The 144,179-nt window shown below is 45.7% G+C and overlaps 5 protein-coding genes, 2 long non-coding RNA genes and 2 pseudogenes across 10 annotated transcripts; 2 read left to right on the top strand and 7 right to left on the bottom strand.

The window, feature by feature from the left end:
- Positions 1 to 29,400: 29,400 nt before the first annotated feature.
- Positions 29,401 to 30,841, bottom strand: LOC141042092 (disease resistance protein Pik-2-like). The gene is made up of 2 exons (XM_073509623.1): positions 30,078 to 30,841; positions 29,401 to 29,554 (listed from the first exon to the last, which is right to left on the bottom strand). Exons 1-2 carry the CDS (start codon positions 30,635 to 30,637, stop codon positions 29,401 to 29,403), a joined length of 714 nt encoding a protein of 237 aa, XP_073365724.1. The 5' UTR covers positions 30,638 to 30,841.
- Positions 30,842 to 38,838: 7,997 nt separating this feature from the next.
- LOC141020636 (uncharacterized) lies at positions 38,839 to 40,335 on the bottom strand. The gene is made up of 3 exons (XR_012203325.1): positions 40,207 to 40,335; positions 39,062 to 39,105; positions 38,839 to 38,974 (listed from the first exon to the last, which is right to left on the bottom strand). It is a non-coding gene; the product is annotated as an uncharacterized lncRNA (long non-coding RNA).
- A 259-nt stretch (positions 40,336 to 40,594) lies between these two features.
- On the bottom strand, positions 40,595 to 46,011 carry LOC109765097 (putative disease resistance RPP13-like protein 1; annotated as a pseudogene).
- Positions 46,012 to 50,388: 4,377 nt separating this feature from the next.
- LOC109765096 (disease resistance protein RGA2-like) lies at positions 50,389 to 58,007 on the bottom strand (annotated as a pseudogene).
- An 11,013-nt stretch (positions 58,008 to 69,020) lies between these two features.
- LOC120973738 (uncharacterized) lies at positions 69,021 to 76,566 on the top strand. Of its 2 annotated transcripts, none has more exons than XR_012203327.1 (3): positions 69,021 to 69,777; positions 69,901 to 70,153; positions 76,052 to 76,566. It is a non-coding gene; the product is annotated as an uncharacterized lncRNA (long non-coding RNA). The 2 variants fall into 2 exon arrangements; XR_005769101.3 differs by having other exon boundaries at positions 69,640 to 69,777; positions 69,901 to 69,987; positions 76,238 to 76,362.
- A 2,436-nt stretch (positions 76,567 to 79,002) lies between these two features.
- Positions 79,003 to 84,646, bottom strand: LOC109786152 (uncharacterized). The gene is made up of 20 exons (XM_020344736.4): positions 84,438 to 84,646; positions 83,768 to 83,868; positions 83,510 to 83,682; positions 83,106 to 83,303; positions 82,830 to 83,000; positions 82,077 to 82,163; positions 81,876 to 81,971; positions 81,665 to 81,742; positions 81,474 to 81,578; positions 81,265 to 81,348; positions 81,127 to 81,186; positions 80,961 to 81,029; positions 80,746 to 80,889; positions 80,566 to 80,657; positions 80,372 to 80,489; positions 80,172 to 80,260; positions 80,005 to 80,089; positions 79,811 to 79,902; positions 79,351 to 79,700; positions 79,003 to 79,254 (listed from the first exon to the last, which is right to left on the bottom strand). The coding sequence occupies exons 2-20, from the start codon at positions 83,847 to 83,849 to the stop codon at positions 79,226 to 79,228; spliced, it is 2,202 nt and encodes a 733-aa protein (XP_020200325.1). The 5' UTR covers positions 83,850 to 83,868; positions 84,438 to 84,646; the 3' UTR covers positions 79,003 to 79,225.
- A 5,058-nt stretch (positions 84,647 to 89,704) lies between these two features.
- LOC109786150 (protein NOI4-like) lies at positions 89,705 to 90,439 on the top strand. Its single transcript, XM_020344735.4, has 3 exons — positions 89,705 to 89,850; positions 89,946 to 90,197; positions 90,284 to 90,439. Exons 1-3 carry the CDS (start codon positions 89,827 to 89,829, stop codon positions 90,320 to 90,322), a joined length of 315 nt encoding a protein of 104 aa, XP_020200324.1. The 5' UTR covers positions 89,705 to 89,826; the 3' UTR covers positions 90,323 to 90,439.
- Positions 90,440 to 90,730: 291 nt separating this feature from the next.
- Positions 90,731 to 100,558, bottom strand: LOC109786149 (uncharacterized). Of its 3 annotated transcripts, none has more exons than XR_012203326.1 (20): positions 100,178 to 100,553; positions 99,048 to 99,203; positions 98,860 to 98,963; positions 98,305 to 98,391; positions 98,145 to 98,220; positions 97,966 to 98,040; positions 97,789 to 97,842; positions 97,284 to 97,343; positions 97,002 to 97,118; positions 96,203 to 96,297; positions 95,871 to 96,073; positions 94,957 to 95,054; positions 94,672 to 94,775; positions 94,439 to 94,604; positions 94,218 to 94,340; positions 93,916 to 93,998; positions 92,908 to 93,193; positions 92,482 to 92,731; positions 92,107 to 92,177; positions 90,731 to 91,922 (listed from the first exon to the last, which is right to left on the bottom strand). XR_012203326.1 is itself a non-coding variant. In XM_020344734.4 (20 exons), exons 2-20 carry the CDS (start codon positions 99,084 to 99,086, stop codon positions 91,301 to 91,303), a joined length of 2,349 nt encoding a protein of 782 aa, XP_020200323.1. In that variant the 5' UTR covers positions 99,087 to 99,203; positions 100,178 to 100,558; the 3' UTR covers positions 90,731 to 91,300. The 3 variants fall into 3 exon arrangements, 2 of the variants coding, with proteins under 2 accessions (XP_020200323.1, XP_073365125.1); XM_020344734.4 differs by having other exon boundaries at positions 92,482 to 92,511; positions 93,052 to 93,193; positions 100,178 to 100,558; XM_073509024.1 differs by lacking the exon at positions 100,178 to 100,553 and adding an exon at positions 99,620 to 99,785 and having other exon boundaries at positions 92,482 to 92,511; positions 93,052 to 93,193.
- A 26,795-nt stretch (positions 100,559 to 127,353) lies between these two features.
- Positions 127,354 to 130,621, bottom strand: LOC109769152 (uncharacterized). Its single transcript, XM_020327902.4, has 6 exons — positions 130,315 to 130,621; positions 129,328 to 129,487; positions 128,590 to 129,249; positions 128,067 to 128,511; positions 127,846 to 127,927; positions 127,354 to 127,725 (listed from the first exon to the last, which is right to left on the bottom strand). Exons 1-6 carry the CDS (start codon positions 130,342 to 130,344, stop codon positions 127,513 to 127,515), a joined length of 1,590 nt encoding a protein of 529 aa, XP_020183491.1. The 5' UTR covers positions 130,345 to 130,621; the 3' UTR covers positions 127,354 to 127,512.
- Between the last annotated feature and the right edge of the window lie 13,558 nt (positions 130,622 to 144,179).

Raw genomic sequence — 144,179 nt, 5'->3', positions numbered from 1 at the left:
AGCAAGTAGGCAGATGTATTCCATGTAAAAGATTGTAGTCTATGTAAAAGCTGGAAATGACACTTTCTTTCTATACAATGTAGTGTTCGTTGCCCAGACATGATGGAAGAGATCACACAGAGAAATACTATTCACTCATGTCTACGGTTCTAGTATTTTGAAACAGGGTGGTCCACCCTAAAAGAATATTGACAACAAATTATAAAAAACAGAGTTGGTGTTGATGGTGTGCCTGCCATCCTGCAATATAGGCTGTCCGATTTATATCTGACGGATAGGAAGGAAACTATGGCAATTTTGCAAAAAGGTACCCACGCCCCTCTCCACATTTGCAAATAAGGCCTTCCCTCGTTCATCCTTTTATCTCACAAGATAAACTACTCATAGAAATGCATCTTGATGTTCCGTGGAACGCATGGGCATCTTGCTAGTTGACAACAAATATGACAAGGCAAGCATAGATGTAGTGAATCAATCATTTACTTGTGAGCTTACTACGACAAGTATGCAGAATTGTAACTGCAGTAAGAGACCGTCCAAAATCTGAATCAAGAAGTTTTTTTAGCACTTATTGTTTGCACTCTCTCTCTCTCTCTCTCTGTGTGTGTGTGTGTGTGTGTCTCGATTGACCTCGCTCTTTCTCGAACACAAACAATATATCTCCATGTCGAGCCCAATTCGACATATTCATATTGTATACTCTCTCACTCACATTGTCTATCTAGGTCACTCTCTCCAACCCGTCTCACTCTTTCGATCGCACGACGACCCACACTCGCTCAATCTCTCTCCCTTTATGTATGTAATCGATTGACCTTGCTTCCTCCCACGCACAAAATATATCTACATGTCTGTGACTGGATCATCTCTCAAGCTCTATCTTACAGCCCTCACTCTTCCCAAAAGCTCAATCGGACAATATCTCTCCAGAGCATATATATCTTTTCAATGAATGTCGGACCACACTCACTTTGTCTCTCGATTGACCTCGCTTTCTCACGCCGTATCTTCCACACATTGAAGCTACCTCTCCATCCCTCGCAAAGCCGGAGCTATTTACATTGCGAGGGGGACTCCAACCTTGGATTAATTTGTGTAGGCATTTATTCCGGTGGGTTTAGATTATACTTTCGTAGCATTCGGCCCACAACTACTCCAAACACCGTTGCAACCCCCGCACCTCCCCCAATTGATTTCCCTCTGGCTCAGTCATCGCTCTCTCGCACTTCCTTTCTCGCCTTCAACGTCGCACCATGGTATTATTGCAAAAAACTCTGTTGTTCTCTTTAATTATTACAAATAAGCTACAAAAATACACACCGATAGTCCACCTAGAATGGAACAAATTTCGACCCACAAATTAAAGTGCTACAAACTACACATCGAGGGGCCCACCTGTCATGAAACAAATTTGGACCCATATAAAAATTAAAAAATAAAGGACGAGGATCGAACATGCGACCAGGGCCTCCAAGCCGCGGTGGAGACATTCATGTGCACGGGCACCAGCACCGGCGCGCACGTCAGTGCACGCGCAGGCGCATGCGCTGGCAGGTGCACGGGCACCGGCATGGGCATGCGCATCAATGCACGTGCAGGCGCATGCGCTGCCAGGTGCACGGGCGTGTGAAAGTCGGTGGGGACCTCGTGGAACCCCGTGGCATCAAGCTCGGCGACAATGTGCGGCTCCCAGCCCATCAATGCCACGGGGATGGGCGCTGGCGCAGTCCGGGTGATGAGAGCCGCAACGGGAGCGGGGACAGGCGCGGCGTCTTCCCGCAAGGCCAGTTCAAGTTCGTCCCAAAGCGCCTTATGTTCTTGAGACTCCGGCTAGGTGTCTTCCTCGGGAAACTGGAAGACTAAGGGCAGACCATCGTGATGCGGCATGGCGTATGGTTAGGTCAGGCTGGTTGGAGGTAGACGACTGGAGAATCGGAGGGGAAGAGAGAAGATTGTAGCGATACCGGGTAGTGCGGGGTTGATTTTAAACTGCGGCGCCGGCGACATTAAAAGTGGGAGCAGTTGGGACGAAGGTGGGCGGCGGAGCCTGGTCAAAGGGCTCGCCTCCCGGTGAGCCTGCATAGCGGTCTGCTCGCACGCCTCCCTGTCAGCCGGCGCAGCGGACTGCTCGCACGCCTCCCGTCGACTCACACGCTTGCTCGGACGGCACCTGCCGATGAGAAGTGGGACTCGTGGCGGCACGTAAACGCCCACGGTTTCAATAGTGAAAGCGTCCGCCTTAACGTGACAGGTCTTTGTTCCAAAATACCTTGGCTCTTCATTTGTGCAACTTCTCATAAGCAGCTTGTCTCTGTTGGGAAACGTAGTAATTTCAAAAAAATTCTTACGCACATGCAAGATCATGGTGATGCATAGCAACGAGAGGGGAGAGTGTTGTCTACGTACCCTCGTAGACCGTAAGCGGAAGCGTTATGACAACGCGGTTGATGTAGTCGTACGTCTTCACAATCGACCGATCCTAGCACCGAAGGTACGACACCTCCGCGATCTGCACACGTTCGGCTTGGTGACGTCCCACGAACTCACGATCCAGTAGAGTGTCGAGGGAGAGCTTCGTCAGCACGATGGCGTGATGACAGTGATGATGAAGCTACCGGCGCAGGGCTTCGCCGAAGCACTACGACGATATGACTGAGGTGGATTATGGTGGAGGGGGCACCGCACACAGCTAAGAGATCAATGATCAACTTATGTGTCTATGGGGTGCCCCCTCCCCCGTATATAAAGGAGTGGAGGAGGGGAGTCCTACTCCCACCGGGAGTAGGATCCCCCCCTTCCCTAGTTGGATTAGGAGAGAAGGAAGGAGGAGGAAGGAGGAAGGAAAGGTGGGCCGGCCCCCTCCCAATTCGGATTGGGCTTGGGGGGGGCGCCCCCTCCTTTGCTCCCTTCTCCTCCCTCCCACTATGGCCCAATAAGGCCCATACACCTCCCGGCGGTTCCGGTAACCTCCCGGTGCTCCGGTATATACCCGATCTCACCCGGAACCATTCCGATGTCCAAATATAGTCGTCCAATATATTGATCTTTATGTCTCAACCATTTCGAGACTCCTCGTCATGTCTGTGATCATTTCTGGGACTCCGAACTACCTTTGGTACATCAAAACACATAAACTCATAATACTAATCATCACCGAACGTTAAGCGTGTGGACCCTGCGGGTTCGAGAACTATCTAGACATGACCGAGACTCATCTCCGGTCAATAACCAATAGTGGAACCTGGATGCTCATATTGGTTCCTACATATTCTACGAAGATCTTTATCGGTCAAACCGCATAATAACATACGTTGTTCCCTTTGTCATTGGTATGTTACTTGCCCGAGATTCGATTGTCGGTATCTTAATACCTAGTTCAATCTCGTTACCGGCAAGTCTTTTTACTCGTTCCGTAATGCATCATCCAGCAACTAACTCATTAGTTACATTGCTTGCAAGGCTTATAGTGATGTGCATTACCGAGAGCAGAGATACCTCTCCCACAATCGGAGTGACAAATCCTAATCTTGATCTATGCAACCTCAACAAGTATCATCGGAGACACCTGTAGAGCACCTTTATAATCACCCAGTTATGTTGTGACGTTTGGTAGCACACAAAGTGTTCCTCCGGTATTCGGGAGTTGCATAATCTCATAGTCATAGGAACATGTATAAGTCATGAAGAAAGCAATAGCAATATACCGAACGATCAAGTGCTAAGCTAACGGAATGGGTCAAGTCAATCACATCATTCTCTAATGATGTGATCCTGTTAATCAAATGACAACGCATGTCTATGGCTAGGAAACATAACCATCTTTGATTCAACGAGCTAGTCAACTAGAGGCATACTAGTGACACTTTGTTTGTCTATGTATTCACACATGTACTAAGTTCCCAGTTAATACAATTCTAGCATGAATAATAAACATTTATCATGATATAAGGAAATATAAATAACAACTTTATTATTGCCTCTAGGGCATATTTCCTTCAGTCTCAAATTGAAGAAGAAAATTACGTAGGAATATTTGTGCCATATCACGTGACCATGCTCAGTTTCATGAATTTTTGGTCACTTTTGGATTTTCTGAAATTTAAAATCCAGGATTCGAAACAATATCATAAGCTGCATCATGCAATAAATTTTCGAGCGATACATCTTTCCTGTTGTATTTCTTAAGAAATGATTTGGTCAAACATTTTGCCTAGTTAGACTTCAGACAAGTTATATATGCAGAGTAAAAGGATAATCCCTCCATACCAGTGCATTGCCTGGTATATTAACTCAAGTTTTTTAGGGGTATATATTAACTCAAGTACTAGTAGGCACGAACAAACGGGCTCAATTCTGTGCTCATCCTAGCGTAGTAGTAGTACTAGGCAATGCAGTTGACGGGTGACCTTGGTAGCGGCGACCGAGGGAATTGAACTGTGCTCGGCACGGTAGGTAACGTTGTCTAGTTACTAAAGCATCCCTCCATTGTTCATCGGTAGTCGGTATGGGCCGGGGACATGAGGGGAATTTCCTAGAGCTGGAATTCTGGCCGCCAGATATTTCGACTCGAAACGCGGAGGCTCGACTGGTTTGGGTTGGCTAATGTGTGTACCACGCACGCCACCAGAAGGACACGAGCCCATTTTTTTTTAGGATCGACATGAGCCAAGGTCTGGCTGGTACGCTGTTGGGCCCTACCATTCGAGAATACGAAAGGATCTCTCAAAAAAGAATATGAAAGGATCCCTAAAAAAAGAATACGAAAGGAATCTTTTAAATTGCCGAATGAATCTATGTGTATTACAATGCCCATATTTTCCTTTCAAATAGTAATCTCAACGTGGTAATTGATTTATGACGAGTTCTTGAATTAGAGTGAGTTTGTGATATAGTGATCTCAACGTGGATTTCACATTTCATGGTATCCCTAGTAAGTTTTTCATTGCAAATTCAAATTTAAAAGATGAACGGTATGGTGGTGAGAAAACTTTGTATATATCAAGCATACGACCACACACACACACACACGAACACAACAGCAATCCAATAAGTACAATGCATCTATTTTTCCAAACCATGCATGTATGACACAAATTCAAAAATACTCCTTTTGTTCCTAAATATTAGTCTTTTAGAGATTTCAACAAGTGACTACGTACGGAGCAAAATGAGTGAATCTACACTCTAAAATATGTCTATATACATCCGTATGTGGCAGTCCATTTGAAATCTCTAAAAAGACTAATATTTAGGAACGAAGGGAGTAAAATGAAAGACATGCATGGTCCTCAATTCAATATTTAAAATGAACAGGAAACTGAAACATGAATATTAAGTCTAGTACTACAGTACATGCAAATGTTGTGTTTCGGCGGAGCTATGTAGATTGTCGAGGGTTAACCCCTCGACCCTACATAAAATTGTGAAGCTATGTTTAGGATTGTTTAGATTATATTTGTCCCCACCCTCCCAAACACCGATTGGTCTTGCACCCCCCCCCCCCCCTCCCCGGGAGAATATCATGTGCCCCCACACCTTAGATGCTATATGCTGATACGAGTTGCTTGGAGCTTGTTGATCTGAGATATAGCAGCTCACATGATGTCTTAATATTTTTACAGGAAACCTTAATGAGTTTGAGAATTGCACACAATTTGTACAAAAACTACTCAGATGCCCTTGGATCCCATATCCAACGACCTCGAAGCTCGTATCACCGTTGCATCTAAGATGAAAGAGAACATCATATTCTCCTGTATGTAAGAATATCATGTGCTACCACACCTTAGATGCTTTGGTGATACAAGCTCTTCGGAGCCGTTGGATTTGTGACCCAACAACTCCTCGGTGGTTCGAATGTTTTTTGCAGAAAAGCCCCCAAAGAGTTCGGCCACTCCTTACAAGCACAAAGACTACTCAGATGCCATTGGATCTCAGATCAAACGACCTCGAAGCTCGTATCACCGTACCATCCAAGCTGCGAGAGCACCTGATGTTTTCTCGCACGCGAGAATACGAGGTGCTCCCGCACCATAGATTCTGACGGCTCACAGTAGGAGGTTTGAATGTTTTTGCAATATACGCCTGAGAGAGTTTGGGAATTGCGCAGAAAGTACAAGTACTATGCATGTGGCATCTGATCACGGATCATACGACCTAGATGCTCGTATCACCGTAGCGGCTAATTAAGCTATGGGGGGCGCCTAATATGAGCAACGGGGAGCCGTTGGATCCAAGATGCAGCGGCAAACACGAGGCATGAATGTTTTATTTGCAAAAAAACCTTGGAGAGTCTGGAAATTGCGCATAATTACAAAGACTACTCCCAATCCATTGGATCTCAATTCCAACGATCTAAAAACTCGTATCACCATATCATCTAAGCTGCGGCGTGGATGTGATATTCTATGCCGCTGTCATTTTTGTTCGTAAACTTGCAAAATACGTGTAACTCGTGCCGTTACTTGTCTAACCGCGCAAAGTGTTTGTTCAAAAAACCATCTTAAACTGAAATATCGGAACAACACACGGGGGTCCCACTGGTCATTAATCAAATTTGGACCTAAAACTAACAAATCTGAAAGACGAGATTCGAACTGGCAACCTGGACTACAAAGCGTAAGTCGATAGACTGAAACAACAACGGTTGTTGGCTTTGTTCCATAACTTGATTTTATACAGTATTACGTTGAGTAGAGTAGAGGGAGTGCCTCGTCAACACGTGCATGACCGTTGACTCACTTACTGGTGGGTCCCAGGTCTGCGATCTCTCTCTCCTCTCCATCGTCTAACCTTTAGACGCACGGGCACACACGAAGAGTGGCGCTAGCTTGCCGTGGTGTTATTATAACTAAAAAAAGCTTGGAAAATAGAAGAATCGCCTAGAACAAGAGACGTTGTGGCTGGTCGAGACGGAGCTAACCACACCTATCCTCCGTGCCACGTTAGCATGATGAAGCTGTGTGGCTAGTGGGGTGTTTTTGACCGACTGTCTGGGTCCTGAGGTCGAACCATAGGTACTACTACGTCTGATACAGTATATTTTTACACGCACATTTTTCCTCCGTGCCGAGACGTGACACACCCTACCGCGCGGTATCGGGGTCCTCCCGGCTGGTGCACGCATATTTCTTCAATGCCGAGACGTGGGACGCCCTACCGCGCGTTTTCTGGGTCATCCTCGGTCGTAGCGCCGAAGCAAGTAAATGAGTCGTCAAATCACGAAAGACCGCCTTTCCCGCCGAGTACATCAGTGAAGCACAGTGGCTAGCTAGTTGGGCTAGTGCGACCGATTAGCTAGGCCGCCGCCACATTTGTTTTTTCACCATTTTTTATCTCCTTGTTGGCAGGTAAATTTAAATATACACCACGGCGTTGCTCTAGTCTTTGTGTGCGGCAGGCGCGGCAGGATTTTTTATTTTTTGATTGACAGGAGCGGGTGTGCAGGATTTTTAATTTTTTGATTGACGGGAGCAGGCGTGGCAGTAATTAGTCACGACAACTCCGCCTGTAAAACCCACTGCTCCTTGATGTGAGAAGTCGTCCACTGGTGTTTTCCCATGGTGAAAACCTAAAGATTTCCCGCTCCTCGGCTGGCTCCCTCTGCCTTCCCATAGATTGCATTGCCATTCAGCCGTTTCGCCCCCTTTGCTTCCTCTCCCCCTTGCTTCTACCTGGTGCCATGGCAGCGCAGCAGATCACAGAGTCTGAGGTGAGGCGCCGGACATAGGAGCTCCAGGCCAAGGATGCGGAGCTCAGGGCCAAGGACGTGGAGCTCCGTGAGCTCAAGGAGGAGAGGAGTGCCATGCTCCTCCGTTATGTGCGGGAGTTCATGGAGCTTCAAAAGCGGCCGGCGTCCACCACAAAGATGCTCGAGGCGTCGGCGGCGTTGCTGCAGAAAGCGAGAGATACGATAGGCCGTCAGGGGAGGCGGCTGGAGCGCGAGCGGGCCGATCATGACGAGGTCCAGGATCGCCTCAGCTACTTGGTGGACCAAGTTTCCACACACGTGTTGTGGCTGCGCGATGCCTACCATCGTGCCAGCGCGACCATGCCGGTCGTCGAGCTAAACCCGTTCGACCACCCCGTCGGCTTCAACGAGTTGCGGCTTCCTGACCTGGTCTCCTTCTTCACCTATATCTCCGAGGAGCTGAGCCGTCTCCGTGCGATGGTAGGGGCGGTGCTGGACAAGGAGGGTTTGCGGGCTGCCGTCGCCGTTGCCGGGCGAATCCTCTCAGGGCTCCGTCACCGGAATCCATTCGTGCCATTGGACGCTGTCTTTGACGAGCTGGCTCCCGTCGACCGGGAGCGGGCTCTGCGGGCCGTTGCACCCTGCATCACCAATGCCGTGCACCTCGAGAAGCAGAGGGACTTTGGTGGTGTTTAGGTCTCCTCTGCATGGGCATGTCCATGTCTCGGCGCAACATGACAGTTGGATCAAACTCAGACGGTGCAGATCAGTCACTGTAGCACAAAGCGTGTGGGTGTGTTTGGTTGCATTCTCATCTCAATATAGTTGTTCCCTCTTCGTGTATTTGTGTTAACCTACTATTGTGAACTCATGCACCCTTCATGCACTCTGCCAAACACCCAAAAGTGGGTCGAGAAGGGAACTTTTGCTCCCACCCGTGCACCCTTCATACACCCTGCCTAACACTGAGTCGTGCTTCATATAGTTCATGTTTCATGGAGTACTGTAGCACCATACTCTCCGTGCGCTGTAGACCTCATTCTGTTAACATTGATCTCACCGTTCATTCTCGGCCGGACAGTCGAAAAAGCGGTACTATGTTACATTACTATTCATATAGTTGACATGCGCACAACATCATTTGTTATCGTCATATCTTACTACACTATCAACAAGATTATGTAGTACTGACGTATGAACCACTGCACATGCCTAGTAGTAGGAGCACTGTGTATGTTCAAGTGGCTACCATGTTTCGTACTCCTCCGTCATAAGAGTAGAAACGCTTGTTGTAATCATTTTTTTTCTTCAGAAAAAACAGTGGACTCGCTCTACCGTGCGGATCCTCCTCGACGGTCGTTGGGAACCTTGCTACTCACTTTCGCCGACGTGTGGGACAGCCAGCATGGGGGTCCACCAGCCATGCACTAAATTACTCTGTAGTAGCCCAACTACACGGTAGACTACCCCGATCGAAGCGCCGCAGTAATGCCCAATGAGCCGTCAAATCACAAAAACCCCTCCTTTCCAGCAGTAAGTTGGACGGACGAAGCAACCATCATTTCACTCTTCTCTCTCAGCTTCCTCTCTACCCAACCCTCGCTTCTCCCTCATCTTGTTCCTCATTTCATCAAGAAAACCCCGAACTGCTTCTATCATTGTTCTTCTCTCCCAAGGAAGGAAAGGTGAGCGCATCAATGGTGTTGATTAAGGCCAAGGCCCGGTCTTGCAACCCCGAGACTGATCCTATAACTCCCTCACTCTCTTCTTCTTCTTTTGGGTTTGTGATTATGGTTTCTTTTCTTTTATTTCGATTTGACAGTTTCTTGATGGACGCTGGAGCACCGGCCGAAGTGATGTCTATGGCTCTGGCCAAAACCGTCGAGGCTCATGGTACGAAGAAGCGCAAGCACCCCGTCGAGACTACCGCAGACAAGCTCAAAGCCATCGCCCTGTCCAAGTCCCCCCTCTCCGGGATCCCTCATTAAGCAAGTCCAGGTAATATCTCTTCTTGACGATCTTTTTCTCGATCTTGATCATGTTTCTTCATCTAACACGCAGTACTAGTACTAGTAGTACAACTTTCTGGGTGATCTTGCATGTGATTTTTGTGTGCCAAATGATGGTTCTAAATTCCTCTTTTGACCAAAACATGCGAGAGGTTGACACTGATTTCTTATAGATTACTTTCAACTACTTTATGAACATCAATGCTACCTTTGAAGAGGGTATATTTGCATTAGTAACTTGTGTTATGGATATTGCAAGTAATCCCTCTGCTCTCATGCCTTTGAAGACATGTTCTAGTGCCATTTCTTTTAGGCGATTCTCCCAGAATCGCCCCCTCCCCAGCTTCTCCCAGAATCGTCACTTCATAAAAAAATTACAATCCTAGCTAATTAGACCTTAACTAGATAGGATTGTAAAAATATATATAGTGGCGATTCTGGGAGAACCTTGGGAGGGGGCGATTCTCGGAGAATCGCCCAAAAGAACTGGCCTGTAGTGTCTTTATTCACTCATTTCTGTGCATATATGTAGTCATATATGGAGTAAAATATCAAATATCATCTTATATTTCTGAACGGAGGTAGTAATAAAATATTTGGTTTCTGTTTGAATTAGAACCAGGTCCGCGGTGGAGATGAAGTTCTCAAAGTCATGTCGTGTGAACTGGAAGACCTGAGGATGAGTTCTATTGCTAAACTATCCAGCTGTTGTGTCCTTGTCGCCACGTGTCCTGAACTAGTGTTTTCCTGTAGCATTGTTGTCAGGCGTTTTCTCGAGGCTGTACTTGACCACAACAATTTCATGGTTGTGCCTTCGATTACGAAGTGTGTGGTTCTTGTAAAGCTTCCCGACAAATCTGATGCGGCATGTCTTCATCGTCATGTTTATGAGTGGAAAGACCACTCTGTTAGGTTCTCCAAGGATGAGGAGATGGTGATGGTGCCGGTAGACATCTCTCATGAAGTCCATGGCCTAGTCAGTTATGCGGGGTTCATCCCGTAGGTCGGTGGCAAGAAAAAGTCTGCAGAGTTTAATTAGTGCAACTTTGCTTGTCTGTAGTAAGTACTATTGTTCAGTACTTGATTTGTGTTTGTGAACCCTGTATTATTTAGTACTGCCGCTTTTGGTGTGTGGTGAGTCCTGAGAACAATCTATGTTAATGTTTGTCCACTCAATTTAGTCTGTATATTTTGAAGTATCCAGATCATCTTTTTTGTGAGGACGGTTTATCAATTATGGTTACACTCCAATATCTGTATGCATTGTAGGGTTTATCACACCCACCAGGATTTCCAGTCCCGTGGATGTTCGGTCCATATGATTTGTCACGACCTTTGGACTGTCCTGCTTGTGGAAGTAGGCGGGGGCCCTGCATGTCATGCGTAGTAGGACGACCAATCTTCTGTTTAGTACTTCAACATAGTGATTTCCTAGTAAGGATTCACTTGTGTCACATCAAGTAAATATTATTGATTTACTGTCTAAATCTTATTGATTTAATGTCATGTTTTCTTTCCTTTGCCGCAATTTTACGATGCAGGTTTTGCCATGTGACATTCATCACAGAATAAACTGTTTGGTTTGCTCTACAATGGATCTTTTTGCAGGTTTCACTTCTTATGTCATGTCAGTAACGAAGGCACTGTCCATCACTTATATTACTGGAAAAATTTGGATCAGTCTGTTGTCTGAGTACAAGCTGAATCCCTATGATTTACAGTTTAGTTTAACAAACACGCCACAATTAGTCCTTCTCGCATTTAAAAGAAATGAAGAAAAAGATTGGATCACAGTCACGGAGCCTAGTCAAGTTAGAAAGCTGATCATAGCAGACCAGACACGATCGCCGCTGTCTCGCACATCGGTACCACCTTCAGCAACGGATCGAGCACCGGCAGTTGCTCTTGCACTGACAGCGGCAGCAGCTCAGTCTGATCCAGCTAAGGATTGGGCACCGACCGCGTCAGCGGATTAGGCTGATCTACCGGAGGATCGGGCATCGACACCGGCACCTGCTCCGACACCGGCACCAGCTCTACAAGGAGCACCATCTCCGGCAGCAGCAGCGGCACTACCAGTCGCACCGGCACGTGCACCAGCAACGGCTTTGTCACCTGCACCAACACTTGCACTTGTATCTGCTCCGGCCCGTGCAGTGGCAACGGAACCAACAGTTGCACCGGCAACAGACTGGGCTGTAGTTCGCACTTCATATACCAAAGTCCTTACATAAACCGACATGTCCACCTTCTTGGTAAGCATTGGCCGCCCAAGTGCTTCATTCTTTTTTCTTTCCATGTTGTTTCACATTATTCACTGTGTTGATCTAACTGTTTGTGTATGTCTTCTTGTTTGCAAACAGAGAAATCCTAGAGCAACAAGGGAGTTGTTCAACAATCCGGGCGACCGTGGCCAAGTTTCTCTTACCATGCGCAGCCTTGGTGTGAATGAACCTGCTCAATATACCGTAAGTACAAAGGATGGTCGCATGATGATTGATGCTAAAGGATGGTCAAGGTTCAAATCTAAATCATATCTTGCGGTAGGGGATGATGTCAAAATCGAACTTTCTCGGCAAGGAGAGCTGGTCCAAATCAACTTTGAAATTCTTCAGTAGCAGCACGCAACTGCTGAACTGATCTATCCTCTGAGAGATTTTGATGTAATACTCTAGCATGGTGAAACAAGTGTCCTATGTGTATAAGTAGTACGACAGTATCGTTGATAGAATTGCAACTCTCATTGCTGGTTAGGAACTGTCGTTTGGTTTCATTCCAACAGCTGTCGTGCTTTATTCAATTTTGTGTATTCACCTTGCGACAGCATCTAAAACCAGCGCCGTACCGACCGCTTGCAATATGAAAAGCGCTAAGGTAGAACACATGGGCCCCCAAACATGCAGGCCCACCGGCCTGTGGCCCAAAGTCCAGAACCGTGAGCCTGTCTGAGTATTTCTCAGCTGAACCCCCATAATACCCGTGCGTTGCACGTAACATCAAGATGCATTTGCATGAGTATTTTATCTTGTGAGAGAAAAGGATGAACGAGGGAAGGCCTTATTTGCAAATGTGGAGAGGTGGCACCTTTTTGCAAAATTGCCATAGTTTCCTTCCTATCCGTCAGATATAGATTGAACGGCCTACATTGCAGGATGACAGGCACACCATCATCACCAACTCGTCTATACCATGTTAAAAAAACTCTGTTTTCTATATATATTCCCCTTGATTTTTCTTATGTATAAAGTTGTGATATAGAAGATCTTTATATTTCTTTACAGAGGGAATATCTCTCTGTCAAAAATATATTTATGTGTAATAACTAGTTACTCCTGTCTTTCTACTTCCTTTCACTGATATGTGGGGCATCCGACAACGGGGTCCACGTGCCATATGCACCAAATTAGAGTGCACAACTGCACGGTAGACACACCCCGGTCGTAGCGCCGCATTAATGCCCAATGAGCCGTCAAATCACAAAAAAACCCACCTTTCCAGCTTTAGCAGTAAGCTGGACGGACGAAGCGGCAATATTTCACTGGGCCTGAATCCCCTTCTCCCTCGTCTGCTTGTTTAGAGAAAACCCCCGCTTGGCGATTGCATAGGGTTTTCTCATGGAGAACCTGGTACGAATTCTTCAACCATCCCCGATAAATCCAAGTCCCTTGGTCGCGGGTACTCCTAGGATGGCAGCCGCCGCCGTTGATGCATTTTTCTTCCTACTGAATCTAGTGTGTTTCATTTGCAGTGCCCAAAGTGCGAGGACCCTACAGGTTTCTGCGCCCTCGGCGAGACGCCACACTTGTTCCTTCTCATCCTAACACAGGATTTTAAAACACGCATAGTATGTTCCTAGAATCCTCTTTTCTATCCGGGAGGGTGGGGGTTTTTGAACATGTTGTCGACTAATTTGGAAATTTGGATTGCTATATTTGGATAAAAGGTACTAGTACCATGGTCAACACTAACGTGAAGGAGGAAATTATTTCTAGATTTGGATATAGGGAATACATTGTTTTCTCATATTATTTTTCCTGCAGTGCATTCCTTGCTCTGTCATAACACATGTACTCAAGATGATCGTCCTTGCCATAACTGAATACACCACTTTAATGGTAACAGTGAAGACAAGCCATGGATATAAGTTTCGAGTTGGGTTCATGAACCAAGAAGATCGCTGCTTTTTTTATGGCCGAACTTGGATAAACTTTCTCAAGTGTTACGGACTGAAAGTTGGCGCACGAATGTTGATGGAAATAGCAGAACCTGGTCTCATCTTCACTGCGCTATTCCACCCCGACGTCGTTCCAATTGTTCATCCATGTTAGTTTTGTATCTGGTTCTTGCTTCTTGCCTCGATTACTTCTTAATCCACCTATTCTGTCTAACTAATCACAATTTAACTTTAGAAGTAGCAACAAATCTCTCACGAAGATGCTACTTCTAACTAATATTTTCTTATAATTGGTGGCACGTGTAGGTTTTTTCAGAGTTAAGCAGGCTACTCGTTTGTTATTCTATAAGAACTCGGCTGTTACTCATGGCATTGAACTTGACTTGGACGACATCCACAAGTTCCTACACTTTATTGATCGTCTTGAGGTCCTTGTGGGGCGTTTCAATGGTGGAAGGCCACGTGGGATATGTGTGCCACTGCTGCACTCGTTGAACGGGTCCAACTGTGTTGGGAAACTTATGGTACGAGTTGTTTTCTGTTATATATGTTGTTCATAAACTCTTTCTTACGCACAGTTTTACAGCTCTGATCTTCTTGAAACATGAACTGCCCAGTTCTATTGTTCCTATACAGATGCCTGACCATGGTCGGGTCAGACTTGCGCTTGGTCACAACATGATGTTTATGTCGACCTACTCCGTTCCCCTTGGAGGTGAAAAGATACTTATTCATGGGTGGTCTCAAATAATGAAGGCATGTCCATCTTGGAGAATAGGACAGAAGATTATGTTCCTGCTTTTCCATGGCTCTAAAGAGAATATCCTATTTATTGACCACATTGCGAGATGAAGCCGCTTTCAGAAGGTTGTGGATGCGCGGGGTGGCGCCTGGGCCTTGTCCTGGGGCTTGGCGGCCTCACCCTTTGGTTAACTGTAGGCAAAGTAGCACTGTTCGAGGTGTGCTTTGTACAGTTGAACCTGTATACTCATACTGCTTTCAGCTATGGTTGTTAAGTGCCCCTGCTGGTTTCAGTTAAGGTTGTTAAGTACTCCTACTGCTTTTACAGTCTGTCGTGTTTCTTCAGTCCTGTCTTCCTCCAGCCGCCAAAACCAAACCATCGCCGGCGGGGCCGCCTGCTTCCGCCTCCCACGGCTGGCTGCGCCTCAGCGCACGCATCGCCGCCGCACCGTCTCCTAAATCGTTAACGCCGACCTCCGAGGCCTCGTTGTCGTCCTCCGCGCGCTTTGCTGCGCTCGCCGCGGCGCCGCCCTCTCACGTTGTCAACATGGTCAACAAACAACAGGAATCGGCGGAGGACTGTACCTGGAGAGGATGACAGTAGGGGCGCACCATGTCCATGGCCGTACGCAAGGAGGTTCCTCATTTTTTGTTTTATATATATATACTCCATTGTCAGCGTATGGAAAAAGAAAATGCTTCCTGCTAGTGGTTTCCTGACATTGGGACCCACAACATTGTCAGCGTATATAGTCAATCGACAAGAGAACAGCACAAGATCGGCTGACACCTGGGACGTAGCTGCTCGAGCAGTATTTTTTTATTGTTGAGGCGGAGCAGGGTTTCAACTGGGTTGTGGCCCGTCTAGCCCAGGCTTATATTTTATGTTCACCACATGACCAGCCCAGCTATTTTCTTTTGTGAAAATGAGCCCAGTTTATTTTTCTGAAAAATACCCAATCCAGGCCTACTTATTTTTCTACACCCTGATGGGCTGCAACTCTTTCAAGACGCCTGCAAATCTTGAAAGTAATATGAAATGGGCTGTAAATATAAAAACAAATGACAAATTGGCAATTACTTTATAATTTTTGGATTTTTTCACATTTTCAGATTCCAATTTCACTGGGCTTTAACCTAATTTAAATATATCTTCAAAGTACTTTAAATCTAGCTCGACATTTCGGTATTAAAAATAGTTTGGAACCAATAGAAATATGCGAAATTTCGTTTAAATTTTTAACCCTGGCCCTGGCCAACAAAAAAACGGACTGCAATAAATTGCATAAGAAGTTGCAATGAGCTATATATAAATTATTAAATAAATAGGGAATGGTCTGACTTGTGGGCCTATTAAGTTGACGCGTATGCAAGATTTTTTTAATTATTATATACGACAACAAACGATTCTAGCGGACGTAACCGTTGGATGCCAATCCAACGGCCGTCGTGTTTCTTCAATCTCTGATCTTCTTGCTCCAGCCGCCAAATCCAGCACCGGCGGGACCGCCTGCTCCCGCCTCCCGTGGCCGGTTGTGCTGCCGCGCAGGCCTCACCGCCCCTACTACTCCCATTGTTGGCCAGGCCATCCCTCTACTCACCCACATCCCTCCACTGTTGTGGCTTCGCCGCCTCCGGGTCATTACCTTCCTGGGTCTCGCCGTCGTCCATCGCGCTAGTGTTCTCGGCACGGCGTGGTCAACGTTGTCAACAAATGACAACATCGGAAGAGGGACATACGTGGAGAAGCTGACAGTTGGGACCCACATGGTCCATGGCCGCACGCAAGCAAGTACCTCCTTATTACGCCAAAAAGAATGAATACTCCCGCTGACAGCTCGGACCCACCAGCTATATCTTCGCACGCAAGGAAGTGCCTCCTTATGACGCATAAAAAAATGAATACTCCCCCTGCTAGCTGGGACCCACCATAGTGGGAGGCTGACTTGTGGGCCTACTAAGTTGACGCGGATGGAGGGCTCTGTCAACTTAGTCAACAAACGATTCTATCACCAGTGACTGTTGGATTGTTAACATCCAACGGTCGTCCTGCTTCTTCAACCTCTGATTTTCTTGCTCCAGCCGTCCAAACCACCGCGTGCTCTTGCCTCCCGTGGTCGGTTGTGCCACCGCGGAGGCCTCACCGCCCCTACTACTCCCACCGCTGGCCAGGCCCTGTGGCAACGGAAGCCTCACACGGCAGTCGAACCAGTGAACCCTCGTACTCCTCTCCGCGTGGGCATCCACTGTCGCGTCTTCCCCGGCTCCGCGTCGTTCCCTTCCTAGGCCTCGCCGTCGTCCACCGCCTTGGTGCTCTCGGTGCGGCGTGGTCAATGTGGTCAACGAACGACTTCCATCGGAAGAGTACTGTACGTTGAGAGGCTGACAGCTGGGTCCACGGCCACAGCAAGGAAGTGCCTCCTTATTACGCGGAAAATAATGATTCCTCCACCTGACAGCAGGGACCCACCGGACGTGCCACTGTATTTCATGAAAAAAACGTTTCCCCCTGACTGCTGTGACCCACCAGCTACATCTTCGCACGCAAGGAAGTGCGTCCATATTACGGGCAAAAAAATTGATCCTCCTCCTGACTGTTGGGATCTACATCTTCGCACGCAAAGAAGTGCCTGACAGTCGGGACCCACCCGGTCGAAGCGTACGTAGTGTTGTCATTCTAGTCGCGAACGTGTACGTACATACTGGTCGATCGGTCTGTCTACAGGCTGCAGCGATGAACCGTGGCCGTGTAAGGAAGGGCACGTGTGGTAGTAGAGGCGTGCACGTGTGGTAGTAGAGGCACGCACGTAGCATGTACACGTACGTACAGAAGCCAGGGTGCAAGAAAGTAAATACGTTCACGTACGTACATACGGGCGGGGTCTCGAACGCCTACTCGCGCATACGTATGGCCAGGGCTCATGTACATGGCTGTGGCTAGGTCAGAACAGAGAAACGGCGTCGTCGTCGTGTTCATGGGGAGGCAACGGAATGCGTCGTGTTCCTCGCGAGGCAACGGAACGCGTGCTGTTCATCGGGAGCCAACCGGCTTGGACGGAACAGCCGATGGAAACGAGGCCTGGCGTACCGCAGAACGGAGGAACGGCCTTGTGTTCGACCGGCCAAGGTGGAAATGGGATCCTGTTCATCGGGAGGGGTCTGGCATACCGCAAAACGAAGGAAACGAACCTCCTACGGTCGAAACGGGGTCCTGTTGATTGGGAGGGGTGTGGCATACCGCAAAACGGAGGAAACGGACTTGTGTTGGAGCGCTACGGTCGAAACGCGGGTCTTGTTCATCGGGAGGGGTGTGGCGTACCGCAAAACGGGACTCCATGGGATACTGTTCATCTCCACCGTCGACTGCCTCCACGGGCTACTATTCATCCACCGTCGACTGCCTCCACGGGCTCCTGTTCATCCACCGTCGACCTCCTCCAGCCTCCACCTGCGACTGTTCATCCACAGGCTCCTGTTCATCCAGCCTCCACCGCGCGCTCCTCCATCGGCTACTATTCAACCAGCCCTCTCCGTGGGGTCCTGTTTAACCACCCCTCCACGGGCTACTGTTCATCCAGCCCTCCACCAGCTACTATTCAACCAGCCCTCCATCGGCTACTGTTAACCAGCCCTCCACGGGGTCCTGTTCATCCAGCCCTCCACGGGGTCCTGTTCATCCACCGGCTCGATCGATCGGGGTACGGTTCATCCAGCCGCAACAGCCTCTACTACCACAGGTTCCTGTTCATCCAACCCCCACCGGGAACTATTCATTCAAACCCCCCAACAACACTCACTGTTCATCAAGGGAAGGATGTAGCAGTCTTCGATCGGCTTCAGTTAGCAGCAGTAGCAAAGGAATCACTCGGGTTCAGTTAACAGCAAGGGATCGATCGATCGCTCGGGTTCAGTTAGAGCGCAACGCCTCGCACACACGCGCGTACGTACGAGAGAAACGCGCATCGCTCGGCCCCCGACCACCCACCGTAACCGGGAACTCCCCCGATATTTTCCTCGCCCTCGCTTCTACCACGGTTTTCTCCGTCATGGACGGCCCAAATAATGTCATGCAGCTGCGTCTCCGGCCCGCCCAGGACGAAAAGCCCATTTTTTGTCATGATTTTTTGTCATAGAAGTAGGAGCCCACCACATCTATGATGATACCGGGTTTTGTCACAATTATCGTCATAGAAGTGTCATAAGCATGACAGAAAAAAAATCGGCCCAAAATGTCACAGATGTGCCTTTTTTTGTAGTGCTGCTTGTTATTTTCGAAGAAATGCTCTCTTGCTTCACTTAGATTTATTTGAGAGTTAGTAAATTTTGAAGAAATTCTCTCTTGCTTCACTTAAATTATTTTGAGAGAAAAGAAAATTTTCTATGCTCATGATCTTCACTTATATTTGTTTGAGCTTATGAAAAGCAACACATGAAAATTAGTCCCAAAGTGATAGATATCCAAGAAGGATAAAGTAAGAAAATGTCATGAAGATCATTGGACAAAATAAACTTGATTCTTAGTAATAGTTTTGAGATATGATGATGTGATATGTGAGTTATGTTGATGAGTAATTATGCTCTAGTAAGAATATTGGTGTTAAGGTTTGTGATTCCCTATGCATGCACGAAAGTCAATAATCATGCAATGAAAATTATATCCTACTTGTGGTGCATTATTCGGTGTTACTTATGCCTAATGCTTGCTTCACGAAATTATTCGTTTCTTGGTCGGTCGCTTCTCAATCTTTTTGCTAGCCTTCATTTTGCACTAAGTATGACCTCTACTTGTGCACCCAAAATCCTTTAAACCAGTTTTGCCACATGAGTCCACTATACCTACCTATATGCAGTATTATTTTGCCATTCTAAGCAAATTTGCATGTGCCATCTCTAATTTTCAAAAAAAACTTCTCTTTTGTGTGTTTGTTTCGCTCGCGGAACGGTAACGGGTGGCTAATATTTTCCATGCTGGATGTGTTATTCTCACGATGAGTGTTTATTCACTTGTCATTGCACGAAAGTAAGGCAAAGGTTTTAGCGATTCCTAGTCCCGAAATGCAAAAAAATGAATTTACTTTATGTTTTCAAATAATAAATTCATTGGAAAGTGTTGGTATGGAGGGCAACCGTGGATACGGCTAGCCATGAAAAGTGAAAGAATGGTGGAAAAAGGAATAAACTTTATTTTCTGTTTGGGAACCGCCTATGGCATATCTAGCATGGAAAGTGTTCGTAGCCCTACGTCGTTTTTGTTGGTGGCCTCCCAAAATGTTTTTATCTCTAATTTTTCGCTTTGAGCTTTGGCACCTCTACAAATCCCTACTTCCCTCTGCGAAGGGCCTTTCTTTTACTTTATGCAATTTTTATTTTTGAATTTGAGTCTCCATCTTCTCTTATAAAAGCACCAACTAAGAGGCAATATGATCATACTCAAGTATTGGGTGTAGCTAATATTCGAGTGTGTTTCATGAATGGATCAATGTTTGAGCATGATGGGCTAGGGATAACTTATTTTAACGTTGATATTTTGAAAGACATGGTTGCTTGTTGATATGTTTGAGTATCTAAATTATTATGTCAAAACTAGACTATTGCTTTGAATCACATAAAAAGTCCAAATGTCCATGCTATAAACAAAAGAATATAATATGACTTGATGAACAGCACTCCACATCAAAAATTCTGTTTTTATCACTTACCTACTCGAGGACGAGCAGGAGTTAAGCTTGGGGATGCTGATACGTCTCCAACGTATCTATAATTTTTTATTGCTCCATGCTGTTTTATTATCAATCTTGGATGTTTTATAATCATTTCATAGTCATTTTATATCATTTTTGGTACTAACCTATTGACATAGTGCCCAGTGCCAGTTGTTTTCTGCATGTTTTTTACATCGTACAGACACAACTTGGTGAAGAGTACAATGAGGCACTTGGCAGTGATGTTCTCATTGGGTGAGTCAAAGAGAGACATCCGTGGAGTCATCGCAATGGCAACGGAGGCCATGGCAACTGACTCACCATCTTCATCATTGTCATCATCCTCATTGTACTCTTCTTGTACCACCAATGCCTTGGGAGGAGTCTTCTTGGTGAAGTTGCTCTTGTTGGGGAACGACTTGGCCTTGTCCTTTCGGATGAGCTTGCCACCATTGTCTTCCCTCTTCTCGTAAGGGCACTCCGCAACAAAGTGGCTCACATTGCCACAATTGAAGCAAGTCCTCACTCGTTGCTTGCCCTTTGCGCCACTTGAATTGTTCTTGTTGAAGTTTGGCCTTGAGTTCTTCTTGCTCCAAAATTGCCTTGAAGCAAGAGCCATGTGTTCATGATAGGCATACTTCGTATCTTTGAGGTTGCTCTCCTCTTCTTCCTCTTCATCCTCTTCCTCCATACTCACCTTGGCCTATAGCGCAAGGTTGGGCTTCTTTACTCTTTGAGAGTGAAGAACTGCATTGTCGGCGGTCTTGTCCAAGATGCTCATAGCAACGAACTCATCCAACACTTCACTTGAGGACAAGGTGTGGAAGTCCGGCCTTTGACGAATGACGGAGGACATGGCTTTGTGGTAGGGCACCATTGCCTTGAGGAATTTGTGCTTGATCCAATTGTCATCTGTGTCCTTACTTCCATGATCTCGGAGAGAGACCGCGAGTTTGGTTACTCTCCGATAAAGCTCACGAGGTTCTTCATCTTCTTTCATTGCAAACTCATCGGCTTCATCTTGCACCACTTCATAGTTGGAGCGTTGAATGCTTGCGCTTCCCCGATAGAGGGAAATCACTTGTTGCCAAGCATCTTTGGCAATGGTGTAGGGCCGGAGATGAGTAAGATCTTCGAGTGGGATTGCTTCTTGGATGATGAAGAGAGCATTCTCATTGAATTAATGGTCCACGACTTCTCTAGGAGTGAAGTTGCTTTGGTCATGCGGATAGAAACCTTCTTCAATGATTCTCCAAAGGTTAGTGTTCACATGATTTAAATGACGCTTAAAACGATAGACCCAAGAATCAAATTCTACATTCTTCTCAATCTTAGGGGCCGGGCCGGCATGATTCAAATGAGTGGAAGGAAGCGGTCCACCATAGACAAGTGGAGGTTCCACATGGGCAAAGATGCCGGTGCCATTTTTACCACTAGAAGAAGGAGCTTTCTCGCTAGTAGCTTCCCCCTTGTCGGAGGTAGCATCCGTCACCTTGTTAGCGGGATCACCCACTTTCAACGGTGCGGTGGAAAGTTTAAGCCCTTCTAAGAATTTATTAAACATGCTTTCGACCTCGATCGTCATGGAGGTTTTCAATGTGTCCAACGCCACATTGAATTCCTCATGAGAGACCGCAGTTCCCCCATCTCCCGTAGACGAGACCGGATTCACACCGGAGTGCTCCTCCACACCGTCTACAACGTCAACCATACTCTTCAGATGGTAAAGTCCTTAATAAAGAGACGAGGCTCTGATACCAATTGAAAGGATCGATATAGTTGACTAGAGGGGGGGTGAATAGGCAACTAATAATTTTTATCTTTTCTTTACCAATTTAAACTTTGCATCAAAGTAGGTTGTCTAGATATGCAACTAGGTGAGCAACCTATATGATGCAACAACAATAAGCATACATGCAAGGAAGAGATAAAGCACAAATAAGCTTGCACAAGTAAAGGCACGAGATAACCAAGAGTGGAGCCGGTGAAGACGAGGATGTGTTACCGAAGTTCCTTCCCTTTGAGAGGAAGTACGTCTCTGTTGGAGCGGTGTGGAGGCACAATGCTCCCCAAGAAGCCACTAGGGCCACCGTATTCTCCTCACTCCCTCACACAATGTGAGATGTCGTTAATCCACTATTGGTGCCCTTGGAGGCGGCGACCGAACCTTTACAAACAAGGTTGGGGCAATCTCCACAACTTAATTGGAGGCTTCCAACGATACCACGAAGCTTCACCACAATGGACTATGGCTCCGCGGTGACCTCAACCGTCTAGGGTGCTCAAACACCCAAGAGTAACAAGATCCACAAGGGATTAGTGAGGGGATTCAAATTTCTCTTGGTGGAAGTGTAGATCGGGGCCTTCTCAACCAATCACTAGAGAATCAACAAGTTTGGTTGGCTAGGGAAGGAGATCGGCCGAAAATGGAGCTTGGAGCAACAATGGAGCTTAGAGGTGAAAGAGGTGGTGAACTAGAAGAGGAAGACACCCCTTATATAGTGGAAGAACAAATCCAACCGTTATCCACCAACTCAGCCTGCGCAGCGCGGTACTACCGCACCTGAGGCGCGGTACTACCGCAGGGGCACGCGGTACTACCACACCTGAGGCGCGTTACTACCGCAGGGGCACGCGGTACTACCGCAGAGCCCCGCGGTACTTCCGCCCACGCAGCAGAGACCAGAACAGCCACACATGCACTAAGGCAGAGGGCGGTAGTACTGCTGGCGCGGTACTACCGCTCCCCCTTGCGGTACTACCGCAAGGCAAGGGCTGTCCAGGGATGGGAAGGCACGGATATAAAAAATTACATTCGTGGCTACTTCCGCAGAGTTGGAGTCGATGCAAAAACCCGACGCGGTAGTACCGTAAGCCAGCCTCGGTACTACCGCGCGAGGCGCGGATGTAAAAAATTACATCCGCCCCTTACTGCGGCGTACTTTCAGAACTAAGCAGGGACCACGGTACTACCGCTTACTGGAAGCGGTACTACCGGTCCTTGCAGTACTACCGCACCAGCGGGCGGTACTACCGCAAGGTCCTGCGGTACTACCGCTCTAACGAGCAGTACTACTGCACCCCCTAGTTCGGCAAACAAGCGCAATATTTGCATTGACAAGGAAAACATAGGATGCTCCAAAGGCTAGAGGAAAGGAGGTGCAAAGGAAGATGTGTACGTGATGAATCCACCCAACCTTTCCAACGCGGACCCCCTCTTAATAGTACGGCTTCCCTACGACTCAATACCACTGAAAAGAACCGAAGAGAAACGCCGTCTTCTATAGCCTTCGAGGGGAACCCAATCATCTTGTGCCTAGTCAATATATCTGAAATATTCGATGCACATGATTAGTCCGCAAAAGTATTGTCATCAATCACCAAAACCAACTAAGGGATAAAAATGCCCTTACACTTCCCAAACCATAATTCATACGGTGTCGTCTCAACGGATTTCGACGGAGCCCTATTTAAAGTGAATGCGGCAGTCTCTAAAGCATATCCCCAAAATGATAGCGGTAGGTCGGTAAGGGACATCATAGATCGCACCATGTCCAACAGAGTGCGATTACGATGTTCGGACACACCATTACGCTGAGGTGTTCTAGGCGGCGTGAGTTGTAAAACAATTCCACATTTCCTTAAGTGCGTGCAAAATTCATGACTCAAATATTCTCCCCCATGATCTGATCGTAAGAACTTTATTTTCCTGTCATGTTGATTCTCAACCTCACTCTGAAATTCCTTGAACTTTTTCAAAGGTCTCAGACTTGTGTTTCATTAAGTAGACATACCCATACCTACTTAAGTCATCAGTGAGGGTGAGAACATAACGATAACCACCGCGAGCCTCAACGCTCATTGGACCGCACACAACAGTATGTATGATTTTCAATAAGTTGGTTGCTCGCTCCATTGTTCCGGAGAACGGAGTCTTGGTCATTTTGCCCATGAGGCATGGTTCGCACGTGTCAAATGATTCATAATCAAGAGACTCCAAAAGTCCATCTGCATGGAGTTTCTTCATGCGTTTGACACCAATGTGACCAAGGCGGCAGTGCCACAAGTATGTGGGACTATCATTATCAACCTTACATCTTTTGGCATTCACACTATGAATATGTGTAACATCACGTTCGAGATTCAATAAGAATAAACCATTGACCAGCGGGGCATGACCATAAAACATATCTCTCATATAAATAGAACAACCATTATTCTCAGATTTAAATGAGTAGCCATCTCGCATTAAACGAGATCCAGATACAATGTTCATGCTCAAAGCTGGCACTAAATAACAATTATTGAGGTTTAAAACTAATCCCGTAGGTAAATGTAGAGGTAGCATGCCGACGGCGATCACATCGACCTTGGAACCATTCCCGACGCGCATCGTCACCTCGTCCTTCGCCAGTCTCCGCTTATTCCGCAGCTCCTGTTTTGAGTTACAAATATGAGCAACCGCACCGGTATCAAATACCCAGGAGCTACTACGAGCGCTGGTAAGGTACACATCAATAACATGTATATCACATATACCTTTGGTATTGCCGGCCTTCTTATCCGCTAAGTACTTGGGGCAGTTCCGCTTCCAGTGACCGTTTCCCTTGCAATAAAAGCACTCAGTCTCAGGCTTGGGTCCATGCTTTGACTTCTTCCCGGCAACTGGCTTACCGGGCGCGGCAACCCCCTTGCCGTCCTTCTTGAAGTTCTTCTTACCCTTGCCTTTCTTGAAACTAGTGGTTTTATTGACCATCAACACTTGATGTTCCTTTTTGATCTCCACCTCCGCTGATTTCAGCATTGAATATACCTCAGGAATGGTCTTTCCCATCCCCTGCATATTGAAGTTCATCACAAAGCTCTTGTAGCTAGGTGGGAGCGACTGAAGGATTCTGTCAACGACCGCGTCATCCGGGAGATTAACTCCCAGCTGAGATAAGCGATTGTGTAACCCAGACATTTTGAGTATGTGCTCGCTGACAGAACTATTCTCCTCCATCTTACAACTGTAGAACTTGTCGGAGACTTCATATCTCTCGACCCGGGCATAAGCTTGGAAAACCATTTTCAGCTCTTGGAACATCGCATATGCTCCGTGCTGCTCAAAACGCTTTTGGAGCCCCTGTTCTAAGCTGTAAAGCATGCCGCACTGAACCAGGGAGTAATCATCACTACGCGACTGCCAGGCGTTCATAACGTCTTGAGTTGCTGGGAAAACAGGTGCATCACCTAGCGGTGCTTCAAGGACATATGCTTTCTTGGCAGCTATGAGGATAATCCTCAGGTTACAGACCCAGTCCGTGTAGTTGCTACCATCGTCTTTCAGCTTGGTTTTCTCTAGGAACGCGTTGAAGTTGAGGGCAACATTAGCATGGGCCATTTGATCTACAAGACATATTGCAAAGTTTTAGACTATGTTCATGATAATTAAGTTCATCTAATGAAATTATTTAATGAACTCCCACTCAGATAGACATCCCTCTAGTCATCTAAGTGATACATGATCCGAGTCAACTAGGCCGTGTCCGATCATCGCGTGAGACGGACTAGTCATCATCGGTGAACATCTTCATGTTGATCGTATCTTCTATACGACTCATGTTCGACCTTTCGGTCTTCCGTGTTCTGAGGCCATGTCTGTACATGCTAGGCTCGTCAAGTCAACCTAAGTGTATTGCGTGTGTAAATCTGGCTTACACCCGTTGTATGCGAACGTTAGAACCTATCACACCCGATCATCACATGGTGCTTCGGAACAACAGACCTTAGCAACGGTGCACAGTTAGGGGGAACACAATTCTTGATATTTTAACGAGGGATCATCTTATTTATGCTACCATCGTTCTAAGCAAATAAGATGTAAAAACATGATAAACATCACATGCAATCAAATAGTGACATGATATAGCCAATATCATTTTGCTCCTTTTGATCTCCATCTTCGGGGCGCCATGATCATCATCATCACCGGCATGACACCATGATCTCCATCATCGTGTCTTCATGAAGTTGTCTCGCCAATCATTACTTCTACTACTATGGCTAACGGTTAGCAATAAAGTAAAGTAATTACATGGCGTTTTTAGTGACACGCAGGTCACACAATAAATTAAGACAACTCCTATGGCTCCTGCCGGTTGTCATACTCATCGACATGCAAGTCGTGATTCCTATTACAAGAACATGATCAATCTCATACATCACATATATCATTCATCACATCCTTTTGGCCATATCACATCACACGGCATATGCTGCAAAAACAAGTTAGACGTCCTCTAATTGTTGTTGCAAATTTTTTACGTGGCTGCTATAGGTTTCTTAGCAAGAACGTTTCTTACCTACGCCAAAACCACAACGTGATATGCCAATTTCTATTTACCCTTCATAAGGACCCTTTTCATCGAATCCGATCCAACTAAAGTGGGAGAGACGGACACCCGCTAGCCACCTTATGCAACTAGTGCATGTCAGTCGGTGGAACCTGTCTCACGTAAGCATACGTGTAAGGTCGGTCCGGGCCGCTTCATCCCATGATGCCGCCGAATCAAGATAAGACTAGTAACGGCAAGTAAATTGACAAAATCGACGCCCACAACAACTTGTGTTCTACTCGTGCATAGAAACTACGCATAGACCTAGCTCTGATACCACTGTTGGGGATCGTTGCAGAAATTAAATTTTTCTACGCATCACCAGGATCAATCTATGGAGTTTCCTAGCAACGAGAGGGGAGTGCATCTTCATACCTTTGAAGATCGCGACACGGAAGCGTTACAAGAACGCGGATGAGGGAGTCGTACTCGTAGCGATTCAGATCGCGGTTGATTCCGATCTAAGCGTCGAACAACGGCGCCTCCGCGTTCAACACACGTGCAGCCCGATGACGTCTCCCACGCCTTGATCCAGCAAGGAGAGAGGGAGAGGTTGGGGAAGACTCCGTCCAGCAGCAGCACGATGGCGTGGTGGTGTTGGAGCAGCATGGTACTCCGGCAGGGCTTCGCCAAGCTTCGCGGGAGGAGGAGGTGTTGGGGAGGGGAGGGCTGCGCCTTGGATGTGGTGTGGCTGCCCTCCCACCCCCCCCCCCTCTATTTATAGGGGCAAGGGAGAGGGGGGCCGGCCCCCTCCAGATGGATCTAGAGGGGGGCGGCGGCCAAGGGGGGAGGCTTGCCCCCCAAGCCAAGGGGGGGCGCCCCCTTTAGGGTTTCCCCCAAACCCTAGGCGCATGGGCCCTAGGGGGGTTTGGCGCCCAGCCCACCTAGGGGCTGGTTCCCCTCTATATTCAGCCCATAGGGCCTTCCGGGGCAGGTGGACCCTCCCGGTGGACCCCCGGAACCCTTTCGGTGATCCCAGTACAATACCGATAGACCCCCGAACACTTCCGGCGACCGAATAAGGACTTCCCATATATAAATCTTCGTCTCCGGACCATTCTGGAACTCCTCGTGACGTCCGGGATCTCATCCGGGACTCCGAACAACATTCGGTAACCACGCACAAACTTTCCCTATAACCCTAGCGTCATCGAACCTTAAGTGTGTAGACCCTACGGGTTCGGGAGTCATGCAGACATGACCGAGACATCTCTCCGGCCAATAACCAACAGCGGGATCTGGATACCCATGTTGGCTCCCACATGTTCCACGATGATCTCATCGGATGAACCACGATGTCGAGGATTCAATCAATCCCGTATACAATTCCCTTTGTCAATCGGTACGTTACTTGCCCAAGATTCGATCGTCGGTATACCGATACCTTGTTCAATCTCGTTACGGAAAGTCTCTTTACTCGTTCCGTAACACATCATCCCGTGACCAACCCCTTAGTCACATTGAGCTCATTACGATGATGTCTTACCAAGTGGGTCCAGAGATACCTCTCCGTCATACGGAGTGACAAATCCCAGTCTCGATCCGTGCCAACCCAACAGATACTTTCGGGGATACCCGTAGTGTACCTTTATAGCCACCCAGTTATGTTGTGACGTTTGGCACACACAAAGCATTCCTACGGTATCCGGGAGTTGCACAATCTCATGGTCTAAGGAAATGATACTTGACATTAGAAAAGCTTTAGCAGACGAACTGTACGATCTTGTGCTATGCTTAGGATTGGGTCTTGTCCATCACATCATTCTCCTAATGATGTAATCCCGTTATCAATGACATCCAATGTCCATGGTCAGGAAACTGTAACCATCTATTGATCAACGAGCTAGTCAACTAGAGGCTCTATAGGGACATGTTGTGGTCTATGTATTCACACATGTATTACGATTTCCGGATAACACAATTATAGCATGAACAATAGACAATTATCATGAACAAGGAAATATAATAATAACCATTTTATTATTGCCTCTAGGGCATATTTCCAACAGTGGGTTCGATCTTACGGTGCTTGATCCCAGTGATAGAAAGGGAACCGACACGTATGTATCGTTCCTACTAAGGATAAAAAGACGAGATCTAATATCTGCCGCAACAGATAAATGGATCTTGTCTACATCATGTCATCGTTCTTATTGCATTACTCCGTTTTTCCATGAACTTAATACACTAGATGCATACTGGATAGCGGTCATGTGTGGAGTAATAGTAGTAGATGCAGGCAGGAGTCGGTCTACTAATCTTGGACGTCATGCCTATGTAATGATCATTGCCTGGATATCGTCATGATTATTTGAAGTTCTATCAATTGCCCAACAGTAATTTGTTTACCCGCCGTTTGCTATTTTTCTCGAGAGAAGTCACTAGTGAAACCTACGGCTCCCGGGTCTTCTTTCTCATATATTTGCCTTGCGATCTACTTTTTCTTTGCGTTTTTATTCAGATCTATTAAACCAAAAATATAAAAATACCTTGCTGCTCTTTATTTTATTTGCGATCTATTATTTCAATCTATTACAATTTTCTCCCGTCAACGTGCCTTTCTGGCGCCGTTACCCGAAAGGGATTGACAACCCCTTTAACACGTCGGGTTGCGAGTGGTTGTTATTTGTGTGCAGGGGCTGTTTACATTTTGTTGCTTGGTTCTCCTACTGGTTCGATACCTTGGTTTCATCACTGAGGGAAATACCTACCGTTGTGGTGCTACATCATCCTCTCCTCTTGGGGGAAATACCGACGTAGTCCTAGCAAACATCATCATAGCACAACTATTCTGAATCAAAGCAAGTTTGATTTCACTCCATGATTGTAGATTCCATATGTCATCAATAACAATAAGGTACCTATACATGCATTGTAATAAGTTAAGAACCATATTAGTAAATACATACAACCTAGTTAAGTGAAATATATCAATAAAAGTTAGGACTTCTCAAATATTTACATCAATAATTAACAGCAAGGTGCAGACATAATTCAGTTCATAGAGAGAAATGACAAGGATAAAATAAAAGTAAATGGAAGAAGACACCAAAAATAAGTTTCAAATTGAACTAAAGAATGCAATTATTTCTATATATTTCTTAAAATGTGTTATTTATCATCTTGTCTAGTACATTGCAAGCATGCACTGAACAATCACAATGAATTAAAGTACATAAAAGCTATATGTGAGAAAGCAAGGTGTGATTAGTACCTTTTTGTTTTGAAGGAACATTCTAAGTTCATCGATAAATTCTGTTCCATCTTGTAATGCTTGGTTCATGTAGGCATAGTTTTTGCTTATCAAGCTGATGTAGCATCTTTTTGAATATCATTATCATATCAGGATTTCAAGACACGGAAACAAAGGTTGTACAATCAAACCGTGGCTTGAGGTTGTCGTATACATCTTTAGCCAGAGTTGTCTTACCCAAGCCTCCAAATCCAGCAATAGAGACTATCTCCATTTGATCGTTGGCATCAGTCAACCTCTTGATTAACTCGTCCCTTGGCTCATTCATGCCAACAAGATCAGATACCTTGTTGTATAGAGCCAGTAGACTAGGATCGAGAGTTGTTGTTGTTGCAATAGCTACATTAGCACATACAACATGATCGACCTTGTACCTGTTATGTTGTTTGGCGACATAATTGACTTGGTTCTTGATGTCCTTTATCGTGTTGGCAATCTGATGACAAGCCTTCCACTTGGTGAACAAACCGAACATATTATCGCCAAGCCATTTGAGCTTGTTGGAGTTGGATACGGGATCAGAGCTCTCATCATTGACACGCACCAGGAACATGTCGACGATGTATTCCATCTTGTACGACAACTCCCTGACCTTCCCTGCCCAAATTTTGATGCCCTCCTCAAGCTCGTCTCGTGGCACCTCCACCACATTCTGAAGGGTAGCATGCATGATCTTCATCTCTTTCTCCATAGACTTGACTTATTCCTTGACACTCTTTTGTAGCTTGTACTCATTGAGGAGCTCGCCAAGCTTGGGGAGAAGGGAACCGATGGCCTCTGTTACAAGATCCATGAGTCTCTCTCTTGGTTGACAGGTATGAACTGGTTGTTGTGTGGCAGCTGCAGCATACAAGGTTGCCTTTTAGGGAGTCCAACCACACATTTTCTATAAATTACATACCCAAATGATAAGTGCCACACGTGTGGCATGAAGGACTCCAGCCCTGACGTTTTTAACAACTAAAGTTGTCATCCGAAAAGAAAAAACAAACCAATTTTTTAAAAACTTGCCATTCGAAAAGAAAGTTGCCATGTTTGACAACTAAAGTTATCATGCTCGCTTCACTAAACTTGCCATCAAAAACGTTCGGAGTTGCCATGTATTCATGCCACGCGTGTGGCACTTATCAGGGTCCATTAGATATATACTATGTAGCTAGTTGGAAGCACACATTCAACAAGCGGTGCGACATATAGTATGAAGTGCGCAAAAAGGTAATGATCAGTTTATCCTGACCAACTGCCTTCCACAAAGAGGCAATTCTCTTCCATATTCTAGATTTGAGTTCAATTTAGCCCACAAATAGCTCCAGTTTTATATTTTGGGTTTTGTTTTTATCTAGAACTCTGTAAACTGTATAAACCATGGATACATTAATTGAATCCAGACCATGTTTTAGGTCCAGCAGTCCAAGCGCTGGCCCATTTAAATCTCATCATGAGCACCCCTTGTTATGATTAACTAGAAGATACCCCGCGCGTTGCTGCGGAACATTGTAGCATGCATTGTATTATGATTAAATATGAAGATAAATGGTTTTGTAAGTAAAGCAACATGAAATTGTAGCCATGTAAGAATGGTATAAAGAAAGAAAACTGGAATTTGTGAACATCAGTGTGCAACATTCTGTCATGGACCCAGGACACAGATGACACTCGTACATAGCCAGTAGACATTGGTAATTGAATTCAAAATAAGGGATATTACACATACATATACATAGGCTATACCAAAATAAAAGTCACTGTGCCGCTTTGTCCATCCTTGTTAGATGTCATGATGGCGAGGAAGCTAAAGCTCTGGTGTGCCTAGAGGGAACTCGCCTCAGTGCAGGTCATGTGGTTTGCCCATAACCATTGAAAATGATTGCAGCTTGGTTATTTCTGTTCCAAAGAACAGAGGGCAGGACATGTCAACGATTGGTGCTATTTATTTCAGATCTGGCATTTTCGATCTGCAAATGTTTTCAGACCAGAAACTTTGTAGTCCATTAGATCGTGTCTTATGTTTGTGGGGCTGGTACTGCAGTTGTGTGGAGATCCTAGGAAGCCAAGTAGCCAACGTGTTACAGGCAGCCCCATCCATAAGTCCAGAGTTTTAGCAAGAGCAGCGTAGCAGGAATCCATGGAGCAAAAGCGGCCCAGAGACACCAAAAAGGCTACCAGTGTTCCAGTCTGGTCTGTTCTGTTGACAAAGTTGCTGCTCAGCACGCTCCAAAAACCAAAAAATAGCTCAGAGAGTTAGAGAGGGAGTTGTAATCACATCTCTAAACGTAAAGAAGAACAGAGAATACGTGTGTACGCCTAAACGTAAAGAAGAACAGAGAATACGTGTGTACGCCTAAACGTGCAATGTATCACATCCTTGGAATTCAGAAGGTTCAGGAGGGAACATTGGCAGTGCTCTGCAAGGAGTAGGACAGATCAGACGGAGCAGAAAACTCAGGGTCGACGAAGATGGAGCGCCCCGGCGGTGCCTTGGTCCAGTCGCCGAGCAGGCCGTGGCTATAGCCGTCGCCGAGCCGCTTGATGCACAAGATGTCCTCGGCGCTAAGGCGCGCCCATAGCGGCACGCCAGCGTGGACGAGGTTGAGAGAACGACCTCGGTGGCCACCACCCGCGGCTGCTACGTCGGGCCATATTGCGTTCGTGCCGACACATAGGGTTTGCGCCCAGGTCATATAGGAAATAGATCCTGAACGGCACAAGAGGTTCGGGGTGGAGAATATCCGGATCAGAGCCACAGCGCCGCTCGCCATCGCCGCCGGTTCTACCCCGGCCATTGGCCGCAAACCCTAAAGGACTCTTGGTTCTGCTGCATACGTCGCCGCGTGGGGTTTGTGTTGTTTCAGGAGAGATATAGATGGGGAAGACGGGGCGGCCGGCTTGATTCGATCGCACGAAGACGTTTCGATTGCAGGGCGGTTCGCTTCCGCTTCCGCGGGCCTTTCGCTTCCGCTACCGTCGTTTGAAACAGGAGGGGCGTGGAGCGGTTGCTCAAAAAAAAGGAGGGGCGTGTAGCGCGCGGGGTCAGACTCTTAGCTGCTGATCTGAGCGGTCTGTAGTCAATCAAACGGCTGAAAATGTTATGATGACGTGGACGCACGAGAACGCAGGAAAATCAGCTAGTGGGAGGCTTCTATTTAGATATAGTAAATTATACACCGTCCTTTAGATAAATATATTTAAGGTTCAATGTATTTAGCGAGACGGCCATCATCATACTCGCCAGAGGTAGTGTTGGCCAATGTAGTTAATTACGCATACTTGCTGGACGCGGCTTAGTGGGTGTATTTAGACGTCATCATATATACATCTTTGCCACTATTTAGTAAAGGTCGGCGTGCGATTTGGAACCAATTGCAGCATAATTTAATGGTGCGTCACCTTACCTCTTTGAGACTTCGAGATATGATCAGTCTAAAACCACAAACTAGATCCATCTGTAGTGCCAACTTGGTGTGCTCAAGTTGATCCAAGCATATATTTATTCATGTTACAATGACGTTTTTCTTCTCTGTCCTAGCTCAATGCACTCACTAACTTCCAAGTTGATTGGTTGAAGGGCTAGCCCGTTCCTTTATATATTAGCCACGCTTTGGCGTGTAAGGTTAGCTAGCTAGTTGCTGATGTCGTCACGCTGAATTATATGTTGCAACTTGTGAAAACATAATGCACTAAACCAGCAGGTGAAATGGCAACGGCTACTTATAAAATATGTACACCATGACAGAGGCATCTACATGATTATATGTGCAGCTCGCCACCAAAACTAACCATATACGTTTTTACATCACACTGGTATTATGCACTTATACTACGGAGAGCATAACTAGTTATAGATCGATTATATGTGGTGCGGAGGATGCACGCCATACATTCACCTGGCCCTCTAACCTGACATAGATTTACAGTTTTGTACCACATATTACTCTAGGAAATTGGCAACCGACTCTCTCGTTGTCCCCCTTGCTTGGCTCTTCCACATACATAATGCATGTGTTATTAAAGTTGTATCTTAGATGGTGAAATTTGTATCGTGGACGGTTGCACCGTGCAACCATCTAAGATAGTTGACTCAAGTTTCTGAACACTGTCTAAGATTAATTTTTAAATTTGAAAAGGCGACATTGCGGAGCACTAGAATGGCCATGCAATTGTTCGCCGAGTCATGCCGTAATAACCCACGCTTCAGCCCATAACCTCAACATACATTCCACCATGACTTCCTTCATTCCCACCATTAACATTGTGGGGTCGTTGACCCGGCGCCAGACCTGGCAGAGGTCTTAGATGTTGCCTAGCCTCTCGAACAACATAACGTCAATTAGGGCATTTGGGTAGATGTGCTCCCGCGTGATGTTTCTCTGAATGTCACTCAATGTTGTTAATGAGTCGTTTTGCTAAAGAGGTGGTGGTGCTTTCCTACCACCAGCCACCACAATACCGATGTGGCTACCAATATGGTACCAATGATGGACGACGATGGGGACATCCAAGGGGGGGAGTAGGTTTTCGGCCCTTGGAAGAGGGTGGAAGTTCTCAGTTGAGGGCATAAAACCTTGTCAGTTTAATTTACAAAAATTATCTTGGGTAACTTAAGGAGGCTTTCAAGAAAAGGCCCCCACGAGTGTACTGTCTCGCATCATGTTACTGATAACGGTTTTGTTGAACTGTCTCGGATGACGGTCTATCATCTGAGTTTTATAGTACCAAGGATGCACTACATACAATGAAGGGTAAGATAATGTGAATACTAGTTAGGTTGATGTCCTTTTTTTGCAAAAAATTACGATTTCATTGGCTTAATCTCATCATGTTATGCAAACAACAATCTTTTCTAAGATTCGGTGGTTAGACTTAGCTCTGTCCATGACCAAGTGTGCATGGAGATAGTCTACCAAAAATATACATAGAAGTTGTATCTAAGGCACAAGTTATGGGAGCAGATCACCTGCGCACTTGCTAGTTGCTACTTGCTAGCCATACCCTTCAGCAATGCCCAATCAGATGCAATGCTGAGAATGGAATCTCGGCACAGAAGGTCGCATAGCAAAGTACAAATTCAAATGTTACTGAGTGTTGTCTTGATTCGACTGTATTTCTACTTTCCATCTTTAATTAGGGTGTGGTCTCCCTCTGTTCCACAAATGGTAGCATTTTAGCTTTCAAAATATTTGTTGACTCATTATAGAAACTGGGTGGCTTCTTTTCTCATCTTTTTATCCAAAGCTTTCTACAAGGCCTATCCAATAGATGGTCCAAATGTAAAAGTAACTAACTTTTGGACCATCTGAGGCCAAAAACGCAGCTCCAACAGACGGTTCATATGTAAAAAAATTGGACCGCGGTCTTTTCGTGATGTAAAATACAACACCTCGCGGTGCAAATTTACATGTGCATCTAGTCCAAAACCAGCCGCCGCCCGCGAACGCCCAACCGCCACTTAATTTCCTTTCTCGCCCGCCCGCCCGCCCGCGACCTCCCGCCCGTTCGCCGCGCCCTGCCGCCGCCCCGCCGCAGGCCGCCCGCATCAAATCCGGCGCCGCCTCACGCTCGTTCGCTGCGGCCGCCCGTCCCGCTCACCTCCTGCCCAGCCACCGCAGCCCCGCCTCCCCTGCCTCGCGTGGCCACGCCATGGCCGTGCCTGTCGCGAGCTCCTGGCCGCTCAGCCGCGCCCGCCTTCGCCAGCTCGCGCAGTCCGCGGGCGCGACACCGCGCCCCTGCTGCGCTCCAGCCGCTCCCGCCCGGCCACTTCGCCGCCTCCGCTGCCTCGCCCGTGCCGCACTGGCCTCTGGCATCGCCGGCCTCCCGCCGACGCAGCCCTGCAGCCACCCGTACGCCATGGCCGGCCCCTGCCTACTGCTGCTGCTGCCTTGCTACTGCTGCCGCTAGCCGTTGCCGCCGGCTGCTGCTACTGCTGGCCATGGCCGAGCGGCCGTGCGTGTGTGTATGTGTGTTGTGCGTGCGTGCAGTGTGTGTGTGCGTGCAGTGTGTGTGTGCGCTGAGTGTGTGGCCGCGCCCACCTCTGGCCTCGCCGCGCCGCCGCTGCCGCTCTGCCCGCTGCACTCTGCTGCTGCACCTCTGCTACAGCAATGTTCAGTTACTGTAGCAGTAGCCAGCTTTGCAACTATTACATTGACTAGCCCTCTTGACAGCCCCTAAACTGCGGTTAAACAGTTGTTAACATGAGTGAAAATAATATGAGTAGAAAGTATACATGACAAAGTCCATTTTATCCCACTGGACCAAATCCTTTTGATGCATGGATTAAATCCTACAAAAATCACAAAATGCTAAGTTCTGCTAAGTGAAAAGCAGAAAACAGCTTTATTTTCATAGCTACTTTAGTGCTGTTGATGACCAAGCAAATGAGCTCTAATATGGATGTAATTGGTACTAACATGTAGATCACAGAAAAATGCTCCAAATTGATATAAGGCACAAAATCATAGGAGGTATAGAACAATAGTTGTAGCATTTTGAAAACAGCTAAGTGATGTTTAAAACTGGCGAATTCTCAGACTTAGCAAAATTTCAGGAATTTCAGGAATTTACATCTTCATTTTGGACCATCTATTGGAGTTGCTCTTTTGGACCATCAATTTGGACCATCTGTTGGAGTTGAGCTTTTTTCGGAGCTCCAAAACGCACTTTTTGGCGGTCCAAAGTTTACATCTCCGGTTTTGGACTGCCAAATTTTGGACCATCTATTGGAGATGCTCTAGTTTTAGCTAAGCTATGATGGTGTTAGGCAAAGTTGTGCTAATTCAACACTTTGGTGGGTCTATGCGGGACGCCGCTCTGCACCCCTACTAGTATCTCAACACAGGTGCCTCGAGCTCGACGAGAACATCTCCAGCAACGTCAAATTCAGTGATGACCCCACCGTGGACATCCACCCCTATCGACTCGTTCGACGGCGCGGGTTGAGTGTCGCCCACTGCACTGCTGAGAAACCAGGAAAGGCAGTAGAGGAGGTCGCGAGCTGAGCAGACTATTGAGGAAGCCAAACGAGTTGCGGTGTTGGTTGTCTGAGACTCCTTTAGTTCCCGGCAGGTTCATATATAGATGTCCATATTCCTAATGAAATGGAGATCGTCACCAACTGAATTGCTGTACCTTCCTCGGTTTTTCATGGACATGGCCAGCTGCCAATCCACACCTGACACCATCAAAGTTATTCATCAGTGAAATTCATCCTACTTAGGATAGATGCGCGTTGCAAGCTCCAGACTAACAAGGTATATTATTATTCAAATAAGCTCCTAATTCGCTCTGCTTATAAGATGATGAAGATGTTAACGGGAGCCCTAGAGAAATGTCAGATTCATAGCATGTAATTTTATACTGTCGCTGCAGTGACATAGTTTTTTTTTCATTTCTACGAGCAAACTTCTTTTGCAACTTGACTTTATTTTTTCTACTGTGCAATATAACTTGGCCGAAAGCTGAAACAAATGTCCACCATGTAAAAGCAAGCAAATACATGATTAATTGTAAGATAAGGTACGGCGGATGAATCAGAAAAGATGCCTCGCGTGTTAATGAAGTTGATGATAATCAAACAACAAACAGAACGTACCTGAAATGGTAGAACCAGGCAACCAGCAAATCAATGGGCAGTTCTGGTTGACCACAGATTCCAAATGCAGTATGTAGCATGATAACATTAAGCATCTATGTGAGGTTGGTTCCAGTGATCTGCTGCGGGGGGTTTACTGAATAACAAACCTAGAGCAAAATAGCAATTGTTCAGCAACAAACCTAGTGCTAACTGCCATCCTCTTTTCACAGTGAAACTGCGTCATGAGACAGATGGTGCAGTAACTAGTAGATTTATTTTTCTCCTAACATTTTGGCATCATATGTCATGCTGAACAGTCAACTACAGATAGAAAATTCGGGCCAATTTAGTGCTTAACAGAGGGGAATGACAGAATAATAAATTGTGCGTGGGAGCAAGAGCATTGGTGCATTACAGTGGTTCTAGTAAACAGCATTTTTTTAATTGAAACATGCAGGAGAGCCTAGTTAACAGCATTGGTAAGGTAAGGCGGGTGAATCAGAAAAGATGCCTCGCGTGTTAATGAAGTTGATGATAATCAAACAACAAACAGAATGTACCTGAAATGGTAGAGTCAGGCAACCAGTAAATCAGTCTTGGTTGAACGCAGATTCCAAATGCAGTGATGTAGCATGATAACATTAAGCATCCTATGTGAGGTTGGTTCCAGCAATCTGCTGTGTAGTTTTACTGAGAAAAATATCAATACTTCAGCAACAAACCTAGTGCAACTGCCAGCCTTTTTTCACAGGGAAACCGCATCATGAGACAGATGGTAGAAACTAGCATAACTTTTATGTTTCTCCTACATTTTAAAATAATCCCATGCTAAACAGTCAGCTACAAATAGAAAATACGATCCAAAATGCTTAATAGAGGAATGGATAGAACAAAATATTGCTTGTGAGAGCGAGAGAATTAGTGCATCACGATGTTTCTAGTTAACAGCATTTTTTGGGTTGAACCATGCAAGAGAACCTAGTTAACAGCACTGATAAGTGCTGATCAGAATAAGCATGGGAGGGTGATTACTGGAACTGGATAAGATGAGAGACATATTTAGGTAGCAGAAAACATACTTGGATCTTTTCATCAGTTAATCAGAAAGTAAACAAGAAGAAATAATATCGCAAAACACTACAGCATGGAGCCACTGACAAAAAAAGAGATGAAAAAAAACATACCGCATGGTAGCTCACGGCCAGTTGATATAGCATAGCTCACAGCCAGCCAGCAACTACAAGACACAAAAATGAGGGAAAGGGCATAATGCCCCTGATTAAACAGAAAGTGTTGCCACTTTCAACATGGTGTCCCTGGTCCATCCACCATGCAACTAGAGTAGCTTGTGGAAAGCCAGATGGGTATATGGCACTTGCACAATGTGCTGGTGACAGGGAGCACAAATGTGCTGGCAACAGGGAGCGCATAAATATGTATAACATCTCGGGTGGCTGCAGTCTGCAGAGAGATGAAATACTTTTAGCAAGAAGATGGTGAGCATGTTAACTAACTATGTAGGAGACCGTCACCGACTGATTCCTGTACCTCCTTCGGTTTTTCATGGACATTGCCCACCTTCCAATCCACACCTGACGCCATCAAAGTTATTCATCATTAAATCCATCCTACTTAGATTAGATGAGTGCTACAGGCTCCAGACTAAAAAAGGTAAAGAATTAATCAATAAGCTCCTAATTCATTCTTCTTATAGGATGATGAAGATGCTAACATGAGCCCTGGAGTGATGTCAGATTCATAACACAATTTTATACAGTTTTGTGCCATGGAAAGTTTTTTATTTTCATTTTTACGAGCAAACTTCTTTTTGAACTCCACTTCTTTTGTTACTATAACAATAAATTGGAAAAAAGCATAAACAAATGCTTACCATATATATAAAAGCAGGCAAATACATGAACGAATGTAAGGCACGGCAGATGAATCATAAAATGGGAATTCCCAAAAATTGTGCCTTGCATTTAATCAGAGTGATGATAATCTAACAATAAACAAAATGTACCAGAAATGGTAGAGCCAGGCAACCAGCAAACTAAAGTGTAGTCATCATTCATCAGGTAATCCTGGTTTACCGAAGATTCTAAATACCGTGATGTAACATGATAACATTAAGCATCCCATGTGAGGTTCGTTCCAGCGATCCTTACTGAATAATGAACCTAGAGCAAAATAACAATACTTCAGCAACAAACCTAGTCTAACTGCCATCCTTCTCTCACAGTGAAATCACATCATGAGACAGATGGTAGTAACTAGTAGATTCTATGTTTCTCCTACATCTAAAATCATATCTCATGCTGAACAGTCAACTACAAATAGATAATATAATACAAGCCAATTTAATGCTTAACAGAGGAAAGGGTGGAATGATAAATTGTCTGAGAGCAAGAACATTAGTGCATTACGATGTTTCAGTTAACAGCAAAAAAAATTATCGAACCATGCAGGAGAACCTATAGTTAACAGCATTGATATGTGCTAATCAGAAAAGGCACAGGCAATAATTAATAGTACTGGACAAGCTGGGATACATAGTTATGTAGCAGAAAACAGATTTGAATATTTTCATCACTCAATCTGAAAGTAATCAAGAAGGAATAATATCACCAACTGCAGCTATGAGCCATTGACAAAGCTCATCAGGATAAAAATAGACAAAAGGAAAAATATACCATGTAACGCTTGCTATAGCATAGCTCACGGTCAGCCACCAACCAGAAGAGTGACAGGAATAAGCTGAAGGTCATAATGCCTCTGATAAAGAAAAAGGACTTGCCACTTTCAACCTATGATTTCCTGCGTTCATCCACCATGCAGCTGGAGTAGCTTGTGGAAAGCCAGATGGGTATATGCAGAAATATGACCTTGCGAGTGCAGAAATATGTACAATATCTCAGGTGGCAGGTGGCTGCAGTCTGCAGAGAGATGAATAACCTTTAGCAAGAAGAGGGTGAGCATGTAAACAAATTCTGTAGGCAAAATGCTCCGAAGGTGTACCTCAGAAGTAAACGCTGGTGATTAATTCACAGACTGACGATCAATCATGACCTTTAGCTTCTCCGTTGCTACAATTCTGCAGTGCATACCTAACTCCTCACTGCAATTGGATAACTGAAGGTATCTGAGTGAAGGTGGGAGGCCCATGTCTGGCAGCCTTCTGATGCACTTACAATGCATGATAGATAATGTCTCAAGGGAGGTCAAGGTATGTAAGTTTGCAGGAAGTAATGAGAGATTTGGGCACATGCACAATCGAAGTTCTTGCAGGGAGTTCAGAAGCTGTAATGCTCTCTCTTGTTCCTCTGTTAACCTCACTAAGCTCTTTCCCTGTTTACCACCCCAAGAATTGAACTCTAGGTGTGTTAGAGATGTGAGCTGTTTGCAGAAGGGCATGGAAATGACAGATGCGTCATCAATCTCAAGAGTTTCCAGTCCAGACCAGATCTCAGAGGCCCCTTGCTGCTGCGACACAAGCTTCAACCAGGAAACTAGGCCAGGGGAGTTAAATACTTTCAAGGATGTCAGGTTTACACAGAACTGGAGGCCCTCGATCGACGCAAGCAAGTCGCAGTCTCCAATTTCCAACTCTTTCACTGCCGTGCAGCATCCCAGCTGTAGAGACGTCAATTCTGGACTTCTCTGTATTGCTAGACTGGTCATGGCAGAAAGGCAGGACAGAAGATGGGACTGGACCCTATCTGTGAGATTCCAGATATAAAGTTCTTCAAGTGATGGAGGAAGCAGCTGAATTTGGTTGCTGCACTGTTCTTGCTCCTGCAGTTCGACAACCCATGCACAAGACAGCTCGGGATTCATCTCCATCGCCAAGCTTCGAAGGGAGCTGAGAAACTGGAAGCCCTCCAGTACAGCCAGCCCGACACGCCCCGTGATTTCCAGCTGCTTTAGGGCCGTACAGGAATGCAGCTGGACAGACTTCAAACATGGGCCATCACGTAGACTTAACTTTTTGAGGTGGAGAAGGCCTTGAGGAGTGAAGGAATGCAAGTTTTCTGGGAGAGAAGTGATACTAAGGTCTTCAAGTGATGGTGGGAGTAATCCAACTTCCATGGCACCATCATCTTTTGTTTCACCCACCAACGATGAGACCAGCTTGGGACAACCTTGAAGGACTAGCTCCGTAAGAGAGGTGAATCCTGCGAAGTCTCTCTTACCCCCACAGAACTCCAGATCCCAGCTTTCCTTAATCCATAATTTCTTGAGAGAACATACGAGATTATATGGCAGTTTTAGTTCCTGTTCATCTTGGGCTGAAGTCATCACTGCATAAGCCAAACTGCTGGTTCCTTCCGCTTCTCTAGGTTGACCGATTGATAGAAACTTTATCTGTGGACAGTTCCTTAATTGCAAGTTCTCAAGGGACTTCGAATGTGAAACCATTTGTGTTAGCCACCTCCCTGTTACTCCACATGTTTTAATGTTGACAGATTTGAGAGATGGAAGGACAAGGCTGCATGCAGGTGTGCTGTTTTCCTGGGCAATCTCTGACATGATGTTTGACTTGGTAAAAATATGGCAGTCGTGTATACTTAAATGCTCTAAAGCGAATAACTGGTTGAATTCACTTGAAAGAGAGACCAGATTTTGACAATTTTTTATTTCCAATGATGTTATGCCCCTAAGATTATCAAATGCCAAGATGCTATCATCCAGAACACACAACTGATTAGATTCGATAGTGAAACGTCTCCAGTTTATCCTCATTGTTGGAAGTGTAGAAACCTCCCTGATGGACAACTCAGAAATTAGAGCAGAAGGCGGAAGAGGATGCGGCACAATCAAACGAGGGCAATTGTGGATGGTGAGTCTACGGAGGTTAGATGTCCACTCCTTTGGATCTCCGTGGGAAGGTAAAAATTGCAGAGGTGGAGAAGTCGTTAGACTGCTGCAAAATTCCAGGCTTGGCATTTTAGCCAACACCAACTTCTCCAGAGAAGGAACTGACACTCTGACAACATGCAGGTCCATCAACTCCAACTCCTTTAGCGCCTCCATTTCTCTTAGTGGAAGGATTTCCCAGTTGCTGCAACATCATTTATCAATGTAAGTGTGCAAGAATTTGCAAATGTCTTGAACAAGAAAAATTGGAGAGAAAAAATTTACTTCATTATATGAGGACACTGCCCGATGGAGAGTTTGCTGAGAGACGGAAACCATGACTTCTGCTCAGCTTCGAAAGAAGAGTAACTCTTGAAAAGAGTGAACTCATTCAGTTGAGGGCAATTCTTGATCATCAAAACCCTTAGATGGGAGGTCAATTCCATTCCATAAGAACCGATACATTTTTCCAATTTTGGCATCTCAATCAAGATCAACTCTTCCAAAGAAGGAACTGAGATTTCCATTATATTCAACATCCTGATCAATGTTAGTTTCCTAAGGGAAGGCATTTCAATAGATCGAAGAATTTTCCATTCCCTGCAATTCTCTAGATGAAGTATCTGCAGTGAGGTAACTGAGAAAGTACTGGAAAGCCAGGTTGGGGAGGTAACACCACCATATCCAGTTATTTCTAGATTTTTGAGGTTTTGATGTGGTTGAAGACCATCAAGCACATCTTTCACAGCCTCAGGTTGAAGATTCATGCTACTATTCTCCCATGATAACGACAATTTGTCTAGATACTCTTTGTCTATCAGCCTGGCCCCCCTCGCCTCTTCTTTAGTCTTCGCATTTTCAAGTTGAGAAATTCCAAGTAATACAAGCTTATTCATGGACTGAAGTTGTCCTATCTGAAACCTGCCAACATTTTGAACCTTGAATTTTAACTCCTGGAGAGAGGTCATGTTGCCGACACAATCTATTGCATGGTGCACTTTCTCATGAGCAATAAGATGGCGCAGATTAACAAGATTATTCATATCAGCAGGTACATCAAGATAGCCTGAAATGCCCACATCCAGTACTTGAAGGTGATAACAACTTGTCAAAGCTTGACAAAATGCAGGGTTGTTGACTCCGTATGCCATTATATAACGAAGATGGAACAGATTTAACAAGCTGTTTGTAGAGCCGATATCAACACCTGACACACTTAGGAACCTTAAACATTTAGCCCTCTTGCATAAAGTACGCAAGGACCCTAATAATGTATGCTGCTTTGCCCAAACAACATCAAGGTCCTCAATTTGTGCCAAGAACTAACCTTCTGAAGTATTTTGTCAAACTTCTCACTAGAATTGTTGCCATGTTCATCTTCCTCAAAATCAGTAGTTATGATAGACAAATGCCGAACAGTTGCTTGAATTGATTCAGATTTCAATCCATCAATAGTAGCACACTCATTTGCTGAAACCGTCCCAGCCAGTACGTGCATTAGGTCATGCATAATATAGTGTGAGCCATCCTTTTGGAAGAAGCCCAAATCCACTAATCTTTCCAAATATGCGTGCCCTGTTTCCTCCAATCTTATGGTAGGATCTTTGCGCTGCACAAAATTTTGTGATATCCAAGCATGGACCAATTCTTTCCCATTAAATTGGTAGTCCTCTGGAAACAAAGAGCAATATGAGAAACAGCGCTGAAGGTGGACTGGTAGATGATCATAACTGAGCTTCAAGATGGGTAAAATATCATCATCATATTCTTGAAGAGATTTCCATTTGTCCCGAACTGCCGTCCAGTGCTGATAGCTAACATCTGTGCTCAGAAGTGCACCAACACTTCGTGCAGCTAGTGGGCAGCCTTTTAGCACTTTAGCAATTTGTTTCCCAATAAATTGTAAACTAGGATGGTGCTTGCAGTTGACATTGCGAAATGCACATGCCTTGAAGAACAGCCAAAACTCCTTTTCATCCAGACCACTCAATGTGATTTCACCCATAGTTCCTATCATTTTTGCCACTGATTTTGTTCTAGTTGTTGCTAGTACCATGCAACCGTTTGCTTGGTTACTTTTCAATGGAGCCAAGAGTTTAATCATCCACTCCTGTCCTTGTCTTCCCACATATCATCCAATACAAGCAGAAATCTTTTGTTTCTAATATTTTCCAAAAGGATCTCCTGCAATTTATTCAAGCTGCTTTTTTTCTCATACGGTCTATCTTCACATACATGCTCTAGGATCTGAATTGTTAGCCCCACTATATCGAAGTTAGTGGATACACAGACCCACATTTGCAAATCAAAATGATCTTTAATTCTTTTATCATGGTATACATATCTAGCAAGCGTCGTCTTCCCAATACCACCAATGCCAACCACTGGAAAAACATTCAGATCACTAGATCCCCCCTTTATCAACTGAGCTATTATATCGTCCCTTTCTGCATCCCTTCCGTACATCTGACATTCAGTTGAAAGAGAAGTTGTCATGCAAGTATTCCTTGAAATATTCTGACACTTACTTGATGTTGCAATGGGGCGCAAGATCTCAAGCTGAAGAGCCCCCTGCACAGAATTGCCATTACTGCGTAGAAGATTCACTATTACATTGATCCTCTTAGAAATGCTATCTTTCATCTCAAAAGGCAGCATGTTACAATGAGCTGGCCCCTCCTCTTCACGTTTCCTTTTTCTGCCGCGTGAGATCCAATCTGTTATTTGGCTTGTGGTGCTGCGTACTAATTTAACAACAGAAGATAGAGGGGATGAGGACACATAGCTTTCCTCAGGCTTAGTGCCAGTAGGAGCACTACAACCTTTCCCTGCATAAGAGAACACTCAGTTATTTGGGGACAAGCAAACGAAAGCCACTTAAGTAAAAGCAAATATCATCGTGTAAGTACTGATAATTAATAAAAGTAACAAAAGCTGAATCATTAAAAAAATCAAAATTAAGCAAGAGATAATCTGAGTGGTGGTGACTACGATATTCAGCTGCTCTTGGTTACATATTACACCTATATAAAAGAAACTGAAAGCAATAAAAATGGAAGAAGAGAGGCGAGTGAATCACCTTTTTCGATCTGTTGCTGGAGTCGGTAATAGTCGAGCTCGTCCATCACGTCCTCTGAGTCATAAAGCAGTTCTTTGAGATCAGCCAGTGACTGGGCCAGAGGCATGTTGTCAATCCTCCTTCCCCTGGCAGCAGCAAGAACCATCTCCACATACCTCATCTCAAATTTGAGCTTCTTCACATCTTCAGCAAGCCCGATTTCATGAGTCCATGCTTCCATCTGTCCAGTGAAGAAGCTCCCAAGGATGCTTTCCACCAGCCATCCTATTGCTGCGTCAACAACCGTGCCAAGCAAGCCTGACATCTCTCCCGGCACACCTAAGGCACCACAACAACGGCAAGAGCAAAAGCAGGAATATGCATTGGACCTAGCAGGCTTGAATATGTAGACAGTGGACGCACCAAACCACCTAAGACATAGTACGACGCATATTTTATTGAATAAATGGTACATGCAGTGCAGGAGAAAGCATCATTTATATCGCCAGGCTTAAACTAGATCCTCGTTGAGATGCTTGATTATTTCTCATACGTATGTACAACCTTGTATGTATCGACATATTTTGGCATATGTACAGCTGCTGAAACTATGTAAAATCTCCCACAGTAGTCGGAGGGGGGAAACAAAAATTCCTCCAATCTAAGACAAAGCAGAGGCGTCTATTCCAAGGAATTTACAAAGTGCTATGCTGTGTAGGATATTTTTCCAAATTCCCAACGTAGTAGGAAACGATAACCAGACGACACATTCAGTTGTTGAATTTCGCCAGGGAGGTAACATGTGATGCCAGATCACCAGCGGCACTTTACCTGTGGGTCGACCAGCTCGGAGCTGAAATGAGCATGGGTCGTCAGGGGCTCAGGGCCAGGGGCAGGGGAGCCCCGTGGGGGCGATGAGCCAGTCAATCATTTGAGAAAATGCTCGGGTGGAGACTGCCGAGTGCCGACGTTGATGCCTGCCGCGCGTGGATCCTGCATAGACCCGGCGCAGGTTCTCCGGCGTGGCATTTCCCCGAACACATCAAGGGCGCAGACGCACCGAACGGCCGCGCGGCGCCAGCGTGGGCGGGATGCGGTGAGGCGCGCGCTCTTCCGCACGCCGCTTGCGGCATGAGTGGCGCGATGGCGGGCGGGTGGAACGGCGGGGAAGCGCGCGAAGGGAGTCTGACTCCGGGGACGAGAAGGCAGCGGCGCCGAGGGCCGAGGCCGTCGTGACTGAACATGGGCTGGAGTTTTTTTTTTTCGATGATGCACCAATGATGGACGACGATGAGGACATCTAATAGCATCTTTAGCAGATCCCGTAAAATGGGCCAACCAGAATAATAACCATTGATTTAGCGGATGAGGCCGTTTTCTCGGCCCCAGATAGATTCCACAGAATCGGCCATCCCGTATTTTTTTCGGGATCATGCAAAGTATGGGCCATTTCCGTCATATCTACGAGAGTCGCCCCTCTTTTTGTAGTTTCATGTATCCTTGCACGAAGGCCATTTTCGCCTCACTCGCCACCGCCGCATATCCCCGCCAGTTCCTGGTGCCCCCAGCTGCCCCGCGTCGTCCATTAGCTCCGCCGCGTCGCATCTATTCCACCAGATTTGGAGGCCGAGTGTGCCCATTTGTTTCCGCGGGGTAGTGGCCGCCGCCGGCGCCATGGATCCGCCCTGAAGCTTGGCGCGCGGTCTTGTAGCCGACAGATTCCAGTTGTTTCCGGCGCCGGTGGGCCACGGAATCGCTCGAGGGGTAGCAGCACGCGCCGGAGGAAGGGGTTTCGGCCGGCTCTGCTTCGGCCGGAGGGGAAGAAGATAGAGGCGGCCGGCTTTGCTTTGGCCGATAGGGGAGAAGAAAGGGGCGGGCGACTTTGCCTCGAGGGAAGGTATGTTCAATGCCTGCCAACTATTTTGATTCAATTTCGACCAATGAGATCCGGGAGAAATTCACGGGCGTGCATTTTTTTAGATGGATTGGAGTTCGCCGTCGTCGGATGATTCAGACATAGAAAAGATTATCCTAGATTCAACAGCCTAGTGTTGTTGCATCTTGTGGACATATCCGGCTCACCTATTCCGTAGGCGATACCGAATGTGTAGGCCTCTTTTCGCTCGCATCATTGAAGCTTGCGAGCAAATTTGTCGTTTTTCACTCGACGTAGGAATTTCGCCGGTTTGCTTGGGTTTAGTGCATATAAAAAATATCAGCGGCGATGAGAGTGGTTGCATAAGGGGTTCCCGCCAACTATGCTGATGAATATCTTCGCATTGGAGAAGGTACCACCATCAAATGCGCCCAGGTCTTTGCGAAGACAATGATCCGGTTTTTTGGCCCGGAGTACCTTCGAGCTTGATACGTCTCCAACGTATCTGTATTTTTTTATTGTTCCATTCTATTATAGTATCAATTTTGGATGTTTATTATGCAATTATATATCATTTTTGGGACTAACCTATTAACCTAGTGCCCAGTGTCAGTTGCTATTTTTTGCTTGTTTTTGGCTTTTCAGAATGTCAGTATCAAGCGGAGTCCAAACGCTGCGAAACTTTTTGATGATTTTTTTCTGGACCATAAGGGACCCTAGAAGCTTCAGGAGGAGACCTGAAGTGCCACGAGGCAGCGACAAGCCTACCAGGCGCGCCCCAGGGGGGCGCCCCGTAGGCTTGTGGGCCCCTCGTGGCACCTCCTGGCCTTATTACAACTCTATAAATTCCCACATATTCCAAATACATCGGAGAGCCACCCGAAACATTTTTTCCGCTACCGCAAGTTTCTGTTCCTTCGAGATCCCATCTGGAGGCCTTCTCTGATACTCTGCCGGAGGGGGAATCGACCACAGAGGGCTCCTTGTTACCCTTCCGATGATGCGTGAGTAGTTTACCACAGACATACGGGTCCATAGCTAATAGTTACTCCCTTCGTTCCAAAATAGATGACCCAACTTTGTACTAAAGTTAGTACAAAGTTGAATCATCTATTTGGGAACGGAGGGAGTAGATGACTTCTTCTCTCTCTTTGATCTTCAATACAATGTTCTTGGAGTTCTATTCGATGTAATCTTCTTTTGCAGTGTGTTTGTTGGGATCCGGTGAATTGTGGGTTTATGATTAGATTTTTCATGAATATTATTTAAGTCTTTTTCTGAATTCTTATATGCATGATTATTATATTTTTGTATTTCTCTCTGATCTATTGATTTGGTTTGGCCAACTAGATTGATTTGTCTTGCAATGGGAGAGGTGCTTTATGATGGGTTCAATCTTGCGGTGCTCAATCCCAGAAGAGGACATGACACATATTTGTATTGTTGTCATTAAGGATAAAACAATGGGGTTTATTCATATTGATTGAGTTTTCCATTGCTTGAGGTCTTGCAATGGTAGGGGTGCTTTGTAATGGGTCCGATCTTGCTTCTGAGTGATTTCTTATCCCAGAAGTGAGCGGTGCACAAAAAGTTTGCCGAAAGGATATTGAGAGGGCATTTGGTGTGTTGCAAGCTCGATTTGCCATTGTTTGAGGTCCCGCTCACTTCTGAGATAAGAAATGCCTCAGAAACATCATGACTGCTTGTGTAACTTTACACAACATGATCATCAAGGATGTGAGGGATTTGGACTGGGAGTTTTATTATGACAATGTTGGTAGCCATGTGAAGCCTACTAGGGAGGCAGATGAGATCACTGCATTTCTTGACACCTACCGGAAGATCGAGAACAGTGCTTCACACTACCAACTCCGGGATGATCTTATTGAGCATCACCGGCAACTCTATGGGAGATAGATTCCCATTTTTATACATATGTATTTGTGTGTGATTTGAACAATTTGGTGTTGTAATAATTATTCCCTCCATTTTTATTTACTCCGCATATTAGAGTTGACTGAAGTCAAATTTTCTAAAGTTTGACCAAGTTTATAGAAAAGAATATAAATATTTATCATAACAAATCTATATGATGTGGAAGTACATTCAATAATGAATCTAATGGTATTTATTTGTTATTGTATATGTTAATATTTTTGTATATAAACTTTGTCAAAGTTTATAAAGCTTCACTTTGACCAAAGCTAATACGCGGAGTAAATAAAAACGGAGAAAGTATTTGAATTTGAAGATTTGTTGTAATGAAGATGATTGTTGTATTGTGAATTACCTTTCGAACCATTTATATTTATATGTTTAATTTATGTTATGATTCTATTCGGTTCATATCGTTGAAAATCTAGAATTTAGAATGCTGTGAAAGAATTGCGGTACCGCGAGGCCTCTGGCGCGGAACAGATCCCGTAAACTCGTCCCGCAATCAGAGGCCTCACGGTACCACAAAAAAAATTACAGGCCGCTCGTAAACATATTTTGCAGGACACGACTTTACCGTATCTGCTAGAGATGCTCTGAAGGGAAAAGTAGGCTTGCGGCCCTAGGAAGTGGTGGAGATTCTCGATTGAGAGCATAAAACCTTGTCAGTTTAAATTACAAAAATGATCTTAGGTAACTTAATTACTACAGGAGGCTTTCAAGAAGAAAAAACCATGAGTGTGTTGTCTCACATCATGTAATTGCTAACGGTTTTGTTGAACTGTCTCGGGTGACGGTCTATCATGTGAGTTTTATAGTATCAACGACGCATTATTAGATACAATGAAGGGTAAGATAATGTGAGTACTAGTTAGGTTGATGCCCTTGTACTATTTCGCCAAAAAAAAAATGATGTCCTTGCCTTGATCTTATCATGTTCTGCAAACAACAATCTTTTCGAAGATTCGGTAGTTAGACTAAGCTCTGTCGATGATCGAGTGTGCATGGAGATAATAAACCAAAAAACATATATAGAAGTTTTGTCTCTACAAGGCACAGTTATTGGAGCAGATCACCTACACTTGCAAGCCATACCCTCCAGTGCCCAATCAGATGCAATCAGAGAATGGAATCTCGGCACAGAGGGTCGCATAGCAAAGTACAAATTCAACTCTTACTGAGTGGTGTCGTCATTCTACTGTATTTCTACTTTCCATCTTTAATCCGGGTGTGGTCTCCCTCTGTTCCACAAATGGTAGCACTTCAGCTTTGGAAATATTTGTTGCCTCCTTATAGAATGCAAACAGGGTGGCTTCTTTTCCTATCATCTTAGCTAATGGTTTCTACGAGGCCTGGTATCTCAACAGGGGTGCCTCAAACTACATGAGCGGCGAGAAGACCCTCTTCGCCGAGCTCGGCGAGAACATCTCCAGCAACTTCAAATTCAGTAACGACCCGAACTTGGTCGATAACACGGGTTGAGTGTCTCCCACTGCGCTTCTGGGAAGCGAGAAGGCGGTAGAGGAGGTCATGAGATGAGCGGACGATGGAGGAAGCGAAACGAAACGGTGTGCTGGTGTTATGACTTGTTTAGTTCCCGGCAGGTTTATATATAGATAGAAGTCCTATATTCCGTACGAGTTGCTTCTGCTGCTGCCCCCCTCGGCTGACTTCGGCCTCCGGTCTCGTAGGAGGTCGTCACCGACTGGTTTGCTGTACCTTCTTCAGTTTTTCATGGGCATGGCCCAACTGCCAATACACACCTGACACCATCAAAGTTATTCATCAGTAAATTCAGGCCTACCTAGAATAGATATGCATGTTGCAGGCTCCAGACTAGCAAAGGTGAATAGCTATCAAACAAGCTCCTAATTCATTCTGCTTATAGGATGATGAAGATGCTAACAGGAGCCCTGGAGTGATTTCATATTCATAACATAAAATTTATACAGTTGGCTACAGTGGCATAGTTTTTTTTTCATTTTTACGAGCAAACTTCTTTTCTGGACTTCACTTTCTTTGGATACTATGATATTACTTGGCCAAAATCTGAAACAAATGCCCACCATATAAAAGCAGGCAAATATACATGAATGTCAGATAAGGTGCAACAGATGAATCAGACAAGGTGCCTAGCGATGAAGGCCTGACGACAATCAAACAATAAACAGAATGTACCTGCAATGGTTGAGCCATGGAATCGTCAAGTTAATGTGTACTCATCACTCAACAGGTAGTCCTGGTTGACCGCAGATTCCAATGCCGTGATGTAATATTGCTGAACAGCAAACCTAGAGCAAAATAACAACACTTCAGCAACAAACCTATTGCTAAGTATCATCCTTTTTTCACAGCGAAATTGCATCATGAGACAGATGGTGGTAATTAATAAACTTTATGTTTCTCCTACAATTTTAAATCATGCCTCATGCTGAAAGTCAACTACAAATAGGAAGTACGAGCCAATTTAATGCTTAACAGAAGAAATTATACAATAATAAATTGTCTGAGAGTGCACAATGATGTTTCTAGTTAACAACATTTTTTGTATCAAACCATGCAGAAGAGCCTAGCTAACAGCATCGACATGTGCTGATCAGAAGGGTGATTAACAGTATTGGACAAGATGGGATGCGTAATTAGGTAGCAGAAAAACATACTCAAATGTGTACATCTATTAATCAAAAAGTAACCAAGAAGGATTAATATGCCAAGTTTTGCATGTCTACAGCACTGATCCACTAACAAAGCTAATCAGGATAAACATAGAAGTACAAAGAAGCATACCATGGTAAGGCTTGCTATAGCGTAAGCTCATGGCGATGAGCAACTGGTCACAATGCCCCTGATAAACAAAAAGACTAGCCTATTGCAACCATGGTTTCTGCATCCATCCCACATGCGACTAAAGTAGCTTGTGGAAAGCCAAAGGGGTGAATGGCACTTGCACAAAATGTGCTGGTGACAGTGAGTGCAGAAATGTGTACAACATCTCGGGTGGCTGCAGCCTGGATAGAGATGAATTACATTTAGCAAGAAGAGGGTGAGCATGTAGACTAACTCTGTAGGAAAAATGTTCCGAATGTGTACCTCAGAAGTAGATACTGTTGAATTAATTCACATCCACATAATCAATTGTGACTCTTAGCTTTTCAGTTGCTGCAATTCTGCACTCCATACCTAGCTCCTCACTGCAATAGGCTACCTCAAGGTTACTGAGCGAAGGTGCAAAGCCCATGTCTGGCAACCTTGTGATGCTCCTACAATGTACGATAGATAATGTTCCGAGGGAGGTCAGGCTATATAGGCTTGCAGGAAGTGATAAGAGATTCGGGCATCTCAGGAATTGAAGTTCTTGGAGTGAGGTTAGAAGCTGTAATGCTCTCTCTTGTTCGTCTGTTAGGTTCACCAAGCTTGCACCATACGCAGAGCCAAACTGTAGACGTCTTAGGGAAGTCAGCTGTTTGCAGAACGGCCTGGACAGGATAGATGCGTCACTAGCCACAAGAGTTTTCAATCCAGACCATACTTCACAGACACCTTGCTGGTCGGACAAAAGTTGAAAACAGGAAGATAGGCCGGGGGAGTTAAATACTTTCAAGGATGTCAGGTTTCTACAGAACTGGAGGCCCTCGATCGACGCAAGCAAGTCGCAGTCTCCAATTTCCAACACTTTCAGTGCCGTGCAGCATGCCAACTGTAGAGACGTCAGTTCCGGACTTCTCTGTACTGCTAATTTGGTCATGGCAGGAAGGCAGGACAGAAGACGGGATTGGACCCAGTCCGTGACAGCCGTGATCTCAAGTTTATCAAGTGACCGAGGAAATAGCTGAATTTGATTCCCACCCTGCTCTTGTTCCTGCAGTTTGAGATCCCATGCACAAGACAGCTCGGAATTCATCTCCATCTTCAAGCTTCGAAGGGAGCTGAGAAACTGCAAGCCCTCCAGTACAGTCAGCTGGACACACCCCATGATATCCAGCTCCTCTAAGGCCGTACAGGAATGCAGCTGTACAGACTTCAAACATGGGCCATAAGATAGACGTAACTTTTTGAGGTACAAAAGGCCTTCAGGAGTGAATGACTGCAAGTTTTCTGGGAGAGGACCGATACTAAGGTCTTCAAGTGATGGTGGGAGTAATCCAACCTCCATGGTACCATCATCTTTTGTTTCACCCACCAAAATTGAGAGTAGCTTGGGGCAACCATGAAGGAAAAGCTGCGTAAGAGAGGTGAATCTTGTAGAGTGTCTATTACCCCCAAAGAACTTCAGATCCAGGCTTTGCTGAATCCATAGCACCTTGAGAGAACATAGGAGATTATATGGCAGTTTCAATTCATGTTCATCTTGGGCCGAGGTCATCACTGCTGAAGCCAAACTGCTGGTCCCTTCCGTTTCTCTAGGTTGAATGACTGATAGAAACTTTATCTGCGGACAGCCAGTTAACAGCAACTCCTCAAGGGACTGCGAATGTGAAAGCAGTTGAGATAGCCACCTCCCAGTTACGCCACATGTGCTAATGTTGACAGATTTGAGAGATGGGGGGACAAGGCTGCTTGTAGATGTGCTGTTTTCCTGGACAACCTCTGGCATAATGTTTGACATAGTAAGATTAGGGCAGTCGCGTATACATAAAGTTTCTAAAGCGATGAGCTGGCTGAAAGATTCACTTGAAAGAGAGATCAGATTTGGACAGCTTCTTATTCGAAACAATCTTATGCCCCCAAGGTTACTGAATGCCAGGATACTGTCATCTAGCACACTCAACTCAGTAGATTCGATAGTTAACCATCTATGGTCTATACTCATTTTTGCAAGTCCCGGAACTCCCCTGATGGACATCTCGGGAATCGAAGCAGAAGGCGGAAAAGGATGTGACACTACCAAACAAGGGCAATCATGGATGGTAAGTCTACGCAGATTGGATGACCATCCCATTTGATCTCCTTGGGTCGTTAGACTGCTGCAAAATTCCAGGTTTGGCATTTTAGTCAACACCAACTTCTCCAGAGAAGGAACTGAAACTCCGACAACATGTAGTTCCATCAACTCCAACTTACTGAGCGCCCTCATTTCACTTAGTGGGAGGATTGGCCAGTTGCTGCAACATCATTTATCAAAGTAAGTGTCCAACAATTTGCAAATGTATTGAAAAGGAAAATTTAGAGAGAAGAAAATTACTTTAATATATGGGGACACTGCCCAATGGAGAGTTTCCTGAGAGATGGAAACCATGATTTCTGCTCAGCGTCGAAAGAAGAGTAACTCTGGAAAAGAGTGAGCTCATTCAGCTCATGGCAGTTCTTGATCATCAAAACCCTTAAATGGTAAGTCAATTCTATTCCATAAGAACCGGTACATTTTTTCAATTTTGGCATGCCGATCAAGATCAACTCTTCCAAGGAAGGAACTGAGATTTCCATTAAATTCAACATCCTGATCAATGTCAGCTTCCTAAGGGAATGCATTTCACGAATTGATAGAATTTGCCATTCCCTGCACCCCTCTAGATGAAGTACCTGCAAGGAGGTAACTGAGGAAACAATGGAGAACCAGGTTGGGGATGTAGCACCACCATATCCAGTTATTTCTAGAGTTTTGAGGTTCTGATGTGGTTGAAGACCTTCAAGCACATCCTTGGCAGCCTCAGGTTGGAAGCTCATGCTGCTATCCTCCCATGACAAGGACAATGTTTCTAGATACTCTTTGTCTATCAGCTTGGCCCCCCTCGCCTCTTTTTTAGTCTTCACATTTTCAAGTTGAGAAATTCCAAGTAATACAAGCTCATTCATGGACTGAAGTTGTCCTATCCCAAAACTACCAACATTTTGAACCTTGAATTTTAATTCCTGAAGAGAGGTCATTTTGCTGACACGAACTATTGCGTGGTGCACTTTCTCATGAGCAATAAGATGGCGCAGATTAACAAGATTATTCATATCAGTAGGTACATCAAGATTGCCTGAAATGCCCACATCGAGTACTTGAAGGTGATAACACCTTGTCAAAGCCTGACGAAACACACGGCTGTTGGCTCCATACGCCGATATATAGCGAAGATGGCATGGATTTAAGAAACTGTCTATAGAGCTTATGTCAGCACCAGTCACACTTAGGAACCGTAAACGTTTTGCCTCCTTGAAGAAAGTGCCCAAGGACCCTACAAAATCTATGCTGCTTCGCCCAAACACCATCAAGGTCCTCAATTTGTGCCAAGACCTAACCTTCTGTAGTATTTTGTCAAACTTCTCTCTAGGATTACTGCCATGTTCATCCTTATCGAAATCAGCAATTATGATTGACAAATGCCTAACACTTGCATGAATTGCCTCAGGTTTCAATCCATCTATAGTTGCACACTCACTTGATGAAACTTTCCTTGCCAATACGTGCATTAGGTCATGCATAACATAGTGTGAGCCAACCTTTTGGAAGAAGCACAGATCTACTAATCTATCCAAATATTGCTGCCCTGTTTCTTCCAATCTCATGGTAAGGTCTTCGCACTTCACAAAATTTTGCGATATCCAAGCATGGACCAATTTTTTCCCATTAAATGGGTGGTCCTCTGGAAACAAAGAGCAGTATGAGAAACAACGCTGAAGGTGGACTGGTAGATAATCATAACTGAGCTTCAATATGGGTAAAATATCATCATCATATTCTTGAAGAGATTTCCATTTGTCCTGAACTGTCTTCCAATGCTCATGGCTAGGTCTATGCTCAGAAGTGCACCAACACTTTGTGCAGCTAGTGGGCAGCCTTTTAGTGCTTTAGTGATCTGTTTCCCAATAGATTGCAAACTAGGATGGTGCTCGCAGTTCTCATTGCGAAATGCACATGCCTTGAAAAACATCCAAAAATCATTTTCATCCAGACCACTCAATGTGAATGCATCCATAGTTCCAATCATTTTTGCCACTGATTTTGTTCTGGTTGTTGCTAGTACCATGCAACCGTTTACTTGATTACTTTTCAGTGGAGCCAGGAGTTTGGTCCATCCACTCCTGTCCTTGTCTTCCCACATATCATCCAATACAAGCAGAAATCTTTTGTTTCTAATATTTTCCAGAAGGATCTCCTGCAATTTATTCAAGCTGCTTTTTTTTTCATATGGTCTATCTTCACATACATGATCTAGGATCTGAAGTGTTAGCCCCACTACATCGAAGTTAGTGGATACACAGACCCATATTGGCAAATCAAAATGATCTTTAATTCTTTTATCACGGTATACATATCCAGCCAGTGTCGTCTTCCCAATGCCACCACTGCCAACCACTGGCAAAACATTCAGATCACTAGATCCCCCTTTTATCAGCAACTCTATTATCTTGTCTCTTTCTGCATCCCTCCCGTACACCTGACGTTCAGTTGAAAGAGAAGTTGTCATGCGAGCATTCCTGGCAATATTCTGACTCTTACTAGATGTTGCAATGGGGCGCAAGATCTCAAGCTGAAGAGCCCCCTGCACAGAATTGCGATTACTGCATAGAAGATTCACTATTGCATTGATCCTCTTAGAAATGTTATCTTTAATCTCAAAAGGCAGCATGTTACAATGAGCTGCCTCCTCCTCTTCAAGTTTCCTTTTTCTGCCGGGTGAGATCCAATCAGTTATTTGGTTTGTCGCGCTGCATACTAATTTAACAACAGAAGATAGAGTGGATGAGGACACATAGCTTCCCTCAGGATTAGTACCAGTAGGAGCACCAAAACCTTTCCCTGCATAAGAAAACTCTCGGTTATTTGGGGACAAGCAAACGAAAGTCACTTGAGCAAAAGCAAATATTATCATGTAGGTACTAATAGTTAATTAAAGTTCCATAAGGTAGAGAATGATCTACCTTCCGTATAGAAAATTTAACGAAAGCTGAATCATTCAAAAAATCACAATTAAGCAAGAGATAATCTGAGGGGCGGTGCCTACGACATTCAGCTGCTCTTGGTTACATATTACACTAATATAAAAGAAGCCGAAAGCAACTAAAATGGAACAGTAGAGAGAAATGAAGCACCTTCTTCGATCTGTTGCTGGAGCCTGTAGTAGTCAAGCTCATCCATCACGTCCTCTGAGTCATGAAGCAGCTCTTTGAGATGGCCCAGCGACTTGGCCAGAGACATGTTTTCAATCTTCCTTCCCTCCGCAGTAGAAAGAACTGTCTCCACTTCCCTCATCTCAAGTTCGAGCTTCTCCACATCTTCAGCAAGCCCGATTTCCTGAGTCCAGGCTACCATCTGTTCAGTGAACAGACTGTCAAGGATGCTTTGAACCAGCCATCCTATTGCTGCATCAACAAACGTGCCAAGCAACCCTGACATCTCTCCCAGCACACCTATGGCAGCACAGCACGGCAGAATCAAAAGCAGGCCTTGCACAGTGGGGAAACTGAACAAATGGATTCAAAGGAAAGGAGACAAAAGGCAGGAAGCAATTCCGCAAATGAGAAGAGTCGAACAGTGCACCAAAAAGCAGCTAGCTTTACCAGGTAACACTAGGATCCCTTCAACTGAAACACAGGCCCCTAATGGCAAGCTCGACGCGGGGTCTGCACAACCATGGAACTATGGAGTCCCTAGAGTCAAGTCTTGGCTCCACAGTCGCACTATTATTGTATGACTGTGAAATAGACTTCTCTTTACTGATAAACATGACATAGCTGTCAGCCATGTGGAAAAGATGAGCTTATGATTTTACATGACAACTACAAAGTATTTTCGTGGAAGCTGAGCCTAGAGAAGAGAATAAAGGATAAGCAGTGGTCCTGTAGCAGCCTGGAATCAGTGGACGCATATGCATACTGAACAAATGGTACTCCCTCCGTCCGAAAATACTTGTCATCAAAATGTATATTAGTCGACCTTTTGCTGACATGGGTAATCTGGCCAAGGAAGCAACATGTATATGGTACAAAAAAACCCATCTTTTCTTACACTCGTGCTGCGGACCAGCGAGGGTGAGCCGCCAGGGCCAGGGGAGAGCCATGGACACGATGAGCCCACGACATCGATCCTCCACCGCTCGACGGGACGCTGCGATGGAGATCGCCGACGCTGATGGCTGCGCTAGCTAGGGCCACCACCCGCGCGTGGACCCCGCGTAAACCCGGCGCAGATTCTCCGGTGGGGCATTTCCTCGAACACGACGAGGGCGCGACCGCGCTCGACAGGCGCGAGCGTAGCCGGGACGCGGGCAGGCGCGCACGCCCATGAGTGGCGCGATGTGGTCGGGTGGTGGATTCTGGTGCGGTTAGGAGCGGCGCGGAAATGCGCGCTAGAGGTGTCTGCTCGAGGTCGAGGGGGCAATGGAAAGAGAGTGGCGCCGAGGCCATGATGAACTGCTCTCGGCTCGGGTAGCGGCCGGTCACAGAACAGCGCGCCTCTACAGTCAAAATGTGAATTTGGTCTATGCGGAAATGCTATTCCTATTTAGAAAATCTCGTCAAAAAACTCTGGATTTTTTTACATGTGCACATTTTCATAGGGAAAAACAGCGCACCTCTACAGTCTGTAGATGTTAATTTGGTCTTTATGAAAACAAGGCGGAAATATTCAGAAAATCTCGTCCAAAAAATCTGATTTTTTGTACGTGCATGTGAGCCTTCGCGGCTAATCCCATTGAAAATTCGGCAATCCTACACACACTAATTTTCTTAAGGCCGTTAAATTCTCCATCGGTTAAAGTTCAGCTAGGATTTATCGCTCGTAAAGTAGTTTCGTTGATGGAATCACGATTGCAGAATGTAGGCACGCCACGTTTCCTTAATATTTTAGATAGAAGAAATGTTTTCTTCTATCTAAAATCTTCATCACTTCAACTATTATTAAACAATCAAACAATAACTTTTTTACGTGCACCCAACAATTAGTTTCACAAAACGCATGAACCAATCATCACCACACAATTAGTCCCACGTGTCTCAATCTAACAGTCATCATTTATCAGATAGATCTAGGACGACGATAACTGCCACACGTGTGGGCGTTAAGAGGTCTGCCCACATGTTTTGTGTGGTATCTAAGAGGACCAGCCCACACGCCTACGTGTGGGCAAAACAACTAGCGCCCACACGCCTCTTTTCTCCTCTTGCGGTCCCTCTCACATGCATACGTGTGGGCAAAATGCATAACGCCCACACGACCTCTCTCAGCCACCTACCTCACGGTCCCGCACGTCTAGCATGACATGTTGGAAATATGCCCTAGAGGCAATAATAAATAGGTTATTATTATATTTCCTTGTTCATGATAATCGTTTATTATCCATGCTAGAATTGTATTGATAGGAAACTCAGATACATGTGTGGATACATAGACAACACCATGTCCCCAGTAAGCCTCTAGTTGACTAGCTCGTTGATCAATAGATGGTTACGGTTTCCTGACCATGGACATTGGATGTCGTTGATAACGGGATCACATCATTAGGAGAATGATGTGATGGACGAGACCCAATCCTAAGCCTAGCACAAGATCGTGTAGTTCGTTTGCTCAGAGCTTTTCTAATGTCAAGTATCATTTCCTTAGACCATGAGATTGTGCAACTCCCGGATACCGTAGGAATGCTTTGGGTGTACCAAACGTCACAACGTAACTGGGTGACTATAAAGGTGCACTACAGGTATCTCCGAAAGTGTCTGTTGGGTTGGCACGAATCGAGACTGGGATTTGTCACTCCGTGTAAACGGAGAGGTATCTCTGGGCCCACTCGGTAGGACATCATCATAATGTGCACAATGTGACCAAGGAGTTGATCACGGGATGATGTGAGTTACGGAACGAGTAAAGAGACTTGCCGGTAACGAGATTGAACTAGGTATAGGGATACCGACGATCGAATCTCGGGCAAGTAACATACCGTTAGACAAAGGGAATTGCATACGGGATTGATTGAATCCCCGACATCGTGGTTCATCCGATGAGATCATCGTGGAACATGTGGGAGCCAACATGGGTATCCAGATCCCGCTGTTGGTTATTGACCGGAGAACGTCTCGGTCATGTCTGCATGGTTCCCGAACCCGTAGGGTCTACACGCTTAAGGTTCGATGACGCTAGGGTTATAGGGAAAGTATGTACGTGGTTACCGAATGTTGTTCGGAGTCCCGGATGAGATCCCGGACGTCACGAGGAGTTCCAGAATGGTCCGGAGGTAAAGATTTATATATGGGAAGTCCTGTTTTGGTCACCGGAAAAGTTTCGGGTGAAATCGGTAATGTACCGGGACCACCGAGAGGGTCCCGGGGGTCCACCAAGTGGGGCCACCAGCCCCAGAAGGCTGCGTGGGCCAAGTGTGGGAGGGGACCAGCCCCAGGTGGGCTGGTGCGCCCCCCCCCCCACCAAGGCCCAAGGCGCATGGGAGAGTGGGAGGGGGCAAACCCTAGGTCCAGATGGGCCTTAGGGCCCATCTAGTGGGGCGCCCTCCCTCTCCTCCCCTTGGCCGCCCCCCTTGATGGGATCTAGGGCTGGCCGCCTCCTCTTGGGGGTGGAAACCCTAAGGGGGGCGCAGCCCCCTCCCCCCCTATATATAGTTGAGGTTTGGGCTGCCCAAGACACACGAGAACGTCTCTCTTTCGGTGCAGCCCTACCCCTCTCCCTCCTCCTCCTCTCCCGCGGTGCTTGGCGAAGCCCTGCGGGATTGCCACGCTCCTCCACCACCACCACGCCGTCGTGCTGCTGCTGGATGGAGTCTTCCCCAACCTCTCCCTCTCTCCTTGCTGGATCAAGGCATGGGAGACGTCGCCGGGCTGCACGTGTGTTGAACGCGGAGGCACCGTTCTTCGGTGCTTAGATCGGAATCAACCGCGATCTGAATCGCTACGAGTACGACTCCCTCATCCGCGTTCTTGCAACGCTTCCGCATCGCGATCTACAAGGGTATGTAGATTCACTCCCCTTCCCCTCGTTGCTAGATTACTCCATAGATTGATCTTGGTGATGCGTAGAAAATTTTGAATTTCTGCTACGTTCCCCAACAGTGGCATCATGAGCTAGGTCTATGCGTAGTTTCTATGCATGAGTAGAACACAAAGTAGTTGTGGGCGTCGATGTTGTCAATTCTTCTTGCCGCTACTAGTCTTATCTTGTTTCGGCGGCATTGTGGGATGAAGCGGCCCGGACCGACCTTACACGTACGCTTACGTGAGACAGGTTCCATCGACTGACATGCACTAGTTGCATAAGGTGGCTAGCGGGTGTCTGTCTCTCCCACTTTAGTCGGAACGGATTCGATGAAAAGGGTCCTTATGAAGGGTAAATAGAAATTGGCATATCACGTTGTGGTTTTACGTAGGTAAGAAATGTTCTTGCTAGAAACCTATACAAGCCACGTAAAAAACTTGCAAACAACAATTAGAGGACGTCTAACTTGTTTTTGCAGCATGTGCTATGTGATGTGATATGGCCAGAAGATGTGATGAATGATATATGTGATGTATGAGATTGATCATATTCTTGTAATAGGAATCACGACTTGCATGTCGATGAGTATGACAACCGGCAGGAGCCATAGGAGTTGTCTTTATTTTTTGTATGACCTGCGTGTCATTGAATAACGCCATGTAAGTTACTTTACTTTATTGCTAAGCGCGTTAGCCATAGAAGTAGAAGTAACCGTTGGCATGACAACTTCAAGAAGACACAATGATGGAGATCATGATGATGGAGATCATGGTGTCATGCCGGTGACAAAGATGATCATGGTGCCCCGAAGATGGAGATCAAAGGAGCAAAATGATATTGGCCATATCATGTCACTATTTGATTGCATGTGATGTTTATCATGTTATGCATCTTATTTGCTTAGAACGACGGTAGTAAGTAAGATGATCCCTTATAAAATTTCGAGAGACGTGTTCCCCCTAACTGTGCACCGTTGCGAAGGTTCGTTGTTTCGAAGCACCACGTGATGATCGGGTGTGATAGATTCTAACGTTCGAATACAACGGGTGTTGACGAGCCTAGCATGTACAGACATGGCCTCGGAACACATGCGAAACACTTAGGTTGACTTGACGAGCCTAGCATGTACAGACATGGCCTCGGAACACAAGAGACCGAAAGGTCGAACATGAGTCGTATAGTAGATACGATCAACATGGAGATGTTCACCGATGATGACTAGTCCGTCTCACGTGATGATCGGACACGGCCTAGTTTGACTCGGATCATGTATCACTTAGATGACTAGAGGGATGTCTATCTGAGTGGGAGTTCATTAATCAAATGAACTTAATTATCATGAACATAGTCAAAAGATCTTTGCAAATTATGTCATACGCTTTAGTTCTACTGGTTGAGATATGTTCCTAGAGAAAATTTAGTTGAAAGTTGGTAGTAGCAATTATGCGGACTGGGTCCGTAAACTGAGGATTGTCCTCATTGCTGCACAGAAGGCTTATGTCCTTAATGCACCGCTCGGTGTGCTGAACCTCAGCGTCGTCTGTAGATGTTGCGGAACATCTAACATACACGTTTTGATAACTACGTGATAGTTCAGTGTGTAATGCTAACGGTTTAGAATTGTGGCACCAAAGACGTTTTGAAACGTCGCAGAACATATGAGATGTTCCGAAGACTGAAATTGGGATTTCAGACTAGTGCCCACGTCAAGAGGTATGAGACCCCTGACAAGTTTCTTAAGCCTGCAAACTAAGGGAGAAAAGCTCAATCGTTGAGCATGTGCTCAGATTGTCTGAGTACTGCAATCGCTTGAATCAAGTGGGAGTTAATCTCCCAGATGAGATAGTGATGGTTCTCCATAGTCACTGCCACCAAGCTAGTAGAGCTTCGTGATGAACTATAACATATCAGGGATAGTTATGATGATCCTTGAGCTATTCGCGATGTTTGACACCGCGAAAGTAGAAATCAAGAAAGAGCATCAATTGTTGATGGTTAGTAAAACCACTGGTTTAAGAAGGGCAAGGGCAAAAGGGATACTTCATGAAACAGCAAGTCATTTTCTGCTCTAGTGAAGAATCCCAAGGTTGAACCCAAACCCGAGACTAAGTGCTTCTTAATGAGAGGAACGGTCACTGAAGCAGTACTACCCTAGATACTTGGTAGATGAGAAGGCAGGCAAGGTCGACAGAAGTATATTGGATATACATTATATAAATGTGTACTTTACTAGTTCTCCTAGCAGCACCAGGGTATTAGATACCGGTTTGGTTGCTAAGTGTTAGTAACTCGAAATAAAAGCTGCGGAATAAACGGAGACTAGCTAAAGGTGAGATGACGATATGTGTTGGAAGTGTTTCCAAGGTTGATGTGATCAAGCATCGCATGCTCCCTCTACCATCGAGATTTGGTGTTTGCGTTGAGCATGATTGGATTATGTTTATCGCAATACGGTTATTCATTTAAGGAGAATAATGGTTACTCTGTTTATTTGAATAATACCTTCAATGGTCTTGCACCTAAAATGAATCTCGATCGTAGTGATACACATGTTCGTGCCAAAAGATATAAAATAGTAATGATAGTATCACATATTTGTGGCACTGCAATTTGAGTCATATTGGTATAGAACGCATGAAGAAGCTCCATGTAGATGGATCTTTGGACTCAGTCGTTTTTGAAAAGATTGAGACATGCGAACCATGTCTATTGGTATATATGCATGAAGAAACTCCATGCAGATGGATCGTTTGGACTCACTTGATTTCGAATCACTTGAGACATGCAAATCACACCACATGGGCAAGATGACTAAAAGTCCTCATTTTCAGTAAGATGGAACAAGAGAGCAACTTATTGGAAGTAATACATTTTGATGTATGCAGTCCAATGAGTGCTCAGGCATGCAGTGGATATCGTTATGTTCTTACTTCACAGATGATTTGAGTAGATGTTGAGTGTATTTACTTGATAAAACACAAGTCTGAATTATTGAAAGGTTCAAGTAATTTCAGAGTGAAGTTGAAGATCGTCGTGACAAGAGGATAAAATGTCTGTGATATGATCATAGAGATGAGTATCTGAGTTACGAGTTTGGCACACAATTAAGACATTGTGCAAAGTGTTTCACAATTAATACCGCCTGGAACACCATAGTATGATGGTGTGTCCGAACATCATAACTGCACCCTATTGGATATGGTGCATACCATGATGTTTCTTATCGAATTACCACTATCGTTTATGGGTTAGGCATTAGATACAACCGCATTCACTTTAAAAGGGGCACCACGCAATCCCGTTGAGACGACACCGTTTAGAGAAACCTAAGTTGTCGCTTCTTAAAAAGTTTGGGGCTGCGATGCTTATGTGAAAAAGTTTCAGGCTGATAAGCTCGAACCCAAAGCGGATAAATGCATCTTCATAGAATACCCAAAAACAGTTGGGTATACCTCCTATTTCAGATCTGGAAGCAAAAGTAATTGCTTCTAGAAACGAGTCCTTTCTCGAGGAAAAGTTTCTCTCGAAAGAATTGAGTGGGAGGATGGTGGAGACTTGATAAGGTTATTGAACCGTCGCTTCAACTAGTGTGTAGCAAGGCACAGGAAGTTGTTCCTGTGGCACCTACACCAATTGAAGTGGAAGCTTATGATAGTGATCATGAAACTTCGGATCAAGTCACTACCAAACCTCGTAGGACGATGAGGATGCGCACTACTTCAGAGTAATGCGTGATCCTGTCTTGGAAGTCATGTTGCTAGACAACAATGAACCTACGAGCTATGGAGAAGCGATGGTGGGCCCATATTCCGACGAATGGCTCGAGGCCATGAAATCCGAGATAGAATCCATGTATCAGAACAAAGCATGGACTTTGGTGAACTTGCCCGATGATCGGCAAGCCATTGAGATAAATGGATCTTTAAGAAGAAGACGGATATGGACGGTAATGTTACCGTCTATGAAGCTCGACTTGTGGCAAAGAGTATTTCACAAGTTAAAGGAGTTGACTACGATGAGTTTTTCTCACCCGTAGCGATGCTTAGGTCCGTCGGAATCATGTTAGCATTAGCTGCATTTATGAAATCTGGCAGATGGATGTCAAAACAAGTTTCCTTACCAGTTTTCGTAAGGAAAGGTTGTATGTGATACAATCAGAAAGGTTTTGTCGATCCTAAGGATGCTAAAAGGTATGCTAGCTCCAGCGATCCTTCCATGGATTAGAGCAAGCATCTCGGAGTCAGAATATACACTTTGATGGAGTGATCAAAGTTTTTGGGTTTATACAAAGTTTGTTAGAAACTTGTATTTACAATAAAGTGAGTGGGAGCGCTACAACATTTCTGATAAGTATATGTGAATGACATATTGTTGATCCGAAATGATGTAAAATTTCTGGAAAGCATAAAGGGTTGTTTGAAAGGAGTTTTTCAAAGGAAGACCTGGATAAAAGCTACTTACACATTGGGCATCAAGATCTATAGAGATAGATCAAGACGCCCGATGATACTTTCAAAAGACAGCACACCTTGACATGATTTTGAAAGAGTTCAAAATAGATCAGCAAAGAAGGAGTTCTTGGCTGTGTTACAAGGTGTGAGTATTGAGTGAGACTCAAGACCTGACCACAGCGGAAGATAGAGAAAGGACGAAGGTCGTCCCCTATGCTTTAGACATAGGCTCTATAGTATGCTATGCTGTGTACCGCACATGTAGTGTGCCTTGCCATGAGTTGGTCAAGAGGGTACAATGGTGATCCGGGAAAGGATCTCATGACAGCGGTCGAACTTATCCTTAGTACCTAGTGGATTAAGGAATTTTCTCGATTATGGAGGTGGAAAGGAGTTCGTCGTAAAGGGTTACGTCGATGCGAACTTTGACACCAATCCGGATGACTCTGAGTAGTAAACCGGATTCATATAGTAGAGCAATTACTTGAAATGGCTCCAAGTAGCGCGTGGTAGCATCCACAAAGATGACATAGATATTCGTAAAGCGCACACGAATCTGAAAGGTTCAGACCCGTTGACTAATAACCTCTCTCACAAGCATAACATGATCAAACCAGAACTCATTGAGTGTTAATCACATAGAGATGTGAACTAGATTGTTGACTCTAGTAAACTCTTGGGTGTTGGTCACATGGTGATGTGACCTGTCAGTGTTAATCACATGGTGATGTGAACTAGATTATTGACTCTAGTGCAAGTGGGAGACTGTTGGAAATATGCCCTAGAGGCAATAATAAATAGGTTATTATTATATTTCCTTGTTCATGATAATCGTTTATTATCCATGCTAGAATTGTATTGATAGGAAACTCAGATACATGTGTGGATACATAGACAACACCATGTCCCTAGTAAGCCTCTAGTTGACTAGCTCGTTGATCAATAGATGGTTACGGTTTCCTGACCATGGACATTGGATGTCGTTGATAACGGGATCACATCATTAGGAGAATGATGTGATGGACGAGACCCAATCCTAAGCCTAGCACAAGATCGTGTAGTTCGTTTGCTCAGAGCTTTTCTAATGTCAAGTATCATTTCCTTAGACCATGAGATTGTGCAACTCCCGGATACCGTAGGAATGCTTTGGGTGTACCAAACGTCACAACGTAACTGGGTGACTATAAAGGTGCACTACAGGTATCTCCGAAAGTGTCTGTTGGGTTGGCACGAATCGAGACTGGGATTTGTCACTCCGTGTAAACGGAGAGGTATCTCTGGGCCCACTCGGTAGGACATCATCATAATGTGCACAATGTGACCAAGGAGTTGATCACGGGATGATGTGAGTTACGGAACGAGTAAAGAGACTTGCCGGTAACGAGATTGAACTAGGTATAGGGATACCGACGATCGAATCTCGGGCAAGTAACATACCGTTAGACAAAGGGAATTGCATACGGGATTGATTGAATCCCCGACATCGTGGTTCATCCGATGAGATCATCGTGGAACATGTGGGAGCCAACATGGGTATCCAGATCCCGCTGTTGGTTATTGACCGGAGAACGTCTCGGTCATGTCTGCATGGTTCCCGAACCCGTAGGGTCTACACGCTTAAGGTTCGATGACGCTAGGGTTATAGGGAAAGTATGTACGTGGTTACCGAATGTTGTTCGGAGTCCCGGATGAGATCCCGGACGTCACGAGGAGTTCCAGAATGGTCCGGAGGTAAAGATTTATATATGGGAAGTCCTGTTTTGGTCACCGGAAAAGTTTCGGGTGAAATCGGTAATGTACCGGGACCACCGAGAGGGTCCCGGGGGTCCACCAAGTGGGGCCACCAGCCCCAGAAGGCTGCGTGGGCCAAGTGTGGGAGGGGACCAGCCCCAGGTGGGCTGGTGCGCCCCCCCCCCCCCACCAAGGCCCAAGGCGCATGGGAGAGTGGGAGGGGGCAAACCCTAGGTCCAGATGGGCCTTAGGGCCCATCTAGTGGGGCGCCCTCCCTCTCCTCCCCTTGGCCGCCCCCCTTGATGGGATCTAGGGCTGGCCGCCTCCTCTTGGGGGTGGAAACCCTAAGGGGGGCGCAGCCCCCTCCCCCCCTATATATAGTTGAGGTTTGGGCTGCCCAAGACACACGAGAACGTCTCTCTTTCGGTGCAGCCCTACCCCTCTCCCTCCTCCTCCTCTCCCGCGGTGCTTGGCGAAGCCCTGCGGGATTGCCACGCTCCTCCACCACCACCACGCCGTCGTGCTGCTGCTGGATGGAGTCTTCCCCAACCTCTCCCTCTCTCCTTGCTGGATCAAGGCATGGGAGACGTCGCCGGGCTGCACGTGTGTTGAACGCGGAGGCACCGTTCTTCGGTGCTTAGATCGGAATCAACCGCGATCTGAATCGCTACGAGTACGACTCCCTCATCCGCGTTCTTGCAACGCTTCCGCATCGCGATCTACAAGGGTATGTAGATTCACTCCCCTTCCCCTCATTGCTAGATTACTCCATAGATTGATCTTGGTGATGCGTAGAAAATTTTGAATTTCTGCTACGTTCCCCAACATGACAGTCACCACGCGTCCCCGCAGTTGCCATGGTCCGGACCCTCTTCAATGTCCGTTTACCTGCAGTTGCCATGTCGCTGAACTACAGTTGCCATGTCGGACAACTACAGTTGCCATGGTTGCTCAACTGCAGTTGCCATCTCAGGTCAAGTGCCAGATGCCATTTTGGACAACTGCAGCTGTTGCCATGTATAGTCTGGTTTACTATAGTTGCCATGATTTGAAAACTTTAGAGGTTGCCACCTACTAACACTAAGTAGTTGCCATGTAGCGCTACATAGAGACATGGCAAAACAACATGTTCGCGTAAAAAGAGAGTTGCCATCTGCTTACAAGCATACTGGGGGCAGTTGACGTGTAGCCTGCAAAACATATGGCAACTGACATGTTCGGGTAAAAAAAGAGTTGCCATCTGCTTGCAAGCACACTAGGGCAGTTGCCATGTACACTGCAAAACGCATGGCAACTGGCAGCTTCGGTGTGGGCGAGGAGACGGGCGTGTTGGCAAAATGGCAAATTCCCACACACCAGCCCTTGTGCGTGAGTGAAACTGGTGTGTGGGCGAACTGCTAAACACCCACACACCGGCCCTCCGTGTGGTGAAACAGACGTGTGGGCGACCGAGTGAATGCCCACACACCAGCCCAGTCCTACGTGACACCACAAACATGCCAAGATTCATGCACCCACAAACGGACGCGGATCCACGCGTGTGGGCGAGATGCAAACGCTCACGCATGTGGGCGTTAGTGTTTCTGTAGATCTATTGTGTGGATTTAGCAAATTCCAATGACTGACCGTATTCCACCTCCACCATCCATCCACGAGAAGAGAAATACATAACTACTAGCCCCGCGTCCGTCCCCTACAATCACGCAGTTCTCATCTCAAACTGAGGAAACTAAAACGAAATCAGCTCCCCTCGCCTTTAACCTTGACGCCGCTCACCAACAGCACGACCTCGCACGATCGCCATCGCGAGCTGCGTGGCATCCGTCTGCGTGATCGCAAGAGCAGGGAGGCGACGCGACGGAACCCCCAGGACCCTGCCATCGCAGCGTGTCATCCGTCCGCGGGATCGCCAGGAGCCTGGCTCCCGATCCAGTCTCTCCCAAAAAATCGCCATTGCCACCCCACCGCCTGCCGCTGCTCCTCTGCTGGCTCGAGTGAACGGAGCCAATCGGTGGAAGGAAGAGATGGGCGGCGGCGGGGGAGGCGACGGTGCGGGCGTCACACAAGGAGTCCCGGGTCATCTCCGCCACCACGCGCGCCGATGCCGCCGTGCGCCGCGAGCAGATCCTCGCCGGCCGCGCATCCTTCGCCGACCTGGCCGTGCTTCGCGACCAGATCCTCGCCGGCCGCGCTTCCTTCGCCGACCTCGCCGTGCAGCAATCTGACTGCTCCTCCGCCCGCCTCGGTGGCGACCTACGCTGCTACTTCTTTCCACGAGTCCAGGAGTTGCTCACGTACGTCTGGATACGGATGAGCGTATGCTCAAAGATTGACCGTGGATGGTCATGCCGATAGGCGACGACCACTGCGAGTAATTGCTCCCTGATCCCCTCCATCTCAGAGTTGCCAACAGCCTCTGTGTCACCACTCACCAAATGCCACTGCATCATCCAGGTTTGGTCTATGTATATACTGAACCAGCCTGAGAGTTTGATTACTAATCTGTATCTGCTTTTGTTATGGGCAGTGCTACTCTTGAATTTACTGATTTTTGCATGGTGCATGGCTCTTTGGCAGGTGCCTTCATATTTTTTAGAGAAGAGTTCATGACAGTTTGCAACCGTATGATGTCTGATGATTGCCTGCATACACGGATGATGTGAAGTAATATTTCCCACTTTCACCTTTTTGTATGGCAATAGTTGGAGAGTATCCTTCTATACAAGTCACTTTTTTTGGCCTAAGTATAGTAACCACAAGCCGTGATCTCAGTGTTTTTCATATTACAATGTGATAGATTGCTTTGGATCGGATAGGTTAGATCATTCCGGTGAACCTACCTTCTGCCTGTCCAGACGAGCTCGATCCAGTGCCGGCCATGATGAAGTAGGGGCCGGTGACAATGTGGACAGAGAGTGGACGGCGGCGGTGGTGGAGCTTCCCGTGAGCACCGCGCTAACCCTAGATCGGTAGGGATTGTAGGTGGGGATTGTGGCAGCGATTAACCTCGTAAGTCGTGCCCCGGCCCCCACCTCTGTTTATATAGCGCGGGTCACAGGGGCCCACCAACCATGGTTTGGTTGGGCGCCCCCGATCAGGGCGCGAGTCAGGGGCCCATTCGACCCGTTGGGTTCGAACGGGAGAGAGATCAACCTAACATTCTCCCCCTTGATCTCAACTTTACTTTTAACTTTATACTTTCTAGTTTATCTGTTTCATCACATATTGGTACATAGAGCATGTTTCATCGTCACGGCTTAATTGCCGTTAGAATCATACAGCTACAACATACGTTATGTTCAGAAACAAATTCTGTTCCTTTTGGGCCTATCCAGGAATCATAAGGCTTTCCCTTAAACCCATGCCGGCTAAGTGTTCCTTGAACACATTGGGTGGTAAGCCTTTCGTTAGCGGATCCGCAAGCATATCCTTTGTCCTTATATGCTCGAGACTTATAGTTTTATCCTGGATTTTATCTTTCACAACATAATACCTTATCTCTATTGTTTTGGCAGCATTACTCGACTTGTTGTTGTGAGCATAGAATACTGCGGGCTGGTTATCACAGTACATCTTTAGTGGTTTGTGAATGCAATCTACCACTTTCAAGTCGGGTACAAATTTCTTTAGCCATATCGCCTGCCCCGTGGCTTCGAAGCATGCTATGAATTCTGCATACATCGTGGATGATGCAACTATCGACTGTTTGGAGCTTTTCCACGAAATAGCTCCCCCAGCGAGGGTGAATATGTATCCTGACGTGGATTTTCTATCATCTCTGTCCCCCGCAAAATCTGCGTCTGAATACCCTTTTATCTCTAGGGAATCACTTCTCCTGTATATTAGCATGTAGTCCTTCGTGCCTTGCGCATAACGCAATGCTTTCTTTACCATCTTCCAGTGCTCTAGGCCTGGATTCTCTTGATATCTACCGAGTACCCCAGTGATAAGAGCTAAGTCAGGGCGAGTGCACACTTGTGCATACTGTAAGCTGCCAACTGCCGAAGCATATGGTACTGCTTTCATTTGATCGATCTCATACTGGTTCTTGGGACATTGGAATTTCCCAAAACTATCGCCCTTGACTATTGGAGCAGGTGTGGCTTTACTCGCATGCATATTATACTTTTTAAGAACCTTTTCTAAATATGCTTTCTGAAATAGTCCTAAGACTCCATTGTTCCTATCTCGGTGAATTTCTATGCCCAAAACATACGATGCTTCACCAAGATCTGTTATGTCAAAATTTGAGGATAAGTATTTCTTTGTTTCTTGTAGTAGACTAACATCACTACTAGCAAGAAGGATATCATCCACATACAAGATTAGGAAAATATATTTCCCATTTTTAAACTTTGCATAAATGCAATTATCCTCAATATTTTCTTTAAATCCAAAACTTTTAATCGTTTGATTAAACTTTAGATACCACTGCCGAGAGGCTTGTCTTAATCCATAAATGGATTTCTTCAGGCGACATCCCATATTTTCATTGCCTTCCATGATAAAACCCTTGGGTTGTTTCATGTAGACCTTTTCTTTTAAATCACCATTCATAAATGTCGTCTTAACATCCATTTGATGTAACTCTAAATCAAAATGAGCAACTAATGCCATTATGATTCTGAAGGAATCCTTACATGAGACTGGAGAAAATGTCTCATTGTAATCTATCCCTTCTCTTTGTGTAAATCCTTTTGCCACGAGTCGTGCTTTATACTTTTCTATATTCCCTTTAGAGTCATACTTAATTTTGTAGACCCATTTACAGCCTACTGTTTTGGCTCCTTTGGGAATTTCCTCTAAGTCCCAAACATCTTTGGAACTCATCGATTTCATCTCGTCTTCCATTGCCTTCATCCACTTCGATGAATGAGGGCTTCTCATGGCTTCTTCATATGAGGTGGGATCTTTTTCCATATGAACCATTTCTGTGTTATAAACTTTAAAGTCAGTAGAAATAGCTGACTTTCTTGATCTTGTAGACCTTCTAAGGGCCTCAGTTTCTGGCACATTTTGTGCCTCAACTTCTGGCACTTCTTCTAAAATTTGCTGTTGCACCTCCCTTTCATGCTCAACATCGGGTTCAGCCGGCTCCTGACGGACAGGTTCCGGGTCTTCCCCCATAGCTGTCATGGGTGGAGTTGCAACTGGTAGTGAGAAAAATGGCTCCTGAATCATCGGATTAGGTGCATGCACCCTCTTCTCCTCAAGATCAATTTTTCGAGCTACCAAGCTCCCCCTCATCATTTCGTCCTCTAAGAAGACTGCATGTCTCGTTTCTACAAACTTTGTATATCTGTCTGGGCAGTAGAAACGAAAACCCTTTGATCTGTCTGGATAGCCAATGAAGTGGCAACTCATTGTTTTGGGATCTAACTTTGCAATGTTTGGATTAAACATTTTGGCCTCAGCAGGGCACCCCCACACCCTGAAGTGTTGTAGGAAGGGCACCCTTCCTGTCCATAGCTCGTACGGTGTTTTGGGCACCGACTTGCTTGGTACTCTATTGAGAATGTGAATGGCGGTTTTAAGCGCCTCCATCTATAATCCCAATGGCAAGTTGGAATAACTCATCATGTTGCGCACCATATCCATAAGTGTACAGTTGCGCCTTTCAGTTACTCCATTCGTTTCTCCCAGAGTGGGATACATGAAAAGCACATGAGTTATCATATCTTTCTCTTGCCAGAATTTCTCCCGCCATACGGGATTTTTTACATAATATTATGTCAGCTTTACCCCGTTACGCAGGTATTTTCCCAAACATTTCCCGCCATGCGGGTTTTATCATAATCATCTTTTCCCTCCATGCGGGTAATTCCCTGTAAGGGAACATAAATGCCAGAATTGGCTCTTTTGCCTGCATATTCAATCATCAAATTTAGGAATAAATCCGAATGCTCTTTGACACACATGCTTGATCCGACGTTGGTCAAATTAAACACGCATGTTGCTTGTTTCATCTCAAATCATGTTGACTGAAAAATCTTCTTCATAGAGAGTACATGAAAGACATTCATCAACCAAGACTCTCAATGATCTATTTCTTTTCTTTTGATGCCATTCTTTAGAGAGAACATACTCCCTCACGTTATGACCTTTCTTGGTCATCTTTCGGGTCACAAGTACCCAGCCATTCGCTTTCACGAATGAAAGCATGGAAAACTTTTAGTCTGAGAAAACTTAGACAATAATCAACAATAATGGGCATAAAAATAACCCTACGTTGGTCTGGTTAAAAAAATGCACATTAAACTTTTGAAACTTTCTTCTATATTCTAAACCACCGTTGTGGCAGAATTAGAATAAACATCATCCTTCTACATTAATTCCATATCACCGTTGGGCGGAAATGGAAATAATGCATATAACTCATAAACAATGTGATGATAGTATTTCTATTAAACAACTTTGCTAAGAATCAACTTTATTGCAGCGGGAACAAGAAATATACATTTCTCTAGTTCAAGATCATTTCTTGATCTTTATCCGTTCTCTAAAAATTGATCACTTTGATACAAAATTTATCAAATATTTAAACTTTGAACTTTGAACATAAGACTCATTGAATTATAGCACTGTTATCATCAACGTTGGTCAGAAAATAACAATACCATGTTTTAATTTTAAAACAAATATCTTCTTTTTTTTGTCATAGCGGAAACTATCTGCATCTTATTTCACCCACAGGGGAAAAAACATTGCTAAGAACATTTCTTCCAATTAAATTTTCCCGTTGGTTCCAATTTAATTGGAGGATAAAACTTTTACTTTGCAACGGAAACTTTACAATATTCTATTCAAAAACAATTCTGTACTCTTTTACTCTCTAAGCAATTTTAACCGATTGGTTCAAAAAAGCATTAGAGAAGCAACAATTTAATTTTTTACTTTAGTTCTTTTCACTTTTAAAAGAGCACTTTTATTTTCAATAATAAAACATGATCATGTTATTAACAACGTTGGTCATAAAAAATAACATAATCATATTCATCACTTTAGCACGCTCTTAAAAATTTAATTTTGTCTAAAATTTTATTTTCTTTGTAAAAGAGCACTATTAATTATTTACGCAGCGGAAAAACATGAATAAAAATTCATGAACTTTTAATTCTTTACAGAAACTTTTCTTTGACAAAATAGAAAATTCATGAACTTTATTATTTTCTTTATAAAATTCATGAACATTTCCTTTTCTGAAAATTTTCATTCTCAGAAACTTTTTCTGTTTACTTTGCTATTTACTAAACAAAAATTTTCGTTGAAAAATGAATAAAAGGAACGCTGACGGGCCTCTTTGCTAGCACAGCCCGTCCCACGGCCTGCAAACGCACGCGCCGCTCGCAGCCTTAACAGCGCGGCCCGCGGCCCACCAGCCTGCTGGGCGAGCACCGCTCGGCCGCCCGAGCGCCTCGGTATAGGACACGGCTCAGCCGCACAGCCGGCCTCGGTCCAGCGCAGCCCGGCCGCCGAGGCCTCCACTTTCGGCCCAGAAGGCCCGGGGCGGGGTTAGGTTTTCAATCAGGGCCGTTCAGCTCGATCGGACGACGCAGCGTCCTTCTCGCTCGAACAAAACCGACCCACCGCAGCGATCGGAACGAAACCCAGTCTGTTCGCCCCCCTTTCTCCTCGCGCGCCGCTCAGCCTCTCTCGACCCGTCGCTGTCCCGGTCGCCTGGCGAAAGCGCCGCGCCGGTCCGGTCGAGCCGCCGGCGATGGCGTCCACCACCGCGCGAGCCTGGCCGCATCTCTTCCCCCCCCCCCCCCCGCCTCTCTTTTGACAGAGAGAGAGAGAGGGGGGGGACGCTCGCGGCCACCTCTGCTCCCCTTCTCTCGCTCCCGACTGCGCCGTTGCGTTTGACGCCGGTCGCCGGTAGCCGGAGACGGGGTTGAGCTCCGCCGTTCCCTGGCCAGCTCTTCTCCCTCCCCCCTTTCCTCCCTTCTACTCCTCTGCTCTACTACTGCATGCAGCAACAGAGAGAGAGAGAGAGAGAGAGAGAGATGCTGCGGGTTTTGATGCAGCGCCGTGGCCATCCCCTTCGCCGGCTGCGCGTCCGCCTTGCGGTGAGCGCGCCGCCGTCGAGCGGTTTGGCTGCGGTGCCTACCCCCTCTTTTTTGTCTTTTTCTTTTCGTTGCCGGCATGCCGTTGAGCTGGCTCCGGTAGTTCTTCGTCCGACGCCTCGGCTTGCCGATGCGCGTCCGGATCGAGAGGAACAGGCGCGGCCTTGCGGCGGCGCTTCTTTGTCCGTTGAGGAATTTTTCTTTGCCCTGTTTAGGGTTCTTGGGGAAGGGATCCTTTTTCTTTCTTTGTTTATACTTTGCACCGAAAATCATAGCCTAGCATGGCCTGATACCATTGATAGATTGCTTTGGATCGGATAGGTTAGATCATTCCGGTGAACCTACCTTATGTCTGTCCAGACGAGCTCGATCCAGTGCCGGCCATGGTGAAGTAGGGGCCGGTGACGATGTGGACAGAGAGTGGACGGCGGCGGTGGTGGAGCTTCCCGTGAGCACCGCGCTAACCCTAGATCGGTAGGGATTGTGGGTGGGGATTGTGGCAGCGATTAACCTCGTAAGTCGTGCCTCGGCCCCCACCTCTGTTTATATAGCGCGGGTCACAGGGGCCCACCAACCATGGTTTGGTTGGGCGCCCCCGATCAGGGCGCGAGTCAGGGGCCCATTCGACCCGTTGGGTTCGAACGGGAGAGAGATCAACCTAACAGTTGCATTATATAATACATTCTCTGAAATAACAACACATAAACTATTTAATGTAGTGGCTCTGTGCTTCACCAAAGAGCAGGCAAAGTATTTGGATACTACAAAATATTACAGGATGGACAACGCAAATCCATCCCAAATTGCTAATATACATAAATAATTAACTTTTTATGTTTTTTATTTTCTAGGAGACTGTTGGCAGGTTCTGAGAGCTGAGAAGAGGGATGCAGGGAACATCTACGTGTACAGCATCATGGGCGTATTTGAAGTTGACCACCAAGGAGAACAAATATGTCCTACATCGAGATGGAGCGCATAGTGCTGGATCAGTTGGATCAGACAGTTAGAATCATGGTCTTCATGTTCCAGTACACCTGCTTCTTCTGTTAGCGTTTCTATTTACTCTAATTAATCAAGGTCAATCGTTGTTTCTGTTAGCGTTTCTGTTTACTCTAATTAATCATATACAGTTAGAACCATTATTTTTTTTTACTTCCAGTTATAACACTTCAGCCCATGCTTGTCGAATTTGTGATGCTTGTAATGCTCTTGCTGGAAAATAACAGACACACACTTGATTTGCATAACTAATGGTGAAAGTTTAAAAATGATAGTAATATCAGTGTTCGACTTTGTTCATCTGAATTTTTTGTCAACAAAAACGTGATGCATGCTGATGTATCTTTTTTTTTACGTGTCTCTTCTCTATAGAAACATAAGGCCAGCCTCCATATGAAGTTTTCTGCTCACAGTGCACATAATTCCAGTTTATATGAGAAACATTTGCATGTATATTTTAGCCTAAAGTTTATAGTTCACTTTTCTCTTTGGGGTGAGTTGAGCTTAAACCTTGTGTTGGTAAGAGAGAAGGAGCATATTGAAGTTAGTTTATGGCACTCCTGGAGTGCCTCTCCCCAAGTATCAGTCTCAGACTGATTGCTCTCTTGTTGTGGTCTGACCAAACTTGAAATATATGGAAAGTTATGTTGTGCTACCTATAAGTTATAGCTCGATTTTTTCATAGAAAATATTTTGCTGAAGAGACAACAATGTGTAGTTTCAGGTCTTGTCTTCCTTCTGTTTCACAGTTGTTTAAACTTAGTGGCGTCGTTGCTATTGTCGGCCTTCATTATGTTGATGTACTATTCTCTTCTTAATATATTTATACACACGGTTCTCTTGTATGTTCTCGGAAAAGAAGGAAACGAGTTTTTGCTACATTCAAGCATTGCATTTCAAGTTTCGTTTCAGCCATTATTTGTTAGCAGAAATCCAGTGATCTATATGCAAACAAACTCTCTATTATTAGTAATCTCGTGGGACATCTTGATATTTCTTAGCTATTTGTATGTTTCACTTGGCAGCAAGTATCATTATACTGCTTGAAAAGACTAAGGCCCTGTTTGTTTGGGCCTTTGCTTCTGCTTTTGCAGCTTTTCTACTTTGGCAAAAAAAACCATGAAAGCTCCTAAATAGGGGCTATTTGCTTCGGTTTTGTGCTTATGAATCAATATTGTTATATGGTGGTATAAGCCAAAAGGCGAAGCAAAAAGCACCTACCTATTTAGGAGTTTTTTTTGTTTTTTTGCCAAAGTGGAAAAGTTGCAAAAGCAAAAGTAAAAGCCCAAACAAACAGGGCCTAAACATGGGAATTGTGGTTTCAAATTAGAGAATTGTGGTTTTGAAGTTGTTGGTAAAAGGTAATTCATATAGGCCAAGACGTTCTAAATATGCCACATCGGGAACGTCTACGAAGAGATTAACCATCTGAAGACTCGGTTACCTCATTTTATTTTAAATGAAGTTGTGTGTGAGGGAAAGAGAGCAATAAATTTGTGCATGAACTAACTGTGTTGGTAAGAATTTAGGTGAATACCCTGATCTTGTTAGTTAGCTGTTTGTAACTAACATCATACACTGTTTTAATGATGATCAATAGATTGTTGTTTCCATCGAAAGATAACATATTCCAGGAATGTCATGTTGTTTATAACTTTTCGGTTCACTGGAGCGTGAGCGAGGTCGGAGGAGACGAGGGCGTATTATTCCGGGGTGGTGTCGGAGGATGCAGGGAGCAAACCGCTGCACTTAGAGCATCTAGGGCCCACCCCCTCCCGCACTTTGTGCCCCTTGCCAGGACCCAAGAGAGTAGAAAAAGGCTGGCTGGCCCTCAAAATCATTTCATATATGGGGAACAAATGAGGCTATTACATTGGACGCGCCTCACCCTAGACCAATTTTTTCTTTCTTTATTCTCTCTCCCCATCCCAACCAATAGTATGCATGTGACGTTCGGATGTGTCAGCTGACATACAGGGGTGGGTCATATTTTCTTTAGTAGGAGATGTTAGATAGATCGATCAATAACTTCTTAACGATATGTGCGTTGCAAGTGCACGCTTACTAGTATTAGAAAGAATGTACCCTTCTATCCAAATCCAATTTGCATCGATAAAATAAATCCAAATTCCAGTAGTAGATGAATAATTGCAAATTTGTGTATGTACGAAATTAGAATAACTTCAAAATAACTATAATACGCGCCACAACACCACCGGTGTTGGAACCTCCTCCGAGCAGCACGGTCAATTGGAGACGAGCACTGCAAGCCACCACTGCCGCTGTCATAACCCCATGTTTTGGGAGGCCAACACTGAGCAGCATCCATCAAAGTCGCGGGCTGCACGACCAGCTATGCTGTGCGAGAGGATGTTCTAGCTGAGCATTGCAACATGAGCATTGCAACATGAGCCGTGCTGCAACAGCTCATGGCCCAGCCGATCACATAGTTGGGGCCAACAATATTCAGTATAATGATTTTCCCATTGCATTAACTGCAAAATTCCAGGGGTGGGTTCAAACACTTTTAAGTGCTTCTCACTGCTGTTCAGCTAAGTTGGATACCCCAAGCAAAGAAATGAAATATGCATATTAAAAGGTCAAACAAAGCACCAAAGCAAGCCAGGAGGTAATATATATATCTGACCAAAATTCATCGAGTATAAATCTCCCAAAAAGCTGACATAGTCTGGCAGATAACCACCACGGTCCACAATAATAATAATACGATAATATTAAAAACAGCAAGTACGAGTCTACAGGCAAAAAGGAAATGTTCGACATTTCACTAGGGGTGGGTTGGAGTTTCTGCGCGATTTCAAGCGGAGTCACCAAGCTCAGTCATCACCGAAAGTTATCTTCTTCCCTGCCAAAGAAACAAACAAATGTCAACACCAGTACTTCTCTGCCAGAAAGCAAATGAAACTAGAGCAGACTGGTGTTCATGTAGGGGGGACGTTACCTGCACTAGGTGTGCCAGCACTCTGCCTGGGGGGTGCACCACCCCGACCACGGCCCCTGTCACTCCGGCCGCCTCTGTCACCCCGGCCAAATCTTCCACCACCTCTGCGGCCCGCGCCCCCGTCAAACCTTCCACCTCTGCGGCCCCCGCCCCCGTCAAATCTTCCTCTGCGGCCCCCGCCCCCATTAAATCTTCCTGCGCTCCTGTTACCACTATCAGCGCCTTCTCTGTTATCAGCCCTAGGCTTGGCTTCATCAACAAACAAGCTTAAGCCTTCTCCAATGTTAGACCCGTTCAGCTCGAGCGCTTTGGGCAAAGAACTGATGTCATCAAATTCTATGTACGCTATCCTGCAGGACCAAACCAAGCAGCCAAGAGTCAATTACAAGATACGAGGATACGGATCGACCTAGGAGCAGGTGCATTTTATATGCCAGAGCGCTTTGGGCAAAGAACTTACCCTTTGCTTGCGCCAGTATCATAATCCTTTGGGATTGAAACTCTTCTAATATCTCCACATGAGCTAAAATGCCCTTGAAGCGAGCTTCGGATCTGGTGACAGAAAACATTTAGATATAACAAGACTGAAACTTTTAACTCGGTCAAATCAATCAGATTTTAGCACAAAAAGACATGTTTAACACTTTGAATTACCTCTTCCTCCCCAAGAGATGAATCAAATCCTCTAACAAAAGCGGTATTGCTTTGACCAGGCTTCTTGAAAGAACTATTGTCCCTCCTGAACACAGAAAATTAGGCGCATCCATGGTTAGCATGTCCAGGCAATTTCTAGGTAGATAATCGGTGGGATAGAAAATAACCCGCTGCCAGGAGTAATAGCGCCTCGCTCACGAGCAAAATCAAGCCTGACAGGCCTCCCCGCCAAATCTCCTCCATTTAATTCGTATGCCTAACAGCGTCAGAACATGGATAACCAAATAGAATTAGATGGCAATTAAAAGCTTACTTCACAGATCAGCTGATGAGACTACATGGATCACAAAAAAACATAGTGAAGTACCTTTTGAGCAGCTTCAGTTGTAGCAAATTCAACATGTGCAAAACCCTTGAAGCTCCCATCATCAGCGGTAGCAAAACGAATATCCATAACCTCACCAGCCTCCCCAAAAAATTGCTTCCTACAGAATGTGGAACAAATTAAGTCAAGAACATCTTTCAGAAAAGATGCAATAATAGCACATCTCACAAACTTACACTTGTTCAGTCTCCACATTATATGACAGATTCCCAACAAAAAGGGTCTTTGACCCAGTAGTAGCTTGACCACTGCTGGCAGGAGTTTTTGGCTGCAACAAATAAAGTCAAGGTTGAAGTCAAGCATCCATCAAACATAAGAGGAAAAATTAGAACAGCATAAATATACTCAAACCATACTTCGTTCTGCTTGGGTTTTGCCACTGACACCGATTTACTCTTTTCCTCATCACTGTCAGAGCTCTCTTCAGAACTGTCATCATCATCACTGCTTTCTTTCTTGGCAGCCTTAGAGACTGGCTTGGCAGCACCAGAAGATGAATCCTGAAATAGAGTAAGAAATGCAATATGGATCAAAATCTTCAGACGGAAAAGCAAACACCAAAAATAAGCACCTTAGGCTTCTTTTGTGGAGGCTCTTCCTCATCACTCTCATCAGAACTATCATCAGAATCATCCTTGGACTGCAAATATTGAATTACAACAAGATCATTTAATGTACAACAAATATCACAGAAGACAATGCTTTCAAGAAAATAAAAATTTAAAAATTATGCGTACATGTTCACTCTTTTTCTCTGTTGTCAGAGGCCTCTTCGCAGGAATAGTAGATTTTGCTGGCTGCAAAACATTGGAAGGAATTTTAAACACTGCACAACAAAAAAGTGACCAGGAGTAAGCAAGTAACAGAACACTTACTTCATCAGAATCTGAATCCGAGTCACTATCTGAGCTGCCACTAGATTCTTCTTTCTTTACAGAAACTGTTTTAGCGGTGGTATCCTGAACACAGAAAGTAACCGCATTAGAAAGATGGAAGACAGAAGATTTTGCTAGCAGCGAAACAATGTGAAAGACAAATATCACAAGAAGTTACCAAGAGTAAACAAGTACAACAGAGAACTTACTTCTTCAGAATCTGAATCTGAGTCAGAATCTGAGCTATCACTAGATTCTTTGCCCTTCTTACCAGCAACAGCCTTGGAAGATTGAACTGGTTTAGCAGTGGTATCCTGGAAATATATTGAAAATGTTAGTACCACATTATGAAGAAAGAATGATGAAGCCTTAGTTTTCATATAACTAGTAGGCTGATTACCTCCTCCTCAGAGTCAGAATCAGAACTTTCACTGGATTCTACCACTTTCTTGGCTACTGGTTTTTTAGTGGCCATATCCTGAAAATGTTTATCCAGTTAGGACCAACAAATCTGAGAATTAAACGACAAGATAAGGGGAATGGCAAGTGCAAGAATGGCAAGTGCAAGAATACTCAATTATCTCTCAATTAAACAACAAATATGATCTTACCTCATCTGATGAATCATCAGAATCACTGTCAGAGCCGTCCTGGTTTTTCTTTTGTGCAGTGGCAACCACAGAATTCTTCACTTTAGTAGCTGGCTTCTGAAAACCAATTAAGTGAAACATTGTGAAATCAGGCAAAATAATATTTAAAAGTGCTACTTAAAGATGAAGCTTCCACTTCGAAATCAGTAGTTAAATGACTACCTCAGAGTCAGAGCTTTCAGAATCAGAACTTTCACTGGATTCTTCAATCTTCTTGGCTGTTGCTGGTGCTTTAGCGGGAAGCATATCCTGCATACATTGTTACACTCAGGACTAACAAAATATTGCTGGTGAAGACTGGCACTTTGTGCATACTCCGCAAAATAACCATGATAGCAACAATGGGAAGTATGAGACCAAGCACATAGAGTACTCACTGTCTGATTCATTATTCATATAACAGTGCTAGTGGTTGAGTTCAGAATTGAGTGTACCCATGTGTTATGTTAGTATTTTTGGAAATTAAAATCAGCTCAAGTTCATTCATTATATGCCAAACAATAATCATTACAATACCTTTTGTAAGCATTCACAAATTTATTGATTTAGATATACAATAGTCATGCACCATATTCATTACTTCAATACAAAATAAACTCAACATACACTTTTCCTTTAGCACACAAGACACAGCTCAGAAGAAATTTAGCAGTTCAAGGTCTCAACTAAGATGTGTTGTTGTGGAAAAACATACAAATTAAAAATCTGGAGCAAAAACAGAACCTATTTTCATATTGCATCAGCAAGAGGTCCATCAAGGGAAATAAAACAACGAACATATCTAGCTAATAGCATAAGCTTGAAGTTTAACATACAATGAGACAAGAAAGAAAATTTGAGGACTATGTAACAACTCATATTAGGCAATAGAAGGGAAAGAATAATTATGAAGATGTCGTGGAAACAAATACTCACTTCATCCTCATCAGAGCTGCTGCTATCTGAATCTTCAGTCTTTGCAGCAGGTTTCTTTGAAGCGGCAGCAGGTTTCTTTGCAGGTTCATCATCGGAGCTGCTCTCATCACCACCATCAGAGCTGGACTCCTGTTTAGCAGATTGTGCAGCCTTCTTGGGTGGGACCATCACCTGGGAAAGATTATACAGAAATAAGTGAAAATTAAGAGGAAATCACATGCAGATTAGATAGAAAAGGAGAAAGAATAATTATGAACATTTCACTAAAACACTCACATCCTCATCAGAGCTGCTGTCAGAGCTGCTGCTGTCAGACTTGACTTTCTTTGAACCATTGCTAGCAAGTGCAGCAGGTTTCTTTGAAGCAGTAGCAGGCTTTTTTGCAGGTTCGTCATCAGAACTGCTCTCATCGCTGCTATCAGAGCTGGACTCCTGTTTAGCAGACGGTGCAGCCTTCTTTGGTTGAACCATCACCTGGGAAAGATTTATTTAGAAAATTGTTTTCAGAGAGTAGTGAAAATATACACCTAGGTGACAACAATGACACAAGCAATGAATGCAAATTATCTTCATGCAGAATAATTCTATGTAGTATCATTTCCAAGATAATAAACTTCCAATACACAATGCATGTTACTATTTAACAAAAAAGAGGGCAAAGAGAAGAACAGGTGAAGCACCTCATCCTCGGATTCTGAAGAATCCTCATCAGAACTGCTGCTCTCGACCTTCTTTGGAGGGAGCTTCTTCTTGACTTCAAGATCATTCTTCACAGGCACGGCCTTCTCAGGGGCAGTTTTCTGCTTCTTGGCACTGACAGCCTTCTCGATGTCATCTTCCGCATTCCTCTTGCCTGCAAATTGAGATCACAAGAGTTACGCCACAGAATGATATTACTACATAAAAACAAGGAGACATATGGTCCATCAAATATATACCTTTCTTTCCAGATTTTCCACCTGGGACCAGCCCAGCGGCAGGTGCAACCTCAACAGCAGACTTCTTGCTCGACTTGCCCATAGTATGTATTTTCGAAGCCCTGCACAAGGAGATGGGCGTCAACTTAGGAGCAACATACACAAACAACGCACAATTCATCTACCCTGGTATGGGAAAACAATTCATCTACGCAAGCCACACAATTTCTCAAGGTAAGTTTTCATCGAATCATGGGCAGCCCATTAATACCAGCAACTAGACATAAACACAGAACAGCATAACGAAGCAGCACAGGACTAGTACTGCAAAAAAATTCTATGGCTAAGCAAAATCAGGGCATATCTCGGGCTGAATCCTACCCGCCCGACAATTGCAAAGGATTTTGTCTCGTAGAGGATTAAAACCAAAAAATCGGAGAGCGTCCTACAGGTACAAACGATTCGAACCGACCAGCCTCGCAGCGAACACAAAATCAGCCCTACCAGCTACGGGCGACGCAGCTGCGAACTCGACCACGCCACGGCGCTGCCCGCGGAGCGGCCACTCCTCGGAATTCAGGTCGCCGAATCACGAGCGCCCGAAGTTCACCGATCAGCACGGGTACGATCGACGCGGCGGAGCACGGAACAGCGAAATAAACGGGTCGACGGGGGGAGAGGGGCGACTCACCGGCGGGAGCTTGGCGGCGGCGGCTGTGGAGGCGGGGAGGAACCCTAGTTCCCCGAATCAGCTAGGGTTTTGGGGAGGGTTTGGGCGAGGCAGACGGCGGCGGCTCGGTGTTTATAGGAAGGGCGAGGCACCGCACCGGGTCTCCCGATTGATTGAGGGCCACGCCCTCCGGCCGCCAGATATGCGATTTTTCCGTTTCTTTCCCCTCGCCTGCTTTGGTGTTTTTCGTGGCCCCCGCGAATGCTCGGCTTGGGGTGTGATATTGGAAATAGTGGATTAGTACTGGGGTGTGTCTGTAAACCTGCCTATGTTTTTTTTCCTTCGCCTGTGGGCCTTCGTCCGTGCGAGCTTGCTGGGCACCGCGTGCGTGGGCCTTGTGCAGCGCCGGCCCAACGTTTCCGTCTAGCATCAAAATGTTCTAAAAAAAACCTCAAAAAGGAAAAATCAAAGTCCATCACATTGTTCTAAAGAAAGGGTCCGTCGCATTCAAAATAGTTTTTTTGTATTCTAAAAAAATCAAAATGGTTTTTTTGCGGGGCACATTAATAACAATAGCTCAAGGGGGGGAAGGACAAACTTTTTTGCGAGGAAACTTTCGATCTATTAATCATGTCATGGCACTACAAAGAACACAGAATGACAGAAATAACAAAAATTGCATCCATGTCCCAGACCATCTACTGACGACTACAAGCACGAGACCTAGTCGAATGCGTGCCTCTATCATCACCTTCCCTCACCGGAGCCGGGACAAACTTGTTTTAGTAGACGATCGGGAAATCATCATGCTAAGGCCCACAGGATCAGTGCGCCATAACAACAACTATCGCCAATGAAGAGAAGTATAGGTCAAAAAAGGATCCAACATGTAGACACATGAACGAAGACGAATAAAGACTGGATCCAAACAGATCCACCTAAGACTAGCATCGATCAAATCTATCGAGATTTGTCAGATACCCACCTTCACATGCCCTCAAACAACGTTAGATGCATTACATGATTGAGGGCTAGGCAGGAAGAACCTTATTCCATATTTAGGGAGTTGTCACCATCTCGTCTTCCTGAATTGAGAAACGGTATAACGCAGCTAGCCACGAGCCTCCACAGTGATTTGACTGTCTGAAGCGTCCGATCTTTGAATCTACGATCCACGACAAGTCTGGTCGTCCCAGATCGCTCACGCACCGCACGCACCATCTAGCGGGCTGCTGCTCCGCGGAGCGAGTTGGTTTTCCTCCCCGTAACCGGGCCTTCCAAGGCCCACGTCTTTCGAACGCTCAGCCCATGTCGTTCACGTCCATTGATATCGTGCCCAACAGAGCAGTTTCTCTCCTCGATGCGCCGCCGGTTCATGCTCCTCAATGCGCCGCCGTTCTTTCCTCCTCGATACGCCGTCGTTCTACTGTCGACGAGGTTCTTCTGCGAGAACGCCTCCGTGCCGGTTCCTTCTACCCGCCCTACTCTTCATCCGCAGCCCTTTTTTACTATTTTTTTTTATTTCGTGTCTTGCAGCGTTTGTCCATCGCGGCTGCGGACGCCGACACAGATGGGCAACGGAGGGATTTTTTTTCATCTTCCTCTGTGTGGCAGTGTTGCTGCGATGGCAAGATGATACGGGCGATGAGGGGATGGGGGTGACAGTGCGGCTCTTCTCCGTTGATATCCAAGTGAGCACAAATATCATATTGCAATTGTCCTACATCTACATGACTACATGTACTGCATCTGCTTCATCGTTTATTCATTTTACTTTGCAAGAAATAATGAGTTGATCTTCCATCTCTTTTGTTTATAGGCTGTCCGCTGTGCTTGATTAATTAGGTCTGTGGTACCTATAGTAATCACAACACGTGGATAAATGACCATCCAACACTGCTGATCTGCTGCTTAGACGTCATGTCGTATTCAGGATTTGGAGCTACAAGATATACACTATTGGTTGAAAATGGGTGACCAGAACACAAGTGGATGGAGTGTAAGTTATGATTCAAGTGGATGGAGAGAAAGTTATGATTCAGTTATACCATGATTCATTTGTATCATTGGTATCCCCACCATCGCTAGCTTCCGTCCTCATCCCCATTGTTCTGTACCAAGGAGATCCTGCCTCCCGCCGCTCCTCTCCACTTCGCTGGGACTGTTCCATGTGCCGCCACGACACCAGCTGCGAACCAGGTCCGCCGCGTGGCTATGAGAACCTCCTCGACACGCGTCTGCTCCAGTTTTTGGCATGACAGCCAGTTCGTCAGCCTGACTATGCTCATCGTCTCGCTCGTTCGTTGGCGCCCGATCCGGATGGTGTATGCTGGCTCCCAAAAGCTCATCAGTTTGTACCGACTTCTTGTTTTTGGTCTGTTTGCTTTTCCCGAATGTCATTCGATCTGACAAGAAAAATATATACTCTTCTGCAGTGCATATGCTACCTCAGTTCATTTGATCTCCATATTCTTGGCACCGCGAACTGGATTTACTTACCATAGAATACTTAACATGGAAGAAGTAACACAAATCTCCAAGCGCAATTTTGAGAAAACCAATGTCAGGTATTGCCCTACTGTAAGGTATGAAGTATGAAACCTCCCGGTTTTTTCTGATAATGAATAATTTTTATTTCCTCTGTTTCAAGTGTTTGTTTCTATTTCCTTGGAAAGATAAGAAGCTATGGTGCCTATATTCACTGATAGGCTTGGCAACCTTTGTATTGAATGTATGTGCCTCAGTTTCTTTCTACTTCTATGATGTTTATCTTATCTTTCCTTCTTTACAATTTGATTGGGCCTTTTATAGCTGCCACGGGGATGATCAGAGGTAGCATTGTAGCGACATAGAGCATAGGTGGTTTATATCCTTAAGACATCAAAGAGTTAGTTCATCTTAGTATTTACCATGTGCTGGCATTTGCATTTCACTATTGTTCATTTTTCCACGGTGAAAAAGGATTAGTGTCATGTGGTCATACGATGATGTAGGCAAGCTCCAGCGAGGTCTCCATGCATCATTTTACTGATTCAGAAGGAGGCGATCCCTTTATATGCCGACTCGCTAGATTGTTGGTAATTTGAGCCTCTCTTGCCCATCCCTCATACTATTATTGCATGTGTTGCGTTGTACAAAAATAACCTCTTTTTAGAAATGAGATTCTCTTTAGGGAACATAAACATTAGGATTGATTTATAGTCTATATTACATTGTGCAAGATAAATTATATCTCCCTTTTGGGCGTTTTCGTATATGATATTTTGAACCATACGAATTTTATGATATGTTATGACAACTCAACATTTCTCAAACAACTCTATTGTTACTCTTAAAATGGACGGGCGCGGCAACGCGCGCCTATATGGTCTAGTAGGACATAAAACCTAAATGTACCCACAAAAACGCCTAAAAACGGCACAAGATCCCTCCTGGCGGCAAGGGCCACGATCCATCGTGTCTCCATGGCCCTGGGGCCATCAGAGATGAGGCGGACCGGCGGGAGGCAGAGGAATCCTAAGCTTTTTTGAAGAAAAAAAGGACAAGTCCATGTTGAAGTGATGATGGACAAAATTTACACCTCCATTTGATTTACAACTACTCACGTAGGGATTTGTCATCTGTGTGTTCTTGTGGTGTCTCTAGTTTGGATTTCCAATTTTTGTGCCGTAGTATTTCAAGTTTGGAGAACGTATAAGGGAGTAGCTGTCAGGAACAGTCATGAACAAAGTGTATTGGGCTATCATAATTGTAGCATTTCCTTCTCACAAAGGATCTTCCCTTGATATTATTCCCCGTTTGCCATGGTGCCCGGATACTTTTTGACCAAGAAGGTCAAGTCTTCTTCAAAGTCATTTACCATGCATGATGTGTCGACTTCTTCCTCAACACTTTCTTCAACCTTATATCTACTGACGACTACGAGCACACAATCACTTTTCTTGGCCTTGAAAGCAAGCTTTGTGTTCTTTTTCTTTTTTTTTACGGAAAAACTTTCAATCTATACATCTTCAATCATAACAGTACAACGAACACCAGAAATAAAAATTACATCCAGATCCATAGACCACCTAACGACGACTACGAGCACTGAAGCGAGCCAAAGGCGCGCCGCCGTCATCACCCCTTCATCGCTCGAGTCGGGCACAACTTGTTGTAGTAGACAGTCGGAAAGTCGTCGTGCTAAGGCCCCATAGGACCAGCGCACCAGAATAGCAACCGCCGCCGATGAAGAATAACGTAGGTTGGAAGGATTTAACCCGAAGACACAAGAACGTAGACGAACAACGACGAGATCCGAGCAAATCCACCAAAGATAGATCCACCGGAGACACACCTTCACACGCCCACCAACGATGCTAGATGCACTGCCGGAACGGGGGCTAGGCGGGAAGACCTTTATTACATCTTCAGGGAGCAGCCGTCGTCTCGCCTTTCCGAGCAGGACACAAACCCTAACAAGACAGGAAAAAAGACTGAAAACGATGTTCTTGGCCGCTTGAGCACTTGGTCTCCGGAAAATCATGGGTGGAGAAGGATAATACTACCTGAGCCGGAGTCTACTTGTTGTATTGAGGACAACGACGCCCGACGCATTGCTCGCGTCTGCAACAACATCAACGGCTATGGCATGCCGCGACTATGGCACCCGGCGACGATCCAGCAGCAACACAACTCAGGAGAGGGCCGTAGCCATCACTGCACATCACGGGGAGAGTGAGCACAACATGACAGGCCGGGCGTCCAACAGGCGAGGGCAGAGGAGCAGGACAGCGAGCCGCCGGGGTTGGGGACGAACAGAGAAGTGCAAAGAACGGACAAAGCTAGTTCTTGTGAATCGAAAATCGATTCAGTTCAACCATTTTGGACAGCTTTTATTCAATGGGTATTTTGGTAATCAGTTCAGCTGTATTATATGAAAAATAGTGTAAACTGGTTACCACGTGACACATGTGGTACGCAATCCAAATTATTTATGAAAAAAAAATAGTGTAAACTGGTTAAAAGGGGCAAGCCATCAATTTCCCCAATGAAAAGAGGCCTGCCTCGTCGCGTCCATTATTAGAGGTGGAAAAAACAACGTGCCACATGCAGTTTGCAGCGCATCGTCCATTTGCACGGCGCTCCTGGACGGCCGGTGAGGAAGGTCCCGAAGCCCGGTTCCGAGGGAGACGCCGCCAGACTATTTTGCGCGGGAAAGGAACGGACGAGGTTCCCCCGCTCCAAGAACGGCCGGAGTATAAAACGAGGGGCCTCCCCTCCACCTCGATCACCACCCTCCCGTTCATTTCCACCTCCAATTCTCTCCTGGTGGTCGCGGCATCCTCCTCGCCTTCGATCTCCTTCGCCTCGTGCCCGGCGGCCAGTCGGGCAGTCGTCTGAATCCTTCCTACTCGCGCGGGCTAGCTCGATGGCCATGGCGAACAACCCCACGGTGCGTGCGCGTTATACTGTATTTCTGGTTCGGGCGGTACATACAATTGATCCGTGGTTGACGTGGTTGGTTCCCCTGTCGTGTGTGTGGGCAAGAAATCCGGACACTACGCGCAGAACAAGGGCCGGTCGCTGCCCAAGTTCGGGGAGTGGGACGTGAAGAACCCGGCCACGGCCGACGGCTTCACCGTCATATTCCAGAGAGCCCGCGACGACAAGAAGACGACCGCTGGCCCCGGGAGGCCGGGCATCCCGCCGGCCTTGAGGAACGCCGACGGCCGCTACGGCACCATCAAAACCGGCAACGGCTACCAGTACGCCAGGGTGGCGACACCCAAACGGTCCAAGGTACGTACGTGCTTGCGTTCTCTCCGCGCGCAACGGGCGTGCTTTGGTTTATCGCGTGCATTGACGCCACGAACTTTTGTCCGCAGAAGAAGAGCTGGTTCTCCTGCACCAGCTGCCGATTCTGATGCCGTAGCTGCTTGCCGTCGTTGGTGAGAGAGATCCGTTACTTCGCCGCGCCACGACCAGAAGCACGTACTCGACGGGAGGCGACGGTGGGATTTTTGGCGATCGTGGTGGCTTTGTCCCTGCTCGGTCGCCGCATTTGACGTGCAGTACATCATCGACGAGTGATGTCACCGTTGATCTGTATGAATAATTTGTGTCGAATAAAAGGGGGGAAGTGAGTGACTAGTGAAGTAAAACGACCTGTAACTTGTTACCCTATTCTTTTGCAAATGTTCATGCTAATCATGTCATAAACACGAACTGTTCGCTGCATCGCCACAATCACAGGTTCGATTCATGTGGCCTGGCAGACATTTGATTTGAAAACAATTATGAGAAAAATCAATAGGTTGAACGGACACAGCGAGTAAAAAGCACTTAGAAAAACAAAAATGGTATCCATAGTATTACATATTGTGCATACGAGAATAATAATCTGCTGTCTGAATTCCAGTCAAAATTTTAGTACTACTAATAATAGCACCACCTAGAGGAATAATGAACAAGTATCAGAACCGGATATCACCAATAATCAGTTATTTACCGGACGCGACACAGTACAACCCGGCACCGTGATTGCAGAAAGAAAGAGATGTCTACTTTATCAACATGCTGCGCCATATGCCGCCAACAGACCGAGTACAGTGACACCATAACAACAGACCTCCAAAAAATTCTGAGGTAAGACAAGCTCGAGCAGCTCGACTAGACCATGTTCAATTCAAGCGACCACTTTTGCATCTTGGGCGCAAGGCAGGGCAATCTAATGCAAATTGTACAGCAGAATATCAATACATCAGCCCCTGAGCTATTTAGACAAGAATGGCCTCGCCGGTTCCCCAAGCACCTGCACTGCACCTCCATGAGATCACAAGCCATCCCGGCATCGAGCACCATGGTGAACAAAACTGTGATATACGGCTACCCCCGGATCCACTTTATTTCTCCTGACTTTCCTCCTTTTCCTGCTTCTGCTCAGCCAGGGGAGATTCCACATTAGCGCTTCCATCAGCTGGTTCAGAATGGCCAGTTGAATTGACATCCGGCGAATGTGGTAATGTCTTTTCTACTGTGGTATCAGGAGCCGAGGATTCAACCAAATTCTCACTTCCTTGTTCTTCTACTTGTCCTGTACCAGGCATACCGCCATCAGTGGCATCCATCACCTTCTCACTTCCAGTTTCACTACATGGAACGGCAGTATTCTCTGATACCTCGCCAGGTTCAGCATCTTCCTCCGTCCATTCAACACACTCAGCTGGACTCTCTTTTACATCAGGAGTTGATGGTCTGATGTCATTTTCCAATTTATCAACAGGGCCGTTTGACAGTACTGTTTGACCAGACCCTTCATTTAAGTCCCTGTCAGAGGTTGCTAAAAGTGAATCCGAGCCTTTTGTGTCATCTATAGGGTCACCAAGAACGACTTCATCCATATCGTCATCATCCACATTTGGTGAAGGCGACTCCAAATTTGCTGAAAGGGAAGCTTCTGGGCCATCATTCAGTGCTTTATCCTCATCAAACGCAAACCAATTGGAGTTTGTAAACAGGGAGCCACTGCAAAGCATATTTTTCATCAGCCAGTTCATTTTGCCGACACCAAATGGAATGTACTCCCTCCGTTCCAAAATAGATGACCCAACTTTGTACTACAAAGTTAGTACAAAGTTGGGTCATCTATTTTGGAACGGAGGGAGTACTTGCGAAAAGATATAGCCAATTTGCATGGACAAGAAAATACCTATCAGGATCGTCACCAAGACGAAGAGAGTTAATAACTACTTCAGCAGCTTCATCATCAAAATACACATCCTACAGCAGATAGTAACAACCAAAACAGACAATCACATCACATGTACCAGGAAATATAAATATTGTCATGCTATCAGATACTAGTACTCCCTCCGTCCGAAAAAGCTTGTCCCAACCTCATCTTTCAAATGGATGTATCTAACACTAACTTGGTGCTAGATTCATCCATCTAAGAGACAAGCTTTTTCGGACGGAGGGAGTATATAATAGTGCATGAACTTAAGCAAGCAAAATGTGATATTGTCATGTTATCGGATACTGTACATAATGGTACATGAACTTAAGCAAGCAAAGGTGAGCATACCTCATCATCCCGCTCTTGTGATGCTTGAGCCTGCATACATACCCACAAAAGAGTTATTCATCAGATGAATCTGAACATAGCATGTACTGTGTAAGCTCATAATCGATAGAATATCACTATACGCTGAAGATCTAATACATAAATTTAGCTTTACACGTTGTAGGAAATGTTAGAATTTGGAACAAACACTGGTCCATATACTACATTATTAAACAGCAATAAGTCTGCATATATACTATTCTAGTACTCCCTCAGTTCCTAAATACAAGTCTTTTTAGAGATTCCAATATGGACCACATACAGAGCAAAATGAGTGAATCTACACTCTAAAGTATGTCTATATACATCCGTATGTAGTTCATATTGAAATCTCTAAAAATACTTATATTTAGAAGCGGAGGGAGTATTATCTAAAGAAGTACTCACAAAAACTGACCCATTATACAAATTAGATGAGTATGAAAGATCTAAAAAATACATGCTAAATCAAGGGATCAAATACGACTGTTCTATACTAAGTGATTAGCTATACTTGACAGAACTAGTGGTACTTCAGAAGAAAATACTGACCTCGTCAACATCTTCACTAGGGTAAATACCATATTTGAATGCCTGGCTCAGATTGCTAGCAAGTGCAGCCACATCATAGTCCCTATCTCGGAAGTCTTCGTCGTCGCTGTCCCTACCTCGATCCTGCATTGATGTCGGCCGGCTGACCAAAGAAATATTTCAGCAGATGACTTTCCCCATATAATGCAGGACATTTAACAAAGCAAGTTAAGCACATACATGAAGTCTGGACACTGGAATAACACCCAAAAAACATAGATGAAAGGCATGGGTTACAAGAATAGTGGTTCCTCTATTTTAGGAAAACTCGGTCACCTTCAACTCATTATTATTAAAAGTGAAACATCACAGTATTTTTCTTTCGTGCAATTGTGTCGTAGCAGAAGTTTTGTTGAAGCAGTGTCATTCACACAAGCTTCGATGTGCAATTTGATCATAAAGAATAGTCATATGTCCATCTAAATAAAAAAGCAGAACAACAGGGCAGTAGGCAGTAGCTATGGAGCAAAAAATTATGACAACTGTTTGCAACCAAAATCAACAATTCAGGCAGCCTAAATGAGCAGAAACACAACATTACTGACAAAAGTTCCTCTGACAAAAGTGAGTGACTGACAAGTCAATAAATATGCATAATACACTTTTGGAGATCAGGGCAGCACTGATGCACTTAAACGCATCACATTCTTAAGACAAATCATACTGGCGTGTATCATTTTCATTTAACAGAGCACAGCATTATGATTCATATGGAAGCCATGAAAAAAGGAGAACTCAACACAGAACGTACGATTCGATAAAAAAACATGCAAATACAGAGCTACAGAAGATGGTTACATAAAACAGAAGTCAGGTGATACTTACCCACAAGCCCATTGGTAAACATTTTCTACCGCGTTACGCTTTGTTAGGATACTAGCATGCCACTCAGTCCAACCAGAATTTTGCTGCAATCCAATCAAGTGTAACAAAGTTCAATGTAATGGGCTCAACCAAAGCTCAGTGCAGGCCATATAATAGCGACAAGGTAAATACACAAAGAAATTTTTGCAAGATATGTCAAGATGTTATTGCATGTCTACTATAGTGCCCATCACACAAGGGATCCATTAAATAACTAGCAAGGGAAATAGTAGCAAAATTTCCATCCACAATTAAATTTAAACCTGCAAATGTGACTGTATTGTGCTGTTGCTGTTGGCCAGCTGAATGAGCTTGTTGGCTATGCGTGTAATATGACCAACAAATCCAACCCTTGGTGGAGTTCTTCCCTCTGAAGATAGGGTACGCTGCAAAGAGAGTAATAAATGAATAATTCAGCGGGAAAAGTAATAGAACCATCAGCTGGTTCAGAGTAAGAAATCAACAGTGACATACTATATTGTACCTTAGTTAAATCTATTGACAGAGCAGAGTTCTTCTCAGCTTCTAAAATTCTTGTAACAAGTTCACATTCATCAAGAACATGCGCAATCAGATGATCCTGTTTACTCTCTAAACAGGAAACGATGATGTTCTCCACATGATGGTGCAAAAAATTGTTGAAAGGGTACCTGATGGTGAATTCTTTGTCAGCTCTTTAACAAGATTATGTGAAGCAGATTGCAGTGTGTAACTTACTCAAAAAACAGATTTATAACATGCTTGATTGCTCCTAGGTCGATCAAACGCATTTCAGCAACTTCACTACCAATAGACAGTAGGACAGAGATGAACTCAACAATCTGAAAAGGGAAAATAACCACCATCAATAATAACATCGAAAGCATAGCAATTACCTTGCGGAGTAAAGAAACATATAAGTAGCCATATGACTAATAATAGCTCAAATGTCTACAAAGCAGTACATGCTCGATTTATGACTAGTTCAAAGCAGTACATCTAAACAAATTAAGCAGCACATACCTTCAAGCGATGCTTTCCAAGAGGAGGCTGTAAGCTGCCATATGTTGTCGGCAGAATATTTTCAGCTGATGAAACATCAAGCAGCTTCAACAAATCACCTGAAAGTGATGGACAGGAATTTAGAAACTTTAAGGATATTATTCTTTGAACATTATTTTTTTAACAACTACTCCCTCCGATCCATAATAAGTGTCACACTTTTGAACTAAGGTTGAACTAATCTTAGGTCAAAACTGCGACACTTATTTTGGATCAGAAGGAGTAATGAATATAGGCAGCGTCCGCACTTCATATTTAGTACTTAACAGAACCAAGTGTAGACAGAATGGACACAAATAATTGTGTGGGATTTAAAACTGAAAGATAACTAACAAAGTATTCATGTTATTTCTGAGATATATATAAAACATGTTCTCTAAAGAGATATATAATATATATCTGTGCTACTATAAAAGGTACAACTTCAGTAGAATACAAATGATCTCAACCATACAATATAATCATATCTAATAGCTCATGAATTAAATTTGACCTTTGCAAATTATCTCATAATGAGGGCTAAGAGTTGATCTTCACTTGAAAAGAAATTAATCCTTTAATCATTTTTTCTCTTAACAAATTGCCCAGGTCAATGACTAACAAAGACATTGCCTTTGGTGGATACTTAGATTGTCCTTGTTCTTGATATTTGTAAAACATGCATTGCACATGCTGAATTACTAGTCCTTCAATTTTATTTTTTGACATTATACTAGTCCTTCATTATGTGTACCATTTGCTATTTGTATTTCAGTATGGATCATGAAAGATACATAATATAAAACTAGCAGCAGATCATGAACATTTAAGCACTGTAGCTAGTGTCTCTCCACATGAAAAGATATACAAACTTAATAGCTAAAGCAACCACTGACCAAGGCTATCCAGCATGCCGTTAACTGTTTCTGGACTTGCAGTGACCAATGTTCCATGACTTAACTGACTACGGAAAGCTTGGTAGGACGCAGATACAAGTCTCTTAGGATCTAACAAAGATATGCACACTGACAGTGAGTGGACCAGCACTGATTTAGGTCTTGAATCTTCAAAAGCATGATGAAACAATCTCCCCACAAAACTGCAAATGCGAAGTAAAAAAGAAAAGAATACACAGAGGTGTGTTCAATACCAAAATGAAACTATAAAAATCCAAAGACAAGATAGCATGTTTAGTATTACAATGTAAGAGAGCACAAATATTAAGCACCTAGGACTGGAAATTTTTGTAGCAAGTGCTGGAGGGGCATATCTAGTCACTGCACATAGGATTTCAGCAGCATTTGCATGAACCTCAGCAGAATCCTGCAATGGAAATTAAAAGGAGTCACGTTGTCAATAAAAGCATGAACCGCAAATCCCCTAGAAACAATGAGAGAAATTTCAACAGTGGAGAATGACCACTATTCATACATAACTTGTGAAAACATATAGCCACCTTCAAACTTGACATGGTGTAGCTATAGAATGGTGAAACATACATGGGCATAGCCCGCTTGTTCGACATCTTACATTGGTATGGGTGCAGAGCAAGAACTATACAACAACTACCGTGCAGATGTAAACCGGAAACTGGACAGAATACGCAACATCTGAAGGTGATTATTTATTTCAAAAGAAGAGTTAACAGTCATTAAAGTTCAAACTGGAGAGCTGTAGCCAAGCCAAAGTAACGGATAAGCATAGATAAACCCAAGTCAAATCAATCCTTAGGCATCAGATATACATAACATATGTTAGTGATACGTTGAATTTTGAGCGAATTTCTGCTAGAAAAGATTATTCAATTTTCAGCTAACTCACAAATGGTGCTTTTGGAGAACAATGGCACTTTGGCTAATCAATTTATATGCAAAAGGCTAGCCTTTCAGGGCACATCATTTCTTAAGGAGTAGCATGGTGCGGACAAACATCAGCAGGGACAATTTTGAAATAGTTTGAAAATCCAATAAACAGTACAGGTGAACAATTGACATGGTTGGATGCTAAAAGTAATCTTTAGTTCTTACGGATGAGCTGAACTTGTCAACAATCATCTCAAGGACTTGTATGTCATCTAACCATTGCATTGAATCCGCATAACTTGAATACATAGTTTCATCAGCGCCGATTAAGCGAATCAACACCTGCAATACGGACCAACAAACTATCAAATTTTCTGGGAGGATTTAATTAATCTTACTCAAAACACAAAGTATACTGAGTGTATCACTGGCATGTAGGCCCAGGGGTTGCTTTTTCAGTGTCGGAACCACTGATAGATGGGGCAAATATGATTGTAGTAAACAAACCTCCATGATAGAAGTAATCCCAATAAGATCAACAAGTTGACTAACTATTTCAGGATGGCTCTGCAGGAGAAAAACAACAGCACACAAAAATTTAAATGCTAGAATGAAATGCACATAAAGAGAAAATAAATGATATGGATACTCCTCCACAAATATAAATAAAATACACACGTAAAAAGGAGATGCCAGAAATGCTTTACAGATGTTTAAGCCTCGAACAGTTGTAAAACTAAGATGTGCGTACAAATACACTTACCGTTTCCAGTAATCGACTAGTGTTTGGTTCTATTACTACATGCTAAGTCACTGATTCTGGTATAAGCTGGCTACTCTAGAGAAGCTGTTGCAGCATCAGCATAAAACTCCCACATAATTCAATTGTATGCTGAACATACAACAACCAGTATTCATCATGATACGTACTAATGCATAATTAAGGTACACAAATGGCTGACATGGGTGATAACTTATGGACAAACAAAAGAAGAGATGACACTATACAAACCTTCACATAATTCATAAGTGGGAGTGTCTTTCGCATCATCAAGCAAATAACAACCTGGAAAGCAGTACAGTGATGTCCACTTAAAATGTCAGGATAAAAATGAGGGCATTGCCATTTAATCAGCGAGAGAGAGACCAAAATCGCCCAGTAGTCTAGTCAATGATTGCATATAAATACCTTGCCAAAGTAGCCAGCCAATAAAGTCCCATGAGGATGGTCAGGTTTCAGGAAGGAGAAAAGTAAATTCATAAGCTGCACAGACAGCACAACTAATCAGTTGCAGAAGAAAGGAATTACACCATGCTAAGAGAACATTATTGCATCAAGACGAATAGAAAGCTAAATGCAAGACATACATCTTCATCCTCCACTAATGTCTTCAAGATGACATCCACTTCACATATGAATATTTCACAAGCTATAAAAGGAAATCTGCAAACCAGGCACTAATCATAGTGAGCGAAGTTCATGTTAGGACAAAGGATGAAATGGTGCTATAAATTAGCCTTGCTATACCTAAATATCCTCTTCTTTTCAGCATCATCAGGTGTCTCCTCCACAATGTAGCGGAGCAGTAACTCGACTTGAACTTTGTCTCGCAAACTACAACATCCAAAATGAACAGATAGTTTATTGTATATATCATACAGTGCTCTCATAATTATAGTATCTCAAATACATATTAACATTATTTCCTGCTAATGATACATGGCTTTTCATCTTCTGGAGCATAAACATTGACCAGTCCAGGTAACAAAACAGTGACCAGTGAGTTAAAAGGGTGAAACTCCATTTGGTTGATTAAATAAGATTTAGAGATAATCATATAAGCAGTCGACTTCAAGTCAAAGCTCAAGTAGTAACTTTAGGCCAAATTTAACACAAATATTAGGATTTGAGCACAGAAACATGCATAGCAATCATACTAAGTACCTATATATAGATAATCATACATAAGCAAAGTTAAAACAATATCAGCAAATGAAGAGATTCAAATAAAATATAAATGTTAAAATACAGCTCGGAGAAACGGAAAAACAACACAACGAAACAGTGTTAGAGAAAACATACAAATTAATTAGGCGGGTGTTCAGTGCTTTGCACTCCTGGATTATTTCATCCTCGTCAAGAAGGTCTTCCAACTTAAAATTTTCCTTGTCTAAAATAGTATCCACCTGAAAGAATTAGAAAAATGTCCATTAAATCAAAACTCCATATTGTTCCCTACACAAGATATAACCAAAAGTGCAAGCCCTCACCGGTGATGCGGCAGAAAGTCCAGGTACATGCCAAAACATCTTGCACAACAACAAATTATGTCGGAATCCAGCTCCCTCACAGTCTCACAAACCAAGCAGATTTAATGCTCAGATGTCCACTTTGTAAGCTGATTCATGTCCAGTTCAGAATAGACCCTGAAATAGTTGATTGTGAGATGAGACGGAGTAATAAGTTCAATACTTCAATTGATGAAGAAGAGTCAGCTTTGGTAGTTATCATGCATGTCCTTCACACACTACAATCGACCCATTGTTTGTATTTTGGTATTTATAACTTAAGATATTTCGATAGATACTAAAGGGAAAAAACCTCAAATCAGAACATGGACCGAAGAGGCCAAACAGACCCCCCTGCAAGCACAACCAGAAATACCAGCAAAACTAAAAACCCTGAAGAAGTTGAGAGCAGAAAGTCCCCCCAAAATGGTAACCGCGTTGTATTAACCAGCACCTCCTACTCACAAACACCCAACTCACAGCAAAAATGCATTCCCCAAATGCCCAGACTCCAAATCCTCACACAAGTGCACCTAGAGCCACAGCCAACCCACCATGGTCTTCTTACAGAACCACACAGCTACTCCTCGAAGCAGAAAGGGCGAAGGCAACAAACTAGGGAACCTGGGACTGATCGCATCAACTTGGTAAGCGAAGCACAAAAGCGCATCAATCAACTCAGCTAAAATAGATACCATGCCCCCAAACTCCCCACTCCGCATCTCCGAACTCCAAAGCCGAACCGCTTAAAAAAGGCAGGGAATCCTACGAGCCTCCAGCACCGCAAGCACCAATCCCCGAAAGCGAAACCGCTAAAGCGGATGACTGACACACACACACAACAACGCCACAGCCGCCCCCACCCACTCAACTCGGACACGCAATAAAGTAGGCGCACAAACGCAAACCGCTGTCATCCCCCAACTAGCTTCCAGTTACGCAAACCAAACCCGCTGTCATCCCCCATCTCCGACGCATCGAATCGAAGCCCGCGGCCAAACACATCACATCACAAGCACCGCCCGGCGCGGCCCGAACTGGGCGGGCACATACTACCGAGCCGGGAGCGGCCGGGAGCTCGCTCGGCCGGAGGGAGGAGCGGAGTTTCTCACCGGACGCCAGCGGAGGCGCAGCGGAGAGGTCCAGCTGGTGGTCGTCGTGGCGGCGGCGGCGGCGGCGGCTGGCGAGAGGGGGAAACCAGCAGCAGCGGGTGAGCAGCCCTCTCTCACGCGATCTGGGGCATCTCCGGAGAGCTGGCGCCGTGGAGCTGGATCCGGGGGCGCCTGGGGCGGGGAAACCCTCGATCGAATTCGCCAATCGCGGGATGAGGAGCGGGGGGAGGAGGAGACGGGGTGTGTGGGTGTGGGGAGGCTAGACGAGACGGGGGGGCGAGGGTTCGATCGCGAGAGAGACTTTGGGGAGAATAATCTACTCGGCTATTGCCGCTGCTTGCTGGGCTTCGTCTGTCTCGATGCGGCATGGGGCGCTGGGCTGGGGAGTCTCCGCCCAGGTGTGCGGGTATATGCGGCCGTCTCCCTGCCACGCGGGCCCGGTATGCCGCGGGTCCCCCGTGCCAGTGAGGTGGTGCTGGATACCTCGGTGCCGCCGGAGGTTTTGCCAGCGGGGAGGGTGCGTTACAGTCACTCATTGCCGCACGTACCTCGGTCCTTTAAAACGCTGCGCGGTCTCTGCCGCGTGGGGCCATGCGGTTTGCGGGACCCGCGTGCCGGTGTGGTTGGGATGGGTGGGATGGGTGCGTTTCGGAGAGCCATGACGTGGCGAGTGGGGCTGGGAGTGGGCGGAGAGCTCGGACCGGCGCGGGCGTCGGCCAGAGCAAAAAGGCTGTAGTCCTCGTCATCCACTGGCGGTGGGTCCGCGCGACTGTGTGCGGCCCACGCGTCCGTGAGCCGTTGCGGAGTCGCACTGGCGGCAGGGAGATTCGATCCGGGGGGAGGATCCACGCCCCGCTAGGCCGCTACAGTCACCCGTCTGGCGTACCTGCACAGCAGCAACGGACGATAATTTCTTTCTCCAGACGCTGTCGCGCGGGGGCCACGAGCGTTTTAAGGGCCAGCTGGCGGTTACACGTGCGGTTTGTACCGTCGTGTTTGGGTGCTCGTGTATCAGGGAACGCCCGTGGTGGGGAACGGGTCGTGTTGGCGGTTGTGTGTACGCCCCTGGATTTGGTGTGGAGATTACTAAATAAATTGTATGGCTACATTTTGGTGAAAAAACAAAGGCTGTATATGAAACACAAAAACAGAATAAGAATTCCTTTTTCCTTTTTAGTTCAAACAATAAAACTAGTGCATCTCGAAAGGGTAATAGATGTACGCTCTTGTTAATTCAAATGGCCCATTGTCCATGTCAAAGTCGATATATGTTTATGGACAAGACTAGTCCATGTGTACCAGATGTTGAAGTTCCTAATTTGGTCGATGTCTCGGTCATCCTGCCCTGTTGTTTAAACAAAGTAGTTATCTCTTGATTGCTCTACGCCAAGTGTGACGTCCACACCCCTAGTAGACGTGTAAAATTCCACAGATTCAAGTGTCCATACACCTTTCGTATATGGTTTCAAAATACATTGTCGGTTTCATTCCATCAGTCTTTCCTGTGAAACTAAGAGTTGCATTAAACTCAAATATAATGTTAGGTTTAAAACCTAAGTGTAGTAATACTATTACAAAAAGTATGTGCACTTTATTGCGATTATATTCAATTTTTTTATGAACTAGCTAGTCGCTAGTGGTGGAACCTGCTATATAGCTTTGTGGGATCATCCAAAAAATTTTGGAAAGTATGTTCTTTTTTTTTACATTTTTCGCAAAAGAGTGAAGCTATGTGTTAAAAAGAGATATAGTGTTACCAAACAAACACTAAAAAAACACCAGTTGCATATCGGACTTCATTGGAATCCTCCGCCTTCTCAGACCTCGATGCAACAACGGCATGTCCATGGTTGCCGCATATGGAATTACGTCGCTGCTGAAGCAACAAAGTCCTTCGCACACGTGTAGTCAAGCAGTTGTTGGACTCTGCCACCATAGCGTTGTCAATCAAAACCCTAAAACTATTGTTTACATTGCGGAATCGCAGATCCATGGCTCCCACACCCCTCCTGTTGGTGGATGGGGAGGGAACCTAATGTCTGGCCTATGGTGAGATGAGGGAGCTTATTTGCCTTTTTTCCGCCTCTCATTGGGCTATAGTAGGGGAAGGAACAATTGCCACAAGTATCTCTACCTCTAATATTATAGCGCATGCAGATCAAATGATCTGAACTAGTTGCATAGAATCCTTTGTGATTTTCTTTTGCTCGGGAAATGTTACTCAATGTTCTTGACGAGTAAACTAGGAGTCTATCCACTAACTTATTTATCTCAACATGCAAGCATGCCACATCGCCATACAATTATGGATTGGATAAGGTTCACCTTAACATGCAACCATGCGTTTGAAAAGATGCACCACCACATTTAACCATGCATGGAAAACTATTATTCATTCTATTATTATAATTATATTCAATAATTATTTTATAATACATAATCAAATATAATAAGTCATATGTATTTTTAAGTTGGTTCACATGTTGTTGTTCTAAATTTTTATATTCTACACAATCAAATCACATTAAAATGTATTGCAAACGGTTCCCGCAGCAGCGTGCGCGGTATCATCTAGTTTGTAGTACATTACGCACCACACCCTCAAAATATGGTGTCGATCCTACGGAACCAACCGAGAGAAAAACTCGACCACTCTCATGTGAGAAAAAAAAGGGTTTTACTTATTTGTATGTAGGCTCGTATGTGCCCGCGTCTCTCCCTGGGCCCATCCCCCACTAGGCTCTAAATCTCATGCCCTTACGAAGCTTCTTCGCGTCCCCATGTGTCTCTTTTATGAATGGCTCCTCCTCCCAAGTACCATGGATAACTCGTGGTGGACTGTGAGGTCACGCTCCTGGGCTCCAAGGAAGATGTTGGGTCTGCATGGAATGGATCCAAGGTTGCCTAATATAGCTTGGATAGGGTTCCAGCAAGGTGGATATGTGCTCGTCGAGCCAGAGTCATCGAATTTGGTGCCTCTATGTTGATGGTTTAAGGTTAGTGACTTTTTAGGATTTTATGATATTGTGAATGTTGTTTCGACAAACCGCATTCGCATATGTAGTTTATTATTACATAGATGAAAGATCGTGGATGTTGCCTAGAGGGGGGTGAATAGGCGCTTTTAAATAATTACGGTTGAGGCTTGAACAAATGCAGAATAAACCTAACGGTTAATTTGACAAGCACAAAACCTAAAACAACTAGGCTCACCTATGTGCACCAACAACTTATGCTAAGCAAGGTAAACAACTAAGTGATAGCAAGATATATGATAAGAAACAATATGCCTATCACAAAGTAAAGTGCATAAGTAAAGGCCTCGGGTAAGAGATAACCGAGGCACGCGGAGACGACGATGTATCCCGAAGTTCACACCCTTGCGGATGCTAATCTCCGTTTGGAGCGGTGTGGAGGCACAATGCTCCCCAAGAAGCCACTAGGGCCACCGTAATCTCCTCACGCCCTCGCACAATGCAAGAGGCCGTGATTCCACTAAGGGACCCTTGAGGGCGGTCACCGAAGCCGTACAAATGGCAACCCTTGGGGGCGGTCACCGAACCCGTACACTTTGGCAACCCTTGGGGGCGGTCACCGGAACCCGTCAAATTGCTCGGGGCGATCTCCACAACCTAATTGGAGACCCCGACGCTTGCCTGGAGCTTCCACAATGATTGAGCTCCGAACACCACCAACCGTCTAGGGCGCCCAAGCACCCAAGAGGAACAAGCTCAAGGGTACCAAGCACCCAAGAGTAATAAGCTTCTCAACTTGTAACTTCCACGTATCACCGTGGAGAACTCAAACCGATGCACCAAATGCAATGGCAAGGGCACACGGAGTTCCCAAGTCCTTCTCTCTCAAATCCCACCGAAGCAACTAATGCTAGGGAGGAAAATGAGAGAAAGAACAAGAAGGAGAACACCAAGAACTCCAAGATCTAGATCCAAGGGGTTCCCCTCACATAGAGGAGAAAGTGATTGGTTGAAATGTGGATCTAGATCTCCTCTCTCTTTTCCCTCAAAAACTAGTAAGAATCCATGGAGGGATTGAGAGTTAGCAAGCTCGAAGAAGGTCAACAATGGGGGAAGAACACGAGCTCAAAGGATAAGGTTCATTGGGGAAGAAGACCCCCTTTTATAGGAGGGGGAAAATCCAACCGTTAAGTGCTCAGCCCGCACACGAGCGGTACTACCGCTCCACGAGCGGTACTACCGCTCGGGCGGAAGAAGCGGTGAAAAGGAGCAACAAAACAAGAACCTTGGGGCGGTAGTACCGACGATAAGCGGTACTACCGCTGGAGGAGCAGAACATGGGACAAAAGGAGGCAGGACAGAGCAGAGTACGGTGGCAGTAGTGCAGTAGCGGTACTGCCGCTCGACTGGAGCGGTACTACCGCTTATAGGCGGAACTACCGTGCCTTACTGCCGCGCGACTACCGCTGAACCCGACACGAAAAGAGCAGACCCAAAATCGAGGCGGTAGTAGAGCGGTACTGGAGCGGTACTACCGCTGCCACCGCGGTACTACCGCAGGGAGAAAAACAGAACTGCCAAAACTTCTTCATATGAGCTCCGAATTGAGCAAACTCAAGCTTGTTGGATACAAGACGATGAGTAGCATCAAAACAGCGACTGGTTATAGTAAGAAGAGGCAGGGGAGGTATGCCAACAAATAGAGGAGTGAAACCTCCAACCGAGAAGAACCGGCATAACCTCCAACATCGAAAACATCATAGAAGATGCGAGTGAACTCCGTTTTCGATGAACTCGAGCTTGTCATCAAGATGACCATAAGCTCCCAAACTCACAAAGAGAAGAACCAAACAAGAACCAATAAAGATGATGCAAGGATGCAATGGTTTGAGCTCTCTATGAACGATACGATCAAGCTACTCATCGAGAGCCCCCCTTGATAGTACGGCAATCGATCCTATAACCCGGTCTCCCAACTACCATCATGAGACCGGTAAAATAGAAAACCTATCAAGAGCAAACCTTTGCCTTGCACATGGTCCACTTGAGCTAGATGATGACGATCTTGACTCCCTCAAGATGGACCACATTTCTTGATTGCGTTGGCTCGATGAAGACTAGTTGATTGCTCCCCCATACTCCACTATGGGTGAGCCACCCTTCCGCACATCTTCACAAGTCCATTGTCACCACAATGGCTTCAAGCATTTGATCTCTTCGTGATGCTTTACTTGAACTTGCCCGCTTCACTTGAACTTGCCCGCTTCACTTGAACTTGCACACCGCAACCTAACCCCACAAAGAACTCTCACGAAGACCATGGGTTAGTACACAAAGCGTAATTGACAATGCTTACCATACCATGGGATCGCTTGATCCCTCGGTACATCTTGTGCGCTTTATGTGTTGATCAACTTGATTCACTCTTGACTTAGTCTTGATCAACCTTGACTCTTTCCAACTCTCTTCATTTGGATGATGTCTTGAAGGTAAACATGAATGATCACACAATCTTCTTCTTCAAGACATGCTTGCAATAAGCTCAACTCTCACATGACCAATCTTTGGATAATTCCTTAATAACACCTTGGTCACCACATAAACTCCTTGAAACCAACACATGGACTTCAAGAAATGCCTATGGACAAATCCTTTAAATATAACTCAAGGCAACCATTAGTCCATAGAGATTGTCATCAATTACCAAAACCAAACATGGGGGCACCGCATGTTCTTTCAATAGAAATCCACGTTATACTGCAATGATTTTGAATGTTTGGTATTTTTTTAGACGAAATTGAATGTTTGATATGAATGGTAGCTTTTATGTTGCAATTTTTCTTTTGTTGTTGGATGCCTTTTTTGTAATATGTTGCATGCATTTGTCTTTCATGTCGCGTGTGCACATTAGGGCAAAATTTGTTAATACGACCAGTGGGATAATTTCAAATAGTCTTTTTTTAGAATCAAATACTCCATTTTTTTACGAATGAACATGTGGCTGGATAGTTACAGGGACAGTGGTATCCCCGGCCCATCAGGGTTCAAGTCCTTGTGCTCAAATTATTCCTGAATTCATTTCAGAATTTCCGGCTATACGCTTTCAGTGGGAGGGGACGTTCCCGTCGACGACGAGGCGCCTACGATGACTTCGTAAATCTCAAGATGATATACCGGCTCAGGCTCTCGCAGGTGCTCATAGGGGTAGGATGTGCATGTGTGCGTTCATAGAGGTGAGTATATGCGCGTATGTATGAGCGCTTGCGTCTGTACTGTGTTAAAAAATACTTTATCTTTTTTAGACAAAAATACTATATCTTCTTGAATATCCCCGAAGGAATTTCTTTCATGTGTTTTCCTCTCGTCCCTAGCGGCTGGAACCCTAGCCGCCGCCAGGGGAGGCCGATCTTCCAACGCCGCTCTCCGGCGGCTCCCCTCCGCCGGCGACCTCGGTCGTCTGTGGTGAGGGGGGTCGCCGGATCCACGCGTGTGGATCGCTTTTACTCTTTCGTAGTCTAGGTTTTTAGATTGTTCATCGTATTTGCTTCGGCGGCTACGATGACAATACTGAATAAGATTCTTCGGATCCTTCTCTGACGAGGCCATCGGTTCTATGGTTGGGGATGGATTTGGAAACCAGTCTGTTCAAGCAAGGATGGCGTGGCGGCGGCATCCTCGTGGTGGACCTGTGTCCTCGGGCTCCGCCGTTGCGACGGCGTTTGCTCCAGCGTCGGTGCGGAGCTTAGGAGGTAGTTTAGGAGCGGATGCAGATTTGTGGTCTGCATCGACGACATCTAGAAGACGGAGCATGTGCTGGGCTCGTGGTTCGTGGATGGCAGATATGGTTTCCTCCTTCGGAATTTTAGTCGTGGTGGGGTGCCAGATCTGGAGTTCGATGGCGTGTCTGGGGTGTTGCCCCGGTCTGATTCGTTCAACGGTAAGGGCTTCACTTTTGGTGAGCCACCTTGAAGGTCCGCAAAGCTGCATATCAGCGATGGAGCCGTGTCGAGCTCGGGTGAGGAGGTGATTCGTCATTCTTTTCTTCGGTGGCTGTTGTGGTGGTGTCGGAGGCAGGTGACGGGCGTTGGTGTCAAGCTCAGAGATGTTCTGTTATCTTTTCGGTTTTGTCATGTCGGTCTTTACGTGACTTGTACTTTGTTCTTTATGATATGAATGAGACACGTATTACCATGAAAAAAATTCTTTCATGTAAAAAATGGGCTCCCTATATCATGGAAAGCCCATCAGAAGCCCATCCAGCAATATGTTAGTTGGGAGAACATGGGCCTTCTCAGAGCTTAGCGACTCTCGGCCGTCGGATCGGTTACTTGATGCGTTTTGGACCGTCAGATGGAGCTCCCGAATCACCTGCGCCTTCGGATCGACTCGGAGCTACTGCTACAATGAACAGTTACTCCCGTTTCGTGCCACCGCGCGTAATTCCAGCGCCCCCACAAGGGCATTTTCGTCATTTCGCCTGCAGGTGTATAAAATGCGACGGCTCGCGTGGAGATGACCTAGCCGCTCCCCACCTCGGACTCGCGCCCCCTCCCTCGTCCTCCCGCGTCCCAGCTCCCGCTCGCCTCGCCCTCTCCCCTCCCTCTCCCTCCCTCAGACCTCGCCGCCCCGCCCACATCGCCGCCGCCCCGCTCACACCCCCGCCGCCCACTTCCCCGGCGTCTTCGCCGTCATCCACCACCACCGCCACCGCGCCCCCACCCTCTCCCCATCCCCGGCCCTCACCTTCTCTCCCGTGGCCAGTGGGGAGCCCCTTGGGGGGGTCGATTCCTCTGATCCGACCGGCGTTGTCGCCGTCGTCTACCACCAGGTCCAGCCCCACACCGTCATCATCTCCTTCGCCCGGCCGGCCGCCGCTGCACCGCACGCTCGTGCATAGGGACGAGCAGGAGAACCACTGCCCGCCCCCGGAGCGCGAGGAGGACGGCGCTGACGTCGAGATAGCGCACATCAAGCCCGAGATCCTGCGCCTCTCCTCCAGTTTCCTCCACCTCCGCGTCTTTCGGGGCTACGACGCGCAGCCGACCGGGACGGGGCCGCGGGCGAGGGGGGGAGGCCTCGCCCCCCTTGATCCGGACGGTGCCGCAGCCTGCCTACACCACCGCCAGCCCGCCGTCGCGACGCGCCTTGCAGGACGACGCCTCCGCTGCCCCGCCGCCGGTACAGGAGCCCAGCAGCGCCTCCCTCCCTGGAGGAGTTGCTCCCGCCCAGCAGCGCCTCCCTCCCTGGAGCAGCCGCTCCCGCCTAGCAACGCCGCCGCCCGAAGCTGCGCCGGCGACCCGTCCAAAGGCAGGTAGCGACCACTCCTTCCTCCCTCCCTCTCTTTCCTCACCCTCTCCCTCCTCCCTCTTGCATCCTCTGTTTGTTCATGTTTTTTTCCTGATTACTTGCTGTAGACTTGATATTGTGAGAATATAATGATGATTATTTCTTGATGAGTCTTGCTGCATGATTTCCATTGAAGTCGCAGATGATTGATCAACAGACCTACTTATGAAGGTAGAGTGGAAGAACTGGAAATAAAGATGCAGGGAAAGGACAATGATGCTGCAACATCACTTGTTTCATGGCATAAAGAGATAGAGGTAATACTTTTAAATGCCCAACATCGTTAAAGGCCATTAGGCATCCATGGAAAACCTTTCTCTGTATCTTTTAACAAGTGGTTCCTTTGTATGATGCAGGTTCAAGGGCAGAGCCATAGATTTAGCCTCTAAAAATAGGCTCTGGACGAATTTAACCACGATATGCACGCAAGGGCAGTGATGCCTTTTACTACTTGAGGGCCCAACAAGGTATTTTTACTTTTCTGCTACCAAAGGAAACATTGAAAAAAATATGCTGCTCCAGTGCCCTGTAGTTTGTTCCTGTAAAATTTTACAAATATGATGAAGAATAAGATGCATCATTTGCAATACCTGGCTACCAAGAAGGAGCGACACTGTTATCAAACATTTCTCTATGAGCTATATAGTATATACTGTCTTTTGACTATGCGCTTCTCCTAGTACTGCCTGAACAATCTGTATCTTTGCCCCGTGTTATATGAGCTTATGATAGACACACTATTTGAAAGCACGACCAGCAGCCAAGGACATCTCACGCCACGCTCTATCTCATCTTAGTCCTCACTAATTCACAAACGGGATGAAGAGGACACACTAGCTGTCAGGCAGGTTTAGCGCTACTTCCACCATCACGCCATCCTCCATTATTGGGGACCGCGATATGGGATGTTCGTGGACGGGGAGTGACTCGCCAGTTGTTTCTGCGTAGCCGTCGATGGCATCCATTTGCCTTTTGTCTCCAAGGGCGAACTCCGGGGTCTATTGTTCACACCCAACATGAGGACGTGGTACTAGGAGCAGAGAATAAGAAGTTAAACAATAACAGACCATGCTTCTGAAACTTTCAATGAAATATACTGTATCAGTTTAGACTCATATTGTTTTGTGAATCATTTCCGGCCACTAGATGCTACCAGCACTTCACAAAGACACAAAATACCAACAGTAGAAGACACCTAATGTAAAAATTCAAAGGAAAGGTGAGTACAGCTGTACAGAATGTTGACGTAATGATATTGTACCATGCAACATTGTGAAGGAGTTATTTCACAAAGAAGATAGAGCTGATCTTGGAGAAGAGTAGGATATACTGTGATAAATGAAGACCAAGTTGCAGTTGCTTCATGGATGTATCGACCCTTTAGTGCTCTTTCTTTCTAAACAGCATATGTTTGCTTATATAATCTTTTGAACCACTGCCTTCTGGGCTGTAATAATAGCGTACTGCTTAGATTGTGGTTTGGTATGTCATTACAAGCTTAAAATTATTTGCTATCTAATTTTTATGTAGTTTTTGCGTAATATTTGTTTCTGCTTTCATCTTAGTATGTAATTACAATCTAATTGTTCGTTCTCACCTGGCTTAATTAGCTGAAAACTGATGTTCTGACGGTGCCCTTTCTATTTGCAGTACTATTGCCGAGCCACCTTACCATCACAAGTATTTGCCTGAGCTCTGGTGATTACTCCCAAGTATTACTCCACCAAATACCATTACTAAGGTATCACTATGTGCCTGGCTGGCTATTCATGTGCAGTACTGCAATGTGTGGCCTTCTCTGTTATGTGAAATGCCAGTACTTGCGCTGTGACCCTTCATGTAATGTCTGTTAACTTCCAAAGTGTCGCGTAACTAGGAGGACAGCAGCATCGGCGCGGTGATCAAGTCACTCCTTAGCGTGGATAAGTAGTGCCACCTGGCCAGCGGCAAGAAGTCCGCCGATCGTCGGGATCTGCTTCATGGACGGCGCCTGGGAGAAGCTCAATGACCAGACCATCGTCCTCTCCAAGAGGAGGGGCCGGCTCAAGCAGGTACAGCTATCTCACCACAGTTCGCTCCTCCTCCTCCCTGTTTCTTCTTCGATGACTGTCTATATAAACACAAAATTTACTTCATGTGGTGTGCCCATATAGTGTGGATGCCTAATTGATATCGTCAGAAGTTCATTATCATTGACATGCTATTAATGTATTTTCACAAGATACTCTCTTGGTTAACCGCGAATAGCATTAGCTGCCAATTGCTAGCGCTAGGTTGTGGGTAGAGTAGAGGATTCGGTTATCTGAGCAGCTGCTGAACTGTCGAACCGTGTGTTTTTATCACCTGAACTTCCGCGAGCCATAGTTTCTCACAGCCCATTTGTTCTGTGCATTCCTCCGATATGTGTGATGTGCAACTTCTGTAATAATTCTTTGAAGAGGAATGCTTGCTTTGGTTAAGACTGACGTATGAGGTCCCCTGAGTTGTACTTACACGCATTATTTTGTGGTAGAATTACACATCACTTTTGTGGTAACGTTCATTTTTACTGATTTTGTAGTCAGACTTTGGCGAGCTGTGAAGATTTTGCTTTTAGTCACAGAGATAGGCTTCAAATGTTATCTACCTTGGTAAGGTGATTCGTTGTCTTCAGCTGGTATGTTTGAGCCTGTACCGGGTTCACCGGTTCAGTTAGCGATAATAACACCAACGGCTAATTGTGATATTATTTATAGTTTTCATATTTATCATTAGGATGATGAAGCCTGTCAAGTATTATCCAATACTAATTAGCTTTGCCTCAGAACTTGGAAAGAGAAAGTAGAGTTATCAATAATGATCAGCTATAAGGTACCGTTGATATCGATGTTTCCAGAACATCGTTTCCAATTGTCTGTTATCTCATTGTGTTTATAAGCAGATACAACATCTACTGTAACACTTATTCTTACACTTGCTGATATGAACTACTTGGCTATGTTTATAGAATTTATCTCTTTATGTTTTGTACTACTCGATGTAAATTAGTTGTCCTCAGCAAACATTGTGCTTTGCTTTTGGTACAAATTTTGACTTTATGATCTGCAGTGAAATTGCGGTTATCCTGGGCAACAACTACACTTTTTTTTGGTATATATTTGATCTGCATGCCCTATATTAAACTCGGCTATCCTAGGCAGCAACTATACCTTGCTCTTGATATATCTTTGTATTGTTTGTGATATATACTGAACACATTTATCCTCAGCGGTTACTCTAATTTCCTTTGGATGTTCTAAACGCTTTGTTATATTGAAGTTTTAGACGGCGAGTCACCGTGCCGAGCCAGGCAACGCGCGCCAAGGCGCGCTTCCGATCTAGTATATAAAGACCAACCGGTGATTTGAGACGAATAGCCCTTCCATTCCATTCCACCTCTCATCATCGCGGGGTTGCGGCGCTCCAGCGATCGCGGTCCCGCAACCCCAGATAATCGGGTATTTAACAAAAACTACCACAATTCGTGAAACTGTGCCTATAAACTACCACTTTACAAATTTGTGCGGAAAACTACCATTTTTGTTCTAATCTTTGCCTAAAAACTACCAAGTCGGAAAAGTGGCCGATTCGACTCGTTTAAGCGTGATTATGACAGGGTTGGCCCACCGTAAGCATTGACATGATAATAATAGTCAACCCCGCTACATTGACCGTTATGACAGATGGGACCCACGTGTTCACTGGGACATTTCTACAAACACTTTGTATGTGTAGTGTCGCCGGGCCGGCTGTGGGCGAGCTGCCGCCGCACCGCCGAGCAAGCTAGCCGCCGCGCTGGCTGGACTCCGCGTCGCCGGGCAAGCTCGCCGGCGACCGCCGCCCTCGAAGCTGGCCTCCGCGCGAGCTTCCATTTTGGGCGAGTTGGCCATGGCTGCGCGCTGGCCTCCGCGACCTGGCCATGGCTGCCGTCGCGCGAGCTTCCATTCCAGGCGAGCTGGCCATGGCTGCGCGCTGGCCTCCGCGACTTGGCCATGGTTTCCGCCGCGCTCGAAGCTGGCATTCGCGCCTCCGGCCGAGCTGTCCTGGGTCGTGCCGGCGGATGGGTCCGTGGTCAACACATCTGCATGTTCGGCCGCGATTTTACATCAAGGAAACTGGAGCTAGCTAGCAAGTCGATTGGAGTCTGGCTATTAGAGCTAGCTAGCTCAATTCGTCTTCCATTGAACGCCACCGGAGATCTCCATGGGGAATTTTAGAGGAAGGTATGGAATTTTGGAGGAAGAAGAAAGAACTGACATGTGGGCCCCACATGTTAACGGTCAAAGTAACGGGGTTGACTTTTTCAGCCCGACGGGTGGGCCCAGCATGTTATAATCGCGCTTAAACAATCTGAATCGGCCACTTTTCCGACTTGATAGTTTTTAGGTAAAGATTAGAACAAAAATGATAGTTTTTCGCACAAATTTGTAAAGTTGTAGTTTTTAGGCACGGTTCCATGAATTGTGGTAGTTTTTTGTTAAATACTTCAGATAATCCCAGACAGCTCCGCCAAACTGTCGCCGAAATCGCCACCCATCCTCTCAGAGATCAAGGTAACCCACGGATCCCGCTCGCCGCCCCGTCGATCCCCGGGCGCGCTCGCGTAGATGTGACCCGATCCGATTTGCATTTGCCGTTGCTTGCCGCGATCATCGTTATTTTTTGGCTAGGTTTTCGATTTGGATCGGCCCCTGATTCGCTCGCCCGACATTCGGATCGATCGTAACGACGGCGACACGCACCGGCTCCGGAATTGCGAGGGCGGCATGTGACCTAGCCGGTCGCACATGGTGAGCAGTATCCGGCTGTCTGCCAAAACAAAAGTGATCGTGCTTTAGCCTAGTCTCGTGCACATGGCGCGATCGTACTCTGCCGATGGAGCCTCGGCGGCCGCTTTCCCTGTCTCGGTACGTAAAATTTGCATGTGCTTCGGTTATTATCTGCAGAGTACTCTTATCTGCATGATTGGGACATTGGCCGAGCTTCGGTCGGAGTACTTGTAGTTCTAGACTTGTTAACATTGTAGATTTGTAGTAGTATCGTGTGTGAGAGAGCTCAGTGTGCTGCGGCTATTAGGCTAGGTGTAAAGAATAGTTTGGTGTCTGACATTTTTTTTACGACCCCAATTTGTGCTCTGGGACACGTTCCTCAACTTGGGCAGTCGTCCGAAATCATGAGTGTCAAGTTCACGTGTCAGTCAATCTGAGGGGCGGGAAGGAGGGCCGATGGATGGTATACCCTCCGATTTATAATAAGTGTCGCAGTTTTACGCTAAGATTTAAGGTAGTAGAAAATAAGATCGGCATTGGGCGGCAGAAATTGAAGAACAATAGGGGTATATACTTCTTTTGAAAGAGATTGATAGGTGGGATGTTACCTCAACAACTTTCAGGCAATGACCTTGGATTGGATAGGTACTTGACCAACACCAAATTGGTTTGATGGTCCCGAAACAATATGGTATGTCGTGGAACACAACCCTCGCCGGTTCGGGCTGATGACCCAGAAATGACATGATGATTGGAGGTTGAGGAAGGTCGATGACCCTGAAACGAATTTAGTTTTTAATGTACCAAACAAATAAACAAACCGAGGGTCATGTGACGTACAAACGCGCTCAAATAACAAACTATGAATGACCAAGGTCCTCCAAGCAAAAACAAACGCAAGAGCCAATTTATTCTAGAGTTCAAATTACTCCCAATCACATCCTAGTTTTCACAGTTTTTTTATTTTTTTCTTGGTGGTTTACATGTTTCAACAATTATGAAATTAAGAAAACTTTCCTGTAAGCCTTTCCAATGCAACTGCTCAAGTTTTAGGTTTGATTCCTCCAATCCGTCACAATTTGCATCAATATCCCACTTAGGACCAACTTTGTATGCACCGAAAAAAACATTCTCTTATGTCGCTCGTTCTAGAGGACTTACACAAGTACATCTAGCTTGATCTCTTGACATTCAGAATGTACTCTGATTTCTTTTGGTAGAGGAAAAAAGTCAAATAAGCGTGTGTTGTTGTTTCAAATCCTAAATCTCCGGGTTTTCGTGGATCTGTGCACCCCTACGTTGGTGTAGGTAATCTCTTCCGATTCCATCCATTTTTTTCCATTCAAATCCTCTTATTTTGAATTAACAATTTAGCACTAGGTGAAACCCTAGTTTTTGTTGAATCCCTAGTTCTATGTGATTACCTAGTTTCATTTAGGTGGTAATGATTTACTTTGTGTGGATAAATCCTATATACATTGACTTGGATTTGATATGGACAACGAGGGTGGCTCCCCTATATACGTGCCATAGTTTTCAAGCGTGACCATAGTTTACAGCTTTTTTCAAACTGATGAACGTACCTTCCCCGGACCTTGTATTCATCAGTTGTTGCCTGTTGGTCCTTCTATTCCATAGGAGCCATCTATCTCTCTGATTTCACCGACGGGGTTCGCTCTACGCTTTACTGTTCACTGCGTCATGCGTTGTACTGACACACTGCTCTCAGAGACCCGTGAACGCTTAAGTCTAAAGAGACCCATGGGTGGCGTGCGAGGTTACTGATTTCATCGGTGCTTGCTCCCCTATATTGTTGCAGCTGGAAAGGATAATAGGACATCCCATGCCCTCTTCAAATTGCTACTGGCTAACACAAAGGGATGTCCACTAGGAGTCGACGAGGAGACTCTGCAACAATATGCGTGGGCATATATGTGGTATCTTTTATCGCATGTCGTCTTTACAGGCTGCTCAAGGGACATTAATTATCTTGTGGATGTATCTCAACTTTTTAAGAGTTTGGGACGCTAAGTACAACTAGGGGTCCAAAAGTCCAGACGAGCCAGGGGTCCGAAAGTCAAGACCATCAGACCCAAGTTTTACTTAGGTGGTGTTTGGTTCTCTAGTCCTAGGACTTTTTCTAGTCCCAACTAAAAAGTCCCTAGTCCCTAAAAAGTCCCTCCCTGTTTGTTTCCAGAGACTAAAAAGTCCCTAGTCCCTTCCTAGAGGTTATTAAATGACCATGTTGCCCCTAGTATATAGAAAGATAACAATCAAACAACACCATGGGGTGGCGGGCCAATGGGTGCATGGAGGGGCATTATTGGAAAAGTCCCAAAAAGTCCCAAAAAGACTCTCCTTGAGAGTCTTCTTCATTTAGTCCCAAATGCCTAGTTTAGTCCCTAAAAAGTCCCCCCGTTTGGTAAAAAAGTCTCTAAGAGGGACTTTTTCTAGTCCCTACACAAAAAAGTCCCTGGAAACAAACACCCCCTTAGCATCTCAGCATATCCACGAGGTGATGTCCCCTAAGCAGTCTGAAAAGACAACCTGCGATAAGAGATACCACAGACATGCCCGCGCATATTGTTGTTTTGTCCCCTTGTCGACCCCTCGCAGGCATCCCCCTTTGTTAGCAAGTAGACACTTGAACAGGACACCCTTCTTTCCATTTGCGGCAATAGGGGGAGCAAGAACCAATGAGAGTTGTAACCCTCGCACGCCACAGACATTAGCAAGTAGAAACTATGGCACAATATGCCCACGCATATTGTTGCAGAGTCTCCTCGTCGACCCCTAGTGGACATCCCTTTGTGTTAGCCAGTAGCAATTTGAAGAGGGCATGGGATGTCCTATTATCCTTTCCAGCTGCAACAATATTGGGGAGCAAGCACCGATGAAATCAGTAACCTCGCACGCCACCCACGGGTCTCTTTAGACTTAAGTGTTGGGAATCGTAGCATAATTTTAAAATTTTCCTACGCTCACCAAGATGCATCTATGGAGTATACTAGCAACGAGGGGAAAGGAGTGCATCTACATACCCTTGTAGATCACGAGCGGAAGCGTTCCAATGAACGTGGATGACGGAGTCGTACTCGTCGTGATTCAAATCACCGATGACCGAGTGCCGAACGGACGGCACCTCCGCGTTCAACACACGTACGGTGCAGTAACGTCTCCTCCTTCTTGATCCAGTAAGGGGGAAGGAGAGGTTGATGGAGATCCAGCAGCACGACGGCGTGGTGGTGGATGTAGCGGGATGTCGGCAGGGCTTCGCCGAGCTTCTACGAGAGAGAGAGGTGTAGCAGGGGAGGAGGGAGGCGCCCAAGGCTGTGGTGTTGCTGCCCTCCCTCCCCCCTATATATAGGCCCCCTGGGAGGGGGGGGGGGGGCGCCGGCCACAACCCATCTAGGGTGGGGGGCGGCGGCCAAGGGGGGTGCCTTGCCCCCCAAGGCAAGTGGGGCGCCCCCCCCACCCTAGGGTTTCCAACCCTAGGCGCAGGGGGAGGCCCATGGGGGGGCGCCCAGCCCACTAGGGGCTGGTTCCCTTCCCACTTCAGCCCACGGGGCCCTCCGGGATAGGTGGCCCCACCCGGTGGACCCCCCGGACCCTTCCGGTGGTCCCGGTACAATACCGGTAACCCCCGAAACTTTCCCGGTGGCCGAAACTTGACTTCCTATATATAATTCTTCACCTCCGGACCATTCCGGAACTCCTCGTGACGTCCGGGATCTCATCCGGGACTCCGAACAACTTTTGGGTTTCCGCATACACATATCTCTACAACCCTAGCGTCACCGAACCTTAAGTGTGTAGACCCTACGGGTTCGGGAGACATGCAGACATGACCGAGACGCCTCTCCGGTCAATAACCAACAGCGGGATCTGGATACCCATGTTGGCTCCCACATGTTCCACGATGATCTCATCGGATGAACCACGATGTCGAGGATTCAATCAATCCCGTATGCAATTCCCTTTGTCAATCGATATGTTACTTGCCCGAGATTCGATCGTCGGTATCCCAATACCTTGTTCAATCTCGTTACCGGCAAGTCTCTTTACTCGTACCGCAATGCATGATCCCGTGACTAACGCCTTAGTCACATTGAGCTCATTATGATGATGCATTACCGAGTGGGCCCAGAGATACCTCTCCGTCACACGGAGTGACAAATCCCAGTCTCGATCCGTGCCAACCCAACAGGCACTTTCGGAGATACCCGTAGTGCACCTTTATAGTCACCCAGTTACGTTGTGACGTTTGGCACACCCAAAGCACTCCTACGGTATCCGGGAGTTGCACGATCTCATGGTCTAAGGAAAAGATACTTGACATTGGAAAAGCTTCTAGCAAACGAAACTACACGATCTTTTATGCTATGCTTAGGATTGGGTCTTGTCCATCACATCATTCTCCTAATGATGTGATCCCGTTATCAATGACATCCAATGCCCATAGTCAGGAAACCATGACTATCAGTTGATCAACGAGCTAGTCAACTAGAGGCTTACTAGGGACACGTTGTGGTCTATGTATTCACACATGTATTACGATTTCCGGACAATACAATTATAGCATGAACAATAGACAATTACCATGAACAAAGAAATATAATAATAACCATTTATTATTGCCTCTAGGGCATATTTCCAACAGTCTCCCACTTGCACTAGAGTCAATAATCTAGTTACATTGTGATGAATCGAACACCCATTGCGTCCTGGTGTTGATCATGTTTTGCCCTAGGGAGAGGTTTAGTCAACGGATCTGCTACATTCAGGTCCGTATGTACTTTACAAATATCTATGTCTTCATTTTGAACACCTTCACGAATGGAGTTGAAGCGACGCTTGATATGCCTGGTCTTCCTGTGAAACCTGGGCTCCTTCGCAAGGGCAATAGCTCCAGTGTTGTCACAGAAGAGAGTCATCGGGCCCGACGCATTGGAATCACCCCTAGGTCGGTAATGAACTCCTTCATCCAGACTGCTTCCTGTGCTGCCTCCGAGGCCGCCATGTATTCTGCTTCACATGTAGATCCCGCCACGACGCTTTGCTTGCAACTGCACCAGCTTACTGCTCCTCCATTCAAAATATACACGTATCCGGTTTGTGACTTCGAGTCATCCAGATCTGTGTCGAAGCTAGCGTCGACGTAACCCTTTACGACGAGCTCTTCGTCACCTCCATAAACGAGAAACATATCCTTAGTCATTTTCAGGTACTTTAGGATATTCTTGACCGCTGTCAGTGTTCCATGCCGGGATTACTTTGGTATCTTCCTACCAAACTTACGGCAAGGTTTACATCAGGTCTGGTACACAGCATGGCATACATAATAGACCCTATGGCCGAGGCATAGGGGATGACACTCATATTTTCTCTATCTTCTGCCGTGGTCGGGCATTGAGCCGTGCTCAACTGCACACCTTGCAATACAGGCAAGAACCCCTTCTTGGACTGATCCATATTGAACTTCTTCAATATCTTGTCAAGGTATGTACTCTGTGAAAGACCAATGAGGCGTCTTGATCTATCTCTATAGATCTTGATGCCTAATATATAAGCAGCTTCTCCAAGGTCCTTCATTGAAAAACACTTATTCAAATAGGCCTTTATACTTTCCAAGAATTCTATATCATTTCCCATCAATAATATGTCATCCACATATAATATGAGAAATGCTACAGAGCTCCCACTCACTTTCTTGTAAACACAGGCTTCTCCATAAGTCTGTGTAAACCCAAACGCTTTGATCATCTCATCAAAGCGAATGTTCCAACTCCGAGATGCTTGCACCAGCCCATAAATTGAGCGCTGGAGCTTGCATACTTTGTTAGGATTCTTAGGATCGACAAAACCTTCCGGCTGCATCATATACAACTCTTCCTTAAGGAAGCCGTTAAGGAATGCCGTTTTGACGTCCATCTGCCATATCTCATAATCATAGTATGCGGCAATTGCTAACATGATTCGGACTGACTTCAGCTTCGCTACGGGTGAGAAAGTCTCATCGTAGTCAACCCCTTGAACTTGTCGATAACCCTTAGCGACAAGTCGAGCCTTATAGATGGTCACATTACCATCCGCGTCTGTCTTCTTCTTAAAGATCCATTTGTTTTCTATGGCTCGCCGATCATCGGGCAAGTCAGTCAAAGTCCATACTTCGTTTTCATACATGGATTCTATCTCGGATTTCATGGCTTCTAGCCATTTGTCGGAATCCGGGCCCGCCATCGCTTCTTCATAGTTCGAAGGTTCACCGTTGTCTAACAACATGATTTCCAGGACAGGGTTGCCGTACCACTCTGGTAAGGAACGTGTCCTTGTGGACCTACGAAGTTCAGTAGTAACTTGATCCGAAGCTTCATGATCATCATCATTAACTTCCTCCCCAGTCGGTGTAGGCACCACAGGAACATCTTCCCGCGCTGCGCTACTTTCCGGTTCGGAAGGGGTGACTATCACCTCATCAAGTTCCACTTTCCTCCCACTCAATTCTTTCGAGAGAAACTCCTTCTCTAGAAAGGACCCGTTCTTGGCAACGAAGATCTTGCCTTCGGATCTGAGGTAGAAGGTATACCCAATAGTTTCCTTAGGGTATCCTATGAAGACGCATTTTTCCGACTTGGGTTCGAGCTTTTCAGGTTGAAGTTTCTTGACATAAGCATCGCATCCCCAAACTTTTAGAAACGACAGCTTAGGTTTCTTCCCAAACCATAATTCATACGGTGTCGTCTCAACGGATTTCGACGGAGCCCTATTTAAAGTGAATGCGGCAGTCTCTGAAGCATAGCCCCAAAATGAGAGCGGTAAATCGGTAAGAGACATCATAGATCGCACCATATCCAATAGAGTGCGATTACGACGTTCGGACACACCGTTTCTCTGTGGTGTTCCAGGCGGCGTGAGTTGTGAAACTATTCCACATTTCCTTAAGTGTGTACCAAACTCGTGACTTAAATATTCTCCACCACGATCTGATCGTAAGAATTTTATTTTCCTGTCACGTTGATTCTCAACCTCACTCTGAAATTCCTTGAACTTTTCAAAGGTTTCAGACTTGTGCTTCATTAGGTAGACATACCCATATCTACTTAAATCATCAGTGAGAGTGAGAACATAACGATATCCTCCGCGAGCCTCAACACTCATTGGACCGCACACATCGGTATGTATGATTTCCAATAAGTTGGTTGCTCGCTCCATTATTCCGGAGAACGGAGTCTTGGTCATCTTACCCATGAGGCATGGTTCGCACGTGTCAAATGATTCGTAATCAAGAGACTCCAAAAGTCCATCTGCATGGAGCTTCTTCATGCGCTTGACACCAATGTGACCAAGGCGGCAGTGCCACAAGTATGTGGGACTATCGTTATCAACTTTACATCTTTTGGTATTCACACTATGAATATGTGTAACATCACGTTCGAGATTCATCAAAAATAAACCATTGACCAGCGGGGCATGACCATAAAACATATCTCTCAAATAAATAGAACAACCATTATTCTCGGATTTAAATGAGTAGCCATCTCGAATTAAACGAGATCCAGATACAATGTTCATGCTCAAAGCTGGCACTAAATAACAATTATTGAGGTTTAAAACTAATCCCGTGGGTAGATGCAGAGGTAGCGTGCCGACGGCGATCACATTGACCTTGGAACCATTCCCGACGCGCATCGTCACCTCGTCCTTCGCCAGTCTCCGTTTATTCCGTAGTTCCTGTTTTGAGTTACAAATATGAGCAACCGCACCGGTATCAAATACCCAGGAGCTACTACGAGTACTGGTAAGGTACACATCAATTACATGTATATCACATATACCTTTGGTGTTGCCGGCCTTCTTGTCCGCTAAGTATTTGGGGCAGTTCCGCTTCCGGTGACCACTTTCCTTGCAATAAAAGCACTCAGTTTCAGGCTTGGGTCCATTCTTTGACTTCTTCCCGGCAACTGGCTTACCGGGCGCGGCAACTCCTTTGCCGTCCTTCTTGAAGTTCTTCTTACCCTTGCCCTTCTTGAACTTAGTGGTTTTATTCACCATCAACACTTGATGTTCTTTTCAGATCTCCACCTCCGCTGATTTCAGCATTGAATATATCTCAGGAATGGTCTTTTCCATCCCCTGCATATTGAAGTTCATCACAAAGCTCTTGTAGCTTGGTGGAAGCGACTGGAGGATTCTGTCAATGACCGCGTCATCCGGGAGATTAACTCCCAGCTGAGTCAAGCGGTTATGCAACCCAGACATTCTGAGTATGTGCTCACTTACAGAACTATTCTCCTCCATTTTACAGCTGAAGAACTTGTCGGAGACTTCATATCTCTCGACCCGGGCATGAGCTTGAAAAACTAATTTCAGCTCTTCGAACATCTCATATGCTCCATGTTTCTCAAAACACTTTTGGAGACCCGGTTCTAAGCTGTAAAGCATGCCGCACTGAACGAGGGAGTAATCATCAGCACGCTGCTGCCAAGCGTTGATAACGTCTTGGTTTTCTGGGATTGGTGCTTCACCTAGCGGTGCTTCTAGGACATAATCTTTCTTGGCTACTATGAGGATGATCCTCAGGTTCCAGACCCAGTCCGTATAGTTGCTGCCATCATCTTTCAGCTTGGTTTTCTCTAGGAACGCGTTGAAATTGAGGACAACATTGGCCATTTGATCTACAAGACATAGTGTAAAGATTTAAGACTAAGTTCATGATAATTAAGTTCATCTAATCAAATTACTCAATGAACTCCCACTCAGATAGACATCCCTCTAGTCATCTAAGTGAAACATGATCCGAGTTAACTAGGCCGTGTCCGATCATCACGTGAGACGGACTAGTCAAGATCGGTGAACATCTCCATGTTGATCGTATCTTCTATACGACTCATGCTCGACCTTTCGGTCCTCCGTGTTCCGAGGCCATGTCTGTACATGCTAGGCTCGTCAAGTCAACCTAAGTGTTTCGCATGTGTTCCGAGGCCATGTCTGTACATGCTAGGCTCGTCAACACCCGTTGTATTCAAACGTTAGAATCTATCACACCCGATCATCACGTGGTGCTTCGAAACAACGAACCTTCGCAATGGTGCACAGTTAGGGTGAACACTTTCTTGAAATTATCATAAGGGATCATCTTACTTACTACCGTCATTCTAAGCAAATAAGATGCAAAAACATGATAAACATCACATGCAATCAAATAGTGACATGATATGGCCAATATCATCATGCTCCTTTGATCTCCATCTTCGGGGCACCATGATCATCTTCGTCACCGGCATGACACCATGATCTCCATCATCATGATCTCCATCATCGTGTCTTCATGAAGTCATCACGCCAACGATTACTTCTACTTCTATGGCTAACGCGTTTAGCAACAAAGTAAAGTAATTTACATGGCGTTATTCAATGACACGCATGTCATACAAAATAATAAAGACAACTCCTATGGCTCCTGCCGGTTGTCATACTCATCGACATGCAAGTCGTGATTCCTATTACAAGAATATGATCAATCTCATACATCACATATATCATTCATCACATCTTCTGGCCATATCACATCACATAACACATGCTGCAAAAACAAGTTAGACGTCCTCTAATTGTTGTTGCAAGTTTTTACGTGGTTTGTAGGTTTCTAGCAAGAACGTTTCTTACCTACGTATGACCACAACGTGATTTGCCAATTTCTATTTACCCTTCATAAGGACCCTTTTCATCGAATCCGTTCCGACTAAAGTGGGAGAGACAGACACCCGCTAGCCACCTTATGCAACTAGTGCATGTCAGTCGGTGGAACCTGTCTCACGTAAGCGTACGTGTAAGGTCGGTCCGGGCCGCTTCATCCTACAATGCCGCCGAAACAAGAAACGACTAGTAGCGGCAAGAAGAATTGGCAACATCAACGCCCACAACTTCTTTGTGTTCTACTCGTGCATAGTAACTACGCATAGGCCTGGCTCATGATGCCACTGTTGGGAATCGTAGCATAATTTTAAAATTTTCCTACGCTCACCAAGATGCATCTATGGAGTATACTAGCAACGAGGGGAAAGGAGTGCATCTACATACCCTTGTAGATCGCGAGCGGAAGCGTTCCAATGAACGTGGATGACGGAGTCGTACTCGTCGTGATTCAAATCACCGATGACCGAGTGCCGAACGGACGGCACCTCCGCGTTCAACACACGTACGGTGCAGTAACGTCTCCTCCTTCTTGATCCAGTAAGGGGGAAGGAGAGGTTGATGGAGATCCAGCAGCACGACGGCGTGGTGGTGGATGTAGCGGGATGTCGGCAGGGCTTCGCCGAGCTTCTACGAGAGAGAGAGGTGTAGCAGGGGAGGAGGGAGGCGCCCAAGGCTGTGGTGTTGCTGCCCTCCCTCCCCCCCTATATATAGGCCCCCTGGGAGGGGGGGGGGCGCCGGCCACAACCCATCTAGGGTGGGGGGCGGCGGCCAAGGGGGGTGCCTTGCCCCCCAAGGCAAGTGGGGCGCCCCCCCCACCCTAGGGTTTCCAACCCTAGGCGCAGGGGGAGGCCCATGGGGGGGCGCCCAGCCCACTAGGGGCTGGTTCCCTTCCCACTTCAGCCCACGGGGCCCTCCGGGATAGGTGGCCCCACCCGGTGGACCCCCCGGACCCTTCCGGTGGTCCCGGTACAATACCGGTAACCCCCGAAACTTTCCCGGTGGCCGAAACTTGACTTCCTATATATAATTCTTCACCTCCGGACCATTCCGGAACTCCTCGTGACGTCCGGGATCTCATCCGGGACTCCGAACAACTTTCGGGTTTCCGCATACACATATCTCTACAACCCTAGCGTCACCGAACCTTAAGTGTGTAGACCCTACGGGTTCGGGAGACATGCAGACATGACCGAGACGCCTCTCCGGTCAATAACCAACAGCGGGATCTGGATACCCATGTTGGCTCCCACATGTTCCACGATGATCTCATCGGATGAACCACGATGTCGAGGATTCAATCAATCCCGTATGCAATTCCCTTTGTCAATCGATATGTTACTTGCCCGAGATTCGATCGTCGGTATCCCAATACCTTGTTCAATCTCGTTACCGGCAAGTCTCTTTACTCGTACCGCAATGCATGATCCCGTGACTAACGCCTTAGTCACATTGAGCTCATTATGATGATGCATTACCGAGTGGGCCCAGAGATACCTCTCCGTCACACGGAGTGACAAATCCCAGTCTCGATCCGTGCCAACCCAACAGGCACTTTCGGAGATACCCGTAGTGCACCTTTATAGTCACCCAGTTACGTTGTGACGTTTGGCACACCCAAAGCACTCCTACGGTATCCGGGAGTTGCACGATCTCATGGTCTAAGGAAAAGATACTTGACATTGGAAAAGCTTCTAGCAAACGAAACTACACGATCTTTTATGCTATGCTTAGGATTGGGTCTTGTCCATCACATCATTCTCCTAATGATGTGATCCCGTTATCAATGACATCCAATGCCCATAGTCAGGAAACCATGACTATCAGTTGATCAACGAGCTAGTCAACTAGAGGCTTACTAGGGACACGTTGTGGTCTATGTATTCACACATGTATTACGATTTCCGGACAATACAATTATAGCATGAACAATAGACAATTACCATGAACAAAGAAATATAATAATAACCATTTATTATTGCCTCTAGGGCATATTTCCAACATTAAGCGTTCACGGGTCTCTGAGAGCAGTGTGTCAGTACAACGCATGACGCAGTGAACAGTAAAGCGTAGAGCGAACCCCGTCGGTGAAATCAGAGAGATAGATGGCTCCTATGGAATAGAAGGACCAACTGGCAACAACTGATGAATACAAGGTCCGGGGAAGGTACGTTCATCAGTTTGAAAAAAGCTGTAAACTATGGTCCGGGGAAGATACTTGTTGCGAGATGAACGCACGCCACCCTCGTTGTCCATATTTTGGGTGAGAGGCTCACCGTTGATTGGAAGGGCGGTGATCATGGCGAAGTTCTCCAGGGTGACCGTCATTCCGCCACAACGGAGGTGAAAACTGTGTGGGCCTTCAATGGTCTAGTAGGGCAATGAGGGAACATGGTTGATCTTCGACGGGGCACGCTTGAACAGGAGGACAAAGGGTAGTAAGCCCGCTTTCTCGAAGTATGGCACGTACCGTTCGTTGCATGGCATCTCGGTGGCTTTTGTGTGGCCCCTCATGCACAAGGTTGGTACCGTCTGTCAAAATTGCACAAATTGTGACCACTACCTTCGAATTGCAAACTATAAAGTGACATGAACAAGATTTTGCTTATTACCTGTCCATTCTCAATATTCCGCCCACAATGGCCCTTATTGTAAGCATTGTCAAGTTCAAGTCATCAACTATTTGATACAAATCATGAGACAATCATTAAATATACATACATGAACGAAATCTTATACTTTTACATGACCTGAACTTGTCATTACAAAATAATATACACATATGTCAAAACAATTTGTAACTCATACAAAAAATTATTACTATGTTAGGTCTAACACCAAAAATATCTACTTCAAATCCAAGTCAATGGATATAGATGATTAATACACACAAGGTCAATCATTATCACCTAAGAGCATCTACAGCCAGAATGAACAAATTTGGTCCCTCAAATGCCTGCGGACGCGCCCGGTCAGCGTCCGGGGGTGTCCGTTTTGACTCCCTATTTTTCCGTTCACGCAGCCATGTTCCTCACTTTTTCCTTGTATGTCCGGTCACATGCATGTGATTGGTGGAGAAGGAGAGAGAAAGAAAAGAAATAATAAAAAAAGAAAAAAAATGCTTTATGGGGGGCCGAATCCTATGTGGCGGACGCATGACCACTGACCGGGCACGCCCGGGCACTCCTCATACTCATCCCATATATGAGATGAATATGAGGGCTGCCGGACAGTCTGGACATTTAAGGAGGCTTTGAGTGGTCCGGCTGGGTCAACTTTTCGTTACTTTTTGCTTCTCTCTCCTATCCGGTCGGTGGTCCCTACGCCCGCCCGGTCAATTTGAGGAGTCCGGCTGTAGATGCTCTAAAGGAACTATGCAATCACATAGAACTACGAATTCAACAAGAAACTAGGGTTTCACCTAGTGCTAAATAATGCATGCAAAATTCGAGAATTTAAAGGGAAAAAATTGGAGGAATCAGGGGAGATTACCACTACCAACGTAGGGAAGGCCAGACACACGAAAACCTCGGAGATTTAGGGAGGAATTGAGTTGGGAGAAAGAGCCGAACCTCTCTGTTCGTTCTCAAGGAGAAAGAATGGCTTTGACGGTAAGGTATACATCCTACCGCCTGTCACTTTAGCGGTAGGTACTTTGCCACGTCAACGTGGTCCGGGGTAGCGACCGGGCTTTGACCACGTCCCAGCCGCCGAAGGCCAGATTATGTTAAATTTTTAAAGCGGTATCAAATTGCCTAAATTTTGACTAAAAGGTCAAAACAATGATTTTGGTCCGGCATGGAGGGGCGAAGCACGATATGAAATGTCAACTGTAGATCCACCGAGCACTGACTACCGGGCGGAGTGACTGAAGGTACGTCTACTGTCTACACTCTGGAAGCCTCGCTGACACCGTAGCGAGTCCATAGTTTGCAGGTTTTTACCAACTGATGGAAGTACTTTCCTCGAACATTGTATCAGCCGATGCCCGTTTCTGGCCCCTTCTATTCCACAGCCATGAGCTATCTCTCTGATTTCACCGGCGGGGTTCGCTATTCGCTTTACTGTTCAGTGCGTCATGCGTTGTACTGACGCACTGCTCTCAGGGACCCGTGAACACTCCAGTCTAAAGAGACCCGTGAGCAGCACAGAACCAAGACAGATGAACAGCCAACGAGAGCAGCAGCTGGGCCACTTTATGTAGGATCCCAGAAACATGAATTTGACCTGTAACTTGGTTCATCACCACAAGAAAGAAAGGTTGAGTGCATCTATCAGTCATGGAAATGGTTTTTGTTCATATTACTAGCCGACTGATGAACAGCTTATAGGAACCTTTTTTCTAAAAAAAACAAGAACTTGGCACACCTCACACTAAGCAAATTATTTATATGACAATGAAGAATGTGTACACCTGAATCACCTAGACCAGACATTCCCTTTTGCATACTAAAAAACCAGGGAATGCTGACTATAGGAGGAAATTAGATTCCTCTCACGACCATATTTTAACAGGCTAGTAGTTAAACAAGTGCTAAGGTTCACAGAAGCAGCCGCAGCATAGGATACGCGACCCTGGAATCCGTCCTGTCTGGCGAATCAGATCGGCCTTCTGAACTGCCCTTGCTGCTTGCTTGTTCATCTTGGCGTTGGCTGATGCCCGCTTCTCCTCGGCCACACGGCGTGCCAGCTCCAGCCTTTCGGCCATCCTCGCCATGGCCTCGCTTCTCATTTTCTCCGCGCGTTCCTGCCATTGAACGATTTGTCATTACTAGGCCACAGGCTACTTAAGAGTATGATATGTGTTCAAAGTATGTGTTGGTGCAAACAAAAGCAGCTGGTTTTTGTTCATATAGTGGAAATGCACCTCTAGTCTCTTCATTTCGGATTCAACTTTTGTTCTTTGGCGGCTCTCCCATGCTTCGATCTTCAGCTCTTCCTTCTTGAATCTAAGCAACAAAATACCATTTCAGACAACATGAAGAAAACCACTATTTACATGATTTCATTATGTTTCTATCTCCTTTTATAGCTCAATAGTAGAACAACCAACGAAGGGTACCAGATAGTCATCTGATGGAATAATACCGTGCCGTGTGTTTAGAATTTTCAGCATCCTCGAATGCTGCAGCACGAGTAGCGTATTCCTGCTTCATCCGCTCCAGATCAGCGATGCTCGGTGTCGCAGAGACTAATTCTAGCTCCTCTTTACTAGCCCATGAAGCAATGTTCATCTTTCCTAGTTGTACACCTAGGGCAGCGATTTCTTTCCTTGCCTTGAGCCTGATTTCATCCTCTGACATTTCATTCATGCCACCTTTTCTGTTGAAATAAGGACCATCATCTGCGTTGTCTTCTCCTATTGATGCCGACGATCGTCCACCTACAGGAGTTGATGGTATCGAACAATTAGGGCTGCGAGTCGGTGTCACAGACCCAAGTGGTGTTCCTGTTCTTGACGGATCTTGACTTGGTATTGGAGTCATTTCTGTGCCCACATCTCTCACAGACACCGCCTGAACTGTAGAAATAGCTGTGTGCAATAGTTCATATCAGTTGACAGAAATCGAAGGCAGAAAATTGAACTGTAAAGTAACAATGAGAAAGCTACCTTCAGTATCATTGCAGGGCTTAATTGCAATTGAATCGGTTTCAGCTTGACCCTTCTGATAGTCCGAGATGGCGCTAGAACCTTGATCTGCACAGACATCAGCATGCCTGACCAGCTTCGGCTGATGCGAAGCGAAAGACAGCCTCTCTAATATGCTCCGAGAGGCTGACGAAGCTGGATTGAATCTCTTCATGTTCTGAATGGGGCGAGCAAATGTGCCGTGGTGTTTGGGCACAACGCCACCGCCCCTGGGCGCAGCGGAACTCACCTGGTGCGCACTCTGGTTCTGCGATGCGCCCTTGGTGGTGGTGTTCTGCTGAACAGTCTGCTTGTTCACAATCCATTTCTCCGCGTCGTTCCACTTGGAGGAAGCCTGTCTCGAGAAGTACCCCGCCGTTGGGTTCTGCGCCGCCGTCTTCTCGCCTCCATGGAACTCAAAGCTGCTGGTACTGGCATTGTCAAGACCACTGTCACACTCGTTGCTGTCCTCCTCGACCGTTCGCACTGGATGTATCATGCTTGAGTTGCTCGGCGCCGGTTGGTGAACTGAACTCTTGGGCGTCTTCTGAACCTTGTAGCCATCTACTGCTGAATCCTTGTCTATAACTTCGGTGTTGCTGACTGCTGCAGGGCATTTGGAGGCACCGGAGCTGTCTGAAACTGCAAGCAGAGCAAGATGTTATTCCCTTGATCGGGGAACAAGTAAGTTAGACACAAATAGGCTAGCGTTATATGTACCTTCGTCAAGAACATCGCATACTAATAATCTGTTGTGCGCTAGCGATGGCTCGGCGTTCTTTGAAGGCGATGTTCGCGAGGAGCTGCTGCTGATGACCCTCACGCGGTTGTGGGCTCCCAGGAGCTTCATCCTCAGCTTTGTGGGAGAAAGGGCGCCTGCCTACATGAACACCAAAGAGGTTAGTCTTTATCTATGGAAGCATTACAACTTTCATATGTCTTATAATTCATGGTAGCGACCTCTGCTATTATATCCTGCCCAAAATATTTCTACTTAGGTAGGAAGCTTATAGCTCTATCAAGTGCCAAGCAATTAGAAGTACTAGTGACATGCAAATTTTTAGACATTTGTGACAGTGACAGCCAGTGGAATGACCATTTGACACTTCTGTTTCCTGATTGGGACACCGGGGTAGTGAAATCATCATCACTTTAGCATGTAGTACTACAAATAGCGCCGACGCCAAATTCTTCAGAATGGGCCTTGGATACTTCCACTGCCTATGCAGAGGGGCAGCTCTTCTGCATATTTAGCAGTAGGCTTACGTTAACTAGTATAGTTAGCTTCTCTTTCACTGACAAAACAGATTGGCCGAATAAGCGATAACTGAACAAACATACAGTTTATAAACAAGCCGCTAACCAACTCCTAGATTCCAAAAAAAAGCTCAAATTATTCCCAAATTGCCCAGCTCCGACGCCTGACAGCGAGACTAGCTTTAATCCTCTAGAACAAAAAAAAAAGGGAGACTGGCTTTGATCTTGTGATAAGAAAAGGGAAGCTACTAGTATAAAAACGCAACAAAACATGCTAGACTTGGAAACGAGGAGCAGAGGGAGCACATCCATATCCAGAAAACGAAATATTCCCGGAAAAACCCGAGGCAAAAAAATGTAGTAAAATGAAGCATAACGGAGCAGGCGCTAATTAGGCGGGTGGGGATCAAGCGAGGCGCTGCGCTGGCCTGGATGGAGCTGAGCTCGTACCTGGGGCTTGTGAATCCTCTCATACTCCATTGCTCGCACCGTGCTGGTCTGCTGGCCGGATGCGTGCCTCTGTGTGTGCCCCGCCCTCTCAGCTTGGGCGGCGGCTGCTGAGAGTGGGGGAGGGAGAGTGAGGGGGGAAGAAGGGGGGTGGGCGTGATGGGAGAAGAGAAGAGAACACACTACGCTACACAGTGGGGACTCGGCTACTGTAAGCAGAGATCTAACAGGCACGCCGTGATGTCTTGCCCTTTTTTAGTTACGCCTACTGGACAGCAGTCCACCGCTCAGTTTCTCTGGCCGTGACAACTCCCTTTCCGAACGCTCGAAATCTCCATGCTTCCACCGCAAAGAAAGGTCTCATCGACGCAGTGGGAGCACAGAGCTGGCTGCTGCTGCTACAATTACTACACGCACCGTCGAAACCCATTCTGGCGCAAACAGAGAGCCGTTTGCTGTACTTGTAATAGTACTCCTTGTTACCAACAACCTTTGATGACTACACGGAAAGTGTCCATCCTCTTCTGTACGCCCAGCTTTCCACAGATTAACATAATCCCTCTCCCATTACACAAAGTTATCTGATTAGTGCTACCATCTCTCACTGACACGGAGTAGGAGTAGGAAAATTACCGTCTGACTATCTCTCGCTGACACGGGTTAGTATTAACAACTGGCGAGCATAATCTTATGAAAATCTAGCATTTCTCGAGATGCGTGCGCTTTTAACGCTCCAAACTCCAAAGCCCCAAACTTTTATTATTCCTCCTCTAATCTCAGCAGCAACGATGGTGCTGGTGGTGGTCAAACAGAGGTCCCGATGCCGGACTGGCCTCGACTGGACTGGACTGGACGGGAGCCCTATCCCATCCATTCACCGAGCACGCAGCAGGCACAACCCCACCCGGCAGAAATCACATATTTGACCTGAAGGCAAAATCAAATCACAAACTGACCTTCTTTTGAAAAAAATTCACTCTGCTGACCCTTCCGTGTGGCGCACGACAGTTAGGCGCCGCACACAACTATGCAGCACCTTCGCCTTAGGCGTCGCACCTCCTCCCAGCGTGGCAGCCCTGGTCCAGTTGCGGCCCCACAGACAGCACTGCAGCGCCTAAGGCTTAGGCGCCACACTTGTAATGTGCAGCGCCCGTCTCTTAGGCGGCGCTGCACAGTCTGTGTTCCACTTAGGCTGGCCCCACCCTCTCTCCCCTCCCACCCCCACCCCACCCAAACCCTTAGACTTGCGCCCCTCCTCTCTTCCCCTCTCCCCCCCTCTCAAATCCTTCTCAAATCTTGCAAATCCGGAGTATTTGACCGTGGATTTCGAAGCCAACCCCTCCCTTAAGGTAATCTCCTCCGATCCCCTCGTTTTCATCCATAGGAATTGCCACATTTGCTCAAATCTTGCTACTTTGGGGAAACCTTAGCTATGGCTTGGATTTGCAAATTTGTGTTGAATGATGTTATGTTTCTTTGCTAATTTGGTATGGTTAGGCTTTCATAGTATGCTAGGGTTAGGGTTATGTGTGTTTGATGTTGGTGTTAGGGTTATCCTATGGTTAGGATTGTGGTTATTGTTAAGTGGGGGTTATGGTTATTAATTCATATATGTGTGTTTGTGCAAATATTTTTGTTAAGTACTTACTTGATATATGTGTGTTTTTGATTATTGTAGGGATGGGGAGAACATGTGTTTATGTTCATCATGTGGATAAAGAGGCCTTTTTGAAAGGCAATGTTGAGCCGGACCCGGATGAGCTTGACATGTTGTTTGAGAGTAGTCCTAGCTATGCGGAGCTCTTGGACCAAGTGAGGAAGGATTTGAATTGGATGGACCCAAGTGACGTTGTTGAGTTCGAGGGAAGGCATAATGTTGGTTTTGGAATGCACATCCGTTGGAAGACAATGCGTGTGAACTCCGAGCAACGTTGGGTTGCATACAAGGAGACGGTTGCCGAATCTCTAGACAAGGCTTTTGAGTTATTTGCCTCCAAGAAGGTTGAGTCTACTTTGAATTTGGACTTCAACCGGAACCCCTCCCCGTTGGTTGCTAGCACTCCCCCACCCATTAACCAAGATCAAATGAGTGAACCTCATTTCATGCAACAAGATTGGCCAACATTGAGCCCGACTCCAAACAACCAAAATGAAGCTTTTGAAGAGGAGAATGATGAGTACGAGGAGGATGACAACGAAGTTGATCTCCATGACAACAATGTGGGTGATCTCGACCAATATCATGTGCAAGAGACAATGGACCAATCCATCCCTTTTTCCCGTGCATATGCATCGGACTCGGATGACGACGGTCCCGATGAAGAAGTTGATGAGGAGGGGTTCACGCCGAAGGAGGCCCAAGCATTCAAGAAGGTATTCGGGAAGGACCACAAGACACCATTGTTCAAGGATTTTAGTCTCGCGGATGAAGCCGTTGTGGATGGTGGCAAATGCATATCTCTTGGAGCTAGGCCAAGTTCTCACCGTGATTTGGAAGACGGCAAGAACGGGATATATCCCGGTTGTGAGTTTGAATCCTTCTTGGAATTGAAGATGTGGCTTGACAACTATTCGGTTACACATTATCGTCCACATAAAGTGGCCAACTCGGACGTCAATGTGCGTTACACGGTCAAATGTGAAGTGTCAAGATGTCCATGGATTGTGCGTGCGAGGCCATGGAAAGGAGGTCCCACTTGGCGCATAGTGAGTTGTCTACCAACTCACATGTGCCGGCACAAGAATGCGGATGGCGAGCTTGTGTACCAACAACACAGACAACTCACGTCCGAGTTCATTGCTTATAGGTTATCCAACAAAATATCCACAGTTCCAATAATGAGCATCAAGAGTGTCATTGACCTTGTGAAAGCCATCTTTCATTACAAGGTGAAGTACGGCAAGGCATGGAAGGCGAAGCAAGCCGCATTCAAGATGTTGTATGGCAATTGGGAGGAAGCATACAACCGACTCCCTAGGTTGTTGTTAGCTATGGCCGCCACAAACCCAGGTATGGTTCACGTGGTTGAGCCTCATGGGCACCAAACATTGATTCATAACGGGAGGACCGTCCGAGTATTTGGCCGTGCATTTTGGGCCTTTGAGCAATGCGTGAGGGCTTTTGAGCATCGTCGTCCCGTCATCGCCATTGATGGCACGTTCTTGACCGGACAATACAAGGGCACTTTATTGGTTGCAATAGCAAGTGATGCCAATAACCGGGTGTTGCCTTTGGCTTTCGCTTTGGTTGAGGTGGAGAACAATGATAACTGGGAGTGGTTCTTGCATCAATTGAGAACAAGGGTATTACCGACTGAAAGGGAAATTTGTGTCATATCGGATCGCCATCCAGGAATTCTAAACGCGGTGGTGGTTGACATTCCCGGACATACAAAGTTGCACCATCGATGGTGCATGAGGCACTTTTGTGCAAACTTCTATAGGGCATGTGGTATCAAGGAGCTGGCCGATGATCTTCAAGATTGTTGTCTCGCTTTCACCAACAAGCGGTTTGCCACATTGTTCAATGCATTGCTCAGACACAAGAAACTTGACCCCGGTGGTCTTGAATTTCTCAATAGGAACATTGTCGAAAGGAATATGTGGGCACGTGCTTTCGATGAAGATGGCTGGAGGTACGGTCAAATGACAAGCAATATGGCAGAATGCTTCAATAAGGTGCTCAAGGGTGTACGTGCATTACCCGTGACGGCAATAGTTCAATACACATTTGACAAGATGAATGGATACTTTTTAAAGTACTCAATGGAGACGGATAAGCAGATTGCTGGTGAGAACAAGGATAAGCACAAGTACTATTTCACATCAAAGGTTGAAGAATGGTTGGACTTTCAATCACGAAAGGCAGACTCCCAAGAAGCTGTACTATATGACGACAACGAGTGGAAGTATGAAGTGAGAGAGCCTGGAGGAACCACAAACGATGGGCACCAACACCGAGGCCGCGCTTTCAAGGTCTCCCTAACACGGTGTGATTGCAGTTGCATGAGGCCATCATTGCTTCATCTCCCATGCTCGCACTTGTTAAATGCATCCCGTGTTAGGAATGTGGACGTCAATCACCCTCTTACCGTGAGGGAGTCTGAGTTCTCAATCATGACGGTAAAGAATACATGGGCTCCCTGGTTTCAGCTATACTTGGACCAATCACAATGGCCGGAGTATCATGGAGTTCAACTATGGCCGGACCCGGAATTGAAGGTCGTTAGACGGGGAAGACGTAAGACAAAGCGTCTTAGAGGTGACATGGACGGATGGGGCCGTGGTGGCGGTGGAGAATACGGCACCGGCCAATTCCAAGAGCCTCGTGAGCAAACCCGTTGTGGGGACTGCAGTCATCGGGGACACAACACAAGAACTTGTCCCAAACCAAGAAAAAGATCAAAGAAAAATGATGCAAGCACAAGCCAAGCAAATGATAGCCAACCAAGTCAACCAACGAGTAGCCAACCAAGTCAAGCAAGCCAACGAGGAACTAGGCAACAAAGAGGGAGTCAACTAGGTCTTAAAAGAGGCCGTTGTGGTGGTAGAGGCCGTGGTGATGGCCTAGGCCGTGGGGATGGTCTTGGCCGTGGTGAAGGCCTAGGCCGTGGTGATGGTCTTGGCCGTGGTGGTGGGAGAGGCCGTGGTGATGGTCTTGGCCGTGGTGGTGGTAGAGCCCATGGTGGTGGTCTAGGCCGTGGTGGCGGTAGAGGCCGTGGTGGTGGTAGAGGCCGTGGTGGTGATCTTGGCCTTGGTGGCGGCCGTGGTGGAGGAATGTTCAGTTGGCTCAATGGACCATTGCCGTATGTGACTTACTATGATCTTGTTCTTTTGGCTCAATGCTTGTGTTGTCATTTTGCATTGTGTGACTAACTATTATATTGCCATTTCCATAGGTATGTAAACAATGAAGGGGGTGGAGGACACGGAGGGGGAAGGTGAGCTCCCTTGGTGGTCGGAGGAGGGAGAAGAAGAAGAAGAAGAAGAGAGGAAGAAGAAGCGACAAGGACCGTGACCTTCTTATGAACCAAAATGTGTGCTACTATGTGCTATGAGACGTAAATGACTATGTCTTTTGGCTCAATGTTTGTGTATGACTATGTGATTGGACTACTCTATTGCTATGTGTGTATGAGTATGTGATTTGGACTACTATATGTGCTATGTCTTCTTTCTGTGTTTTGGACTACTACATGTGATTTGGATATGATCATGTGCCATCTATGTGAATCACAAAACATAAAAAGCACTTTGTATTTGAAAACAGCAGATAGTGCAACGCCTAAGGGTACGGTGCCACACTACTCAGTGCGGCGCCTCTTCCTTAGGCGCTGCATACCGACTTAGCAAATTTTTGGGTGCAAAAGCTACTGGAACGCTTCTGTTGCTCTCTGGACTGGCATGTCCAGACGTGCAGCGCCTAAGGGAGAGGCGCTGCACTGTGGTGTGCAGCGCCTCTCCCTTAGGCGCTGCACGTCTGGACATGCCAGTCCAGAGAGCAACAGAAGTGTTCCAGTAGCTTTTCGACCCAAAAAATTACTGTAGACTGCACACACTGAACAAAGACAACTAATAACTTGAACATCACATCATTTAGGACAATTCAGCATTACTACTAGTTCGCAAACACAAATACCACACTAGTAAGAATTCACCAACATATAACATAACCTCACAAGTTCATCGACCTAATGAAACGGCTACAAGAGCACTAACAAACACAAGCACTACTGCCTTCCGCGCGTGTTCCTGGTGCCACGCCTGCAGGCAATCTTCTTCTTCCTGGGTGGACGAGCCTCCTCTTCCTGCACTTCCTCCTCCGCCTCCGCCTCCGCCTCATGATCCAAGCTAGCCATCCGCGAGGTCCCTACGACCACCTTTGGATTGCCTCTGTTGTCAAAGTCGTTGGGCGTGTACCGGCGTCTGGGCTGCCTAGGCTTGAACACATATGGGGACCGAAGTTGAGCGTCCGCCAAAGTCATGTCATCATCAAGCTCATGGCCCTATCACACAATCAAACAGTATGGTGAAGACCGGCGTCGTAATCAAGTGAGAATCACATCTAAAGGATTAGTCATACCTCTTGGGTGACCACGCCATCATCATCCAGATAAGCATATGAGGAACTCACATCGTCCCCCTGATGGTGAGATGAGGGGTCTGATGGTGTACTAGACCTAGAGGCAGATGGTTCATCAAATTCGGGATCATGGCAACCGAGAAGATTCGATAACCGCCTTAACTTCCTGGCCTGACGCTGTAACATGAACAAGTGTGTAAGATATCAAACTCCGCAACATAGACTGGCTCTCATAGTGAATGCGATATGTACCTTGAGGAATACTCGTAGTGAACCATCATCATTGCCTTTTCCAACCGGTGTGTTCTCCAGAATAGACTGGCTCTCATCAGCTGCTTTCTTGATCTCGCTGCGCTGCGGATGAGAAAGAATGAACACGTTAGCCATTCAGACATGTGTAATACGGCCAACGGGAAAGTAAAGAAGGAACACTTTACCACATAGTTAATCACCGGAACAGCAGGGACTCCTTGCCCTACCCTGACATCTCTGTTGTACTTCCCCTTTGATAGATCCTCAAAGTTCACGGGTTCTTCAAGAATATCCTCATTATATGCCGGCGGGCATATCTCAACTCGAGTATTTTCAAGAAGCCATCGTATGTAGTTATCAAAAGCAAGTGGGTTATGCTCACGAAGCTGGGCGCGTGCACTGCTACGAGCTTGCTCCACGCAAAGCTGGAAGCGGGTAACATACGAAGCATGATGCTTGTCCCAGTCCTTTATCTTCCGCTGCCTTCTCCTGTCCAACCTGCATGGTACAATACCAAACATTAGCAAAATCAAGAAGGACTGACGATGCTTAGTCAATACGCTCTCTTACCTATGAAGTGCTTTGTCCGTATCCACCCATTCCGGCGGGTGAGGCTGGAACAGACCAAACTGACGAAACACGCGATGTGGCAAATGAAACTCAACAGCCCAGTTGCATATCAGTGGGCACCGCATAAGCCAGAGATTCCTATCCCGCAAGCACATCGGGTTGATGCTAAACTCCGGGGTGTACCCAAGTCTGTCATCCGCGCCATATGGCTGCCATTCCACCTATGAAATAGGGCAACAATGCAAAATTGGTGACTTTTTTTTCTGGCAAACATGAGAAATGACTAAGTAATGACCTCGTTACCTGCTCAGGCGTAATCGTGTCCAACTCGGCAACGTACTTCTGGTACATGAGATTGACATCGTTCGTCATCTCGGAAACCACATCCCACTTGTAAGCCCAAGTGGGGCGCCGTAATTCGTCATGTTCATCTTCATACCAAGGATTAAACCTGACGCTCTTCGGGCGTCCAACAGGAAGACACTCCCAGCTCCATACAGAAAGTAGCAGCATATTACCACCAACGCCTGCACTATCTGTGATCCTGCAACACGCATCGTCCAGCTGCATATGAAAGAAAAACAATGTTAACTTGACAGCAAGCTTGCATTGCTAATGAAGAAATGAGTTGATCACAAAACAGACCAGCTACCTGTCGGTACAAGTAGGCAAGAGTCGCTGAACCCCAGCTCCATTTGCTATCGAAGACGGTCAACGCCTTCAGCCACATCCATGGAGCGTTCTTGCCAGTGGAGTCAGGAAACAAAGTCCTCGACACAACATACCACATATAGACACGAGCATGTGTCTGGATCACATCATTAGTGGCATCCGGAGGGCACGTCGCAAAGTGAGTTTGAATCCACGTGAAAGCAGCTCCGGCTGCTTTCCTTTCCCTCTTCTTCTTCTCTTCTCCCTCCTCTACATCAGCCTCAGCCTCAGTAGGAGCCATACCGATAAGAGCAATCATCTGCTCGCGCCACCCATCAGAATCAGTGCTCATACAGAGAGGCATCCCGTCGATAGCAAGACCGGTGATCAACGAGACATCCTCGAGCGTCACGGTCATCTCCCCAGTCCGAAGATGGAAACTATGCGTCTCCGGCCTCCACCGATCAGCAAGAGCGGACACCAGTGGAGCGTTCAGATTCGGCGTGGACCGGCTGACCAACTGAATCCACGGGAGTAGTCCTGCCTGCTTGATGTACGGTGTGTACCGCTCATCGTAAGGCATGGCAGGACCAGAGACCCCGTGATACCGAATCTTCAAAGGTTCAAGCTTCTGCAAAAAACAAGTAATGACAAATCTTAGGGCATGTAAATTTCAACTTAGGGCAAATTTGCAAAATATTTAGATTACTCGTTATTACCATCTCCTTCTCGCGCATCATGTAGGCCCGGTGTTTCGTGTCGTAGACATCGTCGAGAAGCCAAACCATCCTTACAAATTACAAACAATAAACATATATGAGTTCATCTCAAATATCGGTAAACACTCAACATTTCATATGTGTTCATCTAAACATCTCATATGTATTCATCTACAAGAATCTCAACATCTCCTTCTCACACAATGAATAAATGATTGTAAATTATCATATATATCTAGCATGTCATATGTGTTCAAGTAAATCAACATCTCATATTTCAAATAAACTAAACATTTCATATATATCTAAAAAAACTCAACATCTCACATATAGCTACAAAACTCAACATCTCATAATTATCTACAAAACTAGGCATCTCATATATACCTAAAAAATTTACAATCTAGGTTTCACTAACAAGAATCATATAGTGTGTGTGTGTGGGGGGGGGGGGGGGGGGTGTCAAAGGTTCCACCTAATCTTGGGCAAACAAAGATCCAAACCAAGCAAATCAAAGGTTCCACCTAATCTTGGGCAAATCCCTAAAATTGCAACGCATTTACGGAGGAAAAGAAAGGGAACGGAGGAGTTTACGTAGGAGGGATTGGAGATCGAATCTGGGCCTCAAAACGTCAGATCTGAGAGGGGTGTGGGGGGGGGGGGGATCCGAAGGGGGCGCCGCCGCCGCCGCTCTCTGTAAACAGAGCAAGAGCAAGAGGGGGAAGAACTGCTGGGAGGGGCTGGCCCGATGCGGCTTAAGTCAATGTGCAGCGCCTAAGAGACGGGCGTTGCACATTACAAGTGTGGCGCCTAAGCCTTAGGCGCTGCAGTGCTGTCTGTGGGGCCGCAACTGGACCAGGGCTGCCACGCTGGCAGGAGGTGCGACGCCTAAGGCAGAGGCGCTGCATAGTAGTGTGCGGCGCCTAGCTGTCGGGCGCCACACGAAAGGGTCAGCAGAGTGAATTTTTTTCGAAACCAGGTCAGTTTGTGATTTGATTTCGTCCTCAGATCAAATATGTGATTTCTGCCACCCCACCCCACCTCTGATGAATCGCACGACGCAGGCCGCCCCATCCCTCGTGTCAGTGACTCTGCGCGCACAAGCTCCGTTTTATTTACCCCGATCTCCCGGCCCTTTTCACCGTCCAGCCCCATGTCATCATGCGCTCACTCGCCTCGCCCGCGGCCCCGGCCCCCCCGCTCGCCGTGATCACAAGGCTGGCCGCTGTGTCGTCACGCATGCATATACTTTTGTCTTCTACTCTGCTTGCCGTTGGCCAAAGTTGACCGAGGTTTTCTCTGCGCTGCACGCATCTCATCTCGTACTACGTAGAGTACGTGTAGTTGGTTATTATGGCCTCTGCTGTGCTGCCTCAGCTGCATGCTCTCACCCTCTGATCCTGAGCGACCGGATGCCCAAGCTGGCCTCATGTGTTTGGATTCACCGTGTGGTAGTACGAGCGAGTTATGGACATGTATGAATGAGGCGAGTGGGTCATGCTACGGATCACGTACTACCAGTGTACTGGATGATTGAATTGGTGTTTGCATCATGTGCTGTAGTCGTGGGATTGATTTTGGCACGTTTAATGGTTCATCATAAGTGCTGGGGGCCTTGCAAATTTTGTGGTCCAACTTGGTGGCCAGCCAGCATCAGTACGAGTGCTCACATAGCTGTCCGATTTGATTAACAATACTGTACCGTCCATCTTTGGTAGTAGGTTTGACTGGTCAAGCACGCCGATGATTAAGCGCACGTACTTATTTATCCCAGCTAGTTTTGCATTTATCAGGTCTTCTTAATTGGAGTACTAGTGGGATTGTCTCGTGTTGGCGTAGCGCTAGGAACCCTAGAATGCCGGAGGACTTTTAAGTTAAGCCAATTGGATATAGGTGCCATACATTTTCGTGGATCCAAAGGTCCACCTTAATCTTTAATTATACTAGTGGTCAAATCCTGAGCTGTTAGCGCATCATGTTATGTGGGCATGTCCCAATCTGAGCATCATGTTATGCGGGCAACTTTCCAAGTTCTGTTCTTAACTCGTTATGCTACTCCCTCCTTTCCGGGCCAACCTCCAAATTTTCATATTTTATTATATTCGGCTCAGATATGGAAATCTAGGGCACCGGCGTCCGCGAAATTTTTCGCCTGGCTTGCTGCAAAAAACCGATGTCGGACAGCAGATAGACTCCAAAGAAGTCTGCTTCCACACCCGGTTGCGTGTCCCTTATGTGATCAAGAACCTGGAACCATAAATCACCTAACTCTAGGGTGTGTGCTTGCCAGGCATGTCTGGGCAGTTATAATGGATAACTGGGAAAAGCCGGAGTGGATGCCTCACCCGGATGCAAGCCTTGTGGATTGGTGGACAACGCTCAACCCCCCAAGGTAGTTCAGATAAGAAATATGGACCATGATCGTTCTGGTGGCTTGGATGCCGTAGAAGCATAGAAATGACATAGTGTGTAACGGTGCATCACCCTCACGGGATGACGTGCCCAAACAGATTTAGGCGGACGGGCAAAACCGGAGGGCGCCACAACTGCTATGGATAGCGGGATCACTTCAGAGTAGGGTAGACACGGGGGCTAGTAGCAAGTAATTGGCATGTGGTGTGTTGGCACTTTGTGCCGTGGATGAGTTGTAACTAATTCTGCCTTCTTGGCATCTTCTATCTATGATCTTGATACGTCAACTTGACGTATCCTTGAAAAAATTATATAGGCTCACTTTGAGTCCAATTGAGTTAAAATACTTCGAGTCTCACGCCACATTTAATTCATAGAGATAAGAGAGGAAATTAGTGGTCATGCATGCATCTTATTCTACATGCATCAGGCAAGTCCAATGAGAGGGAGAGTGCTACACTTATTGCTTTGGAAATTGAATATGCGAGAAATATTTTATTGGACAGTTTTGTATCCACAAAATTTGTGACATCCACTCACAATCTACCTTGGTTGATGAGATATCAGATTTGAACCATCTAAACCGGAAGGGAGGGAGTATTGCATAATATAGTGATGTTGTTATGTTATTGCACGATCTTACACATCTGCACATTCATTCAAATTTCATTTGAGCTAGTATTTATTTGTTTTTTATGGTAGATTGCGCAGAGTGTAAGCCAAAGTTCTATCATGAATTAGAGCATCATTCTACAAACATGGCAAGTTACACTTTGATCATATTAAAAACCTCTATGTTCTTATGTGTGTTGATTTCTCAAGCAATAAAATCCATTCATAGAATATTTTAGTTGAAGTGCTTAGATAATCTCCAATTGGACTGGGCTAATTAGTCCAGTGTCACCGATGATGGCATTGTTTATGGAGCATTCATAAAATACATACATGTGAAAAGTGAAAGTATTCTAATGTGGTGGTCAAAATTCCGACAATGCTCATTATCCCATGCTTAAACAATGTCAACCTCGCTGGCATCGAACAGAAGATCATTGTGGGGAAAGGAGCTGTAGTACGGATTCACATATAGAAACTACTTTTTTTTCAAACTCTTTATCATATCCTTGCCATTAAGGACGACAACAATCGTGTCAAAGGTAGCAATACGAGAATAATCATTATAATTCGTAGCGAGTGTTGGTACTTCACAAATAGTTGTCTTCTAGAAACAATGATGCTTCCAATCATAAAACAAAGAAAGTTGACCCTTAGTGGCTTCAAATTCATAGGATGTGATTTTTGAAAGATAATCCAAGGATAAGTGTACACTTTGACAAGCTTCCACATGTCATGTTGCCAACAACAACCTAAAATCCATTTGCACCTTACTAGGGATTATGAGTCATCAGTGACACCATAGCCTTTGATGAAACATTATTCAACGGCATCATCTTAGGTTAAATGCCTATGAAATTAGTGATGTCGGGCCACCGTGTCAAAGATAGTATGAGAATATAGACCATAAGGGACCTCAAACTACACAACTACAATATGATTTGTTTGCAACATGTGGAATTGAGAAAATATCTACATGAAGCAAAGAGGCTACAAGGGTTGAAGACGTCATGCCAAGTTCTGAGTAAGCCGTCATGAAGGGATAACGAAGGATGGTATCGGAAGTCATATAGTAGCTCCATTGAAGATGGCATTCAGGTGCCTACAATCTCTATGATTACCAAAGACAATCTAGCATTGTTGCTTTGTCGCGAAGAGTGTGGACACCAAAGGTCTTATTTGACGAAGGGATCACGATACAACCCTCGGGCAATTACAAATGTACTTGCCATCAACACCACTGGCAGCCTCACTCTTAGTACAAAAGAATTGATTCGGTGAATCATAGTGTTGATGGGTTATTTCATATTTCTTCCATTTTTCATTCTCATCATGCTTGGTGTATCGACGTCGGTAATGTCAAGGGCACCTTATCCAAGATGATGTTGACTAATAAGTTTTAGGCAGATGAAAATGGAGATCGAGTTGTTATTCTTGGCAACACAGGCAACCAGGAGCTTGCTAATGTGTACACTTGTCGCTATATTGTCCTTCGAAAAACCACATGTGACAACTTTCAAGCCATTGATGATTGACTTTGTTTGTAGTATGACTGACACCCTTGTCGTTTGTGGTAGATAGTTATTTGTGAAGTTCCACCACAAACTTGTGATTATAAATACTATTAACTTATTGCTACCTTTGACGTTGTTGTTGTTGTCATCATGAACAGGAGATTTATCGATGAAGAGTTCCCGAAAACCAGTTTATCATCTGAATCTCTACTCCTAATGGAGCAGTTGGTAGTCTCCATTCCACGGTTTTTTTCTTCCCACCTCCCACCCTTCGCCTGGTTTATTTTCGTCTATCCTCCCACCTCCCACCTCCCCCGCAGGTAATGACCCCCTCGACAAAAAAACCCAACCAAAACGACGTTAGGAGGGAGCGATGCCTCAGGTAGTCCCCTCGCATGCGAGAGAATCGAATGATAAAAAACCTATGAGAAAAAATCTATGAAAGAAAACCAACGAAAAAAAACCTCCGACGCCGACGGGAACGAGGCTCCCCTCGATTCCTAATGGAGGGTTGGTAGTCCTCGTTCCACGGTTTTTTTTCGTCCCACCTCCCACCCTTCGCCTGGTTTATTTTCGTCTATCCTCCCACCTCCCACCTCCACCGCAGGTAATGACCCCCTCGACAAAAAAACCCAACCAAAACGACGTTAGGAGGGAGCGGTGCCCCAGGTAGTCCCCTCGCATGCGAGAGAATCGAACGATAAAAACCTACGAGAAAAAATCTACAAAAGAAAACCAACGAAAAAAACCCTCCAACGCTGACGGGAACGAGGCTCCCCTCGATCTCAAACGGCGCTAGGGTTCCCAGCCGCCACGTTCCCCTCGATCCCAAATCCCGCTCCTTCATGTCCCCTCTGTTGGGGAACGTAGTAATTTCAAAAAATTTCCTACGCACACACAAGATCATGGTGATGCATAGCAACGAGAGGGGAGAGTGTAGTCCACGTACCCTCGTAGACCATAAGCGGAAGCATTATGTCAACGCGGTTGATGTAGTCGTACGTCTTCATGATCGACCGATCCTAGTACCGAACGTACAGCACCTCCGCGATCTAC

Source organism: Aegilops tauschii, chromosome 2 (genome assembly GCF_002575655.3).
Source record: "Aegilops tauschii subsp. strangulata cultivar AL8/78 chromosome 2, Aet v6.0, whole genome shotgun sequence".
Lineage (NCBI taxonomy): Eukaryota > Viridiplantae > Streptophyta > Magnoliopsida > Poales > Poaceae > Aegilops > Aegilops tauschii.
Note: the sequence above shows the minus strand (reverse complement) of the source record. Positions and strands in the feature narration are given on the sequence as shown.

What these genes read in the sequence shown, in the direction of transcription:
- LOC141042092 (XM_073509623.1), bottom strand. Translation starts at nt 30,637, where the DNA reads ATGGAGAAAGAGATGAAGATCATGCATGCTACCCTTCAGAATGTGGTG. An exon ending in TACGACAACCTCAAGCCACG is followed by an intron (nt 29,555 to 30,077) that starts GTTTGATTGTAC and finishes ATGCATGTATAG; the next exon opens with GTACCTTATTGTTATTGATG.
- LOC109786152 (XM_020344736.4), bottom strand. Translation starts at nt 83,849, where the DNA reads ATGGGCAAGTCGAGCAAGAAGTCTGCTGTTGAGGTTGCACCTGCCGCT. An exon ending in CAAAACCCAAGCAGAACGAA is followed by an intron (nt 80,658 to 80,745) that starts GTATGGTTTGAG and finishes TATTTGTTGCAG; the next exon opens with CCAAAAACTCCTGCCAGCAG. An exon ending in TGCTGGCACACCTAGTGCAG is followed by an intron (nt 79,255 to 79,350) that starts GTAACGTCCCCC and finishes TTTCTTTGGCAG; the next exon opens with GGAAGAAGATAACTTTCGGT.
- LOC109786150 (XM_020344735.4), top strand. Translation starts at nt 89,827, where the DNA reads ATGGCCATGGCGAACAACCCCACG. An exon ending in CCATGGCGAACAACCCCACG is followed by an intron (nt 89,851 to 89,945) that starts GTGCGTGCGCGT and finishes TGTGTGGGCAAG; the next exon opens with AAATCCGGACACTACGCGCA. An exon ending in CGACACCCAAACGGTCCAAG is followed by an intron (nt 90,198 to 90,283) that starts GTACGTACGTGC and finishes TTTTGTCCGCAG; the next exon opens with AAGAAGAGCTGGTTCTCCTG.
- LOC109786149 (XM_020344734.4), bottom strand. Translation starts at nt 99,086, where the DNA reads ATGTTTTGGCATGTACCTGGACTTTCTGCCGCATCACCG. An exon ending in CACTTATGAATTATGTGAAG is followed by an intron (nt 97,344 to 97,788) that starts GTTTGTATAGTG and finishes TTTCTCCTGCAG; the next exon opens with AGCCATCCTGAAATAGTTAG. An exon ending in CAATACAGTCACATTTGCAG is followed by an intron (nt 93,999 to 94,217) that starts GTTTAAATTTAA and finishes ATTGGATTGCAG; the next exon opens with CAAAATTCTGGTTGGACTGA.
- LOC109769152 (XM_020327902.4), bottom strand. Translation starts at nt 130,344, where the DNA reads ATGGAGTATGAGAGGATTCACAAGCCCCAG. An exon ending in GCCCTGCAATGATACTGAAG is followed by an intron (nt 128,512 to 128,589) that starts GTAGCTTTCTCA and finishes TATTGCACACAG; the next exon opens with CTATTTCTACAGTTCAGGCG. An exon ending in CCGAAATGAAGAGACTAGAG is followed by an intron (nt 127,726 to 127,845) that starts GTGCATTTCCAC and finishes GTTCAATGGCAG; the next exon opens with GAACGCGCGGAGAAAATGAG.